At 34.8% G+C, this 132,548-nt stretch overlaps 2 protein-coding genes across 9 annotated transcripts; both read left to right on the forward strand.

Moving 5' to 3' along the window:
• The first annotated feature begins 26,493 nt into the window (after window positions 1-26,493).
• Window positions 26,494-43,754, forward strand: LOC143239087 (protein HEXIM1-like). The gene is made up of 2 exons (XM_076479901.1): window positions 26,494-27,474; window positions 43,617-43,754. Exons 1-2 carry the CDS (start codon window positions 26,635-26,637, stop codon window positions 43,692-43,694), a joined length of 918 nt encoding a protein of 305 aa, XP_076336016.1. The 5' UTR covers window positions 26,494-26,634; the 3' UTR covers window positions 43,695-43,754.
• Window positions 43,650-88,228, forward strand: LOC143239051 (coronin-2B-like). Of its 8 annotated transcripts, none has more exons than XM_076479841.1 (15): window positions 43,650-43,788; window positions 44,842-45,191; window positions 45,409-45,499; window positions 51,442-51,532; window positions 70,635-70,832; window positions 71,614-71,730; window positions 74,789-74,941; window positions 75,519-75,683; window positions 76,069-76,188; window positions 76,450-76,554; window positions 76,876-77,085; window positions 77,694-77,807; window positions 78,958-79,118; window positions 82,613-82,808; window positions 83,739-88,228. In XM_076479841.1, exons 3-15 carry the CDS (start codon window positions 45,429-45,431, stop codon window positions 83,868-83,870), a joined length of 1,833 nt encoding a protein of 610 aa, XP_076335956.1. In that variant the 5' UTR covers window positions 43,650-43,788; window positions 44,842-45,191; window positions 45,409-45,428; the 3' UTR covers window positions 83,871-88,228. The 8 variants fall into 8 exon arrangements, with proteins under 8 accessions (XP_076335956.1, XP_076335959.1, XP_076335965.1 ...); XM_076479881.1 differs by lacking the exons at window positions 43,650-43,788; window positions 44,842-45,191; window positions 45,409-45,499 and adding exons at window positions 49,694-49,815; window positions 65,485-65,753; window positions 68,041-68,090; XM_076479872.1 differs by lacking the exons at window positions 43,650-43,788; window positions 44,842-45,191; window positions 45,409-45,499 and adding exons at window positions 49,870-50,001; window positions 65,485-65,753; window positions 68,041-68,090.
• Window positions 88,229-132,548: the final 44,320 nt, after the last annotated feature.

The following is a 132,548-nucleotide window of genomic DNA, read 5'->3' on the forward strand; positions in this document are numbered from 1 at the left end:
GAGTGTAACATTGGCCTTCTGTTAAATGTTCCCTACCCTGAGTGTAACATTGGCCTTCTGTTAAATGTTCCCTACCCTGAGTGTAACATTGGCCTTCTGTTAAATGTTACCCTACCCTGAGTGTAACATTGGCCTTCTGTTAAATGTTCCCTACCCTGAGTGTAACATTGGCCTTCTGTTAAATGTTCCCTACCCTGAGTGTAACATTGGCTTTCTGTAAAATGTTCCCTACCCTGAGTGTAACATTGGCCTTCTGTTAAATGTTCCCTACCCTGAGTGTAACATTGGCTTTCTGTTAAATGTTCCCTACCCTGAGTGTAACATTGGCCTTCTGTTAAATGTTCCCTACCCTGAGTGTAACATTGACCTTCTGTAAAATGTTCCCTACCCTGAGTGTAACATTGGCCTTCTGTTAAATGTTCCCTACCCTGACTGGTTCCCCCACTACTAGTGAGACAGTGTAATTCAGACATCAAAGTTGCAGCACAAAATTTCCATTTGCCCCCCACCAGTAGCACAGCAGAATGTCTGCGAAGTTTAAACGCTAGAAAACGAGTTTCGAAACCTGTCGTGAACAAAGCACAGAAAGCCCATTGTGCTTAACTTCAAAAGAAAACAAATAGAATTCTATTAAGCTTTTATCTCAAGCAAACCAAACAAAATAAATTCAAGTAGAACACGGAAACATCAGCCAAAAGTTTTGGTGGAAAACCATAACGTTAGGCGTAACAATTTAGCCAAGATGTTTGTAGCAAAAAACATAACGTGAGAGAACACCAATATAAGAGAGAGAGATAAAAACTATCGCAGAACTCTGCAGAACATCGAATTAAAATAAGACAATCAGAACATAGGATTCTGGAACACTATAGTTCAAAGACAAACAATATAACCACAGCACACAAACTTTCAAGCATAAATAATAAAATGAGAACACTTGGTTTCTGGATAACCATGATTCAAATACAAACGGCCTGGCATGGCCGAGCGCGTAAGGCGTGCGACTCGTAATCCGAGGGTCGCGAGTTCGCGCCCGCGTCGCGCTAAACATGCTCGCCCTCCCAGCCGTGGGGGTGTATAATGTTACGGTCAATCCCACTATTCGTTGGTAAAAGAGTAGCCCAAGAGTTGGCGGTGGGTGGTGATGACTAGCTGCCTTCCCTCTAGTCTTACACTGCTAAATTAGGGACGGCTAGCACAGATAGCCCTCGAGTAGCTTTGTGCGAAATTCCAAAAACAAACAAACAATCAAATACAAACAAAATAACCAAAGCACAGGATTTCTGGAATGCTCTTGCTCCAAGAAGCGGTGTTTTTGTTTGAAATTTCCAATTAAATAATCGAAATATTTGCGTTTTTTTATTTCAATGTTGACACGCTTTATAGAAACTATAAAATATATCAAGTGTTCCAAGGTCTTCCTGGCACAGACAGCTTTTCAAATGATTCTAATTGTGAATATATCTTTACTAGGCTTAAAGCGACAGCTGTTGGCCACGTGTTTAATAATGTAAACAGCCACTCTGAGCAGTACTGTAAAAAAACTTGGTCGAGCTTATAAAAATAACGTTGAATGGTAAAATAAATAATTTCTCTAAGCAGCTTCTGCTATTCAACAGTTGTCTCTATTCGCAACAGTTTGCCTCATTTGAATTATATTTACAAATCCGAGTAGCAAGTAAAATCTATCAATTTGATCTCTTTTCTGTTTAATATGGCGGTGGCTGCATTGTTAAAAAAATAAAATAATATAACGTATATTGCTCAAACAAACAAGGGTTAATAAACGTGTAGCATAACGATATATTTTTAGCGTGTTAAAAATGTATGTAACAGAACAAGCTCATAGTATAAGCTTGAAAAGATCAGACGTTATTACTTATTTATGTGTGTCTTCTGTTTAAAATTATTTTGTAATTGATGTTTAAAACGGAAGCAATTTCGAAATATTTCTCAAGCTGGGAATTATTAAAGCGTGAGTTTCTAATCACAAGTTTTACTGTGGTTTATTTGGGGTGAAGTACTTTTAATGTGTTTCAGAAAAACCGTTTTGTTTTACTTGGCTCTAATTTTTTCACGGTGTTCTAGACGTTTCATGGTTTTGTACCCCAGTTATGGGTCCTCGTAACGATCACGCTATCCTTTTATTTATTTTTCACCCTTGAGGAAGAAAGGGCAGGATCAATAAACCTGTTCGTGTTTGGGAGAAAGGTTCGTATGCTTACCACTAGGCGGCGCTCTTTGGTATTCTTTAAAATTTCCGTGACGTATTAACGTATTAACTACATCGGCAACAGAAATGTATTGAATTTGATAATAATTATATTTGTTGTTGTTTGCTATGAAGCACCAAGCTACACAAAGGGCTACCTGTGCACTGCTAACCACGGGTATCGAAACCCTGCTTCCAAGCAATATAAGTCTACAGACATATCACTGTGCCGCTAGGGGGCCAGTAATTATTATAAGCGGGCGAAGTACCAAAGTCTTGAATGACGATGTTGAAATGCATTATTATACACTCCTAACCACCAAAGCACGCTTTCTGTTAACTTACAGTGAGCACAATACTTAAGAAACTAAAACGTGTATGAGCAGTGAGAACCAACTTTACGAGTACTCGTCTACGTCGTTGACCCATAAGTCCTCTTGACCTATATTATACGTCTTTCTGGCATATCTCGTAAATTTTAACTTCAGAATATCGCTTCTCCCAGTACCTCATCATAACCATTAGAAAATCCTCGGATTTCAGAACTACCACATCATAACTGACATTTGAGGACACGAAACGTTCGGCCTAATAAACGCTTCCTCCGAAACTATAAGTTGGTTAGAAAACGAAATAAAGTATGCAGAAGTATCGGCAGACAACATTTTAATCAACAATCAAACTTTCCATAAGCTTTGATATTCGTTGTAAGTGTTTATATTATATGGCTACAAAGGTATAAGTAGTTCAATGCATATATGGCAGATGTTACCCATATCAGATGTAGTTGGTTCATGATGTTAGAAAAAAAAACATATAGACGCAAGAAGTCTTGATAGAAATGCAATAGAAACCCTATAACCCGAGCGCTTTCTTCTTCAGGAGCAAACTCGGTGTGTAGGGGTTTTTGTTTCATACCTATTAAGATATGGCTCGTTGTTATTGTTGTTTCCAAAGTAACAACGTTACTTTTATGATAACAAGTTTTGGTCCAGAAGAATGATTTGTCGAGTTCCTTTCTGTACATGAAATTATTTAATCGAAAAAAAGAAAACGAAAAGGAACAGCAATTCCTTTCAACAAAACCATTGGATTGGAATAATGACAATTAACTTTCCCAGATTGTGTTACTCTGAGATTTCTTTCTGCAGATAATTACTGATTGCTGTTGACGCCATTTTGTTTGAGAGATTTCTGCTTGCTCGAGGTATGGACGCGATTATTACTGACATACATCCGATTTTACTGTCTCGTTCATAGTTAATTAATAAATCAGTTATTAAAATTGTAATAAAATCAGTTTTAGTCACTGGTATATTTCTTTAGCCATTTGTTATATTCGAATTAAATACATTTGTTATTAAGATTTCTCGTAGCAACACATTCTATACTCCCAATTAATGATTCAACGGCATATTTTTTACTTAACTGCTTTCAAAAAAAATATTTTCTGAACAAATTTTACTGTCGCAAAATAAAGTTAAATAACTGTTCGTTAACATCATCACGTTTGCTATTATTTTCAGTAATATTCTTCCCTAATGGAGAAATATTGTGATGATAGAGAATAGATAGAACAGTAAATAGTATATTTCATTTTATATGTTCTTTCTTTTCATCGCCTGTAATACGTTGAACAGTTAAATATTTTTCTTGCATGGCCATGTGGTTACAGCACTGGACTCGTAATCCGAGGGTCGTGGGTTCGGATCTCCCTCACACCAAACATGCTCGCCCTTTCAGCCGTGGGGGTTTATAATGTTACGGTCAATCCCACTATTTGTTGATAAAAGGGTAGCCCAAGAGTTGGCGGTGGATGGTGATGACCAGCTGTCATCCCTCTAGTCTTACACTGCTAGAGGAGATAACCGTCGTGTAGATTTGCGCGAAATTAAAAAAAAAACATGCATTACTTACTGTTATTTATTTTATTATCTTTATATATATAATTTTTTGCTTTAGATCTTGGTGTACTTTGTTTTCAATTATCATATCCTACTATCCGATATTGAATGTTTTTCAATATGTTTTAGAATGTCTTCATTTCATTGTTTTCAATTATATATAACATGTTACGTTTAGTTTTCCCATGTTTTTATTTATTTATTTATTAAAAGTCCCTCTGGTGGGCTAGCGGTAAGTTTGTACAAAAACAACAACAATTTATTTCAAAATAATACTTTGATTTTAATAGGCGTCGAAGGTTATTATTTTAATTTTTAATATCTTATTATAGACATAAATTCGGTGTTAAAATACTTGTAATTTAATATTTATGTTAGAGTATTTATTGGAACAACGTAAACATCAATAATCCTGGAAAAATACTTCCCTCACCCTGTAGATCATACTGTGCCAAGCGCCCTCTGAAGTTTTGAAATAACAAAGTAATGTGTATCAATTTCAGTAAGTAATATACTCTTCAAAATAACGAAACGCAAAAGGCAAAATTTGAGACAAATTGTTAACAAGTTTATTCCGGGTAATTCTGTATGACATGTATGAAACTTTGCACGTTCACTGCTGAACATCCAAAGTCTGCAAAGGCGAAGTCCACGCTCACTAGGTGAAGTTTAACGTCACTCAACGTCAATAACGAGTATGCCCACCGTGAGCATCAATAACTGCTTGGCATCTCCTGCCTATGGAAGCGATGAGATGACGAATCACATCCTGTGTAATGGCTGTCCACTCAGCCTGCAAAGCTGCTGCAAGCTGAGGTAGAGTCTGTGGTTGAGGTTGTCGCCGTCGCAGACGTCGGTCCAACTCGTTCCAAAGATGTTCGATGGGGTTTAAATCTGGTGATCTGGAGGGCCAGGGAAGAACGTTGATGTTGTGGTGTCTCAAGAAGACAGTGGTGAGTCGGGCTGTGTGAGGACGGGCGTTGTCATGTTGAAAAACGTCGTTGACGTTCACCATGATGGGTTGCACATGGGGCCTAAGAATCTCGTCGACGGTTGCATACGGTCTGATCGGAAATCCTACGCAGCCCTGGTATGGTTGAGGCAGTAGACGTCGCAGTGGTGGTCCTATCCCGAAGGTGACGTAACCGGATATAGCGATCTTGTGCGGGCGTGGTCACACGAGGTCTGCCAGATCGTGGACGGTCACGAGTTGATCCATGTTGTTGGTGACGATTCCATAGCCTTGTGATGGTGCTTGGGTGGACATTCACAGCTCTGGCAACATCTGATCGAGATTCGCCTGCTTCCAAGCGACCAATGGCGTTGTTGCGTTGTGCTTCACTCAGTCTTGGCGTAACTGTATTGCGTGTCGGTGGCTTAACACTGAGCTATGGAAACCGAGAACCCGTCACTTTTATAGGGATTTTGCACATGTTGCACTTGCAGAACATGCAGATCTCTCAAACAAATTTATTGGACACGCATGCGTTTTGGCGAATAATCCGATGTTTTCCTCCGTTTTCAAAGTGCACAACTTTTATTGTCATTTTGGTCTGACAATCAGTGCCTTAACACGTGTAACATCACATACTCTGAGCTTGTAACGTTATTACATATATTTCTCTTTAAAATAACAAAAATATCCCTTTTGCGTTTCTTTTTTTGAAGAGTATATTATATAATTTTGAAATTAAAAACATAACATACGTAACGAAACGTATAAGCATTGTTTCATATAGACCATAAAGCTTTTAAAATAGGTATTAGTATCGATTTGAAATCTAACACTAGAGAAACAATTTAAAATCTGCTTATCCTTACGGTTACGAACGAAAAACCTCTTCAGCACTGATACAGCAAATATTACGTGGTGGATATCTAACTAAACGTTCTTATTTGCTTTCACGAATACGAGCTATTGGAATTAATTTTTACTTTATATTTATAAAGGATTCGTGTTTAAATTCAGATATGTCTAAAGTGGAGAACTTGCTTTTAATAAACCAAAAGGCTTGCTTATATTTTGGGCACCAGTTTCTGCAAGGTTGATAGTAGATTTTCATGGTCACGGCACGTGGTACTTCAAATCTGGTTACTATATAAAGTTTTTATCTCCCTACCTTTCATTATTAATCTCTCGAGTATCTCCGGTTTATTTAAACCTGTTGTGACTCTTTTAGTTTCTTCACAACAATAAGACATTTTTTTTTTTTTTGGTAATTACTTCACGTGTTTCCATGGTGAACTTATGTACTTCACCTTTCGTTACAAGGACAAGCTCGTGCGGAGTTACCGTATTTGCAGCAACTACGTACTAAATATTAGTCACGTGACAAACATGCTTCTGTCAGTGTCTCTAATTGGAGGAACGTTCTTTATCTCGGGTTGCTTCCAAAGTTACCATTCTAAAAGCGTTGGATGGTGAGTATTGTTATGTTCATGTCGTCCTTCTGTTTTTGTCTTTGGCGAAATGAAAAATTAGAGATAAGAAAACAACTAACCCCTTTTTTATGCATTGGGTGAACACATCATTAGAAAGTAAATTTGAACCACGTGCTCGTATAACTTTGAAAATTAGCTTTTAATTGAAACTTATAAATGGAATATATGTATATATATATATATATATATATATATTCTTTCAGCGTATCATTTCCCAGTTTGTTTGTCAGCATAGGTAGGGTTAGCAGGCAGTTGAATATTCCACCGGAAAATGTTAATGACAAAATAAGTAAAAACTAATGCATAATTTATGTAATATTGCAGGTATTGTTACAGAATAGTCATTCAACACTTTACGATTCTTAATCTCAGGCTAATTGTGTTTGTGTTTTGAATTTCGCGCAAAGCTATTCGAGGGCTATCTGCACTCTTAGACTCATTCTATTCATTTAATGTCAGTGATATGTATCATTTGACACCCTTAAAACATTATAACGTATACTAATACTTTTTTAAAAAGATTAATCACATTGTATTGTTTGAGTAAATAGCATAACATTGTACAAAAAACAAATATACAATTAAAATAATAAAAAATGTAGATTTGACCTGTGTTATCGTTGAGTGTCTCTTAGCATGACTGAAATGCTAAACAATTACTTTACGTGCCGGGCGGTAAAAGAAGCTGGGATATTTGGATCTGAGTAAAATACAGTTAACATCTTTAAAGTCCATGAAATAATTTAAGTTCATATATTAACTTAAGCCTCTACAGTAACTGGGGACGGGTACTTTTGGTAGCTTAACTTAAACCTCTACAGTCACTGAGGACAGATACTTTTGGTAAATTAACGTAAACATTTCCTGACACTGGGGACGGGTACTTTTGGTAGCTTAACTTAAACATCTATAGTCACTGGGGACGGGTAATTTTTTCTTGTTACTGATAATCATGCTCCAGAATTTACAAAAGGGATTCACGTTATATAATTTACCAGTATAGTTTTTGTTAAGTACAGTGAATTTCCTCCATGATTATGTAAGCTTTATCACATCTTTTCGGTAAAATGCAAGTGAGATGTAGAGAATTTAACAGCCTACTACTGCTGCATGAAAACACTTTTCTGTTTGGACAATAATTTTGATTCGCAGATATCATAAACTGAATCTCCTCATAAAAAGCATGTAAAAATATTTTTCATCCAGATGATTTTTTTTTTTTCAAATTCTTAGTGCAGACACCTGTAATAAGTTACAGTTCAACAGTATGTGCTAATCTCGCTCTTAAGAATTATCACATACGTTTGTAACTTGGCTCAAGATGTGGCTATTTTACTATCTTGCTGGATATTTTGTTAAATTTATCATAACTGACTTTTTGGAATATTTATTATACGTAAAAGGAGATACAGAAATCAAAATTTCTAATTTACATTTTTCTTTTTTCCTGATGTTGTGGGTGACATGGAATTCTGAGAAAGCTTAGTGGAGCTTACATTTATAATGCTATTCTAACCCACGTTAGCTATTGTTCCAAATTGCTTTGCTTTAATTAGATTTTAGTTCTTCTTATTAGAAGCAGCACAGCGGCTCAGAGAATAGCTCTGAGTTTGTTTTTCATATTTTTCTTTAAAGACGGACGTTTAGTTCACAACTCTACCTTTTGACTGATTTGAGATCTAATTCCATTCGAGGCTACTGAGGATTCCCTCTTGTTTTTGTCTTCTGACAGCCTTATAATACAATAGTAACATTTCACGTAAAAGACAAAACGGAAATTATTCTTCAGTTTTATTCTTTAAAATTGAATTAACATGATTAATTTATTTGTTAAAGACTGTGTTATTATGAAGCACCTATACAACTTTCGTGGTTTCCAGTCAAGTTTCACATTTTGAATCTCCTAGTTTACAATTTTAGTAACTGACTTCATAGGTTAAGTTCACCTGACAATTTCACAAGCTTATTTGTAAAAGAAAATATATATATATATTGGTGGCCTGAATGGAGGTTGAACCTGGGTTATTGAGAATCGTACGTTTGAAGTGATTTTTTACACTCATTTGAACTCTCATAAATACAAAGTTTGAATATTTGTTAGCACAGGAAGGCTATTTCTGAAAGTGTGAATGATTTATGGTGATGAGGAGGGGATAGACGTTGTTATGGTACAGTGTTTAGAATATCTGCAATCTGCTCATCTTCAAGGTTCTCGCATCAGGCTGGAAGAGCCTTACAGAAGTTTACTTCTGGCCTTTAAACCGAGGAGATGAACAGAAGTTTGTGTCTGAGCTGTTGGTCATTTTCTCTTGTTTTTGCACCCAGTATACAGAGAAGGTAACACCATTGGTCACTACGAAATTTAAGACCTGGTTGACCTGAAACCATTGTTTTTGAATTATATCACTGAAGTAAGTCGCTAATATTCAAAAGGAAATTTTATATATCATTGGAGAATAATGTCCACCTTGCCACCAGTTCTCAGTCTCTCGTAATGATATGTATCATATTGAACATTTTAAAGAGAGATTGAAGACTTCTGGCCAGTTATATAAGACTTCCCAAACTGATAGGTATGTTATTCGTATGCGACTTTCCAAGATGAGAGGTAAACTATTCCATTTGAGGCTTCCCAAAAAGAAAGTTAGATTATTCAGACTAGGCTTCCAAAGAAGAGAGGTAAGCTATTTATATAAGGCTTCCCAAAAAGAGAGGTAAGCTATTCATATGAGGCTTCCCAAGAATAAAAGTAAACTATTCATATGAGGCTTCCCAAGATGAGAGAGAGACTATTCATATGAGGCTTAGCAATATGAGAAATAGGCTATCAAAGATGGCAGAGATCATCTGGAAACCCATACTAAGCAGAACAGCAACATGCTGTGTAAATGACTCCAATATGTCAACTTTCTTATACCATACAAAATCTAGACGTTCTTACATACGATGTACATTTAATAAGAATCTATATTAAAGGTTTACTTCTACAAGATTTTGTCTGGATGACATTTTGATATTTGTGTATTAGTGAGAAGAAAACAATGAAAATATCTCTGCTGTTGTGGACTATTATACTAATTGTCAGCCATTTTGTTTCAGGCTGCAGGTAAATAGTAAATGAAATGTGTGATGGTATTTCACATATACATATTTAATCAGCATACAATTCCTGCATGGCTTGTAAAACACAGTGAACACAATGTTTTTAGTATCGAATTAATTATATTTAAGGCGTGCGACTCGTAATCTGAGGGTCGCGGGTTCGCATTCCCGTCGCGCCAAACATGCTCGCCTTCCCAGCCGTGGGGGCGTTATAATGTTACGGTCAATCCCACTATTTGTTGGTTAAAGAGTAGCCCAAGAGTTGACGGTGGGTGGTGATGACTAGCTGCCTTCCCTCTAGTCTTACACTACTACATTAGGGACGGCTAGCGCAGGTAGCCCTTGAGTAGCTTTGTGCAAAAATTCAAAACGAACAAACAAACAAACGGTTTAACAGTGACATTTCATGGATAAGCCAATGGTTCCCAAAACACTCACTGAAAATCAATATATCTTTAATTTGATGAAATTGTTATATTAATGAGCTTGTAACTGTTTGTGAGACAACTATTCAAAGCTTTTATGGGATTTGAAGAAAACACAGTCTACGTGGTACTTTCTTTGAACGCTGTTGTCGATAGTTTAACATTTTGTTTTTATTTTTTGTTTTATGTGGCTCTACATAATTGGTTTTGGGCGACTGATATATCTGAGGTCAAGAGGAATATGGTAGTTTTCGTAGCTCAGTCATAAACAGAAGTACGCTGGACAACTAGTTGTGCTTTCTTTACTCATTGGAGAAGCTTAAAAAACGTACAATGGTAATAAACACTTACGTTCTTAGCACTTAGCCATAAAAGGGTTGCTGTCACTAGCTGATAACCTAGAAGGAAGTCTGACAAGTGAGGGAGGTATTTATTACTTATAAAACCAGATTTAAGATAGCGCATGAATTATTAAAATTAATTTTATGTGACTTATAAAGAGTCAAAGGTATAATAAATATGTAATTTTTAAAAGCATAAAGCTATACAATGGGCTATCTGAGCTCTGTCCACCACTGGTATCGAAACCTGATTTCTAGCGTTGCAAGCCCACTGGGTGCAAAGTTAAAGTTTTGTTGTTTAAAAGTTAAGCACAAAGTTGTACAGTGGGCTATCTACACATAGCCCACTACAGAGATCGAAACCTTGTTTCTAAGATGGTGAGTCCGGAGATATGTAACTGTGGCGACTTTCGTTTCATCATTGCTTTGTTAACTTATGATAAAGGCCTTCTACTTTATTATAGTACTTTATCGTGCTCTAACGTTATTTACTTCTTCGTAAACTCCAATGTATTTTTCTTTCGTTTATAATAAATTTAAATTTTATATTGACTTGTATTGTAAATTATCTATGGCGCTCGTCGTTTCGTACAATTGCCATGGTAACCACTATAATCCGACTGCACCAAGTGGCACACTGGTATATCTGTGGACTTACAAAGACATAAAACTAGTTTCGATACCAGTGATGAGCAGAGGATAGATAGCCCATTGTATAACTTTATACTTAATTACAAACAAACAAACTGACGCAACTACAAAAAATTACCCCCCCATACATAAAACGTAATTGGGCCTCCTACCTTTATTCCCTCTTTCAGAAGTTCATAATTTTTCAAGCTCCATTTTGGCTTCCCCCAGCTGCAATTGCGAGGGCGTACTTACGTCACTGATATTGATTCAAAAATTAAGGATCGTTCGAAGTTAAAGACAGGGGATGGATGGATGGTTATGATGTGCAGGTATCATAACTTAAACTTTTAAATAACACATCACGTAATAAACTTTAGTAACATCGTAAGTGATAACACTTTCCATTATAAGTTTTTAAAATGCTCGTATAATTTTCTGCAAGTAGTTACAAGTTCTACACAAACAGGATTTGCCTAAACCTGAAATATGCTAATCTTGCCCTGAGGAACTCCCACATCTGTTCTTCGCCTTCTCTCGTCTACTTTCACATCTGTCTATGTAAATGATTTGTTACATTTGTCTTTCTGGGGTTTCTGGAATGCTGGATACATATAATTTAGCTGTTGCTAAAAAGTCAGGTTTGAAAATCGTGGTAGTTTTGTTCTTAACAATAAACAAACAAACAAACCCTTTTCAGTTTATTGGATTTTGCCTGATGACGTCAATTATATGGCATTCTGGGAAGTCCTAAGCGAAGGGGTTGTTATTTTTTAACACCGTGTTGTTACAAGAAGAAATAACTGTGCAATTTTTTTTAAACTTGTGACTCGGTCAGGTTTATTTTAAATTGTCGAACCCCTTCGGAGCACAGTTTTTTACAGTGCAAAATAGCAACTTGGAGACTGACGTTATCTGATTTTGGGGAACCGGACTTTGGTACGATTATTTTTATTTAGTTACATGTGCAAAGTGTTTAGAACTGTTACAAAATTAATTATCGCATGGAAAATATTGCCTTCAATGCATTACTTTGACACAAGAAGGCTTTATCAGAAGTTTTCCCTACTAGACATAAATACGAAACAAAATCTTCCCTGAAAGTGCTTCCGGAAAATCCCTGTAGTACACTATGATACAGGAATATATTATCAGAAGTATTTCCATGTAATACAATTTAATACATGAACAAATAATCGGAAGTATTTTCCTATAATACGCTCTGATACAGGAACGTAACTGGAAGTACTTCCACGTAGTACACAACGATACAGGAACAAATAACGAGAAGTATTTTCCTTTAGCAGACTACGATATAGAAACATATAACCGGAAGTACTTCCCTGTGATATTAGGAACAAATAACCGGAAGTATTTTCCTATAGTACACTATGATACAGAAACATATGAAGGGAAGTATTCCTCTACAAGACACTATTGCGAAAAACAAAACACTCTCACGAAAAGCCCTCCAGTGGCACAGCACTATGTTTGCGGGATTTATACTGCTTGGAATCAGGTTCCGATACCCGTGGTAGGCAGAGCATAAATAACTCTTTGTATAGATTTGTGCTTAATAAAACAACAATAGCAAAACTCTCACGACAAGGTTTCTTTTTGGTTTATTTTTAATTTCGCGCAAAGCTAATTGATGGTTATCTGCTAAAACGGTTCCTAATTTAGCAGTAAAAGAATAGATGAATGACAGTTAGTCAACGTCACCCACCCTCAGCTTTTGGGATACTTTTTTTTACCAATGAATAGTGGAATTGACAGTCACATTATAACGTTCCCGCAGCTAAAATGGTGAGCATATTCGGTTACGAGGAATCGAACCCTCGACCTTCGGATTGCAAGTCGGGCGCATTAACCACCAGGCTATGATAGGCCCACAAAATACTGTCACGAAATAAATAAAAATAACATCACGGATGTCAGTTTCTGAAAACACTGTCAGGGAACATATCTGTTGGGAAGCGAGTATGTTTTTTCTTATAGCAAAGCCACACCGGGCTATCTGCTCATCCCACCGAGGGGAATTTAACCCCTGATTTTAGCGTTGTAAATTCGCAGTCATACCGCTGTACAACCGGGGAGCGTTTGTTAGTATAAATAATAATAATTAGCCAAACTGAAAACTGCGTTAAGTCCGTGTAGAGACCTTACGGTTTGGTAGTACCGATTCAATAAATTAATAAGAAACAAACAAACAACAGTCATTTATCGCCCTGTTAAAGAAAGTTTAAGAGGATTCTACGGGAAATTAAAATATAAGCATGAACTAGTTATAAGAAATACGTAAGAAGTCGTATATATATTTGTGTGTTTTTATGTGGTCTATGTATTAAATAATTAATTTTAAGCTTTGTATCTCTAACTGAATAATAATTTCCTGTTTATTTGTTTTAATATTTTAAAGATATAGAAAAAAAACAACAACCTTGGACCATCCACTGCTATTTTATAGTTGTCTTGTTATACTGGTCCCCAGTGGCATAGCGGTATGTCTGCGGACTAGAAACCGACACAAAATAATATAATACTTCGACTTACAAGTGGGTTTTCGTGCTCAAGTACAAATTGTCTGATATAGTCCACTTCTCTGAGGTTGTGTAAATGTGTTTATATTTCTGTTTCAAACCTTTGTCCCCTACACGCACCCAATCGTGATGTTTAACCTTTCACCTTTGAGGTCTTACCACCATAGTCACAGTCTCCATTGAACCAGCTACCATTGTATTAGTTCCTTGCTTTTCCACTACACTTAACTAGATAATTCAAAACGAGTGAGTGTGTTTTTTCTTATAGCAAAGCCATATCGGGATATCTGATAAGTCTACCGAGGGGAATCGAATCCCCGATTTTAGCGTTGTAAATCCGAAGACTTTCCGCTGTCCCAGCGGGGGACAATTCAAACGAACAACGACTGATGTATGTGAATAGAAAATCATTTTGCCTGTACAATACAATGTTCTAAAATAAAACAACAGACAGGGTATTTTATGATCTGAAATGGATCTTTATACAGCGTATCTAATCTCATATTTCTGGTACGTGAAAAAAAGCAAAACAACACATAAAAATTAGTAATTTGAAATTAAATCAACAAAATTACAGTTTTTAGTGCGATCCTTTCTACTGATGTGAATTGGTTATATGTAATAGATTTTTTTTTCACTTTTTTCCAAACCTTGAATCAAATAGTTCTATTAGTTTACTTTATAAGTTTTAATTTATTTTAGTGGTTCATCGAACCACAAGTGGAACGTAATCTGCAAGATATGTAACCCGATGATACGGTTTCTTCAAGGTTATTGGTAACTTATTAGTTACACACAGTAAACTATACATAATATATATTTTTTTAATATACAGCATGTGCCTACGGGCGTACTGATTTGGCAGTTTCTTATTAGGGCGTCGTTTCTTCGAAATGTATGGAAATATTTTTCAAACGAGTTTTTCCTTTTTCCTTACGACTTGCTTCTAGTCGGTAAAATACACTGTACGTCTCTAGTGTATCCTTTGTTGTTTGGGCCCGGCATGGCCAAGCGTAATCTGAGGGTCGCGGGTTCGCATCAACGTCGCGCCACACTTGCTCGCCCTTTCAGCCGTGGGGACGTTATAATGTTACGATCAATCCCACTATTCGTTGGTAAAAGAGTAGCTCAAGAGTTGGCGGTGGGTGGTGATGACTAGCTGCCTTCCCTTTAGTCTTACACTGCTAAATTAGGGACGGCTAGCACAGATAGCCCTCGAGTAGCTTTGTGCGAAATTCAAAAACAAAACAAACAAAACCTTCATTGTTTGTATATGTCTTCGTTTTTTTGTTTTTAATGTATTTAAAAAATAAAACCGAATCGATCAGTGCAACGCTGTTTCTGAAGTGATATGATTTTTTTTAACTCTGTGCTTCTCCTTTGTTCTCTATTTCAGAGTTCAATAAATCATCACATACTTTTCGACTGTTTTTGAAGCTCGTGAACCATGTATTTAAATTTAGTATCTTTGTGTATCTTTTTCGTGTTATTCAATGCGAGTTTCGCAGCTTTTATTGACAGAAAGTAGTTTAACTCGATATAAATATTTTTATGCCACTTTTTATCCACCAAGTAGAGTTGTTAAACTCGTGCATAATAATTGCCAAGTGCATCGTATTGTGTCCTGTAAATAAATCCCAACAATGTCGTTTTGATTATTAGCGCTACACTTCCGTCTTTTAAAAGAAAACAAGATAAAATAAACGAAATATTAGAATGAGATTAATAACCTAGCTCTATAATCCTGTACGATGTTTTTTTGTTGTCTCGTTTTTTACGAAACGACAGCTGGAACTAATACCGTCTCGGGAAGGTTTATGCACCAATGATACACGATTAAAACGATTTATTGTGTTGATCGTTAGATTTTTTAAAGTTTTTAGTAAAATTTCTACTATGTATGTCTACACAGAGCTTTATTCATATTCGATTAATAAAGACTAAACTGGGTGGACATGTTAAGCGTACATTTAAAACAAATTACAGTCATCAATAACTTCGAATTAAGATGAGCAACAGGTTATGGCTACATCAACTACACAAAACGATGCCTTACAGTTTCTTAAATTTTGTGTGTAGCTAGGCAAAGTTACTTAAACTGCAAACTCTATGTTTTTTTTATTTTAATTACAAATATCTTAACAGGACTAAACTCGACATCATTAAACAGTTCATGTCAGTTAAAAGTAAATGCTATTGGTGATTTTCGCTCAAAACTACACAAGGGATATATTCGCTAGCCATCTCTAATATAGCAGTGTAAGACTAGAGGGAAGGCAGCTAGTCATCACCACCTACCGCCAACTCTTGGGCTACTCTTTAACCAACGAGTAGTGGGATTGACCGTCATATTATAACGCCCCCAGGGCTGAACGGGTGAGCATGTTTGATGTGACGAAGATTCGAACCTGCGACCCTTGGATTACGAGTCGAATGCCTTAACCACCTGGCCATGCCGGGTCCCGTCTTTACGAGTGAGAAAGAAAATCAGCTTTGGGAATGTGATATAGCTTGCTTTGTACTCTTCTAGCACTACGCGAAAGGCCTCTTCGGCACTGAATGTGGCATATGTAGTGTGTTTCACTTATGATAACACATTATTCTTTGCTTTCCCTCCATTACTCGAATTACAAAAGAATGATAAAGGCTGTCCAACTCAAAGTGTGTGAAGGGGATCGCATCCCCTAAATTGCACCAACATATTTAAAAAGAAGTAATAACAGCCTCAGATATTATTATAATGCGCAGGTTTAAATATGGCTCACCAACATGCTTTTCCAGCTTCCACTAACTTCTTGAAGCTGTCCCACTTATTATTGGTATAAGAACACATGAATGAATGTTAAGCTGAGGTGAATACGTCAGGTCATTGTTAAGGAGCGTCACCTAGTTTAGCATTGAGTTACTTTCGTGAGAAAATCTGTTTGTTATTTTGTCGTTTTTTTCTTCTTCTAGTGGCTTTTTTTGTTTTTTAACGGGGAAGAAAATATGGCGGGTATGACTGGGGGTACCCAGCTTTTCACGTTGTTTAAAAAAATTAAAATGGATAAGTGAATAAAAGTACACCAAGTACATTCATTTTTCCTAAGGTCGGGCAATTCTTACCTTACAGAAATTTCAAGCTAAGGAGAGGAGAGAGAGCTATATCTGTCTATCTATATGTACATAATTCATAACTATAAAACCATATAGAATTCTGTGGGTACCATTAAAAGTCTGCACTAGACCATACGGTAGCTGAATAATAGAAAATATAAAACGCACAATTAGAATTTGAATAGTAAAGATGAGTTGATAGACAAAAACATTTTCAAGATAATAAAGTCCTTTGAAAATAAAACATTTAATGATAATCGATAATGATATTAGAGGCCAGCATTTAATGTTATTAACATTCGTCATTAACATTACAACGCAAGCGTCAAGCCCCTTAACTTGGAACTGATAAACTGAAGCACCCACCGTCAACTCGTTGGTTACACTTGTCTGACGAAACAGTGGGATTTGAATGTCATTCTCATAGCGCAACCAATAACGAAAAGAACGGAATGTGTTTTTGTTGCAACGGGATGCGAACCATGAACCGTCGACTTTGTAGTCTGAGAACGCTAGCTATCACGTCACGCTCAGCTATTGATTGCGCTTTGGAAACAGTTAATATCTTTGACTAAGCGAATAAGTAATTTGATTCAAATGTAAGTAAGCTTAAACGCAAATTAGATCGAGTTTACCTGACGTAGGTTCTTTACGATTTTACGAGGTTCTGTTAACGGGAAATTAATTGGTAAATGTCTCGTTGTCCATTTGTATATCACTTGCAACAACAAGAAAAGTGAACCTGGTAGTAAAAGAAATACATTTAAACGACATAATTTGAGTAAATAGAATTCACCACTTCAAAAATGTTAACTGCTTCTTTCAGCCTCGCTCAGAGTTATGATAGGTTATGATAGGGTGCCATGTAACAGAATTAAAATCTTTTGAACATGGCTTCCTTAACCCTCAACTAACGAGAAAAACTAACAAAACAATATTTTTCGAAGGTTACGTAATAAGCTACACAATGGGTTATCTGTTTTCTGCCCATCACCGGTATCGAAACCTGATTTTTACATTTTCAGTTCAGAGAAATGCATTAAATATTGTGGTGACCATACTATACTTCAATACAAAACAGTTTTACCATTGCTTATGTGTTCTGGTGATTAGAGCTCTTGACTCGCAATCTGGGGGTTGCAAGTTCGAATCACCTCACTAAATATGGTCACTTCTTTCATTCATACGAGTTATAACGTAGAAGTTAATCCTGTTATGCGTTGGTAAAATGTGTATTTTGTCTTCGCACAAAGCCACGATGGGCTATCTGCTACGTCCATCGTGAGGGAATCTAGCCCTGGATTTTTGTATTGTAATTCTGTAAACTTACCGTTAACTCACTAAGCTTTTTGGGTAAAGTGTAGTCCAAAAGCTGTTGGTGTTGCCTAACTGCCACCCCTCAAACTAACAGACAAAACACTGCAAACACTCTAGTCTATCAACAAACTAACAAACAAAATACTGCAAACCCTCTAGTCTATCCACAAACTAACAGACAAAACACTGCATAACCTCTAGTCTATCAATAAACAAACAAACAAACACTGCAAACCCTCTAGTCGAACAACAAACTAACAGACAAACACTGCAAACCCTCTAGTCTATCAACAAACTAACAAACAAAATACTGCAAATCCTCTAGTCTATCAACAAACTAACAGACAAAACACTGCAAACCCTCTAGTATATCAACAAACTAACAAACAAAACACTGCAAACCCTCTAGTCTATCAACAAACTAACACACAAAACACTGCAAACCCTCTAGTCTATCAACAAACTAACAAACAATTCACTGCAAACCCTCTAGTCTATCAACAAACTAACAGACAAAACACTGCAAACCCTCTAGTCTATCAACAAACTAACAAACAAACACTGCAAACCCTCTAGTCTATCAACAAATTAACAGACAAAACACTGCAAACCCTCTAGTCTATTAACAAACTAACAAACGAACACTGCAAACCTCTAGTCTATCAACAAACTAACAAACAAACACTGCAAACCCTCTAGTCTATCAACAAACTAACAGACAAAACACTGCAAACCCTCTAGTCGATCAACAAACTAACAAACACTGCATACCCTCTAGTCTATCAACAAGCTAACAAACAAAACACTGCAAACCCTCTAGTCTATCACCAAACTAACAAACAAACACTGCAAACCCTCTGGTCTATCAACAAACTAACAAACAAAACACTGCAAACCCCTTAGTCGATCAACAAACTAACAAACAAAGCACTGCAAACCCCTTAGTCGATCAAGAAACTAACAAACAAAACACTGTAAACCCTCCAGTCTATTAACAAACTAACAAACAAACACTGCATACCCTTTAGTCTATCAACAAACTAACTAACAAAACACTGCAAACCCTCTAGTCTATAAACAAACTAACAAACAAAACACTGCAAACCCTCTAGTCTATCAACAAACTAACAAACAAACACTGCATACCCTCTAGTCTATCAACAAACTAACAAACAAAACACTGCAAACCCTCTAGTCTATCAACAAACTAACAAACAAAACACTGCAAACCCTCTAGTCTATCAACAAACTAACAAACAAAACACTGCAAACCCTCTAGTCTATAAACGAACTAACAAACAAAACACTGCAAACCCTCTAGTCTATCAACAAACTAACAAACAAACACTGCATACCCTCTAGTCTATCAACAAACTAACAAACAAAACACTGCAAACCCTCTAGTCTATCAACAAACTTACAGACAAAACACTGCAAACCCTCTAGTCTGTCAACAAACAAACACTGCAAACCTTCTAGTCAAACAACAAACTAACAGACAAACACTGCAAACTCTCTAGTCTATCAACAAACTAACAAACAAACACTGCAAACCCTCTAGTGTATCAACAAACTAACAGACAAAACACTGCAAACCCTCTAGTATATCAACAAACAAACACTGCAAACCCTCTAGTCGAACAACAAACTAACAGACAAACACTGCAAACCCTCTAGTCTATCCACAAACTAACAGACAAAACACTGCATAACCTCTAGTCTATCAATAAACAAACAAACAAACACTGCAAACCCTCTAGTCGAACAACAAACTAACAGACAAACACTGCAAACCCTCTAGTCTATCAACAAACTAACAAACAAACACTGCAAACCCTCTAGTGTATCAACAAACTAACAAACAAACACTGCAAACCCTCTAGTCGAACAACAAACTAACATACAAACACTGCAAACCCTCTAGTCTATCAACAAACTAACTAACAAACACTGCAAACCCTCTAGTCGAAGAACAAACAAACACTGCAAACCCTCTAGTTGATCAATAAACTAACAAACAAAACACTGCAAACCCCCTAGTCGATCAATAAACTAACAAACAAAACACTGCAAACCCTCTAGTTGATCAATAAACTAACAAACAAACACTGCAAACCCTCTAGTCGATCAATAAACTAACAAACAAAACACTGCAAACCCCTTAGTCGATCAATAAACTAACAAACAAACACTGCAAACCCTCTAGTCGATCAATAAACTAACAAACAAAACACTGCAAACCCCTTAGTCCATCAACAAACTAACAAACACTGCAAAGCCTCTAGTTGATCAATAAACTAACAAACAAAACACTGCAAACCCCTTAGTCGATCAATAAACTAACAAACAAACACTGCAAACCCTCTAGTCGATCAATAAACTAACAAACAAAACACTGCAAACCCCTTAGTCGATTAATAAACTAACAAACAAACACTGCAAACCCTCTAGTTGATCAATAAACTAACAAACAAAACACTGCAAACCCCTTAGTCGATCAATAAACTAACAAACAAACACTGCAAACCCTCTAGTTGATCAATAAACTAACAAACAAACACTGCAAACCCTCTAGTTGATCAATAAACTAACAAACAAAACACTGCAAACCCTCTAGTTGATCAATAAACTAACAAACCAAACACTGCAAACCCTCTAGTTGATCAATAAACTAACAAACAAAACACTGCAAACCCTCTAGTTGATCAATAAACTAACAAACAAAACACTGCAAACCCTCTAGTTGATCAATAAACTAACAAACAAAACACTGCAAACCCCTTAGTCGATCAATAAACTAACAAACAAACACTGCAAACCCTCTAGTTGATCAATAAACTAACAAACAAACACTGCAAACCCTCTAGTTGATCAATAAACTAACAAACAAAACACTGCAAACCCTCTAGTTGATCAATAAACTAACAAACAAACACTGCAAACCCTCTAGTCGATCAATAAACTAACAAACAAAACACTGCAAACCCCTTAGTCCATCAACAAACTAACAAACACTGCAAACCCTCTAGTTGATCAATAAACTAACAAACAAAACACTGCAAACCCCTTAGTCGATCAATAAACTAACAAACAAACACTGCAAACCCTCTAGTCGATCAATAAACTAACAAACAAAACACTGCAAACCCCTTAGTCGATCAATAAACTAACAAACAAACACTGCAAACTTTCTAGTTGATCAATAAACTAACAAACAAAACACTGCAAACCCCTTAGTCGATCAATAAACTAACAAACAAACACTGCAAACCCTCTAGTTGATCAATAAACTAACAAACAAAACACTGCAAACCCTCTAGTCGATCGATAAACTAACAAACAAAACACTGCAAACCCCTTAGTCGATCAATAAACTAACAAACACTACAGAATCCAATACTTACAAGAACAAATAAAGTTCATCATCCACAAACTTGACGTACAAAACATTGAAACGTTAAACGACAGACTCCCACATAGTTCATTAAATTATTTTGAGAAAAACTGGCACAATAATGACTTACGATGCGAACTTGACACACACTAAAAATATCTTTATATACTTTCAATACATACATAATGAATGCAAATGAGTTAATGCCACTTGATGCTAGACTACTAAATTATTAGCTTTAAAAAAGGTATATATGTCACTCAAAGAAACTCAAAGTCAAAAAGAACACTGTGAATTGTTTACGAAAGAGTATTTAATACAATAATTACCTTTATGGACATGGCCCTGAAAGTGGTCATAGAGAGTACGCGGAATAGCTGAGATCTCTAATGTAATTAATTACCTACATGGACATGGCCTTGAAAGAAGTCATAGAGAGTGCATGGATTATCTGAGAACTGATCCTCTTGTAGTAATTATAATACTATTAAATAGAAATCATTGACCATGTGCTGAGGAGAGGAAGAGGTCCATATTGCACCTGACCCTATAAGGTCAACAATGCGACCAGCAGCAACCTACACTTTTTGGTTTGGTTAAAATATCGCGCAAAGCTACACGAGGGTTATCTGTACTAGCCTTCCCTAATTTAGCAGTGTAAGACTAAAGGGATGGCAGCTAGTTATCACCACCCACCGCCAACTCTTGGGCTACTATTTTACCATAAAATACTGGGATTGACCGTTACATTATAACGCCCCCACAACAGAAATGGTAATCATGTTTGGTGGGACGGAGATTCCAACCCCGACCCTCAGATTGCGAGTCAAGCATCCTAACTTTCTGACCATGCTTCCAAGATTCAACCAAATTTGTTGGTAATAGCAGAAGGAGCGAGAGAACATTTAGAGAAATAAAAGTAGACAACGAAAGAAATATCTATCACAAACCACTGGAAGCGTTACTTTTATGTTATATTCATTTGTGGTAAATCCATGTCGTGAAATTGTACACGAAATAGTTTGACTGCTACCTGTGTTTGACTGTTATATAATAATATAACAACCAATTGCTAATTCGTGTGATAATTTTTGAAACACTAGTTTCTTTTTGTCCCCCTCACGACTTTTTTGCCTTATTTATTGCAAAAGGCCCGGCATGACCAAGTAGGTTAAGGGTTCGAATCCCCGTCGCACCAAACATGCTCGCCCCTTTCAACCATGGGGGCGTTATAATGTTATGGTCAATCCCACTATTCGTTGGTAAAAGAGTAGCCCAAGAGTTGGCGGTGGGTGGTGATGACTAGCTGCCTTCCCTCTAGTCTTACACTGCTAAATTAGGGACGGCTCGCGCAGATAGCCCTCGAGTAGCTTTGCGTGAAATTCCAAAACAAACAACAAAACATTTATTGCAAAAAACATCGGACCACGATCGCCATTCTGATTTCTACATAATGGTCAAACCATCTGCTGTAACATGAGAGGATCTTAGTATTAGATTGGAATGATACCAATTGAACAACTACAACTTCACGGTCATCTATAATTTCAACAGCAGGGTGTGCTCTGGCCGTTAGCGTGCCCTTACTGTAAACGATGTACATGGCCCGTTGCAAAACAAAACACACCAAAAAAAGGTTCTCAGCACTTTAGGGCTGTAAGTGTGTTCTAAGAATTATGGTCAAATTCCACTATTCAGTCAGTACAGATTAGACCAAGAGTTGACAGTGGGAACTTGGCCATCTACCTCCCCTCTAGCCCAGTCTGTCTCTAAGGCTGATTTTGGCACAAACCCAAAATATTTCTAAATGAATAGAGAAACGCTTCGTTAGAACGTTTTATTAAAAATTTTACAGAGGCACAGGAAGGAGTTCCAAACTGAAAGTGCTCCGCTAGACATGCATATTTTATAATGAAAGATTGGAAGCACAAGGATTGCTTTTAGCAGCTCTGATGCTTCCAAAGGCAGCTCAGTCTAGTGGGGTCTGGGGGTATGTTCCCCCCAAATTGATTGTTTTGAATTTCGCGCAAAGCTACATGAGGGCTATCTGCAATACTCCCTAATTTAGCAGTGTAAGACTAAAAGGAAGGCACCTAGTCATCACCACCCACCGTCAACTCTTGAGCTAATCTTTTACCAACGAATAATGGGATTGACCATCTCATTATAACTCTTCCACAGCTGAAAGGATAAGTATATTTAATGTGACAGGGATTCGAACTCCGCCCCTCAGATTACGATTCTAGTGCCTTAATCACCTGGCTATGCCGGGCCCTAGGACATTAATACAGTAATATAACTTACAGTTGCTATATAAGTGAAGTGTGTAAAAGTGGATTGTTTCAGCATCCTTGGGCCTCCCGTTAGTACAGCGGTATGTCTCCGGATTTACAACGCTAAAATCGGGGATTCGATTCCCCTCGGTGGGCTCAGCAGATAGCCCGATGTGGCTTTGCTATAAGAAAAACACACAAACACATAGCATCCTTGGTTTCGATGCCTCTAGTATAGAATTTTCATATATCTTTGAGTGGAGGAAAAGATGTCGAAAAATACTGTGTATATAACAAATATTTCTGTCTAATTTCCAGTTTTGTCCTAGACGCAGTAATCTTTGATTGGTAGGAATAAATGTGAACCACCTAGACGAACTCAACTTAAAACTATAACTAATTTCTATATATCTAACTGCCAGTACTAGTTTTCACATGGACTGGGCTTGTTTTATTGTGTATACAGTAAGGCCGTGCTCATTTCGCCCTGGCAACAGTAACACAACTGCTCAGCGCAAACTCGTTAGACAGGTCGGGTTAGATATACTCTGTGCGCATGTGTATATTCTTTGTGACGTAGAACAGCTGTGACCTAATGGGAAGGGAAGGAACACGTTGCTTGTTTATGTAATGAAAAATACGAATTTCTCTGAAACAAACGCCCTAGAAAAGTACCCAAGGTTCAGCTCTAGAAATACTTTATTTTTAGTATTCTGGAAAAAACAATTCGTTATTTCCAATCTGTTATTGCAGATGCTCTAAGATGGAATTCGAATAATCAATTTGGGTGTGGCTATGGAAAAGTTACAACTTCCCTTATACAGTGTTTCCTTCGTGAAATGCTTTCTGGTTAAATGAATGTATTTAATGGAGAAATTAACCCCTGTTATGTGTTATTATAATGAAATCAGTAAGAGTATCTCTGTGAGATGACAACACTGAATTGAATCGTGCCGAGGAAATAATCAACATCAACTTAAGTTTGACTCAACGTTCAAACTAACAGGTTATTTTGTTATGACATTTTTATTCTATTTATTTATTCAGCAGCAGTTGGGTGAAACGAAATTTATCCATACTTGCATGTCTTTAATAATATATCGATTTACGATACGCGCGTAGCAGAGTTATTTGTATTTTGTCTTACTTTTCTCTCAGGACTTGATGTCTGATTGAACTAGCCCTAAAACTTAATAATAGGTACATTGATACAACGAACCGTATTGCTTCGGTTAATCGACAAAATAAAAATGGACACTGGACGAGTGAAAATTAAAACAGCTTTAAAGAGATTTACATGATATCTCGAAGTAAACTGAAAAACGTATGGAAATAATCGAATTCAAGAACATAATATGTAATGAAATTCTGCTTCTAAACTATATCTGTTGTTTTTTATTATCATACAATATGTTATTTTACTTAAATATACACGTATGGGTACTATAGAACAATTTCCGTTTCCATGAATTGGTTTGTTTTGAATTACACGCAAAGCTACTCGAGGGATATCTCCGCTAGCCGTCCCTAATTTTGCAGTGTAAGACTAGAGGGAAAGCAGTTAGTCATCATCACCCACTGCTAACTCCTTGGGTACTCTTTTACCAATGAAGAGTGGGACTGACCACCACATTATAACGCCCCTACAGCTGAAAGGGCGAGCATGTTTGGTATGATGAGGATTCGAACCTGCGACTCTCAGATTACGATTCGAGTGCCTCAACAAGCTGACCACGCCGAGCCCCATTTTCCATGAAATTGTCAGCACAGTTGTATTTGATAGAAAATAAACATAAAAAAGAAGGTTTTACCATCCAATTTACAATTATATATCAACATCATATGAAACAGATATGTTCAGGATTTTGTGATGTAATTCTGTACGAAAGCATATGTAATACTTGTGATGTAGAAAATATCTAAATAAATATAGAGCGATTTTAATGTGATGATTTAATTTGTTTACTGAGGGTAAAGATGTGTGTTTTCTTGTAGCAAAGCCGCATCGGGCTATCTGCTGATGGCAAGGAGTAGAAGGTTTTGATTATATATTTTCAGCCAATAGTAATTACTGTAACTTGAGCAAGATCAAAGACCAAAGACGCTCGAGAAATTATATTTTTCAGCAAAATCATAAACACTATTAATTCTTGAGAATGGAGTTAAACATTACTTTAAATTTACCATCATATATTATATTATCTATTTATACAATTTCATTGCTTGTCATTTAGTGTTTTGAACTATTATTAGAAGCACAAACAAAAGGATTAACATTATTAGAACGATGAAATATTTTGCTTTATTGTTGTTTTATGTGCAAAGTAATTTTGACGATTTAAAATTCCATTTTTTTAAAACCTCTGAAATAACATATATTTATATCTTCAACAACACACACAGATTTATTTGTCCATTTCTGGAGATAACGTTGCTCTTAACAAGTTGAAAGTTATTGGCGTGTAAAAGCAGAATTAGCATTCAATAAAGTTGAATGTATACATTGTTTTATTTTGAGTTAGCTCAAGTAGTATTCGTAACGGCCAATAGATGGCATCTCATAACTTCATCGAGCTACCAGCTGTTTGAAATTGTATCACTCCGCCAGAGAAACAAAGATGAATTGAAACTTTTTAACAAAAATAATTTGTCTTGATTGAAAATCGGTAAAAGATAGTTTTTGTAAATTAGATTATGTAAAAACAGTTTAGAAACCTAACTATCTCTTATGTAAAATATCGTATCAATGGGTCTATATACAACGGCAGAGGAATACACTACTCTCCGTCTATAATAAACAGGGTGCTGAATATTTCGTTGTCAGATGGAGTTAATGGGTGTTGGAAGGTAGTGTTATCTTATAGTAATTTTTTCTGTCGTTTGAAATTTACTTAAAACAAGCCTTTTATTACTAGTTTAAACCTTCAGTCTGCTTATTTCGAGTGATTCACCGATAAAATGGCAGATGTCGATGTTATTTGCCATCGTGAAACATTTAACGGCGAAATGCTAGGACCTGCAGAAGACGCTGGCTCAAAGTCTACGTCAAGGCCAATAGTTATCGAGCGCCAAGAGCCATCTAGTGGATATGACGAAAACAACTGTGATCAACACAGTAGCCAGAGTGAGGGAAATGATGTTGAAGGGCAAAAACTAGTTGACGGTGTACAACGTAGGAGAAGGAGTCGGAGGGGCAAATACAAGCATAAAAAACGGAAGTGGAAGCCTTATTATAAATTATCTTGGCAAGAAAGGCGAGAAGTTGACGAACGAGAAACTATGAGAGCAAATCGTGTTCGAGAAGTTAGGTTTGCTCATGGACAGGCGTTAGCACCGTACAATACAACACAGTTTTTAATGGACGATCACAACGTTCAGGAACCCGATTATGAACATATTAATAATGGACACCGTCATATTCAGAAAGAGAACATGGGTGATTCTTCGGAAGAATTTTACAGCTCTCCAGAAGACGAGGAAGATTTCTTGCACCAACAGTTCTGTGAGGCCTACGAAGACATTCATGCCGAGCGTCTAAATTCTATGTCCAAGAATGACCTTGTTCAAGAGTACATTCAGCTTGAAGACAAGCTTGAAGAACTGGAAGTGAAACTAAAAGACGCTAAAGCTAAAGTATGTGTGTCATTGTGCAAATCTGTAATTGACAGCGAAGTGCAGACACCTAGTGCTAAAGAGTCGGAACAGTGGGAAAAAACTAGGATATTTAGAGAAGAAATAACAAAACTGATGAAAGAAAACCAGCAACTGAAGAATGAAAATGAAAAACTGAGAAATATGGTTAGTGATAGTTCTTGGTAATCATCATAAACTCGCAGACCGTTTATCCGTCATCTCACATACAAATCTACAAAACATTAACTCATTGCTATCCTACTTTTATATTTCTGTTGTGTGTACTGTTCTGTCGTTATTGTAACTTCTAAGGTCTAGTTTATAGAACTTACCATTTAAACTATGGAAAGAAAAATATGTACAAGTCTTTTGTTTACACTGTACAGTAACGAACTTTCAACGTTAATGTGTAAATACCGTGATTACCAATTAAAATGTTTCATTTCACTAGTGTAGTCATTAATATTAATTTAGTCAAAATCCACCAAATTACTGATGCAGTACGTCTGGGTGACAAAAGCTAAAGATAAAAAAATAAATCAGGTAAGTTCACGACCCGATTAACCTTTTCAAGTTTATTTTTGATACAACTTGCAATTAAAATTAACCAGTAGACCTAAGGTAACTTGAATAGCTCGTCTGAACTTTAATAACACTGTTGAACATAGGTCCTTATCTCATGTAGTCTTCACAATATAAAAACACAGAAGCGAATGAACTTTACAATGATACTTAAATATAAGTGAATATTTTCTAGTGGATTGTTTGTTGATAAATGTTAAGTTACAGAATGGGTTATCTGTGCAGTACCTACCAAAGTATAGAAACAGTTTTTAGTTTTATAAGCCTTCAGATTTACCGTCGAGCCACGTTTTACTGACCTAATTAAGATTTTAAATTTAAGTACCGTTATTTCTGAGGAAAATATTCCGTAATGTGTTTTGAATTATAAAATGTGTACATCTTTTACACCTTAAACGAAATTATAAGTAACTAATAACGTATCAAAGCACACTTACTCTAAGGCTCGAAAATGCTTGCGATTAAAGTTTTTTAGTTTATTTTAGGCGAAACTGTTCACTGTAATGTGTTATTTAAGAAACAAACAGAACACTTACAGAACTGTGCAAAAGTGTTAAGACAAAGTAAAACATTAGACTTTCAGGCTACTTTCAAAGATTAATGGAAGGTAAATTACAGGTGAAACATCAAACTTTTATTAATCTACAGATTTAATACAACAGAAACTCAGTGGAAATGTTTGAGTTCAGTAAACAGTTAATATTTTGTGTCCCACTTTTGTTTTAATAACTGCAGAGAGGCTTTCAGGTATTGTTGCAACATATTTAATCAAAGTGTCCTTTGCTATTTTACGCCAAATGTATTTAATACACTCCCATAAAGTTTTTTGGAAGTAAATTTTGATTTGTCAAGTTTTTGATCTATCAAATCCCAGATCTGTTCAATTGGGTGGAGATCGGGGCTCTGTGGTAACCATCGCATCATTTGAATGACTCCAGCAGCTTCTTTCTTAGCTAAGTAATTTTTGCATAGGGTGGATGAGTGGTTGAGGTAATTATTTTCTTGGTAGTAGAATCCTTTACCAGTAATACACATACCACTGGCTATACCCTAACGGATCAGTATCTGATGGTACTTGCGCTTGTCCATTATTCCATCTATTTTGCAAAGATTTTCCGTCGCATCAGCAATAAAACACTCCCTAACCATCATATTGCCTCTCCCATGGTTTATGGTAGGTGCTATGGATTGAGGTAAGTATATTCCACCTTTTTTCCATATGACCCAAATATTTCAAATTTGGACTCTTACATTCATAACACCCTTTTACAATCATCAGCAGTCCGGTTTTGTACTTTTAGCAAATTTCAGTTTCTTGACAATGCTTAGAGATTGAAATAAAGGATTTTTAACTGCAACATGACCAAATATTCCATTCTCGTTTAGTCTTCTTGATAATGTATGACTGGACACTTTTCTCTTATTTGATACATGGTCATTTATGTCATGCTTGAGGTCAGTGACAGTTTTTTTTTCTGTCCGTATAAACATAAGTATCACTGTGTGTAAGTGTTCTGCCTCTTCTTTCCCTATTTTCAAATTTACCTCTCTCGGTCTCACGATGTATGGTGTACTTGAGAACATTTGGGGACCCATTTCAAGTGTGCAGTAATTTATTGGGGAGCCTAGCCAGTATCGTGTAAAGTTTTTTTAAAAGAACTCTCTGCTTTTATGATAATTTTTTTTTTTTTTTTAACCGTGGCATGACAACAAAACTTAATATAGTGTTAAATAAATACTTTTTTTCTTTTTTCAAGGTTTATTTGCGGATTGCTATTAAATTGGTTTCTTCTAGCATATGCCACCGGTATATACTAGAAGAAAGACACTAAAGATACATTATATGCATATTTAAGACACTGCATGAGATGACATAATAGTTATTTCATAACCTAAATTTGATCAGTATGTTCATTCAAGCAGAACTCTAATGACATGTCCTTAGTAGAAGTATATGGGAATTCTAAAGAATTGTAAGTATTTTCACCTTGGCTCATTCAATTGTCAACAGGGGTCACTGAAGTATTACCGTAGTGTTGGAATTTACATTCTATAATGGTATGGAATAATTAGTCTACGGATTTACAACGTTAAAATCAGGTGCTCGATTCCTTTCGGTAGACTTAGCAGATAGCCCAATGTGGCTTTGCTTTCAGAAAAACACACACATACATGGAAGTATTAACCCATAAAATGAAAATAATAAGATATTCTCTTGTTGTTACACTTTTGCGCAGTGCTATATGTAAAACATTTTTGTTCTTGTTTGTTGATATAATTATATGATTTTACTTACTTAACTCATTTTCTGATAGAAAAATAAACATTTAAAATAAAAACGTGTATACATATATACTGATGAACAATTACTTTTATTCTGGTGCCTAGAATACAAAATAAACTAACTGAGGCACCAGTATGTTCTCTTTTTTTATCAGTAGAAAACTATATATAAGATAAATCAATAAATACGGTAGCATGAAGAACATGTTTCTATTACCTATGGTGGTAGGTTCTAATACAGTAAATTTAATGGCGTTATATATATATTTTTTGTTCAGTTACTAGTAATTTTTAATTTCCATGAACTAGTTATTGTTATTTTTGAACATGCTAGCATTACTACTTTTAAATATTTGTAAAATATACGAATATATTAATTTTCATTTTAAATTATGCGATGATTCATTTAGGTCGCGAAATATTTTCCTATTGTTCCACTTCCAGTTACAAAGATAACACTTTGCTGTACGTGTGTTAACTTCTCATGAATTATATGCGTATTTCATAAAATAATACTAAGATATACAAAAAATTTGTATTCCTGTCATTCTGTTTGGTGGCAAAATATGGTATATACATATGTATATATGTGTATACATACACATAAGGCTTATTTTATTGGACACATACACACCAAGCTTATTTCTTCGACCACAATTGTACGGTTTACGTAATGCACTGTAGGCCTAACTTCTTAAATGAAGTTAAACACTTACTTGCGAAGTTTTGCTTATATCATTGTGCCTTTCGTCACTTCTGGTAGTTCGTTTGAACACAATTTAAAGATTCACAGCGTTTGAAATGACTAATTATAACAGGCTATCAAACTAGCTAACAGTAATCAATTCAGCCACTATAATAAGCCCTCTAATAAATCAATAATCTACTATATCCTTACTTGCATTTTTAAATTTCAAATAATTTCATAAACCTCCAGACGATAAGCTGTTTGCTTATCACGTGATAACAACACTCTCCCTGGAAAACCACGATATAAACAAAAACAGTCTTAAAAAATAATAAAAGTTTGTTGGTTTTTTTTTCATAAATCCTGCTATGTTACATTTCACTGCAGGATTTATAAAAGTATATACTAAGTACTGCAGTTAAAAAATTAAGTTATTTCTCACTATAGATTTGTCTGGTATTACAAAATTTTAGCTTGTGTAACTGATTTTCCCTAACCTTTTTCAACAAACTTCGTTTAATTTTATTAGATATTTTTTTACGAAAATCTTTCAAACATATGTTCGCACTGACAGACATGTATTCACATTTTACCTACAATATCGTCTTACTGTTGTGCATTGGATTCATATAAACAGATTTTTAAGACAGTTTGCGATGTGTTTATATGTATATACTGATAAATATAAGTGACTTGTGGACCACAGTAAGAATGGTAGTGGAGGCGTGTTTTTTAATTTCAGTTATATTGTGATGTTTTTCGTTTATTTTAAATTCATTATTGTTCTATGATACTGGTTTTAATCGCTTATGAACAGTTAACGTATTACATAATACGGTATTTATTGATATATCTATCTGAGACTGTGACCTCCACGTTTACCCTACGTTCACAACGATTTATTTCTTTAGATTTTTATTTGTATTCAACCAGATCTGCATGTTATTCTTAGATAAACATGCAAGCCACAGACCCCAGCCACTAGGTTCTCTGATTATATTTTATACAGTATTCTAAAGTGAGCTATAGAAGAATATTAACTCTCTGTAAAAACTATTAATTATAGCAGCCAACAGGCGTAATTAAGTGAATATTTTGTTTATGTTTTATATAACTACACGAATGTGTTTGTGTGTTAATAGGCGTAAGTTAAAGCATATTCAAAACGATTTAGTGGTTGAATTACTGTCTGACATTAACTGGCACAAGCGTTAGAGGAAATAGGTTTTTAAAATGTTATTAAATAATCCTTAAAAAGAAATGTCCAATAAACAGAAGTAATGTTAAATAAGATTAAAAAGGAACTTTTGATAATTAGTGATAACAAGAGAGAATCCTCAATAGCCGCAGCTGTAATTAGATCGCAAATCGGGCGACAGATGGAGCTATGAGTTAAAAGTTTATACTTGAAAAAACAACAACAATTTGGAGCCATTCTATGAGCTGTTATGCAGTAGCTGAAAATATTTAAATATTTCAAAAGGAAATTTAGTTCAATTTGAGCCTAAATTTGTAATGGTTATATTTGTAGTTTTTGTTTTTAATTTTTTATTGGGACGACGTTTCGATTACATTTTCAGCGAAGGTCTCAAAAGAAAAATCGAAATGTCACGTTATTGAAAAACAAGAAAAGCTCAGCCCATTATAAATGTTCTCTACAATAGGTTAACGATTAACCTTATAGTTAAAATCCGGGGTTCGATTCCCTTTGTTGGAAAGAGTGCAGATAATCTATGCTTAATTTCTGTCGACAAAAACAAATAAGAACGATCATAATAAATTTCAACCTTTCAATAACTACTTATTCAGGAACATTAACTTTGCGAAAATGACTGTTGATAATTTTAGCGATCGCAAAGTTATTTAAATTTACCACACCTGGGACGTTTTGTTATGGACAACTTGTCACATTGACTTTTTTGTTACAAAAAACGTTTCGTTACAGCATCTAGGGTTTCAATTTTTCAACCTTTTTTTTCTTTTTTTTGTGAGTGGTGAACTTTGTTACTGGATTCCCCACTGGGTCCCGGCATGGCCAAGTGTGTTGAGGCGTGCGACTCGTAATCTGAGGGTCGCGGGTTCGCATCCCCGTCGCGCCAAACATGCTCGCCCTTTCAGCCGTGGGGGCGTTATAATGTGACGATCAATCCCACTATTCGTTGGTAAAAGTGTAGCTCAAGAGTTGGCGGTGGATGGTGATGACTAGCTGCCTTCCCTCTAGTCTTACACTGCTAAATTAGGACGGCTAGTGCAGATAGCTCTTGAGTAGCTTTGTGCGAAATTAAAAAAAAATCAAACAAATGAAACTCAAGTCACGAAATGCTTCTGGAGAATAGTAAGATATTGGATCTGGAAATAACACAGAAGTTCTTGTTGTTTTTTCGTCTAATTACAAAATCCTATTATGGCCAGGTAGTTAAGGCACTCGACTCCTCATCCGAGGATCGCGGGTTCGAATCCCATCCCACCAAAAGTGTTTGCCCTTTCAGTTGTGGAGTCGTTATAATTTTATGGTAAATCCCAATGAATAGTGGAAAAAAGAGTAGCACAAGTGTTGACGGTGGGTGGGGATGACTAAATGTTAAATTAGGGACGGCTGGCGCAGATAACCCTCGTGTAGGTTTGCGCGAAATTGAAAAACAAACAATTTTCTGTTTGTGGATATTGTTGAACATTACTTGACGTCATACCGTTGTATGTCAATCTATATAGACATTTTCAACAAATTGTTATCAACGTTTAAATACGACTTCGTCGCGACGTTTCAAACGTGAACCTACAATCAGGAAGTTAAAGGAGGTGTGCTGTGGTAACGGATTTGTTTTTTAAAGATTAATTTTCATGTTGACGCCACATTTCAATTTTTTAGCTTGGTTTTCGTATACTCATAACTAATTTTTAATTATGTTTCATTTATGCATATATATATATATATATATAATACATTAATTTAACTGCATGTTAAATCTAGATACAACTTTTTTGATTTTGTAAAATAATGTGCTGTATTTATATGCAAAAACGGCTCGTTTGGGTTGAGAAAATATTTTACATAGAAGAGCGAACAACGTTTCGACCTTCTCGACATCACTGAATGTGCTGTATTAATTAAGGCCCCACAGTGGCTCAGCGGTATGTCTGCGGACTTACTACGCTAAAAACCGGGTTTCGATATCCGGGTAGAGCAGAGATAGCCCATTGAATAGCTTTGTGCTTAATTCAAAACAACGTTCTAATTAATTATTTTTCTCATTTAATCTCCCCCCCCATTAAAAAATAAACAGTTGTGTTGACAAAGAAGTTAAAAAATACAACTGTATGGGAAACATTTGACCTCATGTTTTAGACGAAACGGTTTTTTCTGTTTCAAGTATAATCTAGTTTAATATAATAAGGATAAGTATGGACCTCAATCGATCAGTATATTCGTCAAATTAGCGAGTTGATTAGCTACTTATGAGAATTTCCGTATGGTGGCGCTATATAATTTCTGTTTAAAAACAGAACTGATCTTCCTACGCCTAAACTCGTGAATGTACTTTTTACAGAAAATTTGGTTTACCGATTTAAAATGAGTTATCAAATAATTGTTTTTAAAATCGAGGTCGTATATGTATATAACATGTTCAATGTTATTAATTTACACTTCACTAATTATAATTTTCAAATATCAGACAAAAGTTTATTTTTCTTTTACATTTTTATCGCGATAATTCTAATTCAAATACGAAACGGCCCGGCATAGCCAGGTGGGTTAAAGCTTTCGACTCATTACCTGAGCGTCGCGGGTTCGAATCCCCGTTGCACCAAACATGCTCGCCCTTTCAGTCGTGGGGGCGTTATAATGTGCGGTCAATCCCACTATTCATTGGCAAAAGAGTAGCCCAAGAGTTGGCGGTGGGTGGTAATGACTAGCTGCCTTCCCTCTAGTCTTACACTGCTAAATTAGGGATGGCTAGAACAGATAGCTCGTGAGTAGATTTGCGCGAAATTCGAAAAACAAACAAACAAACAAAATACCAAACATGACTTTGAAGGCTATGTGAATTTAGTCTGCTTTTATATTTAAATCAGAGTTGTTTACCTATTAAACTCGAGATAGGTGCAGTCACAAATAGAGCCAAAAACACTCCACGAAAAAATAACACTAAAAGCTACGACTCAAAAATATTTATTTACAAAACGGAAAAAGGAAAAAAAACAACAAATTTGAAAATAACTTTCACGGTATATCACTCATCTCAAAATCGCAATGTACGTCTTTATAGGTTTGTTTTTATGTCTAGTTGAGTTTGTTGACTTGTACCAAAAGTTAATTGTTATACATATATCCTGCAACAGTTGTCTAAAAGTTAAACCGCTGAAGCAAAACGTGAAAAGAATGTGGATTTATGAATCACAGCGATTTCCTTTTTGTTTCCTGCCCTTAAAACTAGTAGGTTAATGTAACTAAACTTAACATAATTCGAAAAGAGAATGCTTTTTGGTTTTTTTATTTCGCGCAAGACTACACGAGAGCTGTATGCGCTAACCGTCCCTAATGTGCTTAAGACTGGAGGAAAGGCAACTAGTCTTCACCACCCACTTTTACCAACGAATATTGGGATTGACCGACTCATTATAACGAGAGCAAAGAGAAATAAAGTTATTTGTCAAATTTCACGAAATGGGCGAAAACTACAATCGAATTATATTAGTAGTTAATTTTGCACGAATTAATAGGGCAAGTTACAACATAAATGACAGAACCAATGTGTTAACGTTTAAAAAGGACATCTGTTGTCTTGTATTACAGTAATCAATCTGTTACATGTCTCACCTACAGTTATCTTTTTATCTCCTAAAAGCACTGTCTGTAGTAACTGTGAAATAACGTTCGTTAACACTCCTACGAAAAGACGTTTCTAGTTCTGATTTCTCCAAGCCCGTTCCCCTGGCTGTGGTTTCGCTAGATAGTAGATAGGGACAGTGGGAATCTCGTTAATCCATTCATTAATGGATTTAAATGGCAATTTCATTTAAATACAAAATTATTAGCCTAATATTAATAACCTTTCAAGTTGCTCTGGGGCCTAATAGGCCCCACTTTTCGTAGGAGTGTTAACTGATAGTAAAGACAACACTACACTTATTGATTTATATACCTAACGAACTTGCAATGTCCGTTCGATTGTGATAACGACAACACTAAACGTATGTTATTTAATTTTTGAAGTTTGTATAAAGTTATATTGTTATATTAGAAGTAAGTTACTTCATAACACGATATTGTCTCAGTCAAAGGCTTGTGTTTGCAAGGAACATCCCTCAAGAAGCTCGGGCTCGGCCTCATCGCGAGATGTTTAGGGGCACTCGACTCACAATCCGAAGGTTGCGGGTTCGAATCCCAGTCACACCAAACATGCTCGCCTTTTCAGCCGTGAGAGCATTATAATGTGACGGTCAGTCCCGACTATTCGTCAGCAAAAGAGTACCCCAAGAGTTGACGGTGAGTGGTGATGACAAACTGCCTTCCCTCTTGTCTTAAGCTGCTACTACATTAGGGACGGTTACCGCATACAGCTTTCGTGTAGTTTTGGCGCGAAATTCAAAAACAAATGAACAATGAAGAAGCTGTTAACCTAAATGTTGAATGTCCAGTTAAAGCGAAATAAATTTGGCATTTCATAAGATTTATTATTTGTAATAAATGCAAGTTTTCGTTACATATAACATCAATTCGGTTTGTTGTTACACAAAATCACTGATTGCACTAGCGATCTAACAATGTCCGTTAGTAGTAATTATAACAACAAATATTTCCTGTAAAAAAAAGAAGACACAAATGATGATAATAATCAATCAAAGCTTTGATGAAATCTAAATTAGAACGTAAACCTCGACAGTTCCACTGTATTAGGCCCGGCACGGCCAGGCGTGTTAAAGCGTGCGACTCGTAATCTGAGGGTCGCGGGTTCGCATCCCCATCGCGCCAAACATGCTCGCTCTTTCAGCCGTGGGGGCATCATAATGTGACGATCAATCCCACTATTCGTTGGTAAAAGAGTAGCCCAAGAGTTGGCGGTGGGTGGTGATTACTAGTTGCCTTCCCTCTAGTCTTACACTGCTAAATTAGGGACGGCTAGCACAGTTAGCCCTTGTGTAGCTTTGCGCGAAATTAAAAAAAACCAAACCAATCCACTGTATTTAAGTGGCAGTTTTTACTTATATGAAGCAGAATTGGGTGGAGAGCCCTTCTGTTTTCGAACACGTCGTTTCTCTTTATTAGAAGGTCTGTTTCGACAGTGTAGATATGTGAAATGTATGAATTATATCAGAGAGTGTGTTTTGTGTATCAAACTCCATTCCAAGCTTCCATATTTAGCATGATTCAAGATTTAAGAGCCCGCATCGTAATCGATTTATACGACAAGCTTACGTACACGCGCTGTCTTTCCAGATTACCTTTGGGTACTAGTTTACGAAGACCGACGCTGCTATTGGTTCTCGCAATTTCATAACTCTGTTGAAATTCTTCCAGACACTGAAATATTGATGCCCTCCACATATGTGAAGAAAAGTATATTCATGATTTGGACGTACGATACAACATTTTGACCCAGTATTAGTTACTTATATATATTTTTATAAACCTTATAAGGCAATTTTAAACTCAAATTTCAAGTACAAAAATAATCAATAACGTGTGTGTTTTTCGTATAGCAAAGCCACAAAGGGCTATCTGCTCAGCCCACCGAGGGGAATCGAACCCCTGATTTTAGCGTTGTAAATCCGCAGACATACCGCTGTACTAGCGGGGGCACAATAATGATAGAAACAGGGGCGTATTTAGCTAAAGTAGGGGCCATGGTTTAAATGAGGGCCCATTGTTAATTTTATGTAAAATTATGTGGGATGTAGGGCCCACAAAAATTGTTAGATCCTGGGCCCGCACAACCTTAAAGCCAACACTAAATAGAAACAGGTTTTCCAAATTAAAAGGAACCTGTTATTTATCTGCAGAGTGTGCACGGGGGTGGGGTGGGGTGAAGGCAGCCTGGGGCTCGAAACTTCCCAATAACTATATGCGTAGAGACTCAAGCATTTTGAGGAGCGTAATGCTATTTCGTGTTGTACAGATGTTAATGTTGTTATGGTTTATAACACTTTGTGTGTGTGTGTGTGTTTACTATGGCCCTTACACCAGTAGTGGTTTAATGTAAATATATACGATAGGCCCTGTTCTTGATTTGCAGTCATCATGTTTTATGCCTTCAAGTGATAAATAATTAAACTATTTATTTATATTTTTTATCTACAGTTCACTGAAACTAACGCACTCACTGATATGATTTTCCTTCACATCGGTAAAAGTTCCAGTAGTTGTGAATAACGGGTCTGGTATTACCAGGGGGTTAAAACATTTAACTCGCAATCTGAGGGTCGCAGGTTCGAATTCCCCGTCACACCAAGCATGCTCGCTTTTTCAGCTGACGAATCTAGCGCCCTAACCACATGGCCTTGTCGGGTCTTGACAAGTAGAAATGATAAACCCCGACTGAACTTTGAGGTCAGGCGAAATCCACCAGCCACAGCTGTTTGGTGTAACTTCAAACTTGTTTTGAGCACGTTTACATATTTTGATCCATTTTCTGTGGTGTTTCATAAACTATCATAAATACCGAATTCATTCCCACTCGTCATGCTAAACATTAATAAGCTATCCAGGGTCATACCTCATTGGTTTCAACTGAATACTTGTTTTGCTTCGTGTAGGCATCTTCTAGTCTTTCCATTACTTTAATGTCTGCCCGGCATGGCCAAGTGTGTTAAGGCGTGCGACTCGTAATCCGAAGGTCGCGAGTTCGCATCCCGGTCGCGTCAAACATGCTCCCCCTTTGATGGGGGCTAAAGGGGGCTCAGCCCCAGGGCCCATGGTCTTAGTGGGTGCTCGTTGACAATTTTTATTATACGTAAAATTACATGGGATATGGGGCCCACAAAAAGTATGAACATTTCCTAAATTGTAGTGCATGTATATAATAAATATGTTGTACTTGCGATTTTTCCAGTTATTTCCGGTCCCCCGCTGGGACAGCGGTTTCTCTTCGGATTTACAACTCTAAAATCAGGGGTTCGATTCCCCTCGGTGGACGCAGCAGATAACCCGATGTGGCTTTGTCACAAGGAACACAAACACATTAAGTTATTTATGAGTTTGATATTTTGACAATTTTCGTAAAACTGTTTCATCTTGGCATAATGTACGTTCACCAGAAACCCCAGTTTCAGACGTAAAAATCGTGACCTAATGTAAAAAAAGTATCGGTTTAATTGTGTTATTCATAAAAACTATTGGATTAAAATCGAGTAGTTAGCTGTTATTCAGGTACGTTGGCACTGGTTGGTCGTAGATATATGCGAACCAGTGTAGCTTGTTAAGACAATAGAATAACGCCCTTGGAAGCTGATATTTATTAAAATTAGACGAAAGCTAGTCAAATAATAACATTTGGCTTTGCTTCTAGTGTTTGGATGCAGTCTGATAATTTGGAACAAATAGATTAGAACTCTGAAGTTCACACATTTCAACGTTATGTGTTTAATTCACCATGTTGAAATACACACCAATGAAAAATGACTGTGAAGTCGTTTCTTAAGCGTCACAATTTCGGTTTCTGCAAGACGTGTTTTCATATGATGTGCTTGAATATAGAGAGATTTGATTTTTTCTTTGTGCACCGAATAGTAACGTGCCGTATAGTCTGTGAGATATGTTTGTTTGATTGATTATTTGTAATTAAGCACAAAGCTACACTATAAGCTATCTGTGATCTGTCCACCACGGGTATCGAAACCCGCTTTATAGCAGTGTGAGTGGGCAGACATGTCACCGAGGGAGGGGGTCTGAACGAAGGACACTACTACTTGAATATTACGCAGTTTTCGTTTTTTGTTCAGTTCACTCTTATGAGAACAATCTAATGTCTCAAGGTCAAGGATATTTTCTGATAACATGTTTATAAATAGAAACGGCTATCGGAATAGATGTTATCATTATCCACCCCCCCCTCCATTCAGCTCAGCGATAAGTTTCATGGTTTATAAAAAAACCAAAACTTCTGGATTCCATTTCTGTGGTGGGCGCACTACAGATACGTCGCTCTGCGCTTAACGACAAATTCCCCGACTCAAGTTATTTCAGATGTTTCCTGATATCAAAATAACGCTCAGAATACAGCCTTGATAAAATTAACCCTATTTCTTGTTTTCTGTCGTACGTAACTACTCTTTTAAGGTGGATGTGAGAAATGCAGGATAGAGCTTCATTGTTTTCAAATGTGAACGTACATCAACGAATACAAATACAGAAATTATTCACAAAGAACTACCTAAAAATCAGGAGACTTAATCACACTCGATACGAATATTTGGGAAACTGAGTTTCTAAAGTGTACGCTTTTTGAGTGTTTGAAATATCACAACTTAACACGTTTTAAGTAAATTACTTCACCTTTAAAGGATTACCTGAAAACGATAACTGTTTACATTGCAAAGTTTTAGTATTTCTTGAAGAGTCAGTAACAATATAGTATTAACTTCACAGACCTGGTGGTTAGGGCTCTCTGCTAGAGGGTTCGAAACCCTGTCATCGGATATACTCGCTCTTTCAGATGTAGTGATGTTATAATGTAACTGTTCGTTGGTAAAAGAGTATCTCAAAAGTTGACGGTGGGTGGTGTCGACTGGGTGCCATTCCCTCTAATATATCAATGCTAAATTAGGGACAACTAGCGCAGATAGTGTTCTTGTAGCTTTGCGCAAAATACAAAGCAAACCAAATCTTGTATCAATTTCGTTTGTTCGCGAATGGCCCGGCATGGCCAGGTGGTTAAGGCACTCGACTCGTAATCCGAGGGTCGCGGGTTCGAATACCCGTCACACCAAACATGCTCGTCCTTTCAACCGTGGGGTCGTTATAATTTCACGGTCAATCACACTATTCGTTGGTAAAAGAACAGCCCAAGAGTTGGCGGTGGGTTGTGATGACTAGTTGCCTTTCCTCTAGTCTTTCGCTGCTAAATTAGGGACGACTAGCGCAGATAGCCCTCGTATAGCTTTACGCGAAATTCAAAAAACAAACAAACAAACCAATCGTTTGTTCGCTTGTTATAAAGATGCGTGTTCTGTTCAGCAAACAAATACATCATCTGCAACACTCGTAACATTTTATGCCACCAGGTATCACTAGTAAAGCCAAATAAGGTATGACATTTGACAAACCTTTTAGAAGTAGGCTGTAGAAAGAAGATGAAATGTAATGAGACAAGCTGACACTACTAATCACTTGTCGAAATGAATGAAATCCAAAATATTGAGTGCTTCTTAAATGAGTTATCTCATTTCCTTCGGATGAAAAAGGAAACATTATTTTGTGTGTGTCTGTGATACAGGAAAGGTCACTCTTCTTAGGCGAGCGCTCGAGCCATTCCTAGATCTAGTTCTGGTACTTTTCTTTAAATGCATTATGCCTACACATGTCACGTTCAATCGAGCTTTACTGCCACGTTTCAGATAGAAAAAAACAAAACAGGGAGGAAGTACCTTATAAAAGAATACGTGTTTCAGTTGCTTACGGTAACTTAGTTACATCACAAAGATATATATATATCACAAAGTTTTCAATCGTTTCTACTCTTACCAAGGATAAATCTCTACATTATTAATAACATACCTTTAGAACGCTGTTGCTTAAAGTACACATAAAGTTTTTTTTTATTATTATTATAGAGATAAAACAAATATAATCAAAATTAATTGTGAAATATTGGTGGGGTTCTTCACAACTGTCAGGTTGGTTTTGATTTCGCACAAAGCTACACGAGAGCTATCTACGCTAATTTAGCAGTGTAAGACTAGAGGGAAGGCAGCTATTCATCACCACCCACCGCCAACTCTTGGACTACTCTTTTACCAAAGAATAGTGGGATTGATCGTTACATTATAACGCCCCCACGACTGAAAGGGGGAGCATGTTTTGGACGACAGGGATTCGAACCCGCGCTCCTCAGATTACGAGTCAAACGCCTTAACCCATCTGGCCATGCCGAGCCATAATAAATAAATAAGAAAATAAAAATGTCTCGACTTTCACCAGGCAATATTAGAGTAAGATGCACAGACGAGAAAACACACATACATGGACTTGCAAGTTTTTGGAGATATGTTACAAGACATCACTTTTTGCATTTGCTTTTCCCAAAATAGAAAATTTTTCTCAGTATTTAATGGTCAAATTAAGTGAAGTTAAAATAAAGAAAAATATATATATAACAAGAAAAAAGTACTTATAAACCCAGAGACTGTTTGATTGTTTAAATCAGATATTCGTAAAGCTACACGTCCATTGTTTCATAACCTTCTCAATTTATAATTGGTAGGTGAAAGAAAGGTGATGTAGTGAACAACACCCACCCTTTCAACTATTGGGAACCCGGCATGGCCAGGTGATTAAAGCACTCGACTCGCAAGCCGAGGGTCGCGGGTTCGAATCCCACTCACACCGAACATGCTCTCCTTTTCAGCCGTGGGGACATTATAATGTCCGTGTCAATCCTACTATTAATTAGTAAAAGAGTAGTCTAAGAGTTGATGGTGGGTGGTGATGACTAGCTGTCGTCCGTCTTGACTTACACTGCTAAATTAGGGACGGCTAGCGTAGATAGCCCTCGTATAACTTTGCGCTAAATTCAAAAACAAACAAACAAATCAACTATTGGGTTACTTTGACTTTGACTCCCAGCGTCACAGTGGTATGTCTGCGGACTTATACTGCTGGAAACCGGGTTTCGATACAAATAGCCTTTTGTGCAGCTTTTTGTCTAGTAACAAACAAGCACACTTTGACCTAATATTAGAATTTGACCATGACGCCAATTTGCGGCAACGGAATTCATAGTCTGGGACGCTGAACACTGGACCACATCGAGTCTAAAATCTCAAATATGCACATGTAACGTTTAAAAATTTGCGTGAACAGTATTATTTCTAAAAATTCAGAACGTGCCCATCTTTATAAAAATGCGGTTCTCTGATGTTGTTATTGAAAAACCAGATCCTTGAAATCAGAGCTAGCATGTTTGTACAAATAAAAATATTTATAAAACTAAGTAAGCAGTATTTTTAATGCAGTAAAGGAACACATAAACAATAATGATAATTTAAAGTTTTACCATTACCTCTCTCCACCATCGGCCCGGCATCGCCAAGCGTGTTAAGGCGTGCGACTCGTAATCTGAGGATCGCGGGTTCGAATCCCGGTCGCACCAAACGTGCTCGTCCTTTCAGCCGTGAGGGCGTTATAATGGGACAGTTAATCCCATTATTCGTTGGTAAAAGAGTAGCCCAAGAGTTGGCGGTGGGTGGTGACGACAAGCTGCCTTCCTTCTAGTCTTACACTGCTTAAATTATGGAACGGCTAGCGCAGATATCCCTCGAGTAGCTTTGCGCGAAATTAAAAAAACAAACAAGCTCTCCAACATCAACATAAGTAAAAAAAACAACAGAAGAGCAAATTGCGTTAAGCACCTTGATGTCGTATATGATTTATAAGAATGATGAACAAGTTTCTATTTTCGATTGGAATAGCCCAAGAATCGATGATGGTGTACGATTTACTAGCCGCCTTTCTTCTTCATCAGTACACAGAGATGACTGGCGTGTGATTTTGTTTCTTTTATATTATGTATACTAATTTGTATTCTTTCACTTCCAGGTAAAGAATCCATGGTCACACTTTCAACAGTACAAAGACGTGTGGATGCAAAGCAAAGATAAAAATAATTTGGACTAACTAGTCTTGAAACGACCTTTGATGTGTCCTGGGTGGTTTCAAACCCGTGCTTGACAATAACAACCAACTGGAATAACTGAAACCATAAAGATAAGTATGTACAATCACCACAGTTACGTATTAGACTGTGGCGTCATCTGTTGATAAGTGTTTACACTATAATGCACGAGATCGTGTCTAATATGCTCAAAACAGTGAACGTTACGTAGGCGCTGCAGCAAGGCAAAATATATTCCTAAAATCACTATTTAATTTCCTTAGAGCGTATTGGTGTATAGAATATATTTTAATACTATAAATCAACGACTTCATAAGATCGAATTGTTGTTGGGTGTTCAATGAAAGAAAAAAACATCAACTTGGTGCTGTAAAGTCGTTCATTTCTACTATTAAAATATCTTCTTACAACTAATCAGAATAAGAGCTTTAAGAAACCATAGTAGGTGCACAACACTTCTTTGTGAGAAAATGTAACTAAAATCATGAAAAGTTCAGATATTTACGAAACCCAGGGTTAAAATTAGGATCTGAGATCATATTTGAACAGATCTCGTCGAGGGTGTTCTGAAAATATATAATTTTACATATTTTTCTGTTATCTAATAAAATATATAACAATATAATAAAAACATTTTCAAGGGGGCCACGTGTTTGTTCACCCCTGTATATTTTTTTTTATTAGGCCAGTGAATTATGATAATAATTTATCTGGTGATGAGAAAACTAATTTTGAGGATATATATTTTATTATTATTATTTTCGTGCCCTTGGTTCTGCAGTAAGAACTTCACCTAGTGGAGACAAGATTAATGTTTAGAACTTGGATTTTGTTATTCTATTACAGATGACTCAGACGAAGTCAATGACTAATTAATAAATGCGTATTTCAAAGTAACGCTTGGGGGATTAAACTACAAATATAATTTAGATTGAAATAATTATGAAGATGAAAGGTAGAAATAAACCTTTTTTGTGCTTTTGATTCATTACGTATTAATCCATTAACATGTGGCATTTAATTTCTTTAGATACCACTAGCTCTTACTGGAACTGTACAGGGTAGCCCGTAAGTCCCTACCCATCCTTATGTTGTTATTATGTTATATTCAATTACGCATGTATTATAAATTTGTTTCTTTTTTTTCAGAGAAATATGGCCGATGTAAGCCCATTTACACTTGAAGAGCATATTGTGCATAATATTATGCAGCGAGAATGAGGGACAGCACACAGATACACTGGATACATAAGATATATGGATGGGTAGGGACTTACGGGCTACCCTGTACTTATTCAGCAGCTCAGTCCAGTCATAATTTCTCAAGGTTAGTTCCATCATAACTTTTCAAATCCACTATGAGGTGATAGGAACACGTCTGGAAATAATAAACCACCTAAAGTAGGAATGCAGAAGAATACGTGAAGGAACTGGATAAGAAGAACTACATCTATAAACAAGGATTCACAAGCACTTTATCAGCAGGAATGAAGTAGTAGGTAATTCTGGTTTTTAACATTTTACAAAAGTAAAGCTATCTGTTTAAATTTCATGGGTGCACTATAACAGTGATGGTCATTTTCCATGTTTTAAATCACAGTAGCATGGGCACCTGAGGAAAGTTTCAGGGAGAGACAAAGTTTTCCAGTGTAATTGTGGATTGAATAAAAAAATTAGTATGCTGAATTAATAAAAGAATTGTTTCTAATTTTCCAGGGTAAAGGGCAAGTTAGTCCATGGAGTGTGCAGTAGATGCTATTGACTATCTGTCCCTTTGGTGGTCTTACCAGTTCAAGATTATGGACAGGTAACATGTAATTTTGTGTAAATTTATGAATAGAAAAAAACCCAAAAAACAACAAGCTGTAAAGTTATTGATGATTACGTGACTTCATTTTGAAATTTTAATTTTGGTTATAAAATATTTCTTACTAAAATAAGTTTGGACAGATTTGATTTTAAAATGAGAAATAATTTGCAGCTGTCATGTTAAAAATTTTATATTTTACTTCAAGAATATTTAAATGGGATTGGAATATGTTCATTAATTTTAAATTTAGTTTTATGAAAAAAAAATTATCTACAGATAGCCACAATAGCATTGTAGACATGATGAGTGTTTGTGTTGTTTTTGTGATAGCCTGAGAACCGAGTTCAAGATCAAGTCACTACATGAAGTTCATGGCTCGTAATTGAATGAAATGTTGAAATCCATTAATAATTACTCACCCAAAAATGCATTTCAATTCTTTAGTGTGTTTTTTTTCTTTACTATGTAGGAAACTGTTGTTAGCAAGACTTCAAGATGGTATAAAATTGAGTGAAATAGAGAAATATCTGGAACAAGTTCACCACAATATCAGCATCCCCTCTTTCAACAGAAATGATGTAATGTTTATCTCCAGGTTTCATATGTTTGAATCAAACACAGTTGCTCAAATTGCTCTTCCAAAAGTTAAAACCTCAAATTTTCAGCTGCAGCCTTCTCGACATCAGAAGAAAAATCAGAAAATAACATAAAAAAGTTACAAGATTCCAAGCATACAAATTTTTTTTCAGTGAAATCAGACACTATATATTATGGTCAGAATGAACTGGATAAGATAACAAGTGATAACTTTACCATTTTGTAATTAAGCTGTACACCAGTAAAAATAGAGTGAGGAAAGACATTATTTCAACTAGCTTCAGTCTCTTAACTTCACAAATGGAAACTCGACACTTTTTATGCTGTTGAAATATTCATTTGTTCTGTTTGCTTATCATGAGTTAAATTAATTTCTCTGTTATTCTTACATCATTGATTCACTAAAGTAAGTTCAGTGTATGAAGGACTGGTTATTAGTTAATATATTTTCACTTTGATAATTAGTTTAGGTTTGTAAAAAGACTTGTTAGTATTACAATACTTTGGTTTGTTGTCTTTTGTTTTGTTTTTTTACAGTTGTATATGATCCAATTATTTTCCTTTGTTGCTATTATATCTTCCAGTCAAAAATAGTAGATAATAAAATTGTAGTAAATTACATGGACCTCAAAATAACTTGATTTTTGTACCATGTTGGTTACATCTGGTAGAAAAAACAATTCTTTGGGAACATAGTTTTTTATATTTTACATATAAATAAGAAAAAAAAATTACTTTGACAAATGTTCAACTTTCATTAGTTTCAAAGAATAATATTTTAAGGAAAATGTCCCACTTCCACTGCTTCCAGAAGGTAATATTTTATTGATAAATCTCCAGCTTGCATTACTATCAAGCTGCAATATTTTAAGGCCCAAAACTCTTACTTGTAGAGATGTATATACATTATGGTATTTTAAAAACCTTTTGATCATAGAATATGTAGTAATTTGTTTTTTTTTATTAGGCAGGTTAATATGTGATTACTTTAACAGAGAATTATTAAACATTTTTGTTGAATAACTTTATTAAACAAAGCAGAATGTATCAAACTTGTAGTTATTGTGCATTTTTGGAACGTTACAGATAAATAAACTCAGTAGTGAAAATATTTTTAAAGAGATTATTAAAAATAAATATTTTATTGCTTAAACTTTGGTAACTGAATGAAGTTATTTGTAGCTAACTCATTAATTTACTATAATAGTGTATATGAATATGAATTATGCATCAGTAAATTCTGCAAAACAAGTATTAGAACAAAAAACATAACTTTATAATCTGACGGATTGATATTAATGCTGAAAAGAACTGATATTGGTATGCAAATAAAATACAGCATACAGGTATTTTATTTCCCATATGTAACAAAATTTCAAAGTGTTTGAATAGAACCCCAACAATTTATATCTATTTCTGTTGGTTAGTCCCAACTCTTAGCATTCTTGGGCTGTGAATCTGAGGATTTGTGGTTCATTTCCACACTTTGGGGTCATGACTGAGGCATAATGATGGTGAGATCCACTATTTTGTGAGACCTGGGTAGACCAAATATGGAAGTAGTTGTTCCTGTGTATCAGTTCACAGATATTTTGTGAGACCTGGGTAGTCCAAATATTGAAAGTAGTTGTTCCTGTGTATCAGTTCACAGATACTTTGTGAGACCTGGGTAGTCCAAATATTGAAAGTAGTTGTTCCTGTGTATCAGTTCACAGATATTTTGTGAGACCTGGTATTGAAAGTATTTGTTCCTGTGTATCAGTTCACAAATATTTTGTGAGACCTGGTATTGAAAGTAGTTGTTCCTGTGTATCAGTTCACAGATATTTTGTGAGACCTGGTATTGAAAGTAGTTGTTCCTGTGTATCAGTTCACAGATATTTTGTGAGACCTGGTATTGAAAGTAGTTGTTCCTGTGTATCAGTTCACAGATATTTTGTGAGACCTGGTATTGAAAGTAGTTGTTCCTGTGTATCAGTTCACAGATATTTTGTGAGACCTGGTATTGAAAGTAGTTGTTCCTGTGTATCAGTTCACAGATATTTTGTGAGACCTGGTATTGAAAGTAGTTGTTCCTGTGTATCAGTTCACAGATATTTTGTGAGACCTGGTATTGAAAGTAGTTGTTCCTGTGTATCAGTTCACAGATATTTTGTGAGACCTGGTATTGAAAGTAGTTGTTCCTGTGTATCAGTTCACAGATATTTTGTGAGACCTGGTATTGAAAGTAGTTGTTCCTGTGTATCAGTTCACAGATATTTTGTGAGACCTGGTATTGAAAGTAGTTGTTCCTGTGTATCAGTTCACAGATATTTTGTGAGACCTGGTATTGAAAGTAGTTGTTCCTGTGTATCAGTTCACAGATATTTTGTGAGACCTGGTATTGAAAGTAGTTGTTCCTGTGTATCAGTTAACAGATATTTTGTGAGACCTGGTATTGAAAGTAGTTGTTCCTGTGTATCAGTTCACAGATATTTTGTGTAGCTTTGTTTAAGAACTTCAGAAGAGTAATTTGTGTTAACAATAATCTGAATTTTGCTTTTTTAATTTTTGGTTTTCTATTAATTTCTGTTAAAGCAAAACTTATATTGTAATATTAATTGTAATTGAAATGAAATAAACTTTTAATTATTGCTTATTTTAAACAGTTGCAATGCTTATACCTTGTATCGTGATAGTCTCATTAAAACCAGAAATCTGTAACTCGGTGACTGCTTCTGTGTTAGTGACAAAACACAGGGCTTGGCATGGCTGGATGATAAGGGTGCTCAATTCACAATCAGTTGTGTGTTCAAATGCTCGTCCAACCAAACGTGCTTGCTCTTTTAGCTGTGGGGGTGTTATAATATGTGGTCAATCCAACTATTCATTGGTAAAAAGAGTATCCCAAGATTTGACTGTGGGTAGTGATTACTAGCTGCCTTCCATCTAGTATTACACTGATAAATTAGAGATGCCTAGTGTTAGATAGTCATTTGGTAGGTTTGCACAAAATTCAAAACGGATGGACAAAACAGAAAATGCGATTATTCTAGAAGAAGAAAAGTAGTTAGGACATGAACCAGTATGCTATTGAAATTTTATAGGTATTACTAACAACTTCATAACTAATAGACCTAAGTAACAAAAAAAAAACGTTTTATCTAAAGAAAATAACCGAATTTCCAACAATAAGTAATGCTTTGATTTAGTGACTAATAAGTTATCTTTATTTAACGTGTTTAAAATACTTTTGTGTGTGTGCGTGTGTAACATGCTTCCTGATCTCCTGCAGCAGAATTATGATTTTCTGTTACTGTTATCTTTTGGGTTACAGCTAGTTACAGAGATATATTAACCATGATTTCAAGAAATAATCTTAACAAATCTCGTAAGTTGCATAAATTTAAATACTTTCTAAAACTTTACTGACAGCCATCTGGCTCAGCATGACCAAGTGTGTTAAGGCGTTCGACTCGTAATCCAAATATGGAATCTTAAATTATTATTTTTATATTTTATGTAAAAGTAGCAGTAGATGGCGCTCTAATAGCTTGTTAGCAGAATGAGACACACCCGTTTGGTCTGAAGGCTGTGTGAGCAGACAGCAATACAGAAGTTGTGATACGAGTTTTATATGTAAGGGACTCTCTAAGCTTCGTTTTGGTGTTACTGTCGTAAAAGCTTTTATTGTATCAGTCAGTTGTTACATAAATCAAAGAGTTACACATGGTTTTGTAAGTGTTCTCCTTATATCAGGTGTTTTATTAAGTTAATAGTTCCACTTCTAAGTTTAAGTTTGACTTAGTCACTCAGTGTTACTGCCAGCAATGACTAGCACAACTAAGTAACTGAATAATGAACATAGAACTTTAGAAGAATTCGATTAAATATTTCGCTGTTCAGTACAATACTGTAACACTGTAAGTTTTAATTATGAATCTATTAGTATAGTATCCACTAAGCTATTTATAGGCATTGGCTTTTTGTTTTTAAAAGATGATGTAAAAGTGTAATTAAAATTGCTTTAAGTTTCATTTTTAACAAAATACTTTGAATTGTCACGATCAAGGCAAATGTTTTAAGGATGTTGAATTAATGTAATGTTGATCAGTTCAGTCGTTTGTTTAAGATATTTTAAATGTATTCTATTACAGTATTTGTTAAAATCGTGTACCAGTCATGCTCTAGAAATATTAGTATTACTACAAGTACCTTAAATGTTGCGAAACAATAGTCGACTACTACCACTGAAAAGCAGTGAATAAACATTATAGAAATTTGTTAGTGTTTTCAAATTCAGTGTCACAAATTGTGGAAATAGGCGCTGTTAGCAGAATTGAAGAGTTATTTTCACATATCTGAGTGTACAGGGGACAGTCTTGAAGGACCTAAACATTTCCTTGTTCATATGTTAATTCTATTTATGCAGCTAAGTTAACTTTTTAATAATTTTAGGCTGAAAATGTGTGTTAATTAATATACTGCTGATGAAAATATTTTTCTGTGATCGTGAATGTACGTGTTATTAGACCAAATTATTGGCATTGCGTTAACTAATATTAATTTGTTTTAGACTCAACTAATATCATTGAAAAAAGTTTAATGCCCACACGGTAAAGTGTTATGGGGCTGAAAACGGATATTGTACATTAGCCTGGAGTTGAATTTGCCCTAACACCTTCTGAAAATATGTTCATTCTGCCATTTATGTCATCTGATCAGTAGTCATGGTAGTAAACGGCTACGTATCAAAACAAACACTTTATTTATTTTTCATTAAAAAAATTATTTCACGATATTTGATGATTTGAAAAATTTGTCCCGTCATAAATTGTAAAATTAGCCGAATTATTGATAGTCCACATGCAATAAAAACAAAGATACCGAACATTTTTGGCATTTAGAACGAAAGCGTTTCGATACCTAATTTGAAAAGTGTGCGACAAACGAAAATATTGGTATTGAAATATTAAATGAAAATAAGTTTTATTCTCTCTATAGAATAAACAGTTTGTAATCCATAGACGAGATGTAATAGTAACATCAAATTAACCTGAAATTTGTTTTTAAACTTAATTCGAGACGTAAATTTTCCGCTGCGTAGGCCGTGTACCATTTGCTCATTGTTCACGATTTACATTTATACACGTGCAGAGACTACTAAGGTTTGTTACGTTGGCGAAAACACACGTCACCTCAGGAATATGTGAATTTGTAGTCCTTATGAGATTAAATCTGTGGTACTGTATAAATTAAAACCATTTAATTTTTTATTACTAAAACTGCCATTGCTTTATAAATTGATAATACTTTAAACTCCTTGTACCGTCCATTTTAAAACTAATTACTATTCTCGTCAGGTTAACTCCTCTGACGGCCACCAACCTTGGTCTTGGAATCTCGCTTTTATCAAGCACGACTGACACATCTATTACGCGGTCTTCGAATAAGGTAACATATTATATAAGTATAAACAAAGGTTTTAAAATAATCAAAATTATATGTTTTTAACACACCATTTTCTTCTAATTATTTAAGTATTTCCAGAAAAGAAAAACATATAATAATGTTTCAACTACACTTTCTTCGCCATATCTGTTGTCGCGGTCGTGTTTTTTTCAATCGAGCTTATCTGGCAAGTTGGGGCACAACACAGTGGTGGTAGTAATACTATGTCATTTATTACAACAACTGTACGAGTGAACGTGTTTATGCAGGCTGGCGAAGCATAATTATAATTAATTATATTTGTCGTTAATTATAATCCCGTTTCGTCAGCCTATGAAAGGCGTTCACAGTATAAAAAATTAAAATTTGGTATTTATTTTTTTATCTTAAACCTTGAGAAAATGACAGAACGAAAGTTGTAAATTTAAGCTAATTTCCTGGTAAACCTGAATGTATAAATAGGTTTTACATAAATACACATATCTGTTGCTTATGTACGTGTTAGTTACTACTATTACACGTGTCTCGTTTATTTCAAATACCTATTTATTACTATTTAAATATACATATATTAGAACACGTTTTGAATAGCTGAACAACCACATGTATAACCAACCTTACTTATGGTTTTACGAACGCCAGTTTTGAATTACCGAACAAATACAGGCCTAATAATCCGTGATGACGAGAAACCCCACTTGTAGAGAAAAATATGTAAAACGGCTGGTAAAGGTTGAGAAATTTTTTGTAGAGGAGCGAACAACATTTCAACCTTCTTCGGTCGTTGTCAGGTTCACAAAGAAAGAAAGAGAACTGACCTATAGCTGACCACATGTTTAAAGGAGGTTAACTAAGATCTATACTATGTAAAAACTACACTGACAAACACTACACCAGTATTATTTATAAAATACAATGTGATAAGTGCTACGACTTCTATATTGGAGAAACAAGTGGAAAAATGGAAACCAGATTCAAAGAACACAAAGTCACCTTCACACGTTTTCGAACACTGCAAATCAAATAAACACAACATAACCATAAAAAAAAACCCAAATACTAAATAAAGAAACAAACAAAAGCAAAATTAAAGAAGCCTTACTTGTACAACAACTCAAGCCCAAAATAAACCAACACAAAGGAATGCCTTTATATCTATATTAATAAATACAATCCAACATCTAACCACGCCCTCTACATTCCTACACTCAATTACACAACCGCCTTCAAACGTGTGGTCAGTTATCGGTCAGTTACTTCTTTCTTTGTGAACCTGACGATGACCGAAGAAGGTCAGAACGTTGTTCGCTGCTCTACAAAAATTTTTCTCAACCCTTACCAGGCGTTTATACACATACAGATACAGGCCTAACTAACCCTACTTATGGTAATCGAACAGATACAGGCCTAACTAACCCTACTTATGGTTTTTACTGTTGTAAAACGCTGTACTTCCGATGTGTTCCAATTTCATTCCTTTTCTATACATGCGTGTGATGCGTTTTACAATTACTGTTATTGAAAAAGGTATATTTTAAATAGAATTTTGTTTATGCACAGATGTTTAATAAAAGCTGGGCCAATTACATAACTTTAAACTTCACTTTTTAACTATTTTTTTGCCTCATCTTTATTTTGATCGTTATAACTTCATGGTCTTGTTCTAATCACTGTTCGTATTGGTTTTTCATTAGTTACAAAGTTTAAATTTTCTGTAGTAAACTATAAATGTTCGTATTCATTGTCGTTATTTTTCTGATAGTTAATGGCTATTTTCGATGAACTTTGAATTTACTTACTGTACGAAGACATTAAATGGATATTGTACTAGTTGAAAAGAGCAGTGTGTGAAAAATATAATGTGCAGCGTCTAAAAAGCAACGTTATATATTTTGGAAACCATTTGTTTACTCATGCCTGTTTTCAGTCTATGGCTGTTGGTTATAAGGGTCCTTGTATATCTTACGGACATGGGCAGGTCAAAGTGCGCATGTCACTATATTTTACAGTCATACGAACCAAACGTCATCAAACCAGTTTATTATTCAAGGAATTATAATATCAAAAAATTTATTTCCTCATTTATAAAGGAAACATTTAAGATTCCAGTCTTCATTTCTATATCACGTGACACGTATTCTCTCCGAATTGCTTATTTTAATAAATGTTCTGTCCATGTAAGAGCTTCCTAGTTTAATACAAACTACGCAGTGTGTTTTTTTTTCCTTCTCAATTGAACACTAGTATGGAAACTGATTTTACTTCCCTCATCAGATCCTTGTTCGTGAACTGCTACATTATTTAATGTTTTACTATTTTTCTTCATTCAGTTGTATACACCCGCAAACAGTTCCACGGCAAAAGGTAATTTGTTTCATGCGAAATAATTGTTACATTTAAAATTTCCTTTAAACACGCATGCTATACTTAATTCTAAGCGTTAGGGTCAATGCAGATGGAGTTTTTCATATGGTAAACATTGAGTGGGGAGAGATGCATATGACTGTCGTCATCATGTATGATATACCCCTTGTACAGTAATTTTCAGGATTGTCTGTGTATGTCTGCTCAATGGAACTGCATTATAAACACGGACTAATAGTTCGATCGTGCATAAGTGAAACTGGTGAATATATACGAGTTAATATTACCCTACGAATTGGATATGACATGAAAAGGGTATGTAATTTGAAACTGCGGACAATGAACGTGATTTAACACACTGCAAATTGTGCAACAACGTGATAAGGGTTATTACGTGTAGGTTTTAGTAATAGTGCAAAGAAAATAATGAAAACTCTGAACGTGACCTTCCCTGGTCCAAAACATGGGCCGAATTTCGATGGTGAAGCGAAGAGAAACTACTGGATACTAACATAATTACACATGTGGACAGGGCCTTCTTAGGGGTCAGAGTTTGTGCCAGGTTTCCAGGGTACAAATACAGATTATCGTGTTGTAATTGCACTAGTATATTCCCGAATAAAAGTGTAAACAAAACTAACGTTAAGGAAGAAAGACAAGCTCATCATTATACCTGACCTTTCCAAGGCTTAATTATCACCTGAAGACTTAAAACCTACCAAGAAGAATACATTTACTCTACAGCTATAATTGCGACTAGTTTGTAACCACTACTAAACTAAACACATTTATATAATGCATGGAGAATCAAAATATCTGCTTCTAAAACACAAGTCATTTACTAAATAAAACAACTCTCAAAATCCTATCTCATGGAACTCTTCTTCAGACAGCCACAGCCCGGCATGGCCAAGTGGTTGAGACGCGTGACTTGTAATATGAGGGTCGCAAGTTATAATCCCCGTCACACCACACATACTCGCCTTTTCAGCCGTTGGGGCATTATAATGCCACGATCAATCCCACTATTCGTTGGTAAAAGAGTAGCTTAAGAGTTGGCAGTGGGCGATGATTACTAGCTGCCTTCCCTTTAGTCATACACTGTTAAATTGTAGACGGCTAACGCAGCTAGCCCTCGTGCAGCTTTGCGCGAAATTCAAAAAACAAACAAACAAACCAGGCAGCCACGTAAGTCAAATTCCTGGGGTCTGACTAAACTGAATGAAGCTACAAATTAGATGTAGCAAAAGAGCAAATTATGTCTGACCGGCAACAATAGGAAATATTCTTAAAAAATATAAATCTATATACGTCCAGTGATAACCTTCATGGTTAAACATAGTTTAAATATAAATAATGAATAAAAAACCCAATTACTGAAGTACAGAGTCCTCAGAACCATAAATACAACATTCTACACAATAACATAAACATTCCCATGATGTTATACAGACTTCTTGAAAGATCAATAAGTTATTTCAAGGAAAATGTAAACAAAAATGATTTGCTGAGCACACTGAAGATCGTGAACATAGACCTTTGTATTTATCACAACTAAATCTAGTAAATGGTGTACTGAACATTCTGGAAAAACTGTTACAAGGTTGATAAAAATGACCAAGTCCGTATACGGAGGGTTGTAATAATAGGTGACTAGCACAAAACCAACAACCAGTGTTGTAATTAACCTTACCAATTGATGCTGTTTATCAAAGAAATACAAGATTATGATAAAGTGTGTGTACTTTATCGCTTTTGAACAGTTTAGAAACAATATAGTAATTTGAATGCAAAGTGAATAAAGCATTATGAACATGTTTACTTGAACTTGTTAACCTCTGTAGCCAAGATTTAAAAAAAAAATTTGGTTGGTAACATGTAAGATAAAAATTGTGATGTACGTAACCAATTTCTTTTGTCAGAATTAAACATTTTATGGGAGACCTGCAACCTGAACTGTGAATATGGTTTTGTAAGTGTTTAAGAAAATTTCGCGTCGAGATTTTAGGGAAGACTGTTACTAAAACGTTAATTCAAAGTAACAATACGTTTTAAGGCGTTCGACTCGTAATCTGAAGGTCGCGGGTTCGAATTCTCGTCACATCAAACAGCCGTGGGAGCGTTATAATGTTACAGTCAATCCCACTATTTCTTGGTAAGAATCAAGTGGATGGTGATGACTAGCTGCCTTCCCTCTAGTCTTACACTGTTAAATTAGACGTCTAGCACAAATAGCCCTCGTGCAGCTTTGCACGATATTCTGAAAACAGACCAATTAGTGTTAGTTAGGAAGGGAAACTAGAAAAAATATGCTCCAATAAGTGGTTTACAGTTTTGATGTAAATTTCTTATATCACAATTTTGATCGTTCATTGACAATTCAGTTACTTAAATGTGTCGCCCAGTTGCATATCTGATTTTTAAAATTCAAGCTGACTAGGCAAACCAATTTAGCGTGTTTATAACGTTATAACGATTCTCAAACTATGGGTTGTCGGCTCCTGTGAAAGTGTTGCGAACAGTTTCCCAGCTGCTGGAGGCTTATTTCGCTAAAAATCTGGTTTCGATACTTGTGGTGGACATATCATTATAATTCAGTTGTATGAACTTTGTGATTAAAACTGAAGACTACTCACTGACAGACTTTTAAAATGTTTCATCGTTTATTTATTTAGTCAGCCAAGTGTTGTTGGTTTTTACACTGAAGCTATTTACTGGGTTACGACTGGTCCTGAATGTTTAAAAATAGGCCCTAAGCCCCAGAAAGGTTGAGAGCTATATTTTATAGGCTAAGGTGGATGGTATTGCCCTCTTAATGTGAATATTCAATTTTTGCACAGCGGTTGGTAAACTCTTATGCGTATCATCGGATTTCACACGCATATTTGAATCTGATAAATGGTGTGTTTTCCACTGAGCAAATGAATCGCAGCGTTTCATCTCGTTCTACATGGTTGTTTAAGTGTGAAATTTATATATAATTATATTGTACGTATATGTATAAACCAAAGGAAAATAGTATCTATACAAAAGATTTATTACTGCATACACTTACCAGCATAAAAGTGGTGTAAAAAAGAAAAAAAATGTAATTTGAAAAAATTCGGTTACGCAATTCAAGTAATAAGATGATAGTTACATCTTGTTTTAAATGGAATTTTTTTTTACATTTTTATGCTAAATTATTTTTAAAACAATTGTTACTAGTGGCGGATTTAATGTTGTGTGGGCCTAGGGGTTAATAATTATTGTGGGCTCTACATCTCGTAATTTTGCGTATAATAAAATTATCAATGGGCCTCCATTGAGGTCATGGACCCTGGGGCTGAGCTCCCTCTAGTTCTTACCTAAATACGCTACTGGTTGTTACAAGTTGCTGCTGTGATAGTTGACTTCGTGAATATCAGACTCGAGACTTTGGTAAAGACAAAAAGCACGTGTAAATGGAATATTTTGAAATTTAGTTTTTGTAACATCAGTTATGAAAAAAAATATTTTGTAAGTATGGAGGAGCAGTGTTACAAAAATGTTATTTCAAAATAACGGATGAATTGAAAAAATGATTTGCGCCAAACTTTAATGCAATCTACAGAACACCTGCTCAGGAGAGTCGTACTGAGGTATATCCTGGGTGAAAATTTGTGTTTTTACACGTAAATCCAGTACTCGTGCTACTATATATTGTTCTGGTTTATTGTAGAACTTCAGTGAACATGGGTAGAAGTGAATGCTCTCGTTATAGCTGTAATTAGTGTTATAACCAATTTGTGAGATGTTTCCTTGGTTCGCTGTGTACGACCATTCACTCTAATTATAAGTGTTGGGGTACAGTCTTCATGGCAGGTATGAAATAGCTTATTATTAGAACTCCTGGAGTATACAGTGGCTTCAGCTGCTTTTAATATAGCTTCTGAAGTTTACAGGGGGTTGCAGCTTTCAATATAGCTCCTGGAGTATTCAGGAGTTTCAGCAGCTTTTGATATAGCGCCTGAGGTATACAGGAGTTTTAGCGGCTTTTGATATAGCGCCTGAGGTATACAGGAGTTTTAGCGGCTTTTGATATAGCGCCTGAGGTATACAGGAGTTTTAGCAGCTTTTGATATAGCGCCTGTGGTATACAGGAGTTTTAGCAGCTTTTGATATAGCGCCTGTGGTATACAGGAGTTTCAGCAGCTTTTGATGTAGCGCCTGAGGTATACAGGAGTTACATGAAAAGTCTTCGTAAAATTACCTATATCTTCTGCATGGTGCTGGGATCTCTTGTTTAACCAGCAATGCTATTGCTTCTGTTGTTGAACCATTTGTTTGAAAGCTCCGTGTTCCATCACCGACTAAAACGTCAACAAACAAATTTGTTTCAAGTTGATAACAATATTGTTCAATAAATTTAAGAAAACCTTTGACTATTTGATTTCCACTGAGGATGTTCTAACTCTGCATGTAAGTTGTGCAACTTACACCTGAACCTGTTTTATCATATACAATGGAAAGTGGTTGGGTACCTGAACAACAAACAGTATATACCAGCCAAAAGCTTGAAAGTGAAATTATAGGGCTGTAAGGTAAACATTGGCCAACGTCATAACAGTAAGTGCACATACATTAATTGGAAAATGGCCTACTTTCCATTGGTGCTCGTGTCTGCTTCAACAATTGCTTCAAACTCCTGTCCCACTAAACGGGCTAGTCCTTTCATACGTGTGGACGTTATAATATAACGGTTAATCTCACTATTCATTGGTAAAAAGAGTAGCTCAAGAGTTGGCAATGGGTGATGATGACAAGCTACCCTCCCTGTTGTCGTTCACTGCTAAATTAGGGACGGCTAGCGCAGATAGTCCTTGTGTAGTTTTGCACAAAATTCAAACTAACTAAACAAATTTGTTGGTGATCGTACCTTAATCCAAAGTTCCTCCAAAATCAGACAGAACATCGAAGCTGATAGTGAGTCTTCATCAGTATTTAGAGATTTGATGATTAGATTTACAACTTAGTGTGAAATGATTAGTTTATATATTTGATTATAGGTCTATTTATAATATACTGTAGGGAGGGTGTTCCCATGAGATGGGTATTTTTCAAAGATATGAATGTGTTTTTTATAAGTCCCATTTTCAATCGTCTGGCAATAAATTCTACATTTTCCTCCAGGATATTCAACATAACAAAATCAATGTTTTCAATTCTATGTATTACAAAATTAATGTGCTTGGTATAGATGGGTGGTGGCATTTTCTTCCGGAACAGCTTGTGAAATAATTTCATATAGATGGTTGGGTCGGATTTTGCAACATTAGAGATGTAATAACCTATATTGTGTTTGTTTTCTTATAGCAAAGCCACATCGGGCTATCTGCTGAGCCCACCGAGGGGAATCGAACTCTTGATTTTAGCGTTTAAATCCGTAGATTTACCGCTCTACTAGCGGGGAGCAACAACCTATATATTCCCCGAAATGTGCATAGTACAATATTTATCAAATCCAAGAAGTTACATTCGAATATACAGCTTGAAATAAGTAATTCATGCTCAAGTCCTTGTCCCACCAAACGGGCTTGTCCTTTCATCCGTGTGTTCGTTATAACGTTACGGTTAATCACACTATTCATTGGTAAAAGGGTAGCCCAAGAGTTGGCGGTGGCTGATGATGACTAGTTGCCTTCCTTCTAGTCTTACACTGTTAGAGAAACCTAGCGCAGATAGCCCTAGTGTAGCTTTGCGCGAGATTCATTTTTATCCCACTTTTTTAATATCAAACAACCAGAAACTCGTATGTTTCTTTACCAGCTCAATGCTATTGATTATTCGGACATGTGTTTAAATACGCTTGTGCACTGTAGAAAAGTTTCGGACTTTTGATTGGCAAATTTTCTGCCTCATCATCTTTAGTCCTAAATCTTAAAATGCCAACGTGGAGTCACTGTAACCCCATACCACCTGGGGTTAATGATGGAAAACGTAAAGCTGGATATCTGGGGTGAAACATGGATTTATACAGTTGTGTTGAGTTGTTGGTAAACCTTGTTAACCGTTTAGTTTGGTTAAATAAAGAGGTTATAAAGAAATAACAGGTCTCCCTGGCTTCACATACCCTTTTAGACATCGTTCAAGATGGCTGAAATACACAGTAGAAAACTACATCTCAGTAACTGTAAATTTTAAATTGGCATTATGTAACAATGACATTTATTGTACTGTTGTAATCTCGACAACATAATCTCATGTAAATATAACACTGATATAACTTAAACCACATAGTTTAAAATTCAACGAAAATTAATTTTATAACGAATTAACTTTCGAACTAATATCTGTAGTTCATTCAAAATAACACGTTTAACGAATTCAGAAGTAGTCGAAACCATCAGATGAAACGTCACCAATCCAGTCGATGAATTATATCAAAGAATTTAAGAAATAATGCGTTGTAAGATTACACTTTTACAGTCTAAGTCGTCCACTATTGAGGAAGAACTATTGATGTTTAGAGGTAACGTGTAGATTTTAAAATGTCGGAAAAGCTACGGGTTATGGAGATTAGAGGGTGAGGTGTTTAACTTTCAAACACTTATTAAAATATTCAGTTGGAAGGTAACTATCACATCGGATGAATCAGACTCCTGTGTGAGCTTCTTTATAAGCACTAAAATCTTTCTTGAACTCGAGCCTTGTTTATACGGAGTACCGCACATGAATTTCGTATTTTTCAGTCTTGTCTACCGTGAAAATCTATATTAGTTCTAATACCTTATAACTGAAACCATTGAAGAATGAAGTGTTGGCGACGCTTTTTGCTCAATACCAGAACTCATCAGACCGGCTGGAGTACAAAACACGTAGTAGTTAATTTTTTGTTTATCGTTGCAGTTGCTTCGATTTCAGATCTCCTCGGGAGACGACAGGGTGCGCTCAGAAACGGATTTTTTTTGCCTATCTCCTGATAGGAGTGAGGGACTGTACACTGATAAATGTGAGTTTTGGTCGGAAGTGGAAAGTTCTGTTGTTTTACTTCTACCCAATGATCGTTATCGAACTTATGGTCCATCAGTGCTGCGAGGACCTGTAAATTATTTGCCGAAAAGCCATTACTGTTGAGGAAGAGAGTACCCTGAGAAAACCCTTTTTCTATGGTTAGGCAGAGGCATAATAGTGGAGGTTTTTTTATATAATCTATTTCATGAACAATTGTTATTGTGATAACCAGATTAAAAAGTGAATTGGAATTTCAGGATAAAGATAATTACATGGTTATTCTTAACACCAACCGTTTATTGTCATACATTAAATTGGCTTTCCTGCCTAATCGGAAGAACTGTCAAATCATGAAGCTATTCATTAAGCGATTGTTAATTATAGAAATGCTGTACTTGTTATATTTAGCTGAAATTTTATCATCGGGCTTTATGATTACATGGTTTATGTGACCATGTGACAGTTATATGAACATCACCCTTATATATATTTATGTTTAAACATTACTGGTCGTTAGAAGAAAACAGAAAAAAATGTCTGGGTGGCAGCTATCTGATTGGAGCATTGTTCAACTTATAGGAACATTGTTGTATTCAATACCTTTATAATAATTACAGTATTTACAGTGATGAAGAATATTTCTTTTTTAAATAGGTACAACATTTCGGTAACTGGTGCAATCATTCCTGAGTGTACATTTAACTGTAAATGATATTTTAGTATTTAAATAAATATTCAATAATCAAACAATGAATTTCGTTTTATTCGATTCATTGTTAGATTGTCAAATGTTAGTTTAAATATCAGTACCTTCTTTACCGTTAAAACTTGTGTATGATCAACAGAAACCGAAACGTCTTACCTATTTTTAAAATACTCTTCATTAGTGTAGAAGATGTAATAGAATACTGCTTTTACGAACTGTTACTTGTTCTGGCCGAACAAAGTGCACTTTGAACTCTTCCTAATTAATTATTCCATCCTTGTTTATATCTGGATAACTCTTCCCCCCCCCCAAGCTTTTGATACTTTGCTTGTAGTGTATAAGTAGCTTCAGTTAGCCCTCGTAACTTAAGAGACTCATTGGCCAATTGAGATTGTTTGCATTCTATTTCCTGCTAAACAGACACGCAGCTAAACGCACGAGTTTATGGTGAGTCAGAACTATTATTAAAAAAAAAAAATAAAATAAAATTGGCGCCAAGAATACGGGGTTGACGACATAACCGTTAAGTGAAGTGTTCTCACAGTTACTGCTTTGGTAGACTTATCATTATTTACAGTGTTGTGCATAATAACTCAGTCTTATATCGTGTACAGGATGGTGTATTAATGTATCCAGTCAGAGTAGCATGTCTGTTGTGAACAACCTGGGTGACCGTCCTCGCGAAGACGTACTTATATACTCTAAATTTACGCTGCGCGTGTGTACAATTTTTAGATTATTGATCGAACACGCCTGGATCCTGTAATCCGAAAACGGCTCAATTTTTTTATTTGTTCGCAAACTTTTGAAAAATGAGTAACATAAAGTAGACACGCTGTAAGAAAGAACTGTTTGATCAATACAGTTCTTTCGCCTAAAATTAAGCTTGTCTTTGCCAACAGCTACGAGTTCATCAGCCTTTTTATATGTTATATATATATATATCTCCTTGCATAGATACAGGGGATATCGGGCATGGCCTTGCCCTGATCGAGCTCTCTTTCGAAATTATTGAGCTGGGCTCGAATCCTTGCAGTACCACAATCAAACACATTAATCTATAGGAGCGTTACAAGAGTGACAGCCAATCTCTCAGCGTATTTGGTAGGTAGTGAGTTGTTGCATATGGTTTGCAGTTAAAATGGCTTTGGTGTGTGTGTGTGTTGATAATGGAAAAACAGTATGAATCAGACATTCAAACATTCTGCAAAAAAAAAAAAAAATCACTCGCCTCCCAGTGGTTCAGTAGTAAGTGTGAACGTTTATAACGCAGGAAAACGTATTTCGATATCCTTGGTGGACAGATTACAGATAGTACGTTGTGTAGCTCTGTGCTTAACATCAAAGAAACAGACAAGCATACGGAATTGTGCTACAGAAGATCGAACTATGGTGTGTTAAAAGGTTTTACACAAACCTCGGTTTGAGGTACACAGTGTCAGAATTTTGCGCAAGAAAATTATTGCATACCTAAATGACCCAAAATATTAAAAATATTAGGATAAAATTTCCCTTATGTAAAGGTAGCACAATAGCGTATTGTGCTGCAGCTGCTCCCAAACGACACTGTATTCAGTTTAACATGGTTTACAATTTGTATGTCACCATGCATGATGGCTGAACAACCAACACGTTGTATTCTGTGTCAGCGGCTGCGTACTACTGTCTCATTTACCCGTGACGTCGTGCGGGCAAACCAAGAACAACAACAGATGTTGACGGTGAAGGTACCACCACATTGGCATTTACAATTATGTCTTGGGACAGTTAAAGTGGTTATTCCATCCGTATTTATAACTACTGCGTTTACGAAGCGATTTGTTGAATTTTAAGTTTAATATGTTGCATTTGTTGTCTACTCAACAAATTTGCAAGCGATGTTTTTGGTATGTTTATTTACATTAACTACTTAAGCAAATCAAATGTAGACCAATAGGTGTTTTTTTCATTTATTACAAAAAAAAATCACATATTACTTGGTGCATTTATTTCGGAAAGAAAGTTATAACAGGCACAATAAAAGTCTGAAAAATTCTGAGCCTTTTGGAAACAACGAATGTGAGTATTGCAAGTACGTAGATTTTACCACAGTCCTACCAGGGGACGACTAGAAGACAAATCTAGTTTTTTTTTTTTAAATATCCGTTTGAATTCGAATTGGGATGTGAAAAAAGGAAAAAAAGGTTGATGGAAGTAAAAAAAAAATATTACTGTTTTAAGAAGTTTAATGTTATGCTAAATTCCGGGGTTCGATTCACCTCGGTTAATACGTATGACTTCGCTCTTCATCGAAACAATACGTTCTTAGGACGAGACTGAAAATCAACTTGGTAATGAGGCGTAGCTAATTAAATGATTAAACACATACACAAATATACATAGAAATGAATTTGAAATCGATTCACTCTTTGTTAAGTAACTGAAAATTCCATTTTCACTAGTTCTTGATTTTATATTGTAATTATATTAGTCTTATAAAAAAAAAAAACACTTTTTTTTACTTCTACCCAACAGATGTCATGAGTAACAAAGTCAGTAGATGAACACTAGTAATCTTGATTTTTTTATAAAAATAAAATGGAATGACAAAGCTCGTTTTTGGGATATAAATATCCTTCTACTTTCTTATTAATATAACATTCTAAATTTATGAAGTATTCTGAATACTTAGTTTTCACGTAACACTTGTTCAAAAAAGGCCTCAGGTTTGGTTGATGTTTTGCTACCTTAGTTCCTTTGTCATTCTGTTGAAGTCGCACGTGTTCTGCCAATGTATTGCCGCGCATTGTGTAAGAATGTCTTTCATTGGTAGATCCGATGGTATTTAACAGGGGATAGATTTTTTACACCTGGTGGGGATGATTTTTGTAATCACTTATGTGGACTGCTCAATTTTCAAATTTGTAATCTCTGATTACGTGAACCTGAAAGCTGTAAACACGCAGTTACAGAGTAATCTTGTTGCCACGATACTTGCATGATACTTAGGCCTACTGACTGGTACTTACGAACTATCGCTTAGATTGAAAAGCTTAGAAGCACGCCTATATTAAAGATGTACATTTCGGCTACTGAAAAAGCCTACATCTAGGCCTAATTATGTAATTCTATTGGTAAGAACACGAGAGTCACAAGAACAAACACACAATTTGTAGGCCTGTGATGAAATAATACAATTTAACAGACCAAACTGTAGGGGGGATGATTGTATGCACCATACCCCCCACCTAAAATGAAGGGGGTGTATACCCCATCCCCCCAGGATTTACGCCCCTGGTATCTAGAGTTTATCATTTGCATTTGAACGAGAATGACCAGTCACCTAGGTAGCGCTAGACGCTTTCTCTCTGGAAAATGAATTTGGGTTGATCAGTTATAATAATTGCAATGCAGTACAAACGATAGTCCATCCTCCAAGGCAAGCGCGCACACACACACACAATGTGTGTGGTTTGGTGCGATAAATATTTCACTTTTGTATGTTAAGTCGTATCCAGTCTTCTTATTTCGTTCTCACGAACTCGGATATTCAGATAAGCGGTCTTGTTTCACAGTTTTAATACCGTGTCGAATATTCCGTATTTCTACGAATCCAGCACATTGCTCTAAGGGAAATAAGTTTGACCTTAATATGCCACACGTATATAGCAAGGTGACTTAGAATTTTAGGTTGACGGTGACAGTTTTACTTCTCGTGTTAAAGGACGTTAGCAGGTATCGTATTATTTACTAAATTTTAAAACAATAATAAAACCTTATCTAGTTTTTCAGAGATGAAAGAAAACCCCTAACATTATTACATGTCATATTTAAAACAAAACAAATACCATTACGAATAATATTATAATTAAACAGAAGTTGAAAATAATGAATTATATTTTTGCACTTTTTTTTTCTTTCTTTGTACGTTAAGTGAAATACTGTCAAAGTATAGCCAAGTTTCGATTTTTACATTGTTCCATCTCTTTCGGTCACCACCTGGTGTCTTGTGAGGTCAAATCAGTAAAGCGTGACTGAGGGAAGAGATGTGTAGCGGTGTTTAGACACGTGTTCAGGTAGAAATAGATGACAAAGCTTTCCCTCAGGAGCTGTGAGTGTCTCGTGTTCTGTCGTGATCCAAATATACGGAAGAAAGTAAATGTTAGTCATACCACCATCTTTATATATACGCCTGTTTAGAAGGTACGTAAGTTGAAAGTATATATTAAAATAAGAAGTGACGACAGCTTTTAAATTCCAATTACTGCTCCAGATTTGTTAGTTATAGCAACAAATCGATTCTGCACAGAAACTTGGATAATGTGAAACTGAGTAATAGTTTCAATTAGCAATTAACAAAATGAAATATGTTGCAAATAATTCTCAACACTATTTTAACGGACTTCAGAGTAACAAAAAATCGCGATATTTTTGTTATACAAGTGTAAATCCGTAAAAAAACAAACATTGAAATATAGTAACTGTATTTCGTGATAAATTATTTTCCTGAAGTTTCTTGTTAAAAATAGTAATGGTTCAATATGCCGCGAATAGAAATGAAATTCGAAAGAGCGAATAGCAATAAGATGTGTTGAAGCCATAACGTCGCTGACACAGTATTTGTTTGAAGTTATAACTTGTTAAAAGTGTCAATAATGTTTTAATCTACTCCAAACAATTTTGGTTCAAGTTGTACTAGATATTTTCTACGAGTTATTGTATTGACTGTTGTTTATAAACATAGCTTGAGAAGATAAGTCTGCTTATGGAAATATTTTAAATATGACGAATTTATAGACGGTATAAGTTCTATTATCCTTGCAATGAAAACAGTTATTGTTGAATATAACTGTATGTTGTGGGGTTGGTTCAGTGTAGGTATTTACTAGTTTACAGAAACTTGCCATGAAAAACGTCTTTTAGATTTCTGCCTGTCCTATCTTTATATGTAAAACGTAAAGTATATTTAAATAGCTATACTTGTAACCAGTTTATTTTTTAGTTACTATCAAAGTTGATCTCTGATCGAAAGTTAATATTTAATGCATCTACGTCACATTACACTTGCAATAAAAACAATTAAGTAGAGTGTAAAAGATTCCTTGTTTCTGGGGAGGCTAGCTATACACAAAACGTAATTATTTATTAAATATCCCAATCTACAGGTTACTGTTTTCTTGTAATAGTTTTTGTCAAGAATTTATTTTAAATAAAACTGAAACTAGTTGACCGTTTGTAAAAGAAACTTGAAGTTGTGTTGTTTTTTCCATTTTGTTGCGTTAAGAATGATAAAGCGTACTTTTTGTCCTCAAGTGTTTAAACAAAGAAACTACCAATACGTATGATGAATACGTGAAATTTCTACCTCTTTAGTTGGTCAGTAATAGTAGTTTAAAAATGACGTTTAACATGTGACTATTACATTATGTAGTTAGTTATGTTGTGTGCATGCTCGTGACTGGTTAATTACACAGTGCACTGATTTTTTGTTTGTAGACGTCATTCTTAAAGTTCCACTGTTACGTTGTGCTATTTCTTTCCTAGATATTGTTTATGTACCTTTACCAAAAGTATGAAGCTGGGTGAATCACGAATTGTATTAGTAAGAAATATTATGTAATTAATGGATTTTGTGACTAGTACCGTATAAATTCTCACACTTAAAATGAATTACGTATCATAAGATTCATTAGCAGGTACTAGTAAATTAATTGACAAACCTCAATATAGTATGTGTTAACTTTTTTTAAGCATTTGCCTTGCTCTGTTACCTCCCGTTTAAAGCTTCATGTACGTAGCCTATTCTAATTACATCTTCATTCTGATTTTGATTTGCATATGACGAAAGCAGTTTAACAGTTAAATTAACGTATTTGTTCACAAAATATGAATTCTTTTTATCTAATCATGAAATTATCCTTCAAGTAATTATAATTACGTTATTACACTTACGAATGGCTTATTCTTCTGTTGTATTTAAAACGTAGCGATATGACAGTAGTAGTCAGTGTTATTATTTGGATGACTTTTTATATGGTAGTTTTGCACTTTGTAATGTGTTGACCTTTTATTACATTTTTTTTTTTTTTTGTTAAGAACATTATAATATTTCATTTATTTGCTTCTTAAATAACCATAATCTATTATATAAAACTTCTTCAGTATTCTAGAAACTGTTCTTTTTTGTTTTATCTCCACATTGTTTTGTGAAGAAAGTACTATTTTCTATTTCAGTCATTGCATTGTGTAGTTGATGGTGATACGATTACTATGGCTACTAAACCTAAAGAATGCTATAGTCCCAAAGTCATTGCATTATGTAGTTGGTGGTGGTGTTGTGATTACTATAACTACTAAACCTAAAGTATGCTATAGACCTTTACAGTTATTTTTAAGTTTTTGTAGAATTGCACATAACTTTCATTATTTTCATTTTAGTTCATTTTGTTCAGTAATTTTATCACTGCACAATGCTTGTTTTATTTAACAGCTTTGATTGGTTGGTTTCTGCTGAAGATGGGGGAAAGAAGTCAAAACAAGGTACAGAATAAACCTATATTATTTTTAATTAAAGGTTTTGTTTACTTTTAAGAGACAATTAGAATTATTATACTATAATTTTTTTGTATAACAGAATTTAATCTTTTCCATAAATTTAACTGTTGTTAATCTGTAATTTAAAAAAAAATAAAAAAAAATGTTTAGGGGTCTTCCATTTATTGCATGCATATCAACAGTGAGCTTAATTAACCTTTTCAATTATAGATCCCTTTTAGTGGGGGACATTAAAATTGTGCTGGAATTCTTTTTAATCACCAAAGGTTGTTTCTTTTTTTTTGTAATTTTTAGTGTACCAAATGAAGCAAAAGTGGTGGGTAAAACTTGAGTTCTAAGTTTGGGAATAAAAGCAGAATAAGTTAAAAAAAATCAAACTGTTATTTGACTAGATATTAAAAAACAAATTCAAGGTGGGAGAAGACTAATATGTTTGCAAGCAGACACAGTACCTCCTCCTCCACCTATCCATCTACCTTAATGAATGATATCCTCAGAATACAGTGGATTTCAAGAGAGAATTGTATTTAAGAAAGGAAGTGTAAACTGCATCATGCATACTTTGGTACCTAGTTGAGGTTTCTTTGTGAGAACAGTGTATTGGAACATAATAGATTGACCTTATGAAACAAGTTTTTTGCTTAAATAGATTTATTCACAATCATAGAGCTGTGAGTTGTTAAATATCACATGTAGGAATCGTGGATTATGCTAAAAAATATTGTCTTCAGAGAAGGTATCCAGCTGGTGAAACAATGCATTCTAACCTTTATAAATAGGGACTTAGAAAAGTTGTTTATTTAGCGGTACTGATGTTTAGTTTCACTCTAATCAAGAGTTAAGTACATGTGCACAGAACTTGTGGAAGGATTATTATTGTTTAGATGGACTAATGTATCCCTTTATGTTCACGTAACTGAGTTAAGACAGTGACACTGTTCTTATTATGAAGATAATTTTTGAAAATACCTGTCATAAAATTTGTTACTCAAATACTATAGATAGAATTTTGTTTTTAAACTTCACTTATCACTTACTGAGCTATGGCTTGTGTGGGAGGTGATATTAAGTTAGTATTCATAAAATGTGATGTTATTTTAAGTAATTTTGCACACTGATGGGCTACTTTATTAAGATCATCTTCTGATGTAGGGTTGGAACACCACCTGTTCTAGACTTGGTATAGGCTTCACATGATACTGCAAGATGTCTTGTTTACTTGCAAGCTATTTCTTATGAAGTATTTTTTTTATGATTTGTACATAAGGTGTTAGAAGAGATGTGTAGTGAACTTCAGGAATTTCATCCTAAAGTTGTTAAATTAGACTGCAAATATGTGTTGTTCTGGTCATAGGAAATGACTGAAATTAGTCTTGTTCTCTTTGGATTGATTTTAGACACCTTGTAATGGAAGAGTTCTTCATCATTAATGTGCAAGTACAGTTGACTGAACTCCTGCTATGTGAACATTTCTCACAACATTATTGTAATTAACCATAACTTGTATTGGCAGAATTGTCTCATGGGTTCATCTATTTTTTTTTGTTATACATGAAGTATAAAAAATGGTAGAAATGAACTCATTGGAGCACATCCTATGTTTTCAATCATTTGTTGTCTGCACTTTTTAACTTTAAGTAAAAAAAAACTAGTCCAACTGTTGTATTTGTCAGTCATCACTGGTTGATCCACTTGGCAACAACAGATTTTGTAGGAACAAGTGTGTAATCCCTGTTAATAGAATGATAAATGTCAAAGAAAGTCCTTCATACGAATAATGCATTTAAAATGTACCTACTGTAATACTCCTTTTGAAAGTCAGGGAGATTCTTGCTATTTCTCGCTGGTTTTAAACTAAACATGATTTACCTCATCTCAATTTTTAGGGATCTGGTAATCACCTAACTGTCCTCTTTTGTTTATGCATATATTTTTTAACAGTTGAAAATAGTGTACTTTTGGTATTTCCACTTCTCAATAAAACAGCAAGTCAGTGTCTTTATTAAGACTTTGTATTTCAAGGTAATTAATATTTGAAAATTAGATCTAGTTTGACAGCCTCTCAGTTTTAAAGTATTTTAACTCTGATTATTTTGAAGATAATTTGCAAAAAAAAGACAACAAAAAACTGTGGTAGATGTGTATACATATCATTGCTAATGTACACTAAACCAGTTTCAGGAAGTAAATCTTCATTATAACAATCCCAGTAGAATTTTGAATTATCTCTTGCTTATTGAATTTTGAAATTTGTCAATCTGTTGTTGTAAAGTTACAACAAATTTTTGGAGAGAAGTTTATGTAAATTCAGATACATAGACTAATCTTTTTTTTGCTACTTTTGACTAGGTAATATTTAAGGATTTTTACCAAACTTGTTGCTTGTTAACGTAGCATGTCCATGCTTATAAAGATCATGTAAACAGAGGTTTGAATTATTTGCTAGTTTAGTTTTGTGTATTTGAAGGTTAAAATCAGAAAAATAAAAAGCATAATTTTTAACTGTGTATTTTTTTCATAAAATTCTAGATGACTTTTCGAGGTGTAAGAAGCAGCAAATTTCGTCATGTGTATGGAAGGCCAGCGAGGAAAAATAATTGTTATGAATGTATGAAAATTACCAAGAATGCTCATGATAGTCACTTTTGTGCAGTTAACCCTAAGTTTGTTGCTATAGTAACAGAATCAGCTGGTGGTGGTTCTTTTCTTGTAATCCCTATTGAAAAGGTAAGCATCTTTTATCAAACTGTTTTGGCAGTGAGACTCTGTTTTTGTATTTCACATCTATCCAGGTGACATTGTCTTGTGTGCATGCTTACGTGATTAATATGTGTAACCCTTTTATCACCAGGTCATTCGTGTGATTTTGGTTTCTTAAAATTGTATGACATTCAGTGTTAGATTAATTAATTTTGTTAATCATTGCATACTTGTAGTTTTTTATTAGAAATCCAAGTTGGTTGTAAAGATTTTGATGTGACACAGAGAATTGAGGACAGAATGAGAAAGAATTGTTTTGTGGGGTGGACAAGCATGCCACAAAAAACAGAATAATTTTAGTGTTTGCTTTTACTGAAATATCCTTTACAAATTATATTATTGATCTGAAGAATTAAGACAATTAATTAATTAAGAGAATTAATTTATTAAGACAATTTCAAAAATTACCACTACATTGTTAATAGAGAGATACTCGTCAATGCCTCATTTAACTTTACAGACATTTAAAGACAATCCAACAGATGGCACTATTTAAAGTTAAATATGTTAAAGTAATTTTCAGCTTTTTGATATTGAGAATGACTGTTGGTGGCAGTTGGAATGTTGGGCTCTTATAGTTGGAGTTGTTTTAAATTTATGTTTAATTAACTATGCATTTTCTACAGGTAAATCATTTGTTTTTTGAAAATCAGTGTAATAATTTTAATATATAAAACAAAGTTTATGGTTATTGCTCAGATTTAAACTTTGTATATCAAGTAATTTCTAACAAGTGCTTTTATTACAGACTGGACGTTTAGAGGTCAATGCTGGAAAGGTAACTGGTCACAGTAGGCCAGTGTTAGACATTAAATGGAACCCTTTCAATGACAATGTGATTGCATCCTGCTCCGATGACTGCACGGTGAGTAATTTGTCACTGATTAGTTCTTCGTAATTTTAGTAACTTTCTTCAACTAACAATATTAACATCACGTTCAAATTGTTTTAGTCATCATTTAGTTGACATAAATATATAAAAGAACATAAAGAATTTGTAGCTGAAATTAACTTGGTAAGTTGTGATGCAGATGTGTTTGACCACCATTTTTGATGTAACATTTTGTATAAAAACAAATATTAACAAATATCTGGTATGGTGACTCAGTAAAATTACTTTAAATTTAATGGTGTTTAATGAAATTTTGGAGACGGCATAAATGATTAACGAAGCAAATTTGTTAAGTTTTAAACAGTTAAGATTATGTTAACAGGTGTGAATATCTGATGTCATAATCTTGACTAAGCATTGTACATTTATAATAAAGTATTCTTTTATCTATTCAAGCTGTCTCAAAATTTTTATTTTCATTATAATGGTTCCTTTTCACCGAATATAAATTCGTCACAGCTGTATTGAATTTACTATTATATATTCTATGTAATATTGACGTTTGATTTAGTTATATATAGAAATGCATGCAACCTATATTGTTAATTGTGTATTGCAAAAGTTCCTCCTGTTCTGTAAATTTCTAGAAGACTTAAGTGTAAGAATCAACAATATATATTTAATGAAAGCGTTAGCGTATCTTCAAACATTGTTGCAAGCTGAACTATCTAGAATCTTACCCTGAAATTTATTTATCAATATGCCAAGTGGTAGTTTAATATTGATGGTCTGCTATATTTAGTATACTATAAACCTCAGAAGATATAAATGTACTAAATGTTCATTAGTTGGGAAACTACAGATATTTGACCAGGAATGTTTGTAGATTCGAAACCATTTAACTTCATAGAATTAACTTTGGACCTTGGTATTTCTACAAGGACAATAGATATTTTTGTTGGTGAAAAACTTGTGTACTCAGTGAAGCAGTTAGCCATTAAGTGAACTGTATTAATACCAACTCAAAATTCATTCACTCGTTGGGAACTGTTGATAAAATATTTAGTTCCTGACCAGATAGAAGACTCAATGTTGTTTGTAAGTTTATAAAATGTTTGTATATAAATTATTATTTGTAAAGCTAATTCTGATAACTGTTATCATAAATTGTATTGTTTGTATATTGAAGTATATTTGTGTTAAGAATAAAAACTGTGTATCAATCTTGTTGGAATATATCATAAATTTAACACATATTGATAATTAATTTCCAAATCCAAATTACATTTTAACTCAGTTTTAGGCTATTTCAAATTGTAATACTTAACATAATAAATAATAAATTCAATCAAGATAAATTATAGTATGTAACACGGTGATTACTTGGTCGTGGAAGTCTAAATGTTTTTTTGTTTTTCACACATCCTTCTAATAGGTTTCTTTAGTTGTATACCACCATAAGTCAAGCAACAAAATGCTGATATTGTACTGAAATTTGGGTTAGAAATTAAGAACACAAGGTTGTAATGTCTGGTTGTAATGGTGTATTACTCTCAGGATCATGAAACAAGCTGGTCTGGTTGTAATGGTGTATTACTCTCAGGATCATAAAACAAGCCAGTCTGGTTGTAATGGTGTATTACTCTCTGGATCATGAAACAAGCTGGTCTGGTTGTAATGGTGTATTACTCTCTGGATCATGAAACAAGCTGGTCTGGTTGTAATGGTGTATTACTCTCAGGATCATGAAACAAGCTGGTCTGGTTGTAATGGTGTATTACTCTCAGGATCATGAAACAAGCTGGTCTGGTTGTAATGGTGTATTACTCTCAGGATCATGAAACAAGCTGGTCTGGTTGTAATGGTGTATTACTCTCAGGATCATGAAACAAGCTGGTCTGGTTGTAATGGTGTATTACTCTCAGGATCATGAAACAAGCTGGTCTGGTTGTAATGGTGTATTACTCTCAGGATCATGAAACAAGCTGGTCTGGTTGTAATTGTGTATTACAATCATAATTTTGAAATAAGCTGGTCTGGTTATATTGTTGTACTAGCAGGATTGTGAAACAAGCTGGTCTGGTTTTGTATTGGTGTATTAACTCTTAATAACAATACTCAAATACCTAGATTAATTTTTATTACAATATGGTGACTTAAAAGGGACGCAAAACCCCATAAACATTGTAATTAATATTTTTCTACTTATTTTAGTAATATTATTACTATTTTTATTTTTACGACTACTCTTATCTCATATGAAATTAATCAGTTAGGTGAACATAACCAATTACCAATCTTTGATTACATTATGATATTTTACTAACTTGTTGATTTCTAATTCATGATGCAAGAAACATCAATTTGGTGAAAACCAAACTTATTTGCTGTTTTTGATACAATAGTTTCAGAAATGTTTTCTATGTATATCTGATTTGTCGCTCTTCATTTATCAAACAGTTTTTATACAAGGTATGTATGATATTACAAACTTGCTTATATCTAATTAGCAATTTTTCTTTTGTATAATTGATGCTTGAAACCATTGGTTTTTGGTGAAACTCCATAACTGAGGAAAACAAGACAACTATATGTATCACAAATACATAATTTATCCACTACCATGATTTTGTTATGATGATGCCTTTAAGGTGATTTTGTGGTTATGAATAAATGACGTATTTGTGAAACGTACAATTTTCCCTCAATTCTGTAATTTTTGTTTCATCAAAATCTTGTAAAATGTAGGAGATATTCATGAATTTTACTGTTTTTTACTTTGTTTTGTACATTTCACAGCAGCGCTTTTTACTTTGAAGTTCTACAAGTTTACAAGTATTCTAACTTGTGAAACAACATCCATTTAATTCTTTCACAGTTTTTTATCCAATGATTATTATAAAAGGTTTTAAATGTTACATGACAGCTATTAAATAAATACATTTTTTTTTAGTTTGAAATTAACTATGGAATACAAAAGGTATGTTCAGCAGTTTCGAATTTTTCATATGGAAACTCTTACCTTCACTGTTAATAGTTTGATTGTGAAGGCTTCTCAGAGTTTAGTGGAATTAATTATTTAATTTTCTAGATAAAACTATGGTTTATTCCTGATGAAGGCTTAAAGCACTCAAACATGACAAAGCCGATCATGGACCTCCATCAACATTACCGTAGAGTGGGTAACATTGAATGGCATCCAACAGCTGAAAACATTATTCTGAGTGCCGGTTTTGACAATACAGTAAGGAAATTTATATTTGTGTTTGTGATTATAATTGCAAATCTGGTGTGATTTTATAACCACTGTAAGAAAGTTTTTAACCATTATAATGTTTTTAAAGAGAATCATGTTTTGAAGAAAGAGGGGTTTATAAACACGTAAAGTAAAACTGTGTATTGAATATTTGAAAAAAATGATATTGTGTTCTTAGCATATTTAAGGAAACAATGTTTTTAAACTAATTAAAAGTATGGATTATTTAAATGTCTTAAAGAAAAGGCAGGAAGGAATTCTGTTAAAGAATAAGATAGCTGTTGTAGACTTAATTGTATTTAGAGGATTAAATGAACTTCTGCAAGGAAAACTATTTTCTGTACACTTAATTGCATATAAAGTTCTTTTTTTTTTTATAATCACAGTGTATAATTATATCTATAATCTAAAGCTAGTTTTTAAATTTATTTCTGGGTTTGTATATTGTTTTATATTTGATAAAAGTTTCAAGCTTTTGGCAGTTGTTTTGTTCTTTTGCTGAGTAATAAATTAATGTCAATAATTTACCTATTAGAAAGTAATTTTCTGTTTGATTTTTAAATAGATACTTATCTGGCACGTAGGAATAGGAGAAGTTATGAAAATCATAGATTGTCACCCTGATTCTATTTACTCGATGTCTTTCAACCGAGATGGTAGCTTGCTGGCAACCACTTGTAAAGACAAGAAGTTGAGAATCATAGATCCTCGTCAGGGAAAGGTCCTTAAGGTTTGTCATTATCCTTCTAATTTTTGAAATGGTTTTGTATTACAGAATTTGTTGCTTAGACCTTTAATTCTCTGCTTTTTGTATATTGTGATTGATTTAGCTAAATATATAAGGAGAAAATAGTGATTTTTATATGTATAGCAGCTGGAAGAAGTGTGTACATAAATGCTATTATGTTGTAATAAATTTAGTTACCATATAATAAAGTTATAGTTTATCACAGTATGATGCTATTTAAGTTTTTTAGGAACATTTTAGTTACATGAGCATTTTTGATGACACCATGAGATTAAATTTAGCATTAATAATGTTTGATGGAAATAAGTTGCATTCTGAAACATACATTTTAATGAAGGTTTTATTAATCAAATTATTCTGGGTTTAGGAAAGTCCTTGCCACCAGGGATCCAAGGCTTCTAAAGCTGTATTTCTAGGGGATACTGGCCGAGTGTTTACCACTGGATTTTCAAAATTCAGTGATCGACAGTGGGCCGTTTGGTCACAGGTACGCTTTGTGTTAGCATATGCGTGGCTCTATGGCATAATTCTCTTACTGTTGCATCAGTTGTGTTACATAATTTTTAATGAACTGAGAACCATAATTTTGATAATGAATTTTAATGAATATTTGAGAACAGGGACAAAGGAAATAATATGTAAGGAAAGTTTTGTGTGAAATGTATTATTTTTTTGGCTTGTTTAATATTGTAGTGAATAACATAATTCAATACTTTGTACTACTATTGATTTGCTAATTACATTACAGCATGACCTCAGTAACCCTTTGAGGATGGAAAATATTGATTCTTCCTCAGGAGTTTTGTTTCCTTACTATGATCATGACACCAAGATTGTGTTTCTTGCTGGAAAAGTAAGATTTTTCACTCATTACTGAAAAAAAAAAACAATGCTAAAGCTCTTCCATTAACTGTTAGTAAAGTGGATTCATTATTGTTAATTAACCGAATTTTAAGTTTTTTTACATTTGCTGAATTTTCATTTCTTGTTATTGATATAATGCTTTGTAGTGTTTTCATTGTCATGTTTATGGATTTTATTAAATATATTACTCTTAGTGTAACAACAACAACAAAAGAGAAGTTAGAAATATAATTACATGTTTAAACACTTTTCTTCTGTTTGATTAACTGTAAGTGATATATTTTCACCGTTTTATAAAAACGTTTTATAGGGTGATGGCAATATTCGATACTATGAAATTGTAGATGAGGCACCCTGGTGCCATTATCTTCATCAATTTTTGACTGGTTCACCTCAACGCGGCCTTGGTTTTATGCCGAAACGTGGGCTAGATGTGATGAGTTGTGAAATTTTCCGGTTTTACAAGCTTCATGCTACCAAAGATCTGTGTGAACCCGTATCAATGATTGTTCCAAGAAAGGTTTGTCTTTGTGAACTACCAGTATATGCAAACCAATATCAGTAATCATTATAAGAAAGCTTTGTGACCTAACAGTTTGTGCAAGTCAATGTCAGTAATCACCATAAAAAAGTTTTGTGACCTAAGTTTGTGCAAGCCATTGTCAGTAATCACCTTAAGAAAGTTTGTGACCTAACAGTTTGTGCAAGCCAATGTCAGTAATCACCATAAGACCTAAAAGCCATTGTCAGACCATAGTTTAGGTGACCTAACAGTTTGTGCAAGCCAATGTCAGTAATCATATAAAAGATCTGCATTTGAAAAACTTGTATAGTTGCAAGTTACATCATCTACTATAAGTAAATATTAAAAAAAATATATCTGAAAATTTGTAAACAAACAACTCTGCCAAGTACATGTATTTTCAACAATGAGGAGTATTTCTTAAAAGAACCAAGCATTAGTAGTTATTATGAAGTACATATCTTTTCTTTTTGTGATTTAAAACACTTCTATGATAATTTATTTATAATTATAAAATTTAATTTCTCTTATTTTGACCCAGCTGTTGAGAAAATCGTTTAAATGTGTAACAGTATTTAATGTTTTTTTATGAATCGTTTTAACAGTCTGAACGTTTTCAAGATGACCTTTACCCTGACACTGTAGCCCCAACACCTGCTCTTACAGCTGAAGAGTGGTTAAGTGGAAAGAACCGCAACCCTGTTCTTTTATCCTTGAAGGTTAGTGATATCTGTTTATTAGTATGTTTGGAAAGAATTGCTATTGTGTTACCAACACACACTCTGTTTTCTTGTTGTGTTGAAAGCTGACGTATTTAAAAGTAGTGGCAGTATGGGTTCTTGTGTAATGTGGCAGGAGTGTTTTAATCTTTGATCTGCATGGTGGATGGTGGGATTTGACCCTGAACTTTAGCATTATAACTCTCATGCTTATTCTAAGCCACTGGAGAGGTGCATGATGTGTGAGGGAAAGACGATGTTTTTGTAACTTCAGAAATTCAATGAAGTTAAACTCAAATGTTTAGGGTTAATGAATTTGTTTGGAAATCAGTTGTGATTGGTAATTGTTTTTTAATTAAAACTAAGTGAACTGCACTGTATTACTGTTATTTATAGATATCTAATGGGTTCTTATATTTTAAACTGGACATGGTTACAGATGGTGGTGTTATAGGCCTAAAAGTTAATTATTACAAAGTACCAGTGTATAGATTAAAAGCACCGACTTGCCTGTGAACTGGAAATTGAGATTTCAGTTATTATGTTTTTATACTATTTTGTAAAAACAAGAGGTAAAATAGTATATATATGGGAAAAATATGTATTTTTGTTATCAAAATAAAAATCTGAAATGTTTGAGATAGTGTGTTAAAAGGGGGGAATTATGTGGGAAAAAAAATGAATTATTTTCATCAAAATCTGAAATTGAACTTTAAAATGTTCTGTAACTTTTGCCATTAAAAACGTGTATAAAAGGTAAATACAGAAATGGAAAATAAGGAAATAAAGTTGTGTTGCAAATTTTGTTTGTGTACAGTTTCTGTTACAAACATTGAAAATTTAATAACAAGTATTATTCAGCTCACTATTTTAGTAGTTTTTGTTTTTTATATATAACATACTTTTGAATGAAAAGATTTGTTAGTGGAAGTACACTAGTGTGAAACACGTTTGTTGAAGGTGCACTAGTGTGAAACACATTTGTTGAAGGTGCACTAGTGTGAAACACATTTGTTGAAGGTGCACTTATTTGGATTAGTTTGTTTGTTAAAGATGTATAAGTTTAAGACACACCAGTTGTGGATGAATGTAATTTTGTGGTTTATAATGTTGAAGTATTGTTTGTTTTTTATGTTTTGAACATCAATAGACTGGTGCTGGAGCACGAACCAACAAGCCAGTCTTATATCACCCAGATTATACAACAGAACCGAACAATGTTGTTGAAAACAACAGAGCTGGCCACAAGAATATTAGTAATGGAGACAATAAGAACAACAATGTCATTAACAATGTGAGAGCTTTGGATGTGTAAGTAGTTTTCAACCTCATTTTATACCTTTGTATGAATAAAAACAGACCAGCTAAGCTGTCTATACAGATGTTAATACAAGGGGTTCTGAAAGTCACTGTGCAGTTTTGTAATCATATTTTATTCAGTCTATTTCAAGCCAGCAACTGATAGCGGTGTTTAGAAACAAAATAAGAAGGATCCAGGCCTGTATTGATGCCAATGGGGGTCACTTTCAACATTGTTTATAATTGTCATTCATATTTACCTCCTGTATTCTATATTGAAACATGTCTGTTAATAAATATTTAAGTGCACAGTGACTTTCCGAACACCCTGTATGTAAGGTATTAAAAGACTTTGTAATTAGTTACACTAGTACAAACACCACCCTATGGGTGATTGAGCTAGTAATTACTAACTGTTGTATTCATACCTCATTGAAAAAAATTAATAAAAGTGAATATTAAAAAATAAAAAGGTTTTTCTGAAGAGTATTACATAGGAAGAGTTTTGAGATTGTGCTGATACAGACTGTGGTGTTCTTGTATTAAAAGTGGTACCCTTTATGGAAAAAAAATAAATTTTTTTAAAGAAGTCTTTAAGTGCTGCATTTACAAATCTACACCAATAAAGATGTAATCAAACCTTAAGCCACAGTCTGATGAAATTCGTGTTCTTGTCGTGAAGGGAATACTTTTATTTAGAAGTGTGTTGTATGACAAAAAAATGATTGTTTCATATGCCACAGTTATTTTTCTAATTATACAAGTCTTGAATACTCAAGTACTAAATTTTGTGGATTTTGTTTGTGGTGTCAGGCAATAGATGGCGTTACATTGAATGGATTATTTCAAACATGCATTGATATATAGACACACACAAATGCATGTTAATTTAGCAGGTACTCGAATTTTGATACTTGTCAAATTTATATTTGCCAACAAGATTGATACACGCTATTTTCTTTCTTAAAAAATATATTTCAGTATGTAAACAATAAAATAATTTAAGAGTTATTACAAATAATGATTTATATACAACAGTTTTACAAAGTTACAGAAAATACTGAGTCTTATGTTTAGTGTAAAACTGAGTAATTTATCAATGATCAAGGTTCATGATGAGCAAATTAATTCTGAGTTGATATTGGTATGCCTTGCCTAAGTTAGCTAACTTTCATTTTTTTGGTTGGTCTCATGCCACTTGCAAGCTGACTCTTGCCAACAAAGTTATTTAATGTCCTCGTAGAAATACTAATGTTTGAAGTTAATTCACTGAAGTTGAATGGTTAGTAATGTTCAAAATCTATAAACTTTTCTGATCAAATTTAGTAGTTTTCAATTAATAAGCATTAATCACAATTATAGTTTCTGAGGCATGTAGTGTACTGGCTGTAGCTGATAGATATTAATATGTCCCTCAGTGCATCAGTTTTATAAACCAACCATGATATCCTCAGACTATGTTTGAAAACATGGTAGCATTTTCATAAAACAAATATTGTTGATTCTTACTCTCAAGAATCTTTTATAAATTTAGAGAACAGGCAGGACTTTCCAAGTACACATCCAACAACATATGTCATGCATAAAAACAAATGTAGGTATTAAAATAAACATATAACAGTAAATCTGTTCCAGTGCTATGTCTGTTATTGTAAAAGTGTATAATAAATGCTGCAACTTGAAGAAATGTTTTACATTTTGTCCATTATTGTTGTACGTCTTGAACAAAAAATATTCACAAAGTAGAACAAGTATGGTCTTTTGAAAATTGTAAAAGTAATTCTCATAAAATGTTGTGGGTGTCTTTATTTTAGTTTTGTTTTCATTTTGTGCAAGTTATAGTTTCTTGTGCATTTGGCTGGTAAGAAATAGTTTCTGTGTGAAAACGGGATCAGAGGATGTGTTTCTTGGACAATTTAAAAACTATTAAATATTTTTCACTCTATATTTAGGAATCAAAATTATTCTTTGACTTATCTAGTTGTTGCTGTTATATTGAAACTCAACCAGTATTTTCTTAATTTTGATCTTTCAATGTTCAGATAAACATTTGACTCTAGAGATTAAAGGAAAAGTATCAATCCAATTACCTGAGATTATTAAAAGGAACAATTACCATACAGAATGTTGAATATATAACCCTGAGATCATTCCAAGTTGATGATTTGCAGTCAGGTCTGTAGTTCTTTATAATGCTTATATTTAGGGGTTACTAAATACCCCTGACATTTAGGAGTAATCATTAATTCCCTTGGCCTAGGATATATATTAATTTAGCCTTGCCAGGGACAAGGATGGCCATGTCTATCTTGATCTAAGAAAATTTGTGACACAGTTTATTCAGTAGTTTCATTTTGAGTTTCCAGCTCAATGCACAACTTGTTTACCTGAGAATAAACACCAGTGGTCAAAATGTCATACCTTTCATAAAAAGTAATCATTACTGTAAAAGCTTTAACTTGTAATACAATTATATTTAATTGGTAAATAATGTTATTACTACCTTTCCATGGAGAGAATTCTTGTGGCTAATTGTAGAATCTCTGGTCCATATAGTTTTCTGTTTTGGATTAATAACATCCGAAGATCTAGGATGTTGAAGTTTACTGGGGCTGGTGTGTTTGTTTCTGACTTTTATCTTTATCTTTCTGTTATTTTCTGTTTCAGCTTTATAACTGCCTGCAGTAAACATGGGTCTTTTATTCATGTTGTGTTTGGCTGTTGTTGATCCATGAAGATCTATGAACTTTCATAGATAACTGTTTATAGTCAAGAAGTTGTGAAATGAGTTTGTTGATTAAGGTTAGTCTTGGGACAAAGAGAACTGATTCTAATATATGGTTTTGGTTATGGTTAATCTAGTTAGATAATTTGGTTATTCATTAGCTGTAATTATTGTTTTTAGTCATATGAATTAAAATAAGAAATATGATTCACTATAAAGCTCCTGAAAAAAATCTAGAAAATATATTTTTATAGCAATGATTCCAATGTCCAGTTGACTTTCTAATCAAATTTGTTTTCAATCAAATTCAAAACGCCCAATAAGGAACAGTTGGTAACAGTTCCACATTTACAAATTATAAGATGTTTTTTAATTCGCCCATTGCAAAATTTGTTTGCTATTTTTACTAATATTTTACTGATTAACAAACAAATAAAGACAAGTTGGACATTTAAGGATAATTTTGATTGTATTAACAACAACATTTGGAAAGAGTAACAAATTTATACTGCTTTCCAGGAACGATGGAAAACAATACACTATACTTCCATAAGTATTTAAACTTCTAGAACATTTCATTGGAAAAAACCTCAATGTAATAATACCATATTTAATGGATATACTTTAATGCAGTAAATACCGAATTACTTTTGTACAATTAATTCATTTGATAACAATTTTTATAACGTTCTTAATCGGAATATTTTACTTAATTTCACTTAAGGTTCGTGAGCTTATCTAACACTATAGGAATAATTCATTCATGGTTCATTACATGCAGCACGAATCACAACAAGGTGATTGAGTTGAGAAAAAGACGACTACCATGGCTAGAAGACAAAGAGAAGAAAGATAACGGAGCAATAGTGTGTGATGTTGTGTCCAGTGGTATCTTGCCTGTGGCCTCGTATGTTGCTGTGAATGACAGTGATAGTGATCCAGAGGTTGAACAAGATGAACCACAAACACAGTTAGAGGTAAGTGTTTGTTATGGTTTTTCATTGGAAATGAGATTGAGACTTTTTTTCCTTTCTCAGAAAATTTTCAACCTGCTAATAAATATTAGGCACTATAGACTATGATGTGGCAGTTTCTGTAAGAGCTGAGAAACATAAAAATTTGAGAAGGATAAAGAAACCCTTAATGCTGAAACTCTTCATTACTAATAATTGTCCCAGGGTAATACTGAACAGATGTTGACATGTGCAGTGATGTATTATAATTCCAGCTTATGGAAACTAGAATTTGTGAAAGTGCATGAGTATATATTTCATTGTTCTTGAGTTGTAGTAGCAATGGATGACTCCAAGCACATTGGAAGGACACCATTACAAAAATCTGTATGTGAAGCAACTGGGTGTTAGTGGAACAACTTTAGAACACTACTGAAATTGTTTTTTTTATGATGCAACCATATTCTTTATTTCGACTGGGGGTACATTGGTGCAGTTGTTATGGGTGGAACACCTCTAACAACAGATGAGTACATAAAACATTTTAATTGTACAAAGGAAATTACTTTGTTTTTTGCTTTTAAACTCTTGCACAGATTTTGGGTATGTTTATTAATCCTTATGCAGGTACAGATTGGTGAGAATGTTCTCTGCCACCAGATTGTGCAGACATCATCTGGCAGCTGTGTCAGCATGTGTAGAAATCTGACAGTTGTGTCGTGCTGATTTTTGAATTAGTTTATATCTCAGTATCACATTTTAAAAAACTAGAGAAGTCTGCGTAAATAACTTAGAAAATACATAAATGTAAATTTTGATATTTTTCCTTGTCAATCCCTTTAAACACTTTTTTGTTTAAATGATCTCTTAAGTTCATTGCAAAAGAAAAGCAAAAATTTGAAAGAAGAATGATGAAACAGTTTTAAGCACTTTGTTTTACATGTACTGGAACAGTTGAAGAAAGCATGTCAGTATCAAGAAGCGGAAATAAAAAAATTGAAGGAAGAGTTGGCAGCCAGAAATATCCGAATACAAGAACTGGAAGATCAGTTACAGAAATTACTTACAAACGGTTCGCACATGTGAGAAGAGACATAATCACACAGAAGTGTATTAACACTTCAGCTGAATTCACTGTAGTTAGAACAAGCACTTGTGGTCATCTGGGACCAAAAGAACCTCTGTAGTCAACACTTAAATTTTTAGTATAAGCTGTCAAAATGGTAAAAAAACACTTTAGCTCATTTCAGCTATTCTAGACATTTTTGAAAAGTTATTGCTCACTTTTATGAACATTTTTATTATTAAAAAAAATTATTTTTTACTTTTACTACAAAACTATCATAGGAACATGGTAGAGCAGTGGCTCCCAGTCACCAGTCCATGAGGAAATTTGAACCAGTCTGCAAAATCATTGAAATAAAAAATTGTTTTATTATACAACTAGTAAAATACATTGTTTTACAATGTAATATAAAAGTTTTTTAACATTGCGTGGAGATTCATGAAATTTTGGAATTGGAACTAGCTGGTCCTGAGTGTGGAAAATGTCGGGAACCACTGCTGTATAGAACTACCATCACAGCGTGAACTTTTTGTACTTGTAACTGTTATTGAGTGATATTCCTCTAATGTTTTGACAAGTCAAGTAATGTATTTTTTATGTTATGTTAATGCAATTTGTTATATTATGCCACCCAAAAAAAATGCTTCAGGTCCACAAAAAGGATTTTGAAAGGTCACTCGTGCATTTCATTGTATTTCGTATATATATAAAGATTACTGCAGGAGTAAGACCTGTACAAGTTTGAATTTTTAGTGTTTAGAAACCTATGCACACATTGCTAAATATTGTAAAATAGTTTGTCAGTGCGAGTAAATAATTTTTCTTGTTCAGATTTGCACATCTTGTAGCAATTTTAATGAAGGCATTTTTATCTACTTTGAAATTTGTAATTGACTTTGGTTAGGCCTATTTGTAAGATGTAACCTGTAAAAGCTTTAGTCTTTAAGAAAGGAACCAATATAAAACATTAGGTTTTTACTTGTAAAACAAATAGATATTTTGTTTTATTAGTCCTGGTAATTGAAAGGAAAACTGATTAACAGTAGAACAATGTGAAAGACTTTCTTCACTGAATTTCAAGTTTATCTGAGAAGAGATAATCTTGGTAATGTTAAGTGAGAGTTACTGACAAATTATTTAACTCTTGACTTGCAGAAATATAATTCAAGAAAGTTGAACTAGAACAAAATATACAGCAACTTTAGTGAATTTTTGGTTACCAAAGCAAATTAGAGAAAGCAGTATACAATGATTTTTTAAAAACCTGGTGTCATGTTAAGTTGACATACATCACTAAAAGTTATCTATAAGTAGATACAAGTTAGTTTTGATAGAAAGTGTAAAACATACATATCTTGAAAATGTATAACCTAATGTTCCTTGCTTTATATGTAAAGTTTGAGAAATTTGTAATATAAAGTTTATAGTGAATAAATTAATTACTGGTTTGTTGTTATGGTATCTATTACTGATATCATTTGTGGTGCAGCTTTTGTTTCTAGTTTGTAAATCAGGTGAATATACTTTTCAAAAGTATGATTTAGTAGAGAGTTATGTCCAGTGAAACTTCAGTTTGTGTTTTTATGTTTTGTGTTAATGTAAGATGTCTGTGTTATTCAGACTAGCACATAGATAAACTTGGACAGTGACTTTTGAAGTAATGGTATTTTTCTCTCTGATTGGTGATTTGATAAGTAACAACTGTTAATGTGAAATTTCTATTATAGTTTACAGTGATTTGTGTTGAGAAAAAAGATTTATGTTCATGATGAATTTTCTTTTTAATTTTTATTCATGCTTACATCAGAAAATTAGAGATGTAGGTGCATATTAAAATAGTGAGAAATTGTGTACGTCTACCTCGGACTGAGAGTAAAATTGAACAAGTTTCCGTGATTATTACACCATATTCTACATAAAACGTGACTAAATATTTTCAGTAGAAATTTGTATTTCTCTATTTTTCAGTTTTAAGGTCTATTATTTGTTTATTGCAATTGAATTATTGTTGTAATAATGTTCAGAAAGCTGTAAAATTCTAGAAAGTATTACAGAAAAGCCAAAACAGTGAAATAAATGTGAAAATAGTACGTTTTCAAAAGTACTGAAAGGTGTGAAACATACCAAATAATGTATTCAGTTGTAACCAGAGCTATCAATTTAGCTGCATTTGTTTAAACATCAATGTGTTAACACTTAAAACAATTGTTTTTTGTTTCTATTATCAAACGTGTGTGAAATCAGAATATAGTGTTTAAGGTCTTATTCAATTTATTAGTTATGTTTACATAACTTGAAGGGGTAGATTTCTTTAGAGATTAGCTACTTTAACTCATACAGACAGGGTGTACATTATGCATACTTTTCCATAACTACGTCTTAGTGCAGAAAACTCAGGATAATTGTAGCGAACGCCATCTATTCATTGTTTAATTTTAGTCTGTTGCATGAAATGTTATAATTTGTAATGGTTTTCCTGAATAAGATATGATAGATGCAATTATTTTAATAATCTTCACCAAATTTTCCCTAAATATATCACGGATATTACAGATTTAATCAACAGAGGACGTAAGTTATAGCGACCATGTTGCTATAGCAACGTGTCTGTCAATTTAATTGTCTTGATAGTGTATTATTTGATATTTGAAGCTTTTATGTCAACACATACGTGATAACAATCAATTTAGAATAGTAATATATGTAATTACAAACAAATTTGAAAGTTCAAAATTTTATTTAGTGGATATTATAGTTATTTTGTGTAGTAAACTCAAAAATAAGCCTAACTGTACGAAATAGGAAATGAACACAGAAAATATTGTAGGGTAAAACTCGTAGCTGAAGTTGGTGGAGAATTTTATTTTTCACCCACTTTTAGTTTACGCGCGGAAATTTTGCTTTGAGAAATGTCATACCTTGTCTTTGATTTTTGTGGTTGCAACTATTTCATGCTGATTTGTATACTTTATTTTTTAAACTTTGATAAAGCCAAGGCATTTGGTAAATTTTTTTATGTTAGGAGATCAGCTTGCCATATGTTTATATTGGAATATTAAGCTAGTTTAGAAATAAATCATTGTCAATGTTGTTTTAATTTTAGTCTTTGGTTCTTCCTAGTTTTAATATTTTAGGCTTAACTATCTTCCTTATTGTTATTTTATGTACAAGTAGGAAGAGCCGAGTTAGTTCCTTATGGTTTTTTTGTGAAACTCGTAATTGGTGTGTTCGGATAATGAGCTGGTATTCTGTTTACTTATGGTAATTTAAGATTTTATGCTATAAAAGTAAGAGTTCGAGGTTGTTGAAAAATAATTACATGAAACTGTAGTTTTATAATGAGTTACTGCTGATTATAAAAATAAGCGACTCAAACATTTTAACTCAATATAAGTCGTGTACAAGTTGCTATATATGCATAACAACAGTACATTTATATAATGTTTTTTTTTTCAGATCAAAATTTAGATTAATTTATAAATTTTTCTTCCATTTCAAAATAACTGGAAAAATCGGCATGAAAACCTCAGTTATTCTGTTTTTGTTAAGAATAAGTCAGTAAGATAATTTTGTGTGAAGTTTCAAATAAAAATTGTGAATTAACTTTTAACGCGAGATGCAGAAATTTTCACTTGTTGCTGTAGTTGAATTTTAATTTTGAGAAATTTGATAATAGATTTAAACTATATATACATTTCCATCTACATTTGAGATTTAACTTCAGAGTTCCGCCAGTGAAGCATTTTTCTTTGGCAAATATAACATTTCTGGTTTACTTATGTCATCTTGAAAAAAAAACCTTTTAGAAAGGTTTTACTTTACGTAAATAAATATAGGTGGCTTGTTATTCAGTGGTTTACGGATTTAAACATGGCGTAAGGGATAGTTGACTTTTAGAATCGTAAAGAAGGAAAACAGTGATAAACGAGTTATTTTTAGAGGTTGGTATGTTAAATAAATGTTTTTTTTTGTGATTAAAACGATAGATAGCGTGTTATGAAAAAGCAACATATCAATTTCAAGGTATCGTACATAGTGTGTAAAAGTATCAGTATTAGTATACTGATATAATGTATTTACACTTCAGGAAGCGTAAAATGTGTCTTTCTTTATATGTATAGTAACGTTAAGTTGTATATTTAGCTAAAAATAGGAATTAGTTTTATACAGATGTTTTTTACGAACTTTATTAATACACCGGCATGAGTTCTAAGTTGTGCCTTTTGAAACTTTTTTTGTAACAACTCAAATATCTGAAGATGGCGTCAGTCCATAGCATTGTAATTCAATATAGATCAAATATAGTCACCAAAGAAACCATTTTATTTGTGTATAATGAGGTCGATCTAGAAAATAAAGATCTGGTGGTTAAAAATTAGTTTTTTGTGTTAAGTTTAACTTTTGTGTATACTTAAACATGCAGAGAAAAATGCTTTTAAAAAATAATGGAAATGCGAATTGGTATTTCATTTTTTTATAAAATTGTAAAACGTTTGAGGGCTGTATGCATGCTCGTACATTTGTTCCTGACATTTAAGATTTCAGCATATTCACCATGTGATTAAGATTTAATCTTAGTTTTAAAGGCATTAAAGCTGAGAGACTCGTAACTGTTTACATTCAGCTTAACTTTTATCCGTGTTTCCCACATCTCTTTCTATGGTCTATTGTGAAATAAGTCAATTGCACAAGGATTGTGGGTTGATTTGTTTTGAATTTCGCGAACAGTTACACGAGGGCTATCTGCGCTGGCCATTCTTAATTTAGCACTGAAAGACTGGATGGAAAGCAACTAGTCATCTCAGTCGTCTGAGGCATTTACGATGTGAGCAACATGTGGTGTACAAGAAATTTGGGTACCCCGCCAGAATACCGGTACATTTTTGGACTAACAATCAGGGGTTCAATTTCTCTCGGTGGACAGATAGCCTGATGTGACTTTGCTATGAGAAAACACACTCCAAAAAGTTTGGACCCACAAGGAAAACAGACGTCATATTCTTAACTTTTAACAAACACGTTGTTTATGTCAGTTTCACTTATTTTCGGAAAAAAACATGGTGGCACAGTATACTAATAAGTGATATTCGTAAGGCTGTTAATGGCATCCAATTAGAATAATAAATACATTAATAATAAATTGTTTTTTTTTTATGGGCCCAGACTTTGGGAACACCATCATTTTGGGATTTTTATGTTAAGGAGTTAATAAATGAAGTGTTTTTTTTTTTCATTTATAAGTTTTTAATTAAATGACATGAACATATTGTGGATACCACGAGAAAGCCAATTTTAGGATTGTGCACGTGTTTAGATTATTTTTAAATAGATAACGTCTCGTGATGCAGTCAAATAGGAGTGAATGGAATAAAATTCTTCCCTCCTCTGCGGCTCGATAGTAATCTTGACGACGAATGACGTAAAAATGCGAGATTCGATACTTGCGGTGGACATAGTGTAGGTAATCCATCGTGTTGCTTTGCGCTGAAACAAATAGCGAAACTTTTCTTGTTCCAAGTTTATTTTTCTGGGTCTTTGATCTATCATACACATAAACTATGATTCTATATTGTAAGTGTGATCTATCATACACATAAACTATGATTCTCTATTGTAAGTGTGATCTATCATACACAAACTATGATTCTATATTGTAAGTGTCATATATTATACACATAAACTATGATTCTATATTGTAAGTGTGATCTATCACACACATGTACTATGATCCTAGATGTGTGATGTATGATCTATCATACACATAAACTATGATTCTATATTATAAGTGTGATCTATCACACACATGTACTATGATCCTAGATGTGTGATGTATGATCTATCATACACATAAACTATAATTCTAGATTTTTGGAGTGTTTGTAGGAACATCCGAGCTGGTGGCAGTATCATCTCCAGCTCATCAGTTTTTGTTTTATCTACGGATGCCTATAAGGAACAAAGACAGCATACACTCTCAATCTCAGACAACGAAGAATAACGTAAATGTTTGGTTTGTTTCAAAATTTCGCAAAAGTCCAACATACAAAGTGGAGTCTGCGTGCAGCTGTTTCCAGTGTTTGTGTTAAGACTAGCCTAACTCATCGCCTACACTAGAAGATAAAAAGTTACTTCTTTTACACATTGAAGATGCGTTAATATTTTCTTGATGCTGTTGAACGAAAACAACGGGAAGATATTTTTATATATTTCTTGTTGTTTATTCCTTGTGGGATAAGTTTTATAGTACACTAGTACCAAGAACGTGTACACACACAAATTGATTTTTGATTCGGCTTGTTTTGTAAGTTATAAAAATCAATATAATTAGTCCGAGGTTTGAATTTGCTGTTTTTAACGCAGTTCCTCTTGTGATTTTGCTTATTTAACTTCATTAAAATATATATATTTTCAATAAAATATGTAGATATATGTATTTATTTAGTTTGTACACAGAGAGAGGAACACTATTTTTCGGTAGTTAAGAACAATAAACTTCCACCAAACATGCTCGCCCCTTTCAGCCGTGGAGGTGTCATAATGTTACGATCAATCCCACTATTTGTTAGTAAAATAGTAGCCCAGGAGGTGGTGGTGGGCGGTGACTATTAGCCGCTTTCTCTCTAATCTTTCAGTGCTAGAGTAGGGACGGCTAATGCAGATAACCCTCGTGCAGCTTTTAACGAAATTCAAACCAACCAAACAAATGTATTGGTGATAGTCATCCAAAGTTGCTCCAAAAACAAGCACAGAGAATAATAAAGTTGAGGCTGCGGGTGCATTTTAACAGTGACGGTCAAATCCCGCTATTCGATTGGTTTGTTTTTGAATTTCGCGCAAAGCTGCACGAGGGCTATCTGTGCTAGCGGTCCCTAATTTAGCAGTGTAAGACTAGAGGGAAGGCAGTTTGTCATCACCACCTACTGCCAACTCTTGGGCTACTCTTTTACCAACGAATAGTGGGATTGACCGTCACATTATAATGCTCCCCACTGTTGAAAGGGCGAGCATGTTTGGCGCGACAGGGAATCGAACCCGCGAACCTCAGATTACGAGTCGAACGCTTTAACCCACCTGGCCATGTCGGACCATTCTTCGATTGGACAAGAGTTGGCAGTGGTCACCTTCTCACTGACTTAACGTTTCAAAATTAAAGACTGATAGAGCAGATAGCCTTCGAGTAACTTTGCACGAAATCAACCACCACAAAAATCAGCTGCCTCCTCTTTTATCTTTCATTTCAAAATTTTAAGAACGGCTATTTCTCGAGAAGCTCTAATCGGTATCCAGACACATAAACAAGTATGAAAACACATCCTTTGTACAATATACACGTACATATTTTTTCAATTTATTTTCCTATCAAAAGCTACGATAGTATTCAATATTTTGGGTTTATATATCAACAAGTCTGCGTTATATTAGTACAAATTCCGAGCTGAACATTTTTCTTATCACTTGCTTTTATTTTATCTTGTGTATTTACTCTCATTTTTTTCTACAATATGTTATGTATCACATCTTCGAACTAATGACATTAAGGATAGGGGCACGTTTCTTAATTTCAAAAGTAAATAAATACACAATAATACAATCTTCTTCATCACATTCTGTTTACAGATTCTACTGTTTTCAGAACAGTGTGAAACTAAAGGCAGAACTGAATCTGTTTACAGATTCTACTGTTTCCAGAACAGTGTGAAACTAAAGGTAGAACTGAATCTGTTTACAGAACAGTGTGAAACTAAAGGTAGAACTGAATCTTTTCTTTCTTTCTTCAAAATCCATTTGTATCGTAATACGTCGTCGTCCCAAATTTGAAACTACTATTACAGGGAATGCAACAAGTCAATATCAACCTACCAAACACGGCATTGATTGTCACTCTTACAACACATAAACAGTTTCAAGCAGGGATAATATATTGTATCGCACGAAATCGAATGCGATTCGCTAGCTCTGAATTTGTTAGGTAGCTCTACGATACAGCCAACCCGCAGCCCCCTCTCTTGAAAAGCAAAAAGCAACCGTAAATGTCGTTGTCTAATGTGAAAATTAGAAGTAAAAATTGTCTTCTGGGTTTTAATTTCGTTTTGTAACACATATAACGTAAAAAAAAATTAGGCTTAGATGACTGTGATGGGTACAGCTCAGATAGTGTGTTGTGTAGCTTTATAATATTTGGATCATATAATGCTAAATCTAATGCTCAACGTATAAAGTTATACTTTTATCGCTAAATAAACTGCTGCTGATGAAAACATTAAAAAGTGAACCATCATAGGTGTGTTCATTACTGGAGTACCCGTTTTTTGGATGAACTTTTTGTAAATTCATGATTAATGAAAGGCTATCTTAAGACATGAAAAATTGCTTCCCTTATATGTAATTGTAAAAGGCAAAAACGCCCATAAAAACTGCAAAACACACAGTATAAAACCGCATGTTTGTGTGCCCATAAAAACTGCAAAATGCCCATAAAACTGCAAAATGAAAAATGAAAAACGTGTATGTTTCTCACCATGGAATCAACATATCCCCATACAAAATTTGGTGAAGAGTCATTCGCATCCTTCGAAGTATTAGGTTGTCCAGAAATAAATGTCGTGTTTGAACTGTGAAGTTTGGAAAAGTATAAACCTGTGTAAAACATGCTTTAATCAAAGTAAGCACTTTTTTTCAACACACTTTTGACAACGTGTAACGATGCTGTTTATGTCCCTGCTGTAGAAGTCAGAGTTTCTGTGGTCAGTGAATTCCCTGAAAGCTTCTTCTGCAGCTGCCTGGTTTTGAAAGCGTTTATTGTTCAAAACGTTGATAAACTGCTTGAAAAAATGAACATCCGTAGAGGAAATGTCTGAGTAACAAGATGGATGAGGCAGAACCTCGATTTCCAGTTCGTATAATTTTTGGAGCGTCATCCTTGACAGGTCTCATAAGGCCGATTTTGTTGATCTTCAATCAGCTCGTGGGGAACCCACTTATACAACTTTTTCTTCTTTCTAATCGCACTCATGTGATTGGCACTGCTTGATTTGCTTGTGCCTGGCTTTTCTGCAAGCTATTGCTTCCCTCAATGTGTTTTCATCTAAGGATGGCTTCCTTCCACGATCTTCATGGTTTTCAAGACTTACATCTTCGTGTCGAAACCTTTGAAACCAACGCTGAACTGTACGTTTAGTAACAGATCCGTGACTGGTTGATGTTGTGTGTAGTTTCGGGTAGCTTTTCGTCCAAGTTTGAAGTCGTAGAGGAAAATCAGACGAAAGTCCTTCATGTCCATGTTGCCTTGGGGATTGCGAAACTTACTCTGAATAGAGTTGAAATAATGAATTGAGTAGCTGCACTCCCTTTAATCTATCACGGCTAAATTAGGGACAGGTAGCGAAGATATCCCTCGCGTAGATGTGTATGAAGTGGAAAATAAACAAACAAACCAAACTAATTGTTTTGGGTTCGATCCTGTGATGCACATGACAAAGATAATCAATCCATTTTTTTCAATTTTGCGTTTAAAAATAAATAAATGAAGAAACAAAGGAAAAAGAGCACCTGCTGCAGTGGTTGTTATTGTTAAGGTTTGTTAAATTTAGGGTTAACTATATATTTCTTATAGAGAACATTAAGATTAAGTGTAAAGATGATAATTCGTTTAAAGTTACACACGTGGTTGAAATACTTACCAAGGTGAGAATTGTCATGGATGAACCCACGATTTTACTGGGGTTTATAAAATTATTAAAAAAAACAGCAAACCATAGACTCATTATCTGAGGGTCGCGGGTTCGAATACCCGTCACACTAAACTTGCTCACCTTTCAGTTATGGGGACGTTATAGGTAACGTTATTTATTGGTGAAAGAGTAGTACAAGAGTTGGCGGTGGATGGTGATGACTAGCTGCCTTCCTTCTAGTCTTCCAATACTAAATTATGGACGGATAGCTCAGATAGCCCTCCTGTAGCATAGCGCGAAGTAAAAAAAAAAACAAGCACACAAAATAAAATAACATTTTCTAACAGTTTAAGAGTTTTATTTTATTTTGATGAGAATTGTTGGTGTTCACCAATAACATTGATAAAAAATAGTACCTTACAATATTTTCGATTTTATCTATAAGTTATAATACTAGACTGCTATCCTGTAAAACGACAATTAAGGGAAGAACAACATATACTTTTTCAAAGGCGTGTTAAGGCGTGCGACTCGTAATCTGAGGGTCGCCTGTTCGCATCTCCGTCTCGCTAAACATGCTAGCCCTTTCAGCCGTGGGAGCGTTATAATGTGACGGTCAATCCCACTATTCGTTGGTAAAAGAGTAGCCCAAGAGTTGGCGGTGGGTGGTGATGACTAGCTGCCTTCCCTCTAGTCTTACACTGCTAAATTAGGGACGGCTAGCACAGATAGCCCTCGAGTAGCTTTGTGCGAAATTCCAAAAAACAAACAAACAAACAAATACTTTTTCAAAATTCACATATTAGTCTTATTGAACCTAACATTTCACCGGCTTTTGGTGTTTAAACCGTGATGTTGAAATAATTTTACTACATATGTATTAATAGTGTTTCTAATAAAATGACTCATCTTTTAACCCAGTTGACGACTGTTGGTGCTCAACGATAGTCCTTTTCGGCAGTAACCTATGGAACACTAAGAACAAATCTAAAATGTTATCTGAACACAATTCTAAAACCCAACAGCTGTAAGAGGATCACTGAGATATAACTTACAAGCAGAATAGGAAATCCCCATCTTGTTTAATTTATGATAAAGAATTATCTTTTTTTTTTTCAAACTTAAAAATTAACTTTTTGACTTGTACAGATTAATTAATTGTTTATTATATTTGTAGTTTCCCTATATGATAAGCTAGGCAGAAATAACATGTAATAAATATGATACAAAAGAGACCACTCACTTGGGATATCTTTAAATTGCGTAAATATCATTCCTGGGCTGAGTGTAGCCCAAGGTTAGCGTGCCTGGACTGTGAATCTAATAATTCACGGCTCGTATGCCATTGCTGTTAGAAGAAAACAAATTCACTACGCTCCTTGGGAAAGTGAGTGTACTATAACAGTGACGATAAAATCCCACTACTTGGTCATATAGGAGTAGCCAAAACGTTGGCGGAGGGTACTGCTAATTATCTTTTCTCTTGTCTACGGGCATCTCTTGCAGTTTTGCATAAAAAGTCTAAAAATAGTGTGTGTTTTACAGCACAGCTACATTAGGCCATCTGCTGTGTCCACCGAGAGGAATCGAACCTCTGATTTTAGCGTTGTGGCTTCGTAAATTCACTTCTTTCCCATCGGATGACTATAAAAATGAATAAATAATATTGCTCTGTGTTTTTTGTAGTAACGTCTCTCATCTTTGGTCAATTTGAATCTCGGCTCGCATACCACATTTTCTTATATGTATTTCACGAGCTTCGACATGCGCAGTTTAAACCCAAACTTCAGCTAACTTGCACATTTGCGTCTCTAAGCAGAGAAAGGAAGACTTGGTGTTGAAAGCTGGTACCATATTTCATGGTCATTAACTCTAAGATTGTCAGAAATCAGTGAATCGTGCTTTTCTTTAGGCTATCTGTACACGTACAAACGATAGAAATCCTTAAAAACTATAACAACTGTTTATAGCCCTTGAAAAGTCTGTGATAAGCGTGTATTCTGTTGCGTAACTCAAATAAGTAATTGCTTTGATGCATAACTTCTATTTCTTTAACGAAACTATGCTCTTGAGAATATATTTTTTTTTTTTTGAACGTAAGTGTGATTCATTGTAGTTTTAACCAATAGAAGATGAGACGGTTGACTTTAATTTTTAAAATGACTTGGGAAGAACTGTTAGACAAAAACGAAACTTTGGGTGATGCTAAAACAATAAATATGCACAGTTGGCTGAGCAAATATTTTAAAGGATATTAGAATTATCCAAGTTGTTACAATAATTCAGCCACTGAATTTCACCTTAAAGCTAAACGGGTGTGGGAGGGTGGGGGGCTATCTGCTCTAGTCGTCCACAGTTTTAAAATGATGGACTGAAAAGATTGTTTGTTTGAATTTCGCGCAAAGCTACTCGAGGGCTATCTGCGCTAACCGTCCCTAATTCAGCAGTGTAAGACAAGAGAGAAGGCAGCTATCTACCACCACCCACCGCCAACTCTTGGGCTACTCTTTTACCAACGAATAGTGGGATTGACCGTGACATTATAACGTCCTCACGGCTGAAAGGGCGAACATGTTTGGTGTGATGGGGATTCGAACTCGCGACCCCAAGATTACGAGTCGAGTGCCTTAACCACGTGGTCATGCAGGACCAACTGAGAAGCAGCTAGTTAACACTGAACGATGGGATATGACTGACACTCTTATAACGCCCTCATGGTTCCAATGTGTGGAATGGGACTATTGTTTTATTTTAGTGGTAACAGGATAGCTTGCATGACACATGGAAGCAGATAGAAATTTTTGAAATGCAAAAAAAAAAGTTATAACAACCTCATATTAATATTCGTACATAAAGCCACAAAATGACTTGGCGTTAAGTTTGTGTGTGTATAACGCTAGAATTCGGGGCTCGATTCGAGTGGCGGTTACAGTACTCATAGCTCAACGTGTAGTTTTCGCTCTAAAACAAAAAGAAGGTGTAATCTCAAATATTTTCGCTAAATATTACGTGATTTCGATATCCGTGGTGTGCAAAGCACAGATAGCCTCTTGTGTAGCTCTGTGTTTAATTCTAATCAAACAAACAATGTTGAGTTATATATGGCACTGAGTTGTTTTGGAATAATTCCTTTTTTGTTGTTGTTATATTTGAAGAAGTGTTGAAAATTTGGTATCAACCATTCAAATTCAGTTCACCCTATTCAATTTATAAAACAGAATCGTGTGTTCATTCTTCTGTATTTCTATACAAATACAACAAGAATTAGATTTGGCTATAGTGAATGGATAAAGAGGCTTTGCAAACATCACTATAAAAACAGTAAAATAGACTCTTGTATTTAAACTATTATTTATTGGCTATAAGATCCAAACAGTTTTGTGGGGCCCCAATGACACAGCGGCATGTCTACAGACTTATACCCCTAGAAACGGGGTTTTGATACCTGTGATGGTCAGAATACAGTTAGGCCGTTGTGTATTTTTGTGCTTAACTACAAACAAATAGCCTCATTGGTAAAACTAAAACTGTTAGCATCTAGACGGCTGCACGAGGCTGCTTGCGTTTATTTTGGTTATTCCTTTACTTTTGATTTCACATAAAAAATCTTAGATTACTGTAAAGTTTAATGTGGAAAATGTTTATATTCTTATAAAAAAATAAGAAATCGCTTTGTTAGAAGAGTAATGTTTGTAACATTAACGTTGTTTTTCACCACGCGATTTGATTTTGGTTCTTTTGTTTGTTTTTGTTTCAAATTCGTTTGAAAACAAAGGACTATCGAATGTTGTAATGCTGCTGCCACCTGGAGGGTTGGATGAACAGATTAAGTATGAATTCCATATCTGTTTGGTAGTTTGTAATGGTTACGGTAGTTATAACCGTGCAATTGTTTGGTTTGTTTTGAATTTCGCGCAAAGCTACAAGGGGGGTATTTACCCTAGTCGTCCCCAATTTAACAGCGATAGGCAAGAGGGAAGACAACTAGTCATCACCAGTCTCCGCCAACTCTTGGGCTACTCTTTTACCAACGAATAGTCGGATTGACCGCACATTATAATACTCCCATGGCTGAAAGAGTGAACATGTTTGGTGGGAAGGGGATTCGAACCCGCGACCTTCAGACTGCTAGTCGAATTACCTCGTCCATGCCAAGTCCTGTGTGTAGTTGTATCGATCGAAATTACTAAGTGCACGAGGTTATATTTTATATAGTTCTTTATAAACCGAAAGATGCCACCACCAGGTGCAATAAGAGTTCAAAATGTCAACAGAGTCTACGGCTTCAAACATCTGAAGTAAAGATATGGCAGAATTACGAAAGCATAACAAAAAATATCCTTGATTTAAGTTTCTTTCCTTCTCAGTTTTTTTTAGAAAATCAAGAAATACCTAATTGAATGTTTAAGAGAGTTTGTAACTTGAATTAGACATAGTACGTAACGTACTAATTTATAAACAAAACCACCCATGGTACTAACATTTATAAGTAGGGGTGTGACTATTCGAATTGTCTGCTTTATATCCTGCGATTCAAAGTTGGCTGTAACGTTAACTCTTAGGTTGTACTTGTTACATCTCTCGGGTTCTGACACCTGTCGTGGCTAGAGGACAGATATCTCACTTTGTAGCTTTGTCGACATCTACAGACGTTATTGTTACTGTACTCTAAAGACAGATGGTATGGGGCCCGGCATGGCCAAGCGCGTTAAGGCGTGCGACTCGTAATCTGAGGGTCGCGGGTTCGCATCCCCGTCGCGCCAAACATGCTCGTCCTTTCAGCCGTGGGGGCGTTATAATGTGACGGTCAATCCCACTATTCGTTGGTAAAAGAGTAGCCCAAGAGTTGGCGTTGGGTGGTGATGACTAGCTGCCTTCCCTCTATTCTTACACTACTAAACTAGGGACGGCTAACGCAGATAGCCCTCGAGTAGCTTTGTGCGAAATTCAAGAACAAAACAAACAACAAAAGATGGTATGGGTGTTAAAAACTTTGATTAAAATAAAGTACAGCATAACTGCCTATAAATATCATTATTTTTTAAATAAGTAATTTTTAAGTTATCGAATCGTACGTTTGATATGTTACAAAAAACAAACTTGTCAACATTTGTGCAGAATCTTATTAAAAGGTTGATGTATAGAAGATAAATGAAATATAAAGGTTTATAAACATTCGGTATATTAAAAGAATATGATAAGCTATGTATACGTTTATATATTATATGCAGACCAGAATGGCCAGGTGGTTAAGGCACTCGACTCGTATACCGAGGGCCACAGATTCGAATCCCCATCACACCAAATATGATCGCCCTTTCAGCCGTGGGGCGTTATGATGTGACGGTCAATCCCACTATTCGTTGGTAAAAGAGTAGCCCAAGAGTCGGCGGTGGGTGGTGATGACTAGCTTCCTTTCCTCTAGTCTTACAATGATAAATTAGGGACGGCTATTGCAGATAGCTCTCATGCAGCTTTGTGCGAAATTCAAAACAAACAAACAGGTCCAAAGTGGCGAATAGTAATTCACCGAAGTAGACGAAAAAGTAATTTGATTAAACATTTACATGGTTTGAAGTTTGCGCAAATCTACATGAGGGCTACCTGCTCTAGCCGTCCCTAATTTAGCAGTGTAAGACCGTAGGGAAGGCAGCTGGTTATCACCACTCACCACCAACTCTTGGGCTACTCTTGTACCAACGAATAGTGGGATTGACTGTAACATAATAACGCTCCCATGGCTGAAAGAGCGAGCACGTTTGGTGCGACGGGAATTCGAACACGCGTCCCTCAGATTACGAGTCGAGTACATTAACCACCTGGCCATTCCGGGCTTAAACATTATACAAGAGTGTATGCGTATAAGTATTTGATTTATACTTTATAAATATACCATTGCAAAGTATTGGTTAATGACGTCGAGAAAACCCACTTGTAGAGAAAAATATATATGTAAAAACGGCTCGTTTGGGTTGAGAAAATTTTTTACGTAGAGGAGCGAACAACGTTTCGACCTTCTTCGTGAACCTGACGATGACCCAAGCAGGTCGAAACGTTGTTCGCTCCTCTATGTAAAAAATTTTCTCAACCCAAACGAGCCGTTTTTACATGTATAAAGTATTGGTTAGTTTATAACCATTAGTTCATCAACTAGTTTGTATGTTTGTTTTGTATGTTTTTGAATTTCGCGCAAAGCTACTCGAGGGCTACCTGCGCAAGTCGACCCTAATTTAGCAGTGTAAGACTGTAGGGAAGACAACTAGTCATAACCACCTACCGCCAACTCTTGGGCTACTCTTTTACCAACGAATAGTGGGATTGACTGTCACATTATAACGCCTCCACGGCTGGGAGGGATTCGAAACTGCGACCCTTGGATTAGGAGTCGAATTCCTTAACACGCTTGGCCATGCCGGGTCTGCTTGTTTGTCTGAGAGAGTCTTTATATGAGACAAATGTCTATAAAATACAAGTAAAAGTATCAAAGAAAATAAATTTCATGAAAATGTTGCTGAAGTAATTTTTACTTCAGTACAAATTTCTTAATAAATAAGTGTTTAACTTATATTGCACCTTGTTAATTTACTGTTAATACAAAGTAAGTAACGACAGGTATAAATTTCAAATGGTATACAGTAAAAATGCTACTACAAGGCTTATATATATATATATGTTGTTCATGTTAAACATAATTAATTTAGTTGAAAGAATGTTTGTTGTGAACAAGGTGTAACTTTACACTATAAAAATCAACTACAGTAACTGAAAAATAAATTAGTTTTAACTTGCCATTATTAACAGTTCTTTATCTGTACCATTTTCTTCATTAAAATTTAGATATAATTCTTTTTCCTAATAAACGTAATTCTTCGCCTTTGTAACTTAAAGCGTTTTAACAAATATTAACAGGCGCTACTAGAAGTTGTTCACAATTTAGTCGAAGAAGAGACGTCGCTAGAGAAAGTCATCTTAAAAGTTATGCAGAAGGCTCAACAGTTGTTGAAACGTGAAAGAGTCGCCGTTTTACTCCTTCAAGAGAGGTCTGAGAACGAGATGATGCTTATATTTTAGTGCCTATAAAAGTAACCGATGACTGGAACGAGATCAGGCCTACATTTTTGTTTCTATAAAAAATAGCTAATAATAAAAACAAAGTTAGGCCTATATTTTTGTGTCTAAAAATAACTAATGATGAGAACGAGGTTATGTCCACATTTTTGTGTCTATAAAATAATTAATATTGAGAGCATGGTTAGGTCTACAATTTTGTGGATATAGAAACTATATAATAAGGACAAGGTTAAGCCGACATTTTGTGTTTATTAAAAAGTAGGTAATATTGAGAACGAAGTTACGCCCACATTTTTGTGTCTATAAAATTAACTGGTAATGAGAACGAGTTCAGACCTACATTTTTGTGTCTGTAAAAAGTAACTAATAATGAGAACAAGGTTAGGCCTACATTTTTGTGTCTATAAAAGTAAGTGATGATGAAAACGAGATTAGGCCTACATTTGTGTGTCTGTAAAACGAATGATAATGAGAGCGTAGTTAGACCTACATTTTTATGTCTATAAAAGTAAGTTGTGATGAGAACGAGAGTAGGCCTACCTTATTTGCATCTATAAAAAAGTGGCTGATAATAAGAACGAAGTTAGATAGACCCACATGTTTGTGTATATAAAATTATCTGGTAGTGAGAACGAGTGTAGACCTACATTTGTGTGTCTATAAAAGTAAGCGATAATGATAGAGAGGCTAGGTTTACATTTCTGTGTTTATAAAACAAATTATAATGAGATTTTTGTGTTTATAAAAATAACTGATAATAAGAGAGGCTAGACTTACCTCTCTACGTCCATAAAACGACTGATAATGAGAACAAAGTTAGGATCATATTTTTGTGTATATAAAAATAACTGATAATGAAAACAAGATTAGGCCTATATTTTTGTATCTATAAAGAGATTAGACCAACAATTTTGTGTCTATAAATGTAACTGATAATGAAAACGAGATTAGGCTTACCTTTTTGTGCCTATAAAACGACTGATAATGAAAACAAGGTTAGACCTACATTTTTATGTATACAAAATTAACTGGTAATGGGAACGAGTTTAGATCTACATTTTTGTGTCTCCAAAAAGTTACTAATAACGAGAATAAGGTTAGAGCTACATTTTTGTGTCTAGAAAATTAATTGATAATAAGAGCGAGGTTAGGCCTACAGTTTTGCATATACAAAAGTAACTGATAATCCTAAGGGTGATACACATGCAATAAAAACATCTCAGGTCGTCGTACAGATGTAAATTGATAATTAAACAGCTACTAAATCTTCATCTCTTTTATGTAAATTATTCATGATGTTCATGAGAGTAAGTTATATCTCTGTATCGTTACATCCATCGCACGCCTTAAGTTAATAGTGATAAACCAGAAGCATTTTATATATGATTTATATTTGAATTTCAATATTAGTAACCGCGTTATAAAACAGCAATATCATCACAAAAGGCTTTTATCAGGACTGAAACAGTTGAAGAGAAATGGTCTTTGTAAAACTTTAATCTCTTAGATGGTCGATGGTATTTTAGCCATAAAATACAAGAAAATAAAATGACATCAAAAACAGCGCATTTTATATATGAAAAAGAGAAAATCATAACGATAAAAAACCAGTTTAGTTCGTCTTATTTTACTTAAACATTTATGAAACTTTCATATTTTATTTAGACACTAGTTTCCCTACCTTACTTAAAAGGCGCCCTCTTTCCCATGCTCCCCACTGCCTTAGCGGAAAGTATGAGCTCACACAAGTAAAAACCAATATATCATCCTGTAGCTTTGTGTTTAACTGCAAACAAACAAATAAAAGGTTGTTACATTTATGCCTCTGTGATTTTATTTTATATTAATGCTTTTAAAGTATTAAAATATTTTAAAATTATATTGAAATAAGTTAGATTTCGCCCAACAATTCTTCTGTTTTAAAGGACTCGTCTGAACTTTAAAACGACTTTTATCCAATTTTAGTAAATGCTAGAAAAAGTGATTATTCCTTGAATAAATAAAAACTATCGAATTTGCTTGTTAAGCTTAAAAGCTGAAATCTTTAAAAGCGGGAAAGAATCTTCCGACTGGTAAATTTAAATATAAGAAAGGGCGTAAAACGTTTTTTTTTTATATACAAGCTGACATACATACGACAAAGAAACTACAAATTTTTCAGTATAAACTGCGAATCGGCGAAGTAATAGCAAAGCAAATATGTAATGAAAGTAAACCAATATGATTAATCCCGAATGAAATCAAACTGCGCAGGACAAAATCAAAATAGAACAACTCTATCAGTTGCAGAAAAACTGTAAAGGGTAAAGACTTGGTAAAATATAATTCCAGAAATAGCTCTGGGATATCTCATCTTGTCAGTTAACTTTTAACTCACAAGTTAAAATATGTCTTACAAACAATTGATTTACAATAATAAATTAGGTTAGGCCTAAGTGGTTAAAATAAACAATGTCTTACCATCAAAGCTGACTTACCGTTCACTATTCGCATGTTTTGTGGGCAGATATACTGTTTTCTTATGATTTATGCTTGGAGAAAGTCATTAAAATCACGTTCTGTGTAACGAGAGGCATAAGTAAAACTTTGAAATATTTTTCAGATCCTGAAAGTTTCAAAGAAATTTGAACTGACCTCCTGCTTCACTCGCTCCATCTTCACCATAACCAGATAAGCTTTTAATTACAGAACAAGAAAAGATGAAGGTTACAATAATTGAAAACACAATTGGAATAGTTGTTGCTTACATTAGATTATAGTAATATAAAAATAAAATATAAAGTCAAGCATTTTGGCTTCAGACTTGTAAACATCATTTTAAAAACTTAAAGCCCCCTAGTGGCACAGTGAGGAACACTCAATGTCTATTATGCAAGTATGGCTAATCTAGTAGTGAAATTAATTGCCGCAGTTATAATGGTTCCATAGATGAAAGTGCAGGGTGTTTTAGAAATATATCTCGACTCAAACCTTGGACATTCCGATATGAAACATTTTCGCAATAACTCCTAGACCATGTTCTATCTACTTAAAATCTGTGAATTTGTTCTTTTAGTTAAATTATAAATGTAGACGTCAAGCCTTGAAACATTCATTATCCGTATTTATTAATATAGTGGTTCTCGCTCTGAAGGCAATTTACAAAACGTCTCACCTTGAAATGACTGATTTGTTTGAAGTTAAGCACAAAGGTACACAATAGACTATCTATTCTCTGCCTACCACGGGTATTGAAACCCGGTTTTTAAGTCCGTAGACATACCGCTGTGCCACTGGGGGCTCTCTTGAACGCCTATTAAACTAAAAAAAATCAATTAGCTCTTAATGGCTCAGCGGTAAATCTGAAGACTTATAATGCTGTAAACCAGGTTTCGATACTCGTAGTTATTACAACACAGATAATCCATTGTAAAGCTTTGTGCATAACCACAAATAAACAAATCTAAACATATTAAAATAATAAAGTCTGTTTCTATTTTATCAAAATTAATACAAAAAAGTAAAAATATTAACAGTATTTAAGTGGCCACACGTCTATGACAATTGATTGTAATTTATTTAACCATGCAATCACGTTTTAGGCCTGAGAATTTTATAGAAAAATAACAAACAGTTCCAGGGAGACATACTTTAACTTGGTTTTAATATTATTTGAAAATAATCGAAAAATACATCAAACGTAAATTTGGAATAATTAGTTTAATTAAACGATAAATAATAGACCAGTACTTTATTGAAGCTTTGTCGCATGCGATATTTTATTTCTAATAGGTTTCGGTTTAAAGTTGTGTTTTGAGGCTTATTTAGACTGCTCTGTTTGATTTTGTTCGCCCATAAAATATTCCTTAAAAATATTCTTTTATTCTGGCGGCCCGGCATGGCCAAGCGTGTTAAGGCGTTCGACTTGTAATCCGAGGGTTGCTGGTTCGAATCCCGGTCGCACCAAACCTACTCTCCTTTTCAGGCGTGGGGGCGTTATAATGTGACAGTCAATCCCACTATTCGTTGATAAAATAGTAGCTCAAGAGTTGGCGGTGGGTGGTGATGACTAGCTGCTTTCCCTCTAGTCTTACACTGCTAAATTAGGGGCAGATAGCCCTCGTGTACCTTTGCGCAAAATTCAAAACAAACAAACCTTTTGTTTTGGCGTGACCAGTCAAATTTTGTTACAATAAATATGTCATTTCTTCACGAAACAAGTATTTCCCTGTGATTTTCTAACGAGTTTTTAGTATCAAAGCCTTCTATCTATTGAATTTTCAAGAAACGTCTCAATTCTAACAGAAGTGCTTTTTAAATGGATTCCTAGTTCAGGTTTGTTTTCCCAGTAGACTGTTCGTTTGTCGGTGGATTGCACAAGACTGGAGACAAGCCCATTTCACAAAGGAGAGGAAGATGTTGTTATAGCTGAATGCAATAGTATTACTTTTGGTTACGCGAATTTTCCGTCTGAGACCACTTTCGACAATCAAATTTATATTTCTTCCTTTTTTATTGGCACGGGATGGCACGGTGGATAAGGCACTCGACTCGTAATCCGAGGATCGCGGGTTCAAATCCCCGTCACACCAAACATGCTAACCCTTTCAACTATGGGGCCGTTATAATGTGACGATTAATACCACTATTCGTTGATAAAAGAGTAGATCAAGAGTTGGCGGTGTGTGGTGATGACTAGTTGCCTTCCCTTTAGTCTTACACTGCAAAATTAGGGGTGGCTAGTGCAGGTAGCCCTCGAGTAGCTTTGCGCGAAACTGAAAGAAATTTCCTTTTTTATTATTTTACAAAAAAAAAAAAAAGAAAAAACGTGGATAAATCGGGTATTTTAGTAAATCCAATTACGCTGGCTGTAGAAATCACTTTTTTCCACTTACCATATTTTCAGTAAAAAATAATTTGGTCGAGCCATCGTCAGAAAAGCACCCGAATATTCTCTGCTCCAGGCAGATTCATCTCACAAGTATTTCTTGTAACGTCTACGAGGCCTAGTACTTCTCTGAGACGAAACTATATTTGTATATAAATGTAGAAATGATCGCACATGATAGACATCGTGCGAAACGTATGTACAGAAATTTTGGTAGGAAATAACATCGTATCAAACAACACAAAATTCTTTCAGTTTGTAGAGATGGCGTGATGAAAGTATTTGTTTATTTTTTTATCTCGCGCAAACCTGTTCGAGAGCAATCTGCGCTAGCCGTCCCTAATTTAGCAGTGTAAGACTAGAGGGAAGGCAGCTGGTCATCACCACCCACCGCCAACTCTTGGGCTACTCTTTTACTAACCAATAGTTGGATTGACTGTCACTTTATAACGCTCCCACGGCTGATAGGGCAAGCATGTTTGGTGCGACGGAGATTCGAACCCGTGACCCTCAGATTACGAGTCAAACGCCTTAACTACCTGTTCATGCCGGACCTGCGTATTGAGAAATGAAATTTTGTCATCAAACAGTGCAATGTAATAAGAAATAAAGAGAATCTGGGTGCAAAGTAATTTATCATAACTTCATAAAACTGAAATACACTGTCTAGATATCCGGAGAATCGGGACGTCATATCCGGTCAATCTTATGCATGCCAATCAGAAAGGGGGATTACAAAAATTATAGGTATGATGCTTTAATAGTTCACATTTGTACTTAATTACTAGACATAAGAGTAAAGGCTTACATTATAAAATCTGATTCATCCAGTTATGATAGGTTTTGTATTTGACGAGAACGACGAGAAACGCTTCAATGCAATGACATAACTCCTTTCACAACTAACGTTTCATGAATATTACTGTATTTTTTGTGGTATTTTGCTGTCTTTTGATTTAGTATGTGGTACGAGAGATTGTTGTCATTTGAACCTTCATCCAATCGAAATGTCTGCAAAAACTGGAAGAAAAAATGGCCTGTGTATATTCATTGTTTCGTAAGTTCTCTTTGTAAAGATTTGAGTTCGAAAAATGAGCAAAAGGAATTGAAATCTGATTGTTTAATGGTTTACGTGTGTGTTACAGTTGTGTTAGACACCTGGTTTTTTGTGTGTGAGTGTTACAGCTGTGTTAGACACATGGTTTTTTGTGTGTGAGTGTTACAGTTGTGTTAGACACCTGGTTTTTGTGTGTGAGTGTTACAGTGTGTTAGACACCTGGTTTTGTGTGTGAGTGTTACAGCTGTGTTAGACACCTGGTTTTGTGTGTGAGTGTTACAGGTATGTTAGACACCTGGTTTTTTGTGTGTGAGTGTTACAGTTGTGTTAGACACATGGTTTTTGTGTGTGAGTGTTACAGCTGTGTTAGACACCTGGTTTTTTGTGTGTGAGTGTTACAGTTGTGTTAGACACCTGTTTTTGTGTGTGAGTGTTACAGCTGTGTTAGGCAGCTGTTTTATGTGTACGTGTTAGAAAGAAACTTATCACGATAAAAATATGTAGTAATTTTTAGATATTTCAAACTTCCTAAAACAGAGAATATATTTGAATTTGAGTATCACGTGACAAGCTACATCACAGTATGTAATGACGTTGAATCTTTAAATTCGTAATTACTAATTAATCACATGACTTAATTTGCTTGTCATCTTCTCATACTCTGCTTTTGATATTATAAGTTTTAACTTTACTAAGTTTCGGGTTAAGCAACCAAGTAAGCATTCATTCGAAGATGTAAGCTGTAACTATATTGAACATAAAAGTCTGTTTTGAATTTGTTTGTTTTGAATTTCGCGCAAAGCTACTCGAGGGCTATCTGAGGTAGCCGTCCCTAATTTAGCAGTGTAAGACTCTTGGGCTACTCTTTTACCAACGAATACTGGGATTGACCGTCACATTATAACGCTCCCACGGCTGAAAGGGCGAGCATGTTTGGTGTGACGGGGATTCGAACCCGCGACCCTCGGATTAAGAGTCGAACGCCTTAACACGCTTGGCCATGCCGGACCCGGACATAAGGGAGTGAAGGAAAGTGTTCATTAACAAATGTAAGGTATAACTATATTGGGCATAATGGAGAGAAGGTAAGTGTTTATTAACAAATGTAAGCTGTAACTCTATTGGATGTAAGGGAGAGAACCCCTGATTTAAGACTAGAGGAAGGCAGCTAGTTATCATCATCCATTGCCATCTATTGGGATACTATTCAACCAACAATTAGTGGAATTGGTCGTCACCCTACAGTTATAATACCACTACGACTGTTTGATGGGACAGGGATTCGAACTCGCGACGCTCACATTACGAGTCGTGCGCCCCCTAGCCACTTGGCTATATCTAGCCCATTTTTTGTTACTAAAATTTTTGTGACGCAAAAGTGTAATATTGCTTAATTGAAACTTTTACACTGTTTTAAATAATTTATTGAAAATAAACAAACGTAAAAATATAGCAAACAAATTATTTAAAGTAATAGAGAGCTGACTTGTTTGTTGTGGTGTTATGCACAAAGCTATGCAAAACGTTATTTGGGCTGTGCCCACGAGACGTATTGAAACGCAGATTCTTATAGAATAAATTCACAGACATACCACTGTGCTACTGGGGAACTACGACGAGCCACGATCATTGTTAGTTAAATCTTGCATCAAATGTTGTTTACTGTGAACTACACAACATTTATTTTATGAATTAAGTCTTACATCAAATGCTATTCACAGTGAACTGCACAACATTTATCTTATGAATTAAGTCTTACATGAAATGTTGTTCACAGTGAACTAGATAACATTTATCTTATGAATTAAGTCTTACATCAAATGCTATTCACAGTGAACTGCACAACATTTATCTTATGAATTAAGTCTTAGATGAAATGTTGTTCACAGTGAACTAGATGACATTTATTTTGTGAATTAAGTCTTACATCAAATGCTATTCACAGTGAACTGCACAACATTTATCTTATGAATTAAGTCTTACATGAAATGTTGTTCACAGTGAACTAGATGACATTTATTTTGTGAATTAAGGCTTACATGAAATGTTGTTCACAGTGAACTAGATGACATTTATTTTGTGAATTAAGGCTTACATGAGATGTTGTTCACAGTGAACTAGATGACATTTATTTTGTGAATTAAGTCTCACAAGAAACGTTATTCACAGTGAACTAGATAACATTTATTAATGAAAAGAATAAAATAATAAAACCTGTAGTTCAGTAGCCACAGATTTCAGATCATTACATTGAATACATACCGAGGACCATTATTGTAGTGACTAGAGATTTGGAATCAGTTGAGTGACTGTATGTGAAGGATCAGTAGATGACTACAGATTTAGTAACATTATTGAAATGACTAGATAGATATTTATAACTAGTTGAGTGACTGTATATGGAGGCTCATTAGAGTGACTACACATTTAAAACCAATTGAGTGACTGTATATGGAGAATCATTAGAGAGACTACAGATTTCGAACCAGGTGAGTGAATAAACATGGATGCTCGTTAGAGTAACGACAACTTTATGTCCATTACAGTGATTATTAGAAATTTATAACCACTTGCATGAGTGCATATTGAGAATCATTAGAGGGACGAAACTGAGGTAGTGGACTTTAAGAGAAGGAAATAAAAATTAATTTAAAACAAATAAATTTAACAAGACAAAAGTTGTATTTATTTAATTTTACTTTAGTAAAAATATATGGCTTTCCGTATTTCGTGGTTTATCCGGCTTAATACGTATGATCTATCATCACTGTATTTCATAATTTATAATCTGTCTGAGCTTTTGTATTTGTGAACACCTTTCTGATAGATCTTCCCTGGTTCTACCATGTAATACTTTCTGTAAGACCTGTTGTTAGTTATGGCTTATCTGATGTAATGTGCTACTATTTTTATTTCCACCATCGAAGTTCTTAATAATTAAACCGTGAAGCGTATCTGTAAGATAATTTCTTCAAGTTGTTTAAAGTTTATCAGGAAAAGGTGTAAGACTGGACAATATAAACTACACTTTCGGAACAAAATATTCGGAACAACGAGGGAAAATGTTTACCACTCTTTCATATGACCTCTTCAGTGCTACACAGTTTTCTAGTCAAGGTGCTAACATTTTGTTCAAAACTATACTTTCGGAATAAAATATTAGGAACAACGAGGGAAAATGTTTACCACTCTTTCATATGACCTCTTCAGTGCTACATAGTTTTCTAGTCAAGGTGCTAACATTTTGTTCAAAACTATACTTTCGGAATAAAATATTAGGAACAACGAGGGAAAATGTTTACCACTCTTTCATATGACCTCTTCAGTGCTACACAGTTTTCTAGTCAAGGTGCTAACATTTTGTTCAAAACTATACTTTCGGAACAAAATATTAGGAACAACGAGGGAAAATGTTTACCACTCTTTCATATGACCTCTTCAGTGCTATACAGTTTTCTAGTCAAGGTGCTAACATTTTGTTCTAAAAGTATGGTCTATTTTTTGCGTTCATATAGCTAATATACACTGTATAACACATTTTACACTGTTACCAAGGTGTCTCTGTAGTTGTAGAATAATACGCGATGGATTTTGATTGGATATATAACAAAGGATTTGTTTGTTTTTGAATTTCGCACAAAGCTACTCGAGGGCTATCTGTGCTAGCCGTCCCTAATTTTGCAGTGTAAGACTAGAGGGAAGGCAGCTAGTAATTGTCGCCCACTGCCAATTCTTAAGCTACTCTTTTACCAACGAATAGTAGGATTGACAGTCACATTATAACGCCCCCACGGCTGGGAGGGCAATCATGTTTGGCGTGACGCGGGCGCGAACCCGCGCCCCTCGGATTACGAGTCGCACGCCTTACGCGCTTGTCCATGCCGGGCCCGTAACAAAGGAATGAAATGAGTTTCAAAGTGGAACAACAATGTTTATCAAATATGTTTAAGGTACTTTCTTATTACGCTTTTTGCACTCAATAAAATACCAAGGAATTTATGGTAAGATAAATTCATGTTTATTTTGATTACAATTAAATATATTCCAAATAAAATCTAAGGAGTAACCTTTAAGTAGTTGCGATATACTAAATTATACTTGTATATTAAAATGACGAAACTCCACATAGCTGTATTAAATTATACCTGGACATTAAAGATGACGAAACTCCACGTAGTTGTATTAAATTATGCCTGTACATTAAAGATGACGAAACTCCACATAGCTGTATTAAATTATACCTGTACGTTAAAGATGACGAAACTCCACGTAGTTGTATTAAAATTATACCTGTACGTTAAAGATGACGAAAATCCACGTAGTTGTATTAAATTATACCTGTACATTAAAGATGACGAAACTCCACATAGCTGTATTAAATTATACCTGTACGTTAAAGATGACGAAACTCCACGTAGTTGTATTAAATTATACCTGTACATTGAACATGACAAGACTCCACGTAGCTGTACTAAATTATACTTGTACATAAATTATGATATTTTACTGTGATTTTACCGTGGGCGGATGTAATATATTGACATAGTGCTGAATAAAAAGGACTATTTACAGGTGATGAAAATCCACACAAATTAACTATAGTCTCTTCAAATGAAGAGGTGACTCTAGATTTTTAGTTACGTGATAGTAAGATATCTGTTTTGCATTAAACTGATTGGGTTTTTAAAATTTCTCGAATACTTCATCAATGACTGGAGAGGTACGTGACTGTTTTTTTCCAAAGAGAAATATTCACGCTTCGAGATTTTTAAATTATTTTAGACCAACTGATACATTTCAGAGAAGTGAGTCTTCATTGATTTACAGAGAAGCGGCAAAATTCACACAACAAAACGTTTCGGACAACAATGGGTTTCATAACCATAACTCAGTGGTAATCAGGACAAGCACGTTTGTCCACAGACCAATACCTATAGTTAATAAAGAGAACCTTCCGACCTCAAAATTCTACTGCGATGAAGCTGGTCATACCTCCAGTAGTCTTAAGAACACAATAAACAGAGATTTTAATTTGACGAACACTCACCGCCAGTCAAAAATCTACAATATTTCAGTCAAGCTTTCATGGAGAAAATTGGATATAAGGGCTGTAATCACAACTCTGTTCGACCAAAGGAATAAGTTAGGTTATGAAAAACTGCACGAGAAAAGTTAGTTGGAACTGAATGTGGAGAAATAAGTATTAATATCAGATACTCTAAAAAATTGTATGTACTAACAAGCAAAAATAAGTTTCATATGTCATTTATCGTTTTTGTATAAACTGTTAGTTTCAAACTATTTAATACGAGCAATTAGCCGGGTCTTTATAAATAACAGAATATTAAACTATCTTATGCCTTTTAATTGAGATACTTTATTTTTCCTACAGTTTCAATCATTAAAAATATAACAATGAAACTATTGTTGACAACCGTAAGTCCCCCGCTGGTACAGCGGTAAGTTTACGGATTTACAACGCTAAAATCAGGGGTTTGATTCCCCTCGGTGGACTCAGCAAATAGCCAAATGTGGCTTTGCTATAAGAAAACATATACACACCCTCACACAATGTAATTTTTGGCTGTATAGCAGGATTGCCATCTGTCGGAAGCTAAGAAATTGGAGCTGATCAGGTTGAAATTTGACGATTTCTCTTTGACATCCGACGAAATGATTTTAGCATCAGTCCACATGTTTCAGGATTTAAGTGTCTCATCACATTTCAGTATTGACGTGTCTGTAAGTAACATTTACAATACAACGTCAAACGCATTGATATTTTAAATGTTTAGTTTAGGAAGTTTGTAACAATGAAATGGGTTTTCCATGATCTACAAATACGCCTTAGTTTTGACAAGTTTCAAAGTTATAGACAAGTTATGACATCACGTTTCGGTTTACACGCCTGCATCAAGATGTACAAATTTTACAAAAGCTATAGCAACTCAAGCAAAGATAGATATTATGGGATAACGTTTCTCTCTAACTACACACGTCAATAATTCTGACATCTTGTAATTTAGTGTTACTATGGAAATAATTGAAATAGGCAGACTCTAATACTGACATAATAACAGTTGCTAGGAGATACATTAACCACTGCTAGGGGATGAGCATTTCAATTGAAAGTAGGCCTGGTTTGTTTATTACGCATTTTGGGGACAATAACAGCTTCCAAAGACAATTCAGTTAAACAACAACAACAAAAAACCGTGTCTCTTCCTGCTTAAAAGACTTTTGTTAAACTGAGAGAAATAGAAATCCACTTTGACATGGATAAAACTTATTGGAAAGGGGCCATCACACTTTTCTGTATTTAAAACTAGTAAACAGGAAACTATTTTCTCGTAATGATTGACTAAGAGATTTATGGTTTTTATTTCATAGTGTACAAGTTAAAGCTATTGTATGTGTCTTGTTTGATTTTGATGAAGACAGCGTGTTGTACACACTATATGAAGCTGGAAAGGTAAAAATTGGAACAGTTATGGATTCATTGTCTCTTTTGTGTTAAATTGCTAGATTTTGTTTGGTTTTCATTTTGAATTTATTATTATGAGCGTTTGGGGGGGGGGAGAAAGAGGGAGTACTTTTTACCCTGGAAAAATAAGAAACATAATTCCTTCTTTATTCTTTCAGAATGTCTATATGAATTTTTATTCAATTAACAATTTCACATCGTTTTGCCCCTCATTGAAAACCTATTGCGGACACCCATGTTTATAATGAGATTAGCATAATTGTTAGGCTTCAAGAAAGTGCTTTTTACTAGAGATTTTTCTTATGATATTTACAGAATCTATGTCTCTTTTAGGCAACAGTAAGAAGGAACTACAGAAACATACAACTGGCGACACACACTTAATGTTGCACAAGTCATGTTCGCGATCCTCAAGGTATGCCAAAATTCTAACTTTATTTCTTTTCTGGCCAGGAGGTTATGGCGCTCGACTTGTATTCTGAGGGCCGTGGGTTTGAATCCCCGCCACACCAAACATGCTCGCCCTTTAAGCCGTGGCGGCATAATAATGTTACGGTCAATTCCACTATTCTTTGGTAAAAGAGTAGCCCAAGGGTTGGCGATGGGTAGTGATGACTAGTTGCCTTCCCTCTTGTCCTACACTGCTAATTTAGGGACGGCTAGCGCAGGTATTTCTCATGTAGCTTTGCGCGAAATTAAAAAAACAACAACAACAACAAAGCATTTGTTTTAGTTACACTCAGTAGTTTTTAAATTATTTACCGATTTTTAGAATACTTTATTTGGAATGTCTGTAGTTACTTCCCTTTATGTGTGTATTTTTTTGTTTTCAAAATCCGTCAACCAATTTACTGTACGACATTACAGTTTTTGTTTTTATATTTCACACATTGTTCTAGCTTCTAAAAATGCGTTTTAAAAATATTTTAACTCGTTTCAAACCGATGTTTGTTATCAATCATTACTTCAAATTGATTTAAGAAACCGTGTATCCCTCAAGGAATTAAAACGTGACATGTTACAACATCAAACGATACGTGGCGATGGTAAAGTGCGTTAAGTGGGAGGATCTAATTGACTGGTCACACATTATCCCTAAATTGATTTAAAATGGTTAAATCTCTGTGAATAATCTATTCCACTTTCTTCCACTCGCTTATGCGTGACGTCACTGTCTCCTGTATGACTTGTATTGGAACAGACTTCGCGGTAAGTTCTTTTCTCTCTGCGGACTACCAATGAGGGAGAGAAAAGAACCTAACGAGTTTAAAGAACATGTTGGTCTCGACATTTGACCTGGGAGCTTCCACGAAATTGTGGTTAGTTCAACAGAGGGTAAGGAGTTCTTCGGACAAAACGTTCTTTCAGGTTTAACAGTACTGGTTTATTTGTTTAATCGCAACGTACGTTAGTATTGTGACCATACACAATGTTGAATTGTATATCTTACATTTTAGGTAATATCCTCTCCCCCACACTGACACATCTTATAGTGCTAGAAACCAGAGTTCGATACACTTGGTGAGCAGAGCATATAGTGGATAATACCTGAAAGTTGGAATTAGTAGAAGAATGAAATTGTTACGACTTATTATGACCATCTGAGAATGCTTTACAACGAGGTCGAATTTAATTTTGAATATACACTGGTATATGTTTTTTTTTTATAGAAAGATTTTCTTTATTATAAGTCTGCAGAGAAAGAGGCAGAAAGCGAAAAAAACCGGTCGTCAAGAACGTGGATTTAGTTAAGTTATAAAGATTAACACAAAACATGACTTGGATATTCGTTTTTCAAGGCTTAGTTTGTATCGTTAGGAAAACACTAGATTATCATATAAATAGATATTTTTACTCGCGAATGACATCCGGATTGAAGCACCAATTACAGAACTGTAATAAGTAACACTATAATCCAGTGGTTCACAACCTTTTATCCACTAAGAACATCTTATCATTGTTATTTTTTCCTCACGGACCTCATGTTTTTGAAATGTTCTGCCTACTTAACAAACTGTTTTTATTAAGTAATAATTAACTCATTTTTCTCTGTCGAATAAAAGACGTATATAACTAATTGGGTGTGCAATTACAAACAGAACAGCAGCAGCGAGAAACTTACACCTTTACTGAGATGGTAGCTGTTGATACTATATGTGTATATGTTCCGAATTTCAGGCTCAGTTCTAGACAGTTTTAAGCGTAGATCCGGTTCCATATCTGTACAGTTTCTGTACTATTTTGTTTGTACATAAAACAACTGGGAGGAAACCTACTCATGTAAATATGTAGTTGGAACGGTATTAGATATCCTAGTGTTTCGGGTTCCACTTCAGCGTATTTTTTTCACATATGGGGTATTGAATGACATTTGACCTCAACGAAGTGATACATGAAAGCTCACGAAGCCCTAGGGGTCCAAAGACCCCCTGTTTGGGAACTCCTTGCACAGTTTTGTTTGAGTGTTATCATTTATAGTTCCAGTCATTTTTTTAAAATTCCGCGAGCTGTTGTTATTCCAGAACTTTTTGAATACAAAAATTGCATTTTTCTAAAGAGGAACTACTTCTTTCAGCGAATTAATAACGATAGTATTACTCATGACGTTTCTAAGTTTTATTTATATTTTTGATAGCTTTAACAAAATATTATTGGTCTGAAGCTAAACGTTTATTAAGTATTCGTAATCACAGAATTGTTAAACTCGGACAAAATAAAGACGCTACCTGCTACAAAAGTTTTTTTACCAGACGAAATAGGCACAGATACATGCAGTATAGAAGGTTGATTACGCCATATTTGAAGGATTTTTTGATATGGAAATCAACAAGTGACGTCACAAACCAAAGCCTTATAAAGTCGTAAAGTGCTACGGCATGTATCAGTACTACATTTTGAAACTGTTTGGTTTTGCTTAGGTAGTATAAAGCTACCGAAAATCGATCGCTTTTGGGAAGGCTATGTAGAATCCCTTTACAACACAAAGTATTAAGCTTTTCATATCATAAATATGTGTTCAGAAAAGGGATTTAAAGTATTCAAAGCGGGTAAAAAAGATAAACACCAGAATCGTCCTGTAACAAGTGCCTCAGCTGTGGAAAGTAAAATGGGACGTTGGGTAACACGAAAACTAAAATCAATGACTAAAGCTGCCAGTGTGTCTCAGACGACAATATAATCAATAATGATCATATCCTGGAAGAGAGACACAACTCAAGTTTTACCCAAGGTAGATCAACGACATATGTTAAGCAGCTGGAGAAGAAATTGGTATTTGAGCTGTACCATATAAAAACGTACCGAATAGATCGGTTGACGCAATACACATGAATTTCTGCGCGATAGTACTGTTGAAACGGATTTCAGATCATGGAAAGTGTTCAGGGAGGTGTTGTGTGCTTTGACACGTAATTCTTACGACGGAGCTGAAACTACGTTGTTGGTATATTGCCAGATTTATCATGAGCAGACGTGGCGACTTGTAGTATAACGACGTTGTGAGGCTCCAAGACATTTTGATGTAATGTACTCGAGACAATATTAAAATAATATTTAGGTAGGTAAACTACTAGGTGACGATAGATTTTAAAAAATCTAACACTTAAGCAGCCAAAATAATCCAAAGAAACAAGTAACAATGAATGTTGTAGATTTAATTACGTAAACTATTGAGAGAAGTTAACTGTAAAAAGTAAATAACATTTAAGAAGCCAAAGTGACAAAACTGATTAAAATCAAAATATTTAAGTAGCCAAACTGATGTTAGCTATTAACAGAAACTTCTAAAATCTAAGTAACTTACCTTGTAGCTGCCGTGAATTACTACAAACAATATTATTTGTTTTAGGCAGCCAGCTAGTAATCGACGAGCTTTTCGATTAAGGGAACAAGGAAAAGCCGCAGTTGAAATTCAACCACAGAGACTTGTATAGCAAACTGCACATCTAATACTATTGTACCTTAAAATCTTTAGGTTTGTCAACTTTACGTGTGGACAATTGTGAGTACCTGCATCATTGTGTTTCTTCTTTTTTACATGTAATAAATAAAACTTAATGACCAGAGAGAATCAGTAATTCTACTTATTTCAACCGAGATAAACTATTTAACGATAAGAAAAGGCCTGTTTGTTTGTTTGCTTGTTGAATATCGTACAAGACTACTCGAAGACCATCTGTGCTAGCTGTGTCTAATTCAGAAGAGAATAGATTAGAGGGTTGTTGTTGTTTTGAATTAAGCACAAAGCTACTCAATGGGCTATCTGTGCTCTGCCCACCACGGGTATCGATTTGTTTGTTTTTGAATTTCGCACAAAGCTATTCGAGGGCTATCTGTGCTAGCCGTCCCTAATTTAGCAATGCAAGACTAGAGGGAAGGCAGCTAGTCATTACCACCCACCGCCAACTCTTGCGCTACTCTTTTACTAAAGAATAATGGGATTGACCTTAACATTATAATGTCCCCACGGTTGAAAGAACGAGAATGTTAGGTGCGACGGGGATGCGAACCCGCGACCCTCAGATTACGAGTCGCACGCCTTAACACGCTTGGCCATTCGGGTATCGAAACCCGGTTTTTTAGCGTTGTAAGTCCGCAGACATACCGCAAGGTAGAGGGAGTGCACGTAGTTAACATCGTATGCTGCTAATTCTTTACCAGCAACTAGTGGGATTGACCGTGACATAATAATGCCCCTAAGGGATGAAAAGTCGAATATGTTCCATTACGGAATTTGAGCCAATGACTCGTAGGTTTACAGTAAAGTGCCCTAACCCCCAGCCCATGCCAGGGTCTTAGAAAGCAAAACTGATTTTAAGTGGACAACGATTCTGACTTAAGAAGGACAATAAGAGATAAATTAACCTTTATTTTTTAAAATTCGTTTTCAAAACATTTACATTAATTCCTTTCACACTTTTTTGGTAATAATGTATGTAAATTTAGTAATAGGTTTCAAAATAGCAACAAAAAAGTTTCGGATAACTATTGGAAGTCAATTTAGCCATTTTTGTGACTGGACAAAATATAACTTATTTAGACCACGTAGCACTATCACTAAAATTAATAGTTAAATTCATGATTTAATCAAATGTTCAAGTTTTTAACCTTTTATCGTTAGATATGTAAAACTGAAACTAATATAGTTTCAGTTGTGTATAATTTAAAGAAATATAAATATTTTTATAATTAAATGGTATTTAGGGTGTTGACAGTGTTATGCGGCCTGGCATGGCCAAGCGCGTAAGGCGTGCGACTCGTAATCTGAGGGTCGCGGGTTCGCATCCCGGTCGCGCCAAACATGCTCGCCCTTTCAGCCGTGGGGGCGTTATAACGTGATGGTCAATCCCACTATTCGTTGGTAAAAGAGTTGCCCAAGAGTTGGCGGTGGGTGGTGATGACTAGCTGCCTTCCCTCTAGTCTCACACTGCTAAATTAGGGACGGCTAGCACAGATAGCCCTCGAGTAGCTTTGTGCGAAATTCCAAAACAAACAAACAAAGACAGTGTTATTTAAAACTTATACTATCAGTTAAATCTATTATATGATGTTACAGTACTGAGCAAAATTAAGTAACACTTTCAACTTCAGTGTCAAATTACAATGATACTGACTGACCATTTTGTTGAGATTCTCACACATAATTGCAAATTACTCCATTTATTTCCGTATGCGACAGAAAAGTCTGAGCTCGTGATGTTATAGTGATTGTTCGATTCTTATTAATACAGAAATGGAGTCTATTCATTGTTAATTTGCACAACAAAGGAATTTTATACAAAACCCTACAATTTTTGAAAGATATGATTGTGGATACTCATTTAGCAAAATAGTCATTATGAGAGACCGTTTCTTTGACTGGGTCTTCAATAATTCTTTTATCAGAGTCTATCAATTGTCACAATCAAAATGGAGACATGTCTGTTACTAGAAACACTGCGGGTGTCAAATGGTACTGAATGACCAAGGAAAACGAGAATGCACGAGATTCTAAAGAGAAGCAGGCGTCAAATAACTGTATTATGGCAGTTATAAACCAATTTAGAATTCACCTATCTCAGATAAAACAAGAAAGCATAGCTTTTAACTGTGATTAAAGTGAAAACTGTAGACAATGAACGACTGGAAACACATGGTAACATTTCATCATTTTAGGCTAGAACAAAAATATAACAACTAAATAAAATACTTAATAGTTTGTATTATCCTTGTAGTTCTAACTGCTGGAGGTGGTGTAATAGTGTAGAACATTCACATAGAGAAGGGTTGGCTCCTTATGTTTTGATACAATGTTTCATTTCCATCCTGATGGATAAGGCTCAAGATGATAGTTCAAAATTTCACTTCCCCTTGTGTTATCACTAGTTGTTTCGAAAAACACGAGAGTGACTTCAATCATTTCTCTTAACCAGTGACAAGATTTCAGTCCAATTAAACTTCTTCGAAACAAACATCAGTGAAGTGAACTACAGTCGGGCAAGGAAACTTATGGTATCTGCAAACATAAGACTATAGTGATAGAGAAAACTATCCAAACCAGGTGATGGGTGTGGGTTGTAACAAAGCGACCAGTGTAGACAGGTGAATTTCAAATTTATAGACTTGATTATGTTTCGTAAAGTATAAACAACTCAAACGAGGCAGTTTTGCTAAATGCAAACTGTGTAGTCAATATTCAAAGATCGTTTCATATAACTAGATGGTGTCGTTTTGTATGGAAGAACAGTGTGTTTTATAAGAGTTAAATTTATCTACTAACTGTGTTCTCTTTTATTTTTGCAATAATAATTTTCCCAAAATCTACTCTATCTAAACAAAGTGACCATAAAAATATTTTGTAGATTTATTTGCAACGATAAGTCCGACTGAGTGTGTTTAATTTTAGAATTACTAGTACTAGCTGGGGTACTCGTACCATGAAGATTATTTTAAGACATAATGTTGTTTTCTTTACATATAATTAAAAAAAAAACGCCCATGAAAACAGCAAAACACAAAATGTGAAACCATAAATTTGCATGTATCTTCTCATGGAAAACCTTCCTGCCAAATTTGGTGAAGATCCATCAACAGGGACAAAGTAATGATTAGAAAAACCCTCAACAACACTCATAAAAACTGCAAAACACAAAATTTGTTTATATTTACCTATGGACCTAATAAACTTCCACGCCAATTTTGGTGAAGATCTATCCACATCTTGTGAAGCATTTACATGGACGTACAAGAGACAGTACTGTTATATTTATACAGATGGCGCCAATGAATTACATCGGTGTGTGACGTGCTCACGACGTCATATATTGGTTTGTTTGTTTGTTTTTGAATTTCGCGCAAAGCTACTCGAGGGCTATCTGCACTAGCCGTCCCTAATTTAGCAGTGTAAGACTTGAAGGAAGGCAGCTAGTCATCACCACTTACCGCCATCTCTTGGGCTACTCTTTTACAAACGAATAGGGAATTGACCGTCACATTATAACGCCCCCACGGCTGAAAGGGCGAGCATGTTTGGTGTGACGGGGATTCGAACCTGCGACCCTCAGATTACGAGTCAAGCGCCTTAACCACTTGGTCATATCGGGCCGACGTCATATTTACACCCTGCGAATGAAGAAAAATAAAGTTCTTAGTGAAGGAAAACGGAGGCAAAACTGAAAAAAACGTGACCCCTATTGCAAGTCTATATGCACACCGAACAAAAATTTGGCGAAGTTGGGGTTGCATATCACGTATTAAATAAGTTTTTTTAGTATCATATAAGCAAGAGTTCCATTATAGTATGATTTTTAACTGCAGCATAAAGCTTTATAGAATGGGTGTGAATTTTTTGTTTTTCATGTACAAACGTTTAACTCATAGTTACGTTATCTCTTGACCGATTTCAGGTTTGGACTCAGGAGGTCAAACCGAAGGTTTCATAGATTAAATTATTCTAAACTTGCCTAAAATAATTTCAATTTGAGGGTAGGCTGGTAGAGTTTTTGGTAAGTAATAAAATTGAATAGGGTACACGCGCGCATCACGCTTAGTATTGTTGGTCCACAAAAGTATAGCTAATAAAGAAAGTGTTGTGTATTAATTTACTCTAATTCTGCTTAAAGTAATTTCGAGTGCCGCGGCTCTTGATGATTCCTCTTGTTTTTTCTTATTCTAAAATATTCAAATATATAAAAAATATTTGAATTGAATAAAGCAACATCGTTGGTAATTATTTTTAAGTCTTTTCTAAGATCAACAGCAGTTTTGTGGAAATGATAGAGGGAGCTGTTAGCAGCAGAGATAAATGAGAAGCTCTCGACTCAGGAAAAGTCAACTCAATAGAGTGTGTGTGTGTTTTTCTTATAGCAAAGCCACATCGGGCTATCTGCTCAGCCCACCGAGGGGAATCGAACCCCTGATTTTAGCGTTGTAAATCCGGAGACATACCGCTGCACTAGCGGGGGGCAACTCAATAGAAGTACAGATATGTATGGCAAGGAAACTAGTGTAGGATTCGAACCGGTATCAGATTGGTTTTGCAATGTCTTTTGCCATTGTGTAATTTCCTCATTAATGCCTTTAGAAATGTATTTAAACATGAAAGTATGAATAACGCGGTTTATGTTTTAAAAGGCCCGACATGGCCTAACGCGTAAGGCGTATGACTCGTAATCCGAGGGTCGCGGGTTCGCGCCCGCGTCGCGCCAAACATGCTCGCCCTCCCAGCCGTGGGGGTGTATAATGTGACGGTCAATCCCACTATTCGTTGGTAAAAGAGTAGCCCAAGAGTTGGCGGTGGGTGGTGATGACTAGCTGCCTTCTCTCTAGTCTTACACTGCTAAATTAGGGACGGCTAGCACAGATAGCCCTCGAGTAGCTTTGTGCGAAATTCCCAAACAAACAAATGTTTTAAAATGTAGTTTTTTAATTGTAATTAAAAAAGGGAATAAAAGTATTATTATAACTGCTGCTAAACCTTATTTTCCCGAAACTAAAACACCATCATAACACTTTGATTTAGTTAACACAAAATAATTATACTCTAATGTTCTAAATGCTGGTTATCCGCAACGGCAATCGTAAATTAAATCAGTGTGTGTGTTTCGTGTTTTTCTTATAGCAAAACCACAAAGGGCTATCTATTCAGCCCATCGCGGGGAATCGAATCCCTAATTTTAGTGTTATAAATCCGGAGACATACCGCTGTACTAGCGGGAAACGAGTTAAATCAGAACAGACAGATAATGTGTTATACAAGTTGTAATATTGTACCCTTTCCGCTGACTTAAAGTGGGCTCTTAATTATACTTCGGCCACAAAACAACGTCGTAATTCCTGTTAATGTTATTTCGGTTTGTCTTAAGCTAACAACTGCTCAGCAGGCTATGCTATTTGTCCAAAAGATGTATCGAGCCCCGAATGTTAGCGTTATAATTCCTGCAAGCTTACCACTGAACCACTAGGGACGAAAAACACTGTTGCAACGTAATTTTAAGAGTTGAAACGTTTCTCTATAATTACCTAATAAAAAACAAAAACAAAACAGTATTTGATTTTATCAGGAAGATTCTTTTTTAACAGACTCCCAGTGGGATAACGGTCAGTTTTTGGATTTACAACTCTAAGACTAGGATTCGATTCCTCTCGATGGATACGATAGGTAGTCCGATGTGATTTTGGTATTAGAAAACACACATATACCCTCTTCTGTAATAATGCTATATACACAAACACACGTAAAAGGTCGGATGAAATAGTCAAAACATTTACTACTTTTTACATTTTATTAATAAATACAATGCTGGTCCTCCACAAGCATGGTAACATGACGGGAAACTCATGAGACAAGGTGTTGTGGTTAAGACAATGACGTGTTTAGCCATCCGTGGATCAAGGCTTCTTCTAGTTGTTGAATTGACATTAGTGATGGAGATCCGTTGAAAAGACCGGTTTCAATAACTGACCACAGGGAATCGATAACGTTTAAATCTGGCAACTGTGGTGGCCATATTGGAGCGCAAACTCTTCCTCGTATTCTACAACCAGCATTTTACGAGTTCAGCAATATGACTTTGTGTATTATCTTTAAGAAACAGGAAATAAAGTGTTTATCATCTGGTTGAACCTTGTCAGTGGTAAGGCTTAACTAATCTCTTTCTGTAAATTATCCTTTAAGTAAAATCACAGGCACTTAATTATTGCAGTAAAAACTGTCCATACCATCGCAGACCTTAACTGAGGACATTCAAAATTGTCAAGCACTTTTGGTTTAAACGCACAAAAAACACCCGTTTGATAAAAAAAAAGGTAAAAGATAATTAATTTGATGAATGTTCCCTGACTGGACAACGGCAAAATTCGGAGTTTAATTCCTTTTGGTGAACATAACAGATTACTCAATGTGGATTTACTTTAAAAAAAACATTTGACAAAACTTCACTCGTATATTGATTTTGTGCCCAATTATTGTGTTTTTGATACCATTGTATTCAGATTTTTGCACTTTTGGATGTTATTAGAAACTTCTCACTGGTAGGCCTATCATGGTAATTTATTTTGTACATTTCCCGTCGAGGGGGTTTGGCAAAAATCCTATAAGTATATAAATATTCCTCTAAAACAACGTGTCGACTTATCTCTCCGACCAGTGTTATGTTTGTCTGCTGTTGTTTGATTATTTTTTTTACATTCACGTGGATACAGTTTTGATAAATAAATTATTTCATGTGTTTTCAATCATAATTCAGTTAGGTTTACTTACAATCACGTCTCTTTCGAAAGGTGATGTATTTTTGTTTAATTTGGCAATATGAGAATCCCGATCCGATAAACAACAACAATAATGCACTTTATCATGTAGACAAACAACAACAATAATGCACTTTATCATGCAGACAAACAACAACAATAATGCACTTTATCATGTAGACAAACAACAACAACATTTCAGTTTATCATGTAGACAAACAACAACAATAATGCACTTTATCGTGTAGACAAACAACAACAATAATTCACTTTATCATGTAGACAAACAACAACAATAATGCACTTTATCATGTAGACAAACAACAACAATAATGCACTTTATCATGTAGACAAACAACAACAATAATGCACTTTATCATGTAGACAAACAACAACAATAATGCACTTTATCGTGTAGACAAACAACAACAATAATTCCCTTTATCATGTAGACAAACAAAAACAATAATGCACTTTATCATGTAAACAAACCTTATGATACACTTCGATTTCAGCGGATTTTAACAACCAACTGGAGAACATTCACCAAAGTACCTTATAGCTGTATTTTATCTTCTTGGAGAGGGCATCACCCCCTCAGAGATACCAAAAGTTATAGTTAAAAAGGTTTGGTGTATCAGTTATTCTGTCCAACCCTGTACATTTATGAATGTAGGGAGGTATAGATAATTAAAGACTTATATAGTCGCAACTATATAAGTTGACATTCATAAAGAAATACAACTTAAACAGATGGCAGATTATGCAACGTGAAGCCATAACTGGTTTATTGTTTACTTATCAGAAAGAGATAAGTCCAATTTAAACATATGATAGATTTCGGAATATGAAGCCAAAAGTGAAACACTGTCTTCTAATTAATCTGTTCAGAAAGATGTAAAGAGATCCAATTTAAACAGATGATAAATTACGGAATGTAAAGCCATAGCTGGAGTACTGTTTGCACATTTCACATTTAATTTAATTTTCCGTATGTGTTTGGATGTAATCCTATTAAACCCAGTGTGATTTTGTAAAGTATATTACAGAGTAGAGACATTTTGCAAATTAATTTCATTTATTAGGGCCAGTCTTATACGACAATATCCGAAAGTTCACATTGAAAATTTTTACACTTTTCCAATCAGACATTATGCGTCTGTTAAAGTCTCCTTATATTACATTTTCTTAATGGTAAATACGTATTAAACCAAGAACAAACTTTGTACATATGGATCCAACAGTATTATTGAAACTAGGATTAAAACACGAAGAAATGGTATTCAGAGTGGCACGAGTCTTGGTATGTTACGTTCGATGTAAGCATAAGTTGATTTGTAATTCTCTTTTAATTAGTGAAGGATCAGTAACAAAGCTGCATCGCTAAAGAGTCCATGAAATGTAGATTAAATCAGTAGGAAATTATTGGTTTGTTTGTTGAATTTAGTGTAAAGCTATCCGAGAACCATCTTCGTCCATAATTTAGAGGTGATAGGTTAGAATGTGTTTGTTTATGAATTTTGCGCAAAGCTACATGAGGGCAATTTGCGCTTTTGTCCCTAATTTAGCAGTATAAGACTAGAGGGAAGGCAGCTAGTCATCACAGCCAACGCTTGGGCTACTCTTTTACCAACAAACAGTGAGATTGACTGAACATTATAATGCTTCCATGGCTGAAATGACGAGGATGTTTGGTGTGATGGTGATTCAAACCCCCAACCCTAAGATTACGAGTCGAGCGCCTTAACCACTTCGCCATGCTGCACCTGATAGGCAAGAGGGAAGGCATTTTTTCAACACCATCCACTATCCAGTTCTCGGGATAGTCTCATACGAACGAAGAAGTGGGATGGACTTTCACATTATAAACACCGCCACAGTTGAAAGAGCAAGCATTGTTTGGTGACTAATTTAATAGGCTCTACAGTAATAATACATAAATAGACAAAATAGAAGTATTTCAAATAACTACATAGACTCAGTAAAACAAGAATAATGGTGTAGGGTTTTCATTCGGTATTATTTATCCAGCGAGCACGTTTTCTTAATAAAATAATGAAGTTTCTTCTGAAATAATAATAAAACGAAAGTTAAATTCCCCAATTTGTTCATAATGCTGGTTTATAAACGTAAACTGTTAGTAATTGTTTTGTTTGTTTTTTGTCAGCGGTATCGAAACCAAGATTCTACCGTTGTAATTCTTCAGACTTATCCCTGTGTCATTGAAGGGGAAGACATGAAATGGTCAGTATTTCTGAACCGAACAAATCAAAATTTCAAACGGAGAAAGCTGGGAAAATTTTCTTAGTCATTTCAATGAAGTATACATTTTTCTTAGTATTTTACTTTACTTACGCGTGTCTTACATTGGTACAGCGATTTTTGTCGGACTCACAGTGCTAGAAACCAGGTTTCAATACCCGTGTGGGCAGAGAACACATGGCCAATCGTGTAGCTTTGTGCTTGATTCCAAAACAATCAATTGTTTATGCGCACTATGTAACTTCGATACACTGTGACGCTTGACTGTCTTCACCAAAAAATTGTTGTTGTGAAAAATCGATTCTATGTTATTAAGATTTGCCTGTTGAATCTTGCTCAGAGCTATTCTTGGGCTAGACTACGAAATAGGTAGATTGTCAGCGAAACGTCCTACCAGGACATAAACCATAGAATCTCCAATTCCCAGTCAGTCACGCTGAATACTGAGCCACCTACGGATGGAGGAACTGAAGAAAATTTTAATGCAAGAAAATTTAGAAACTAAATACCGTGTTTCTCCGATAATAAGACCTACCCATAAAATAAGACCTAGTGTGATTTTTGGGGATAGTTTTAATATAAGCCCTACCCATAAAATAAGACCTAGTGTGATTTTTGGGGATAGTTTTAATATAAGCCCTACCCTTAAAATAAGCCCTAGTTAAGAGTGGCAGGAAGAGGAAAGAAATAAAAAAATTATTTTATTAATTAGTTTAATAGTTAGTTAATTAGTTTGTTTAAGTATTAATCAGTTAGTTTAATAGTTTAATAATAGTTTATTTTAAATGGTTAGTTTAATAGTTTTACTTTGTAACTTCATTTTTTTAATATATCAAAATAAGACATCCCCCGAAAATAAGCCCTAGTGTCATATTTTGGAGTGAAAATTAATATAAGCCCTGTCTTATTTTCGGAGAAACACGGTATGTGCGTTGCAAAAGTTTCAAAAATTCACCATCTTGAGCAAAATATTTTTTCTTTTAGATTTTTAATGTGACTGTGGGTTTACACTGTGGGTGTTACATAGTGTTGTTTAAAATAAAATAAACCAATCTACAACGTTCACTTAGTTCAATATATTGAGAGAAATATACGATTTACTTAGGTTTTGGAACATAATGAGAAAAATGAACGATAAGGAAACAATCACTTTATATAACAAATTGAATTTTTTCCGTCACATTTTAATGTCCATTTTTTATCTCACACGAAGTCTAGTTTAAATGGTTCTAAATTCGAATCTGAATAAAAAGGACCCGACGTGGCCAGGTGGTTAAGGCACTCGACTCGTAATCTGAAGGTCGCGGGTTCGAATTCCTGTCACACCAAACATGCTCCTCTGTTCAACCGTGGGGAAGTTACAATGTGATGGTCAATCCCACTATTCGTTCGTAAAAGAGTAGTCCAAGAGTTGGCGGTGGGTGGCAATAACTAGCTGCCCTCCCTCTAGTGTTACACTGCTAAATTAGGGACGGCAGATAGCCCTCGTATAGCTTTTAGCGAAATTCAGAACAAACCAAACTAAATGAAAAGAAAACATTTATTTTTCTAAATAAGTTTAATCCCAATAGATGACAGTACCATCGTATTTGGTTGATTTTTTATAACTTTTTTTTTTTTTTTTAGTATCAAAAATGTGTGAATGATATTTGTGCTGTGGCTAATAAAGGGCGATTCCCTTAACTTTGACACTAAAACCCCACAAGCTTACCGCTGTGTTATCGTGTTAAGTGTAATCTTTCTTAGTTTTCTTTATATAGGGGTTGAGGTCATGATAACAGCCCGAAACCTCTTCCAAATATTTCGAAGGCAAATTACACACCACAGAAATCTACGGTGAAGAACTGTATTCACTGCCTTAACCTTAAAGAAGAACATAGATGTCATTGAAACGAAGACTTAATTTAAAAATAGGAAAGGTGTGATTATTCTATTTAATCAAAACTATTAAAGAAATTTATCTTAGTTTGGCTTATTTTGAACTTCGCGTAAAGTACTCGAGGGCTATCTGCGCAAGCCGTCCCTAATTTAGGAGTGTAAGACTAGAGGAAAGGCAGCTAATCGTCACCACCTATCGCCAACTCTTGGGCTACTCTTTTACCAACGAATAGTGGGATTGATGGTCACTTTATAACGCCCCCATGGCTGATAGGGCGAGCATGTTTGGTGCGACGGAGATTCGGACCCTCGACCCTCATATTACGAGTCGAACGCCTTAACCCACCTGGCCATGCTAGACTATAGAATACAAGCTAATTAATTATTTCTGATTTCTATAGTTTTAATGCTATATTAATTTTGTTTGTGACGGGAATTCGAACCCTTGACCCTCGGATTATTTCTTTTAGTAAGAAGAGAGAGATAAAATATTAAACATTTCAATAAGTAACACGTATACTACAACTTGTATAATTTGTGTTAACCTGCAAAGTAGAAGACATGATATACACAGTATGAAAATCAAACTATTAGAGTAAATAGGTAGCAACGTGCTGACAAATGTGCAGAAAACGTTTCCAGTGTGAATATAAACTAATTTTATGTCTCTTATTGTTTTGCATCAATAACGTTTGAATTCTTTTAGCAATTTGAGAAAAATTATTAAAATTAAAAACTTTTTTTTGAGTATTTTTGTGCAGGTTAAATTATTTTCGTATAGTTTAATCGAAAAACCGGACTATGTAACAAACATTTTGTGGTATTAAAAATATTACGCGATTGTCGGTTTTCAGCCGTTGTAACAATACAACTTACGTTGCAGATCAAATCAGAATTCAGATTTAAGATACTATAATTACAAGATAACTATATTAACTTCTGTCATTTAGATGTTTTACTTATAAATTTTGAAGAAAGTGTGCAGTTGGTGTTGTCTGGAATGATTAATATTTCCTTATGACTAAATGAAAATAAAAAAATGTGCAACTCACTAAGGTCACTTGACCATGGAAAGCTACCTTTCTCAATGAACTTTCCAAGCTGAACAAATATGATATGTATCCCTTTTCAAAAATTCAGTAATGGATTGAAGTAAGTTTTAATAAAGTATCCAAACTAAAAAACAAGGTATTCAAGATGAAATACGTGTTACAGGGTGCATACACAACAAAGTATCTAAACTATGACATATGCTACATGGTACACACACAACAAAGTACCCAAGATGAAACACGTGTTACAGGATACAACAAGGTATGCAAGCTGAAACACATGTTACATGGTACATACACCGTTAAGTATCCAAACCAAGATGTATATTACATGGCAAGTAAACCACAAGGTATCCAAATTAAGAACCATATTACATGGCACGTACACAAGAAAGTATCCAAACTAAAACAAACCACAAAGTACACAAACTAAAATATATACCGTGTTTCTTCGAAAATAAGACAGGGCTTATATTAATTTTCACTCCAAAATATGACACTAGGGCTTATTTTCGGGGGATGTCTTATTTTGATATATTAAAAAAAATGAAGTTACAAATAAAACTATTAAACTAACCATTTAAAATAAACTATTATTAAACTATTAAACTAACTGATTAATATTTAAACAAACTAATTAACTAACTATTAAATTAATTAATAAATTGATTTTTTTTATTTCTTTCCTCTTCCTGCCACTCTTAACTAGGGCTTATTTTAAGGGTAGGGCTTATATTAAAACTATCCCCAAAAATCACACTAGGTCTTATTTTATGGGTAGGTCTTATTATCGGAGAAACACGGTATTACATGGCACATACGCAACAAAGTATCCAAACTAAAACATACATCACAAAGTATCTAAACTAAGACATACAGTACATGGTACACACAGAACAAAGTATCCTAACTTAGACACATATTACATGGTACAAACACGTCTATACAAATCACGCATAAAATGATGAAGAAATGGTATTTCAAATCAAGCTTAGATGCAAATTTACCTCGTTCCAAAAACAATTATCCTGAAGCACTCAATTAGCGTCGTAACTAATATCTTTGTCCTCTTTATCACTTATCCAATAAACTAATATCCTTAGCTATAGTTAGGAAGCTCATAAAGACAGTATTCAGAAATGAGTTTAACAAGCGTTTTACACGAAACAGGAAACGACGCCTGAAATAATAATTTCGAGAACCCAGAATACACTGTATCCACAATCTTATCTTCTTTTGGGCTATTCTATACTATTCTTCGTATATCAAAACTAATTTCCAATAATACATTATTGTATACACTACTTTATTAATCTCCCCGTCGTTATCGGAGATTTTTGACATAAATATTCAGGATGTTGACATAATTAATTAATTAATAACCAAGACCATTTAAGGTATTCCTGATGAGTCGAGCTGCTTTTCATGTTCTATCTCATTTTCTTTTCTTACAAACGCCATTTTCTTCTGTAAACAGAACCGGTTAGGTTTCTAGTTCTCAAAGTCGTTCTAATACCATAACAACATTGTTAGGCAACTAATCTTAAGACATCTTATCAAAGGCTTAAGGTAGTCAATATAAACAGCGTCTTCAAAGTCAGCTTTGTTCAAAGGAGAAGACGCAAAAAAATGAAAATAAAAACAGCTAAAGGAGTTGGTAACACCACACGTAACACCAGACCACGTTAACGACTTCTAACCGACGGGAGGTTCCAAAATCTGAGGAACCACTAACATCACAGTAACAGATCTATGAATCGCTGTATCTTCTGTAAATCTTTTTTCCAATCTTCCAATTTTACGAAACCTAAATACGGGTAACAAACATTTGCTCCAAAATGTCGTTAAAGCCTCTACGAGTTGTCCCTAGAGTCTTAGAATAACACCTCGTTAGGACCGACCCATCACTTTCTTAAAGCGTTCGGATTTTTTAAACACGACACACTTCTGACTCAGACTGACACGTTACCCTCTTAGATATTTTAGAAACACTTTTCTGATTCAGATTAACATGTTATTGTGTGAGGCATTTTTTTAGACACGCTCTTAGCTCGAACTGACGCATTACTCTCTGAGATAATTTCTAAAGACACTTCTGGTTCACACTGACACGTTTCTCTTGTTGATGAGTTCTTTAAACCAGGATGAATTTTTAGACACATGGTTCTAACTGAGGCTAACAAACTGTTTTAGATAATTTTTAAATAGAACCGTGTTTTAAAAAATATATGTCTGAGGGAGTAATGTAACAGTTCAGACCAGAATGACATCTTACTCTCTCATGTATGTTTTTAAACACGTTTCTGATCCATATTGACACGATTTTCTTTGATGTTGTTGTTTTGAATTAAGCACAAAGCTACACAATTGGCTATCTGTGCTATGCCCACCACGGGTATCAAAACCCGGTTTTTAGCGTTGTAAGTCCACAGGCATGCTGCTGAGCCACTGCGGGTCGATTTTCTTTGAAATACTTTTTATAATCTGGACTGACACATTACTCTCTTAGGTAGTTCTTGAACACGTTTCTGATTCATGTCAGCATAACTGTTTCTTTTAGAGAGTTGTATTCCATAATGTTCATGAATTTCCCAGAAAAGGTCTCCTTATTTCAAGAACATGCCAATAACTTTTCAAGTAATCAGCTAAGGGTTTTTAAAAAAAACTGGTATAAAAATGTTTATTTTATTTAAATACTGAAAATATAGCTAATGTTACAAAGCACAGGTGGACCTTTTTTAGTATCGTATTGTTTGTTTGTTTTTGAATTTCGCGCAAAGCTACACGAGAGCTATCTGCGCTAGCCGTCCCTAATTTAGCAGTGTAAGACTAGAGGGAAGACAGTTAGTAATCATCACCCACCGCCAACTCTTGAGCTACTGTTTTACCGACGAATAGTGGGATTGACCGTCACAATATAATGCCCCTTTAGCTGAAAGGACAAGCATATTTGGTGCGATCGGGATTCGAACCCACGACCCTCGGATTACGAGTCGAACGCCTTAACACACTTTGCCATGCCGGGCCTTATACCGTATTAATATGTAGATTACACATACGTTAATAACAGGAAACTAATAGGAAAACAATAAAATAGGAAACTCAGTTTATAATAATCTTTGAATTTTCTTCAAACGTTCTTTCTCAAAGTTTCCAATGAGTACGTGGTTAAGCCTAACTTACAATGAATGAAGTTTATATAATTTCAAATATTTAATACAGAAATGTGAAATACTTAAGCTGTCGAAGCAATTAATTTTTTAGATCAAACAACACCCTTTCTTTTCCTTCCCAATTGTCTTAATTTACAATCTTCGAATCTTGAACTGGATATAAATAACATTTTAAACACACTTTTGTTATCCATAGACCTGCCCAAAAAAATGAGTTCTGGTACTTAACAATAGACCACCTGGGCAAGTAATTTGTGATAAAGAAAAGAAGGACCCGGCATGGCCAGGTGGTTAAGGCACTCGACTCGTAATCCAAGGGTCCTGGTTCGAATCCCCGTCACACCAAACATCCTCGCCCTTTCAGCCGTGGGGGCGTTATAATGTGACGGTCAACCCCACTATTCGTTGGTAAAAGAGCAGCCCAAGCAAGAGTTGGAGGTGGGTGGTGATGACTAGCT

The sequence above is a fragment of the Tachypleus tridentatus genome, chromosome 2, assembly GCF_004210375.1.
Source record: "Tachypleus tridentatus isolate NWPU-2018 chromosome 2, ASM421037v1, whole genome shotgun sequence".
In the NCBI taxonomy this organism is placed as follows: domain Eukaryota; kingdom Metazoa; phylum Arthropoda; class Merostomata; order Xiphosura; family Limulidae; genus Tachypleus; species Tachypleus tridentatus.

Bases quoted from the DNA above. Each gene is read 5' to 3' on its own strand.
- LOC143239087 (XM_076479901.1), top strand. From the start codon at position 26,635: ATGGCAGATGTCGATGTTATTTGCCATCGTGAAACATTTAACGGCGAA. The intron at 27,475-43,616 runs GTTAGTGATAGT...TTTCACTTCCAG, and splicing joins ATGAAAAACTGAGAAATATG to GTAAAGAATCCATGGTCACA.
- LOC143239051 (XM_076479841.1), top strand. From the start codon at position 45,429: ATGGAGTGTGCAGTAGATGCTATTGACTATCTGTCCCTTTGGTGGTCT. The intron at 70,833-71,613 runs GTAAGCATCTTT...CTTTTATTACAG, and splicing joins TTGTAATCCCTATTGAAAAG to ACTGGACGTTTAGAGGTCAA. The intron at 75,684-76,068 runs GTTTGTCATTAT...TTCTGGGTTTAG, and splicing joins GTCAGGGAAAGGTCCTTAAG to GAAAGTCCTTGCCACCAGGG.